The 144,179-nt window shown below is 39.2% G+C and overlaps 2 protein-coding genes across 3 annotated transcripts in view; one reads left to right on the top strand and one right to left on the bottom strand.

The window, feature by feature from the left end:
• Positions 1-33,124: 33,124 nt before the first annotated feature.
• On the bottom strand, positions 33,125-110,242 carry GMPS (guanine monophosphate synthase). The gene is made up of 16 exons (XM_040247398.1): positions 109,891-110,242; positions 80,332-80,513; positions 76,793-76,907; positions 69,795-69,892; positions 67,389-67,492; positions 57,558-57,751; positions 57,077-57,242; positions 54,919-55,070; positions 53,538-53,711; positions 52,080-52,185; positions 49,731-49,846; positions 46,947-47,072; positions 43,922-44,037; positions 38,717-38,847; positions 37,591-37,763; positions 33,125-36,329 (listed from the first exon to the last, which is right to left on the bottom strand). The coding sequence occupies exons 1-16, from the start codon at positions 109,915-109,917 to the stop codon at positions 36,228-36,230; spliced, it is 2,082 nt and encodes a 693-aa protein (XP_040103332.1). The 5' UTR covers positions 109,918-110,242; the 3' UTR covers positions 33,125-36,227.
• A 22,726-nt stretch (positions 110,243-132,968) lies between these two features.
• Positions 132,969-144,179, top strand: part of SLC33A1 (solute carrier family 33 member 1) — a 22,890-nt gene continuing 11,679 nt past the window's right edge. The window contains exon 1 of one of the 2 annotated variants that reach the window (XM_040247376.1): positions 132,969-134,821. In XM_040247376.1, the coding sequence (XP_040103310.1) occupies positions 134,047-134,821 (775 nt within the window). In that variant the 5' untranslated portion in view covers positions 132,969-134,046. The remainder of the gene's footprint in view (positions 134,822-144,179) is intronic. The other variant, XM_040247385.1, reaches the window with a different exon arrangement.

Here is a 144,179-nt window from a genome sequence, read left to right as displayed (position 1 = left end):
CCAGTTGAGCTATTTCAAATCCTGAAAGATGATGCTGTGAAAGTGCAGCACTCAATATTCCAGCAATCTTAGAAAACTCAGAAGTGGTCACAGGTCTGGAAAAAGTCAATTTTCATCCCAATCCCTAAGAAAGGCAATGCCAAAAAATGTTCAAACACCACACAACTGCACTCATCTGACACACTAGTAAAGTAATACTCAAATTCTCCAAGCCAGGCTTAAACATTACGTGAACCGTGAACTTCCAGATGTTCAAGCTGGTTTTAGAAAAGGCAGAGGAACCAGAGATCAAATTGCCAACATCTGCTGGATCATGGAAAAAGGAAGAGAGTTCCAGAAAAACATCTATTTCTGCTTTATTGACTATGCCAAAGCCTTTGACTGTGTGGATCACAACAAACTGTGGAAAATTCTGAGAGAGATGGGAATACCAGACCATCTGACCTGCCTCTTGAGAAATCTGTACTCTAGTCAGGAATCAACAGTTAGAACTGGACATGGAACAATAGACTGGTTCCAAATTGGGAAAGGAGTACATCAAGTCTGTGAATTGTCACCCTGCTTATTTAACTTACATGCAGAGTATATCATGAGAAACGATGGGCTGGAAGAAGCACAAGCTGGAATCAATATTGTCGGGAGAAATATCAATAATTTCAGATATGCAGATGACACCACACTTATGGCAGAAAGTGAAGAAGAACTAAAGAGCCTCTTGAAAGTGAAAGAAGAGAGTGAAAAAGTTTGGCTAAAAACTCAACATTCAGAAAACTAAGATCATGGCATCTGATCCCATCAGTTCATGGAAAATAGATGGGGAAACAATGGAAACAGTGGTAGACTTTATTTTGGGGGGCTCCAAAATCACTGCAGATGGTGATTGTAGACATGAAATTAAAAGATGCCTGCTCCTTGGAAGAAAAGTTATGACCAACCCAGACAGCATATTAAAAAAGCAGAGACATTACTCTGCCAACAAAGGTCTATTTAACCAAAGCTATGGTTTTTCCAGTAGTCATGTATGGATGTGAGAGTTGGACTATAAAGAGAGCTGAGTGCCAAAGAATTGACGCTTTTTTTTTTTCCAGTTTTTTTTTTAATTCTTATTTTTACTTTATTTTGCTTTACAATACTGTATTGGTTTTGCCATACATTGACATGAATCAGCCACGGGTGTACATGAGTTGCCAATCCTGATGATTGGGGATGATCCAGAGAGATGATATGGGGTGGGAGGTGGGAGGGGTGTTCAGGATTGGGAATTGATGCTTTTGAACTGTGGTGTTGGAGAAGACTCTTGAGAGTCCCTTGGACTGCAAGGAGATCCAACCAGTCCATCCTAAAGGAAATCAGTCCTGAATATTCATTGGAAAGACTGATGTTGAAGATGAAACACTGATACTTTGGCCACCTGATGCAAAGAACTGACTCATTTGAAAAGACCCTGATGCTGGGAAAGATTGAAGGTGGGAGGAGAAGGGGATGACAGAGGATGGATGGCATCACCGACTCAATGGACATGAGTTTGAGTAGACTTTGGGAGTTGGTGATGGACAGGGATGCCTGGCCTGTCCTTTGGGTTGCAAAGAGTTGGACATGACTGAGTGACTGAACTGGACTGTACACTCACTACATTGTCTGACAATATCAAGTATTGGGAAGGAATAAATCAATGGAGATATATACATTTTTTTCACATATACACACACCTCTATACCATTTATGGAACTATAAATTTGTCCAGAAACTTTATAATTTGACATTATCACATAAAGATAAGTAATGTGTGTATCTTACAGCTCAGCAATCTCACCCCTTGCTATATGTCCATGAGAAACTCTTACACTTATGTACCAAGAGACATGTACAACTACTTTTACACAAGCACTGTTCAAGATGGAAAAGCACTTGGAAGACCCAAAGGACCATGGATGAGAGAAGGGATAAGTAAAGTATGGTATATTCGTACAATGGAATATTATACAGAGATGAAAACTAAGGGATCACAGTTACATGCAACATGAATGAATCTTAGAAAAATAAAGTTGACTGAAAAAAACAAAAAAACATGTTTTAAAAGATAAAACATGCAGTATAAAACAATTTAATAGCACAAAAATATGATTTAATGATATTTGTGATAAAACTTTTTCTAAAATGCAAAATAATAATATGTCTGAAATGTAAGATAACATCAGCCTGTTAACATCAGCCTGGAAAAGCAGAAGGATAGAATAGAGAACTGACAGGTTAAACAGCATTGGCAAAGCTCTAACTCTTAGATCAGGTTGTGAATTCATCAATGTTCATTTCATTATTATGCCTTATAACTTATATCTGTGTTGTATACATTTACATATAAATATTTAATAATTTTTAAAAAAGTTTAATACTAAACTGATTTCTGGTTGGCAGTAGCCTGTGCCTAGGAAAATTCGGGCTGAAGTTGAGTTCTGAAATATCTTCATGAAGCACAGCACCTCCTTAGTCTTTTACTACACAACTCTTTAAGATTCTTAACATGTCTCAAAGTCTTAACTCTAAAACATGTCCTATATAAGACAGGCCATGTGTCATCTGTAATCTGAATTTTGATTGACGGTGTTATAATCTGTTAAGACAAGAAATTCTGGGTTTGTCTTTTAAAATTCTACTTCAGTTGATCACATTTTCATGGATAGCAGGTGACTTTTATAAAACTTTTCTGTTTTATGTGTTCAAAAGATTTCAATATATCTACTTGGTGTAGCACTATAGCCCATCATTTATGTGTTACTGGGTTTTGCTTTCTCCACTAGAAAGATAGTTCTTAAAGTTTACAGATCCTTGGGAGAACCAAGGCCCCTTCAAGAATTTCATGAAGTCAAAACTACTTTCCCAGTAACACTAAAACATTTTTTCATTTTTAAAGGGTGTTGACATTTGCACTGATGATACAAAAGCAACAGTGGGTAACACATCTTTTTAGCATGAATCAGGACAGTGGTACCAAACTACACTAATAGCTATTGCATTCTTCACCTCCATGCACTTACAGGTGCTGGGGCCTGGGGGGAGGAGCCAGGTCACATACAATGTCCTTGATGAAGCAGTGAAAACAATTAGATTGTATCTTACTTGAGCACATGTTTCTTACATACCCTGTAGCGTGAAACGGGGAGTGCACACAGAGCCCTTCTGCCTCAGACCCAGGTCTGATTGTTGTCTCAAGAGAAAGCACTTGCGCAAATGTTCGATTTGCAAGTTGAACTGCTTTTCGCATGAAATAATATTTTTACTTGAAAGACTAGCTGACAGGTAAACTAGATTATTCAGATTTGGGTTTGGTAGACATTTTCTCAAAAATGAATAAAGTGAGACTGTCACTTCAAGGAAAACAACTTACAGTGTTTGTTGCTAATAATAAAATTCAAATTTTAAAGATGACATTAAAATTTTTGGAAACTTCTGACAGCCACCATGAACTTGACAGCTTCCCAACCCTTAAAGGCTTTTCTGATGAGATCAGTGGTGATATTAACAAATGTGAATTTCTCTTATTGTATATGGAAATGTGCCACATTCGGAAGACCTGTATGACGGCCAGCCAATATTTCCAAATGACCAATGCATGATATTATAAAGGTGTCAAAGGTCAATGCAAACTGCAAAATAGATGAATTTTTAAATAAGAGTAGGACAATTAATAATCTTGTGAACGTTATCAAATTAACTCTTACCAAATCAAACTATTTTAACAAGTTTAACAAAAAGTTATTTCTCTCCCTCTGTAACTGCAAATGAGAGGGCTCTTCCCCGCTTTCCTTGTTCAGCTTTCTTTGGTTAATAATGAAGACTTGGTTCTTTTAGGATTTTAGCACTCATAAACAAAAACTAGGCCTATACGAAATTGACACAGAACAGATCAGTGGCTGCCTATTCCTGGGAGTTGGGGACAGGCATGGGATGATTACAAAGGGCCAGGAGGAAACTTCTTAGGGTGAAGGATCTATTCTAGGCTGTGGTGGTACACATGACTTTTTGCAGTTACCAAAATTCATCAAAATATTATCATAAACAGTAGCAGGGATGATTGGCCTATATGTTTGTATGTTTAGTCGCTCAGTTGTGTCCAACTCTTTGTGACCCCATGGACTGTAGCCCTCCAGCCTCCTCTGTCCATAAGATTCTCCAGGCAGTAATACTGGAGTGGGTTGCCATGCCCTCCTCCAGGGGATCTTCCCAACCTAGGGATCGAACTGGGGTCTCCTGCATCGCAGGTAGATTCTTTACCAGCTGAGCTACCACGAAAGCCCAACTGGCGAAATGGAGTAAGAGATGAATAGATTTTACTTAGTAAAAATGAAATAAAGAGCACAGGGCTTTTTCTATGAAAAAACTTTTATTCTAGGTCCAGTGGTCTATCCTGGAGGTAGAATGCATTGCATTTGCAACTTCAGACATTCAGGTTAATCCTGAGCTTGAAACTTGGTGTTGCCATGTACTATCCATGTGACTGTGGGTAGGTCACTTATTCTAAGCCCTGCTTTCTTCATCTGTAAAATGGGGATCAACATAGCATGTTTCTTATTCTTTTAAGTCATGTATAAAGTGACCAGCCTATGGGAAATGCTCTATAACATTTGTAATTACTTTACTGAACCATTTAGACACCTGATTGCTCCATGCATAGCCTTAGATGCTGTTATGTGTTGAATTCTGTTTCCCATCCCCCACTACCACAAAAGATATTAAAGTCCCAACTCTCAGAATGTGACCCGATTTTGGCAAGAGGGTATTTTACAGAGGCAACCAAATTAAATGAAGTCATTTTAGGGGTAGGCCTTAATCCAACATGATTGGTGATTTTATAAAAAGAGGAAATGTGGACAGAGATACAGATACATACATGGGGAGAACACCATGTGAACATGAAGGCAGAGATCAGGATGATGTATCTACAAGCTAAGGAATGCTCAAGACTGCCAACAAAACACCAGCGTCTGGGGAAAGGCATGAGACAGGTGCTCGGTCACAAACCTCAGGAGTCCACCACCACGCCAACACCTTGATCTTGGACTTCCAGCCTCCAGAACTGAGAGACAACACCTTTCTGTCATTTACACCACTCCAATTGTAGGACTTAGTAACAGCAGCCCTAGCAAATGAATAAAGGTGATAATTGTATAAAGCCCAACATCACTTTGCCGACAAAGGTCCATACAATCAAGGCTATGGTCTTTTCAGTAGTCAGGTATGGATGTGAGAGTGGGATCATGAAGAAGACTGAGTGCCAAATAGTTGATGCTTTCAAACTGCTGTGCTGGAGAAGACTCTTGAGAGCCCATTGGGCAGCATGGAGGTCAAGCAAGTCAATCCTAAAATAAATCAATCCTGAATATTCATTGGAAGGACTGATACTGAAGCTAAAGCTCCAATAATTTGGCCACCTGATACAAACAGCTGACTCGTTGGAAAAGACTCTGATGCTGGGAAAGACTGAAGGCAGGAGGAGAAGGGGACGACAGAGGATGAGATGGTTGGATGGCATCACTGATTCAATGGACACGAACTTGGGCAAACTCCAGGCGATAATGAAGGACAGGGAAGCCTGGCGTGCTGAAGTCCATGGGGTCATGAAGAGTCGGACATGACTTGGTGACTGAACAACAATTTATTGACCCCAGGTCACCAAATAACTCAAAGACATTATACAATATGAACATAAACGAGTCACTTCAGGCAGAGAGAGGAGAGGGACAGAGAGAGAGGGAAGAAGAAAAGGGCAAGAGGAAGGAACACAGAAACAATGACCGGGACTTCCAAGGTGAAAGAGGAGACGCTGAGAAGGGAGCAGTTTGCAATAACAAGAGAAAAAAAATGACACAGAATCCTGCCCCCTTCCTCTTTTAGGCTTCCAGGGGCTTCTCACTTCCTCAATGTCTGTATAAAAACTCACTTCCGATTAGGATCCATTTACTGGGTGAATAAGATGTTTAAAGATTAAGTTTTTGCTTCTCTTTCCTCAGAATTTCTTTATGGGAGGAAGCCATTGGCTTATTTCCTTTACCAAACCACCTTCTGACCACTGTCACCAGGCTTTGCCCAAAACAACTGCACCCAATGCTTCCAGCAAACATGTCCTTTCCCTATAGACTCAGAGGCCCAGCAGCCTTTATCACTGCACAATAATTTCAAATCTTCACAACTCACTGGCTGCACAGATAATGACTGCCACCTAAGGTTTTCTTACAGGAAACATCTATTTAGTTTTGTTATAAATTGCCCTGTACTTTGAATTCAAATCTGTAGGTCTGGTTGAGGAAACTAGACTATCCACTTGCCGGGAGCCAGTGTGAGGAACTCTGCCCATGGCAAAAGTCATGAGGAAGGAGGCTTCGGCATACGCAAAGGCAGATCAAGCCTCAGGAAACCCCCTGTTCCCGAGCATCTACCCCCAAAACCAGGGTCTGCCTACTTTACTGTTTTATGCTCTCACCTATACCTCTGACTTTACGGGGGGCTGACCCCCATTACCTCTCTCAGAGAAGGAGTTAACTTACAGCTCCAAGTCAATAAAAATTCCTGGGCATGACAAGAGTGTTTCAACTTACGAACTCCTCTGATGGTTATCTAGCCTGCCTGTACAGGTTCATCTGGCCACATGTGATTGTTTACAGCCTCCCAGTCGTGAGAGGCATGAGATGTTTTAGACTTACTAAAGGCAGATTCTTTTGGGAAGTTAGAAATTATTGGTGTAGTGGGTTGGTTAGGAATTATATTGGTGAAGGGTTTTTCATTTGTTGTGACAATAATTGCTGCTAATTCCCTGCCCTGGGTGTGACAAGGGTGTCTCAGGTCAAACCTCTGCTGACAGACTAGCTCGTGTGACAACCTCTCAACCATAAACAGCACAGAGAGTTTGGAGTATTTTGAAAGTCTTAATTAGAATAGGGCTTTTCTCATTGTTGAGTCAATGATTGCCACCAGGCCTCCATATCCTTAGGCACCTGGGAATATATTAATCAATGTATTTGGAATTAGAAAAGGAAATATAGTAGTTTATAAAGTTAGCAATACTAGACTTTTTTAGTTAATGAATTTTCTCTTTTGTTATAGATCACTGTACTTTGTTATAAATCACTGTGTCCTTGCTATGTAAAAATGTAACTTTATCACTATCTTAAGACTAAATAGATCTTAAGGGGAACATTGGTGAAGGGTTTTCATTTGTTGGGCTGATGTTTGCTGCTAAATCTCCATATTCCCTGCCCTTATAATGAATATAACTAGCATGTAGGAGAAATAAGTATTAACCTTTAAGATTAATCATGTTAACCTTAGGTTAAATAAATTCCTTTCTTAGTTGTAACCCACTACACCCTCACCCTATAGGAATGCAACTTTATCTGCTACCTTCAGAGGGTGGTGGCTGGTTTAAGAAAAAACACCCTTGGAAAAAATAAGTTTTTTGGTTATCAGAAAGAAAGGATCATAAAATGTCAGCAGGCTTCATGGTCAGAAGATGATGTAAAACCCCTAACACTTTTTTTTATACATTTATGTGAAGCACCTGATTTTGATAAAGGTCAGGACTGCTGACCCCCGCGTGACTGTATTCATCCCTATGTATAACAAAAGGTATATAAGCAAACCTAAAATATAAAGAAATCGGATCAGTTTCTGGAAAGGCTGATTCCCCCGTGTCTTTCTTTCCCCTTCTGGCTGAATTCCCATCTGGTACGTGGGTACTCACCAAGCCTGCTAATTTTGCCTGGGCTTCTAAGATCGGACCAGGGAGGCCTCAGTGCCTCCTCTCCTTCGGGACAACAGAAAGACGCCTGTGGCCTAAGTAGGTGGTGACTGGTATCACACGTAAACCAAGTGATTCAGCCTCCTTTTCTCCGCTAATTTTCCAATCTCTCTCTATATTGAATAAGTTTTTTCCTAGGACGCCAATGCCGTCCCCACCTTCGAATTACCCTGGATCCACCGGGGCTGGACCCCATCATCCACTTTCATAATTTTCTTCAAAATAAGTCTTGGGAGAAAGAGCCTTTTAAGATGACCTAGGTTAATTCAACAATCAAATATTTAAATTCTAGTCAAGAACACCAGGATTTAAGTATCAAACTCTTGACTATTAGTACAGTGCTTCTTCCTATGTATCATTTACCCCCTGTAACTTTATAATAATAAAATGATTGAGTTCCACAATCAGATAGGGCCAACGTGGACACTAAACTTGCCCTTTTAAACAGGATTTAGACTCTCTCCTTTTACATAAACAGCTAATTCTAAGTATACCTTTGCCTATTGTATGGAAAGTAGGAAGCAAATGTTTGACAAATGCTCGTGCAGATGTTGGCAGCTATCTGTCCCTTTCTGCTCTAAGAGCTCTGAAGGCCATGGCGCTGTGCCTCAGGGTGACAAGGCAATTACAGAATGCACAGACCAGTGGCAGGGCTCAAAAATGCTTATGACATGCACTGTCCTCGGGGTTGTGCAGAGAAGTAGGTCAAGGAGGGGCCAGAGGAAGAAAGACACATACTCAAGCAGAACCCTTACTCTCTAGCTCTTCTGGGGACTAGGCTTCCAGCGTCTGAGATCCTCAGTATTTTTTCTAAGGTGAAAATATGAAATGACAATTAGCAAATCCCTAGCTCCCACAGCACCTAAAACAGTATGTATGCTTTTTGTGTACTACACCCTGTTCCAAATGCTTATTTTCTCACCAAAATTCGCCCTTGAGGCAGATATTATTGTTCAGTTCAGTTCAGTTCAGTCGCTAAGTTGTGTCCGACTCTTTGGGACCCCATGAATCGCAGCACACCAGGCCTCCCTGTCCATCACCAACTCCCGGAGTTCACTCAGACTCACGTCCATCGAGTCAGTGATGCTATCCAGCCATCTCATCCTCTGTCGTCCCCTTCTCCTCCTGCCCCCAAGCCCTCCCAGCATCAGAGTCTTTTCCAATGAGTCAATTCTTCGCATGAGGTGGCCAAAGTATTGGAGTTTCAGCTTCAACCTCAGTCCTTCCAGTGAATATTCAGGATTGATTTCCTTTAGGATGGACTGGTTGGATCTCCTTGCAGTCCAAGGGGCTCTCAAGAGTCTTCTCCAACACCACAGTTCAAAAGCATCAATTCTTTGGTGCTCAGCCTTCACAGTCCAACTCTCACATCCATACATGACCACAGGAAAAACCATAGCCTTGACTAGACGGACCTTAGTTGGCAAAGTAATGCCTCTGCTTTTGAATATGCTGTCTAGGTTGGTCATAACTTTTCTCCCAAGGAGTAAGCATCTTTTAATTTCATGGCTGCAATCACCATCTGCAGTGATTTTGGAGCCCAAAAAAATAAAGTCTGACACTGTTTCCACTGTTTCCCCATCTATTTCTCAGGAAGTGATGGGACTGGATGCCATGATCTTTGTTTCCTGAATGTTGAGCTTTAAGCCAACTTTTTCACTCTCCACTTTCACTTTCATCAAGAGGCTTTTTAGTTCCTCTTCACTTTCTGCCATAAGGGTGGTGTCATCTGCATATCTGAGGTTATTGATATTTCTCCCGGCAATCTTGATTCCAGCTTGTGTTTCTTCCAGTCCAGCGTTTCTCATGATGTACTCTGCATATAAGTTAAATAAGCAGGGTAACAATATACAGCCTTGACCTACTCCTTTTCCTATTTGAAACCAGTCTGTTGTTCCATGTCCAGTTCTAACTGTTGCTTCCTGACCTGCATACAGATTTCTCAAGAGGCAGGTCAGGTGGTCTGGTAGTCCCATCTCTTTCAGATTGTTACCTCTATTAAACTGATGGAGAAATTGAGGCACAGAAGGATTAAGTAACTTGCCTGATCTATCAAAGCTAACAGTAGCAAAACCAAGATTGAAACAGAAGCAGCCTGGCTCTAGGTCTATATTCTATATTGCATTTCTATAACCCTTACATCTCTAGTACCTCCAGTAGTGTGCTGGCAAATGTTTGACAACCAGTTCTTGAGGGGTGGGGGCAAGGGGCTGATTTATAGTGTTTGCCCATTTCCATGGTGTAAATACTCCCTCTATGGACAATTTCAAGCTATCAACACTAAAAATAAAATTGATGAAAGCCAGCTCCAACACATCAAGTTGAGCCAAAAAGCAACTGAATGAAAGATGATAGGGAGGCAGGGGCCAGGATAATAAAATGTGCCTTCACCAAGCTACCTGTCTTAGAAGCAATACCTGAGGAATTTGCAACTGTCATAGGGAAGATCCCACTGCTGAGTTTGGCTCTCACACCTTATTCACGTACTAAGATTCTTTATCACAACCAGCCTCACTTCATTCAGGGCCTCACTACTAAAATGGGGCCTTTGTTTTCCTTACTGCTAATTACAGTAGGGGAAAAATGCCCCCCCAACCCCACAAATTGCATACATTCTAATCCCTGGAAATGGTAAATACATTATCATATATAATATGGCAAAAGAGACTACACATGTGATTAAACACCATGCAATGGGGAGATTATTCTGGATTAACATAATCCAGTGTAGTCACAAACTTCCTTGTAAGTGAAAGAGGGAGGCAGAAGAATGGGAGAGGAGATGTGATAACAGAAACAGAGGTCAGAGTTCTGGGATGTAGGAAAGATTCAACTGGCTATTGCTGGTGTAGAAAACAGAGGAAGGGGCCACAAGCCAAGGAATCCAGGCCTCTAGGAACTGGAATAGGGAAGAGAATGGGTTCTCCCTCAGGGCCTCAGAAAGAACACAGCCCTTCAATAATTTCATTTTTGCCCAGTGAAACCCATTTTGGGCTTCTGACCTCCAGAACTATAAAAAACTGTGGCTCAGAGGTTAAAGCGTCTGCCTCCAATGCGGGAGACCGGGTTCGATCCCTGGGTGGGGAAGATCTCCTAGAGAAGGAAATGGTAACCCACTCCAGTATTCTTGCCTGGAGAATCCCATGGCCGGAGGAGCCTGGTAGTCCACGGGGTCGCAGAGTCGGACACGACTGAGTGACTTCACTCACTCATGTTATTTTAAGCCACTGAATTTGTAGTAATTTGTTACAGCAACAATGGAAAAGGAATACACCACTATCCTCAGCACCTGGAGCCAAACTATGAATATGAGTCTGAAGGTAGCTGGGGAAAGGTTTTTCAAAGCTGAGGGAGAAGCATATGTAAAGCCATGGAAGTGAGAGAAAGTGTTTTCAGAGGAAGTAAAGGGTTTATATAACATTGTAGGGTTTACAATGTACTTTCACAAGTGATTTCTCATTTTTTCTCCCAGAGATTATCTTCTCCATTAAATAAATAAAAGTGAGTTATGGCAAGTTTGAATTCATTGCCCAAAACCCCAGAGGAAGTTAAATGCAGGAACACATCTATAAACCAAAAAAGCTGGGTCTGATGGAACATTTGCAAGCATGGAAAGCTGTGGACACTCTCAGTGAGAGTTTCTTAGGAAAGGCATATTATGATCTGGACTTATGTTAGATGTTTAGGAGAAGACTAGATGAAGCATGATTTTCTTCTGGATTGAGTGCTCCCAGGTAATGGGGCAACTGTATACAGTAAGTTCGGTATATACAAACAAGCTCTGTTCCAAGAGTGCAATCGTAAGTCCAAATTGTTCTTAAGTCCAAGAAACTTAGCCTAGGTACTACCCACTCACACAACTGGCTATATAGTACTCTATTGTAATAGGTTTATAATACTTTTCACACAAATAATACATAAAAAACAAAGACAAAAAATAAAACATTTTAAATCTTATAGTACAATATCTTGATAAGTAGAGTAGTACAATACAACAGCAGCATATAGGGGATCATGGCAAGTGAACAAGCAACTGACTGGAGGAGGGAGAGGAGACGGAAGACGGAAGAGCTGAAGGATCATCAGCAATTGGAGACAGAGGCTCTGTACAAAAGCATGGCCATTTGCAGAGGGTTGCACGAACATAACAGTGTACACCAGACCCATGAATTACTTACGTGTCTGGACATGTGAATGCATGTTTTCATCTTTGAAAGCTGGCAAGTTGAAGGTTTGTGTGTAGGGGACTTACTGTACTTGGTTATCTTGATCATTTGTATCAGAAGGAACAGTGGGGAGAATGGTGTAATTAGTAAGCAAGCAGTGGTAAGCCAAGTGACGGGATGTTCGGTATTCTTACATTTTGCACCATTTTCTTTTTGTCTGTGCTCAGACATGATTACAGAGTGGTCTCATTTTGTCTCCCTCCATCGCAGACACCTTGTCTGATGCTGATTTTGTAGAACTGCTAACATTCTACAGAACACCATTGCCTATCGGTGAGTGCCAGGCCAGCCCAGCTTGCAGCTGTCAGGGGCTGCTTTTCCTTTCTCACACAGCAGGGCTCAAGTCCCTATCTCGTGGTGGTAGGCCCTGTGCTCCCTCCTACTCCACACTTGCTCACCAGGCCTCTCGGGGCTGCAGAGCTGCAGCAATTACTAGACCTTACTTGGCAGTTCTCCTAATCTCCCTTCTTTTCTGTTTCAGCTCCTTCTCCGGCTTATTTTATTTTCTGATTATATATGTTTTGCATAAATTAATAAAAACTTGTGATCACAAAAGAAAACAAATTTGTACACTACAGTCACTCATGAACCTACCTCTCTAACACAGCCCATGGTTCAGTTCTGTACTTCTTTCCAGATCTGGTCTACAGGCATCCACGTTTTTATCCAGGCATGAGGACAGGGTAAATATAAATTTGAATGTTGCTTTTTTTCGCTCAATGCTACATGAGAACCTTAGTTTCCCAACTACAAAATTATAAAGCATAATTAAGAACAGTTTTGAATAACAAAGTGTGTCCTTTCAACGCATCCATTCACATTGGTTGTCAGTGGAATTCCACACCCAGGATGAAAAAGTTGAGGTGGACAATACATAAGTAAGTTTAGTGGGTGGGGCTAAGCAGAGTAGCTGAATGACTGAATGACTCCTGAACCCCCATACTTTGGAGATTCCAGGATTCCATAATTATGTTCTTGAACCCTATCCTATGAACCTTGGAGCACCTCTTTAGAGATATGAGAGTTCCCTAGAAACAAGGATAACCTGGAGATCTTTTCTCCTGGCTCAGAGTACAGCAAAAGGAAAGCTGAAAGGGAGAGTTAAAATATAATTGCTCCCTTAATACCAATCCAGAAGAGACTGGATAAAATCTCTGGAGGAACTTGGGCAAAGTCCACAGGGAGGGACTCCACTAGGAGTTGCCCCGACCATGTGCAGGTAGAAATGGAATACAGAGATGTGGGGTCTACTGGGACCCAGCAGCCAGAGAAGTGCCACACCCTGGAAACTGAAGACAGGCCTGTTTAAGAAACCAGCTTCTCCAGGAGAAAGACCTCCCTGAGGGGATTATGAGGTGTTTGGGAGCTGATACCATGTGTCATAATCTTTCACAACTGTACTTAGTACAGTCCCCTTAAATGAATGAAACTAGCTGAAGAAAACAGCTATTTACTACCTGGGAGGCAGCACCAAAAAAGCTTTCCTGTTGAGGGAGCTGCTCTCTCCAACACCACCTGCTGAAATCCTTGGGAACTCTGACAGAAGTCTTGGAATCCCTCCTTGGAAGCCTGGGAAACCCTGACAGGAAGTCTCCGAGCCCCTGCCAGGAAGTTCTGGACGGCCCCTGACAGGAGCTATTAGACTGCTCAGAAGCTAGGGAGTCAGGGACAGGAGGAACACGACCAGCTTTGGGACTGAAGTAGAGCAGCAGCTCTTGATCTCTGGTAAACTTCCTAGTTATTTTCCTATCAGGAAAACCAAGGAGTACAAATTATTGATTCTTTTTAAAAAAACAGATATTGGTGGGGAGGAGAAAGGCAGCGTAACCAACTAAGAAACATGGGGCTTGAGTTGGAACTAGATACAGTACAGCTGACCCAGATCCACAGAGTACAATACTGTTTTGGGGACTTCCCTGGTGGCGCAGTGGATAAGAATCCACCTGCCAGTGCAGGGGGAGTAAGTTAGATCCCTAGGAGAGAAGATCCCATGTGCCACAGAGCAACTAGAGAATGGCCACCACTCACACAACTAGAGAAAAATCCGTGTAGCAACCAAGAGCCAACACAGGAAAAAAAAATGTTTCAGGAGGAAGGAGATTCATGGAAAATATTTAAGTCGCTGCAAAATATTCTAAATTCACTTCATAACGAATGGTCAGTTCCTTAACTGGCGGCTCACTGCTATTTCTCATGCGGGAAAGAAAATTGGAGGGCTGAGCTGATTACTGAGACATAAAGAAAAATAGCCACATTGTGTGGTTCTCCTCTCTCCTAGCAGGACAAGGGAGAAAGTACTGCAGCCTTAGGGCGCAGGGCACAGGGCACAGAAGATTGATGCTCTAGACTCTTAAGGTTTCTCTTTTAAGAAGGTAGAAGCCTCCCCAGTGTCTGAGGGGGTTTTGCAGAATGGAAGGGCCACAGGATAACTGCATATTCAGTGGTAGTAGGCTGGGTCAGGAGGCGAGATGGAGTGTCTGTTTTTTCTTTGCTCATGATAATGGAAGGTTAAGGCAGAGAGAGGAGAAGGGACTTTTTTTTTTTTTTTTAAAGGCACATGTCCATCAAAACCATAAAAAATATTTGAAGCATGAAGTGACCCCAGTTGACTTTTGGTGATCCAGTCACTTCTTTCTCGGGCTGAGATCAGAACACAGGAATTGCCTGTTGAGTTTGGGGAAAGCAGCACTTGCTTCACACTGCTGCTGCCGCTGCTGCTAAGTCGCTTCAGTCGTGTCCGACTCTGTGCGACCCATAGACGGCAGCCCAACAGGCTCCTCTGTCCCTGGGATTCTCCAGGCAAGAATACTGGAGTGGGTTGCCATTTCCTTCTCCAATGCATGAAAGTGAAAAGTGAAAGTGAAGTCGCTCAGTCATGTCCGACTCTTAGCGATCCCTGGACTGCAGCCTACCAGGCTCCTCCATCCATGGGATTTTCCAGACAAGAGTACTGCAGTGGGTTGCCATTGCCTTTGCACTAGTGGGAGAAATTCTCTGATGTCCCTTCTAAATCCACAAAGGGAGGGAAGGAGATAAGGGAGTCAAAAAGCAATAAGATAGGAAGGAGCAAGGAAAGGGAGAAGATATTAGACAATGGATACATCACAAGGGTCCTAGTTTTACCCCTGAGCATCAATTCTGCAGCCACTGGGAGAAAATCCAGAAGTCTGGAACTTTAGGTAGATCTGGGAGCACTGGACTAAGAGCCAACACTGAGCATGGAATGGGTAGGGACATAAGGACAGAGGCTGTGGTTGTTGACAGAGTCCTCTTCAGCATGTAGAGGACTAGCACCTTAACTGCGCAAAGAACTGGCTCCTGAGGCTTGAATCCAGAGAGCCAGGTGGGGCCCACGTTAGAGGACTGGACCCCAGGAAATGTTGGCTCTCCTGCTAATGCTAATTGCAGCAATGTAAGATAGACTACAGAGAGACGTAGAGTGAAACTACGATAGGACAAATCCTAGGTGACCACACTTAGTAAACAGGGACAAGTCAGGAAGTAGTCACATTGGTGAGGAACTGGTGTTAGGAAATGTTGGAAAATGTAAGCTCCTTTGTTGATGGTAACTAGAAGTGCTTGATGGTGACTACAGAGGAGCCTATGGTGAAATATTTGGTAAGACAAAACTTAGCCAGTTTTTATTCACAGACAATTCTGATTGTGTTCACACTGAATGAGGAGCAGAGTACTGGGAAGTGGCAGTTCTTCTGTTGATGGTAACTGGAAGAGCTTTAGGGCAACTAAAGACATTAGAGTCAGATACCAGATAGTAGGGCAAAACGTAGATGGCTATTATACATAGGGACCAGCTAGTTAGTATCCACACTAGGTGAGGATCTGGGCTCCCACAATGTTAGGTCCTTTGTTGATGGTAACTGGACGAATTTTAAGGTTTGTATAAGGGCCTAGAGAGAAACTGGATTAGAATAATATCTAGACGGCTAAATTGGATTCAAAAAAAACAAAGGTGGAAAATAACTAATTTCTTAAACCTGTTGGGGCAGTGAGCTCTTCCCCTGTGGGTGGTCAAATGAGGCAGCTTCCCATGAAGTCTGCTTCTTATAGTTAAAAAAAAAAATGTTTTCAGATAATATAGACACAGAAAGAGAAGCTTCAAACAGAGTTAATGCTGACAGTAAGAAAGAAACGTAGATACAGGGAAAAGGGGGAAACGCACACTAGGAGAAAATTAGTGGCATTGAAAAGTGGTTGCTGTCCAAATACCTTTAAGGCATAGACAAGGTTCAAGAGAATCATTCAACACTGCAGGGTGCAGGGTCAAAGAAGATGCCATAAACACATGAGGTTAGGGTTTGAACTGGGCCAACTAGAATATCACCAAACCCCAATCTGCAGCAATCTAGAGCAGACTTTTACATTATGTGGAATTTTCAAATAGACTGAGAAATTTCTCAAATAGATTGAGAAAAAAATCATATTTTTAGCACAATCAACTAATATATGTTATTTTTAAATGTATTGTTGATTGGTTTTCTGCTTCCAAAAGGCTTTTGAGGTAGCTTTCATTGGTATTGGCTTCCCATTTTCATGTAATAAGGAAGAAAATCTCTAGGAGAAAGAGATGGAGACATATAAATTTTAATGGAAGCAAATGGAGCAATAAACTTTTAAGTATTAACATCACAATGAAGGCTGATGTTTCAGAAACTACTGGCTGCTGGAGACCAGCAGCATGTGTACCAGCTCACTGTTCAAAAGGAGCAACAGGAAAAACATCCCTTATATGCTAAAGAACTAAAGAGAAATTATGCAAATGAACTTATTTACAAACAGAAACAGACTCACAGACGTAGACAACAAATTTATGGTTGTCGGGGGGAAGAACTGGGGAAAGAGAAAGAGGATAGTTAAGAGATAGACATGTACACCCTACTATATTTTAGATAGAGAACCAATAAGGACCTACTGTATAGCAGAGGGAATTCTGCTCAATGTTACATGGCAGTCTAGACGGGAGTAGAGTGTGGATGGGGAGAGAATGAGTAGATGTATATAGATGGCTGAGTCTGTTTGCTGTCTATCTGAAATTATCACAACGTTGTTAATCAGCTATATTCCAATATAAAGTTTAAAAAAAAATTTCAAAAGGAAGAAAAATTCTTCAGTTTTGCAGTCTTCTATCCACCTACACTAAAGAAACATTGTATCCCTAGTGTGGATGGTGAAAAATAGTAATACAGAAATGGAAATAATGCACTAATTTATTCATTTGAAACATTCTAGCATACAAAATACAAAGTAAAATGTTGAAGTCCCAATTTCTCCCCTTGACTGACCTAACTACTTTAGACAGTATCAAGTACTATTTCATGCATTTACAGAATTACATTTTTTCAAACCTAAGTATGATTAAGCTATATATGAGTTTTCCATATCAGCACATAAAGTTTTTTATTCTTTTTAGCAGCTACAAGAATACTAGATTAGGCATGGAGCCTATTTCGTTCAACCATTCTTTGAATGGACAATGAGTTTTCCCCTATCTTATATTATTAAATACATTTCTACCACAATATATATATGTCAAAAATTTGTGTATCATGAATTTGTGTGACATGAACTCTAGGTGAATGCATAATTAAAGTGAACTTAATAGTTTTCTTTTATAAAAAGAAGTGCTGCAAGAGAATTAAGACCAAGAAACATACTTTTCATTAAATATATACAAGTTATTTAAAAAACAGACATCATTTCTTTATGCACAGGAAACACAGACCAGGAAGGGGAAAAAAGGGAAGAGCAGTGAGGGAGAAAGGAAGAGACAGATGAGATCTCTGCTCTTTCTGAAGCTCGGTGGGCCAGGTATTAATAAAACACTTAGTCGACACAGTTTCTAAAACAAAGCTTCTCAGCTTTTGAAAGTTCAAAAATATGGATAAATTTGCCAAGTTTAAGAATTCTTACTTGAAATACAGAAGTAGAAATCTTCCTCAGATCTTTCGTTTTCCCAATTTTCAATGAAAAAATATACCTCCGTGGACTAGAGAAAATGGCTTTACAGATTTTGGGGAAGCCGAATTTAAATACCACCCTTGTTCTGCAACCCCCTGAATTCCGGAATACTGTTACAAAATACCTTGGAAAGTACATTTTTATCAACATACTTGAGCCAGCTCATCTTAAAGCAAGGTAGAGATCAGATGAGGGATAGTTTTTCCTCTCCTCTCCTGCAGGCCTACTTGGAATTCTTTTAAGACAATTTTTACTAAGAATGTGCAATATTAAGTGATCAAGAAACAACTGAGGTGATGACCTAGAGGGGTACGGTGGTGGAAGTGGGGAGGCTCAAGGAGGAGAGGGTATATGTATACTTACAGCTGACTCACATTGTTGTACAGCAGAAGAAACTAATACAACGTTGTAAAGCAATTACACTCCAATTTTAAAAATAAGCTTTTAAAAGAGAGTCAGTTGAGGATCTGAATTTAATTATTAATCTGGAAAACAACTCGAAATAATCAACTTCAATTCCTCAAGAGGCTGAAAGATTCAAAAACAGACAAGATTACAGACACAATATGGTCTTTCAGTCTCCATGTTAATGTATTTACTTAACCAACTCTAATACAGAACTTTCTAAAGCCCAGGCTCTGACCTAAGGGCTTTGTACTCTACCTATTCCTTATCTGTAAACTAGGGATAATACTAGTAATACCTACTTTGCAAAGTTGTCATGAGGTTATATGAGGCTGAGTAACTTATCCGAGGTCATACATATATCCTGTGCTGTACTGTGTTCCATCTCCTTTGCAATTAGTTCAACTTCTGCTTCCCTTCACTACCGGTTCATTCATTCTCCCAATTTACTGCAAAGACCGGCGGAGGTGACATTGATCTAAGTTCTCAATACTAATTTTTACTCATCCACAAGTTTTTAAGCACTTGTTCTAAATGAGTACTCAACTGCAATTGATGATACAGAAAAATATTTTAAAATATTCATTTAAATCTTGATCTAAAAATCTGATGATAAATACAAAACCTAAATGAAACCTAAGGGGAAAAAAACTAAGGAATTTTTAAGTAATTTTGAGTCATTATGGAAGATTCTTCCCTTTCCTTTAACTCTTACCTGAGAAGATTTGATATTTGGAATAGAAAAGGCTCAGGCTTAGGTAGATCTGGACCAACTGTAAACCAGTTTGTGTTTTTGTAAATAAACTTTCCTGGTTAGGACAACAATTAACCACATGCTAATTAGTGACAGTGATTCAATAATAAAATTCAAGAAACAATCTAACCAAAAAACAAAGCATGTCAAAGTATGTCATTATGTATAAGCTCCCCCTCAACACACACACACACAAACACACACACTCATTTCTCCTATGTGCACCTTTCAAGAGCCACTATTTACCTTCTATAGAAGGGCCTAAGTGGAGTCTCCTTTCTAATCTAGGCCCCTAGTTGCCTGGCTTCTAGCTATGGATTTACATTTAAATACATTAAATAACAAAGAGTTAATTCCACCTTACAAGGTGCCCAGGTTCCCTCCCTAGACATACTTAGTTTCAAAATTTCCAACAAGGGCATCAGGCCAAAACATAAGGCTGGAGGTTTGCTGTTAGGCAACTGCTTTTTTTTTTTTTTTTCCCCACTTTTTCTCGGGCTTTCAAAAAATTTATGCTCCCTTGCCAAGTACCAAAAAAGGTTTACTTTTATCAAGACTTGCCCTTTCTCATATTCCCCCACGCTCTGAAAAACCTTTTAATCCAGTAATTTCATCTTAAAGTCCTATTCCTGGTTTCTTCGCTAATGGCTATGGTTTCTTGACCTAAAATTATGATCTAATTAAAGTATGGTTAAGCCTTCTTTCCAGAGGAGTATCTACATTTGTTTGGTGAGAATTTTTTTCTTACTGCGAAAGCATGCACTTCAGTTCAGTTCAGTTCAGTCACTCAGTCGTGTCCGACTCTTTGTGACCCCATGAATCGCAGCACGCCAGGGCTCCCTGTCCATCACTAACTCCTGGAGTTCACTTAGACTCACGTCCATCGAGTCAGTGATGCCATCCAGCCATCTCATCCTCTGTCGTCCCCTTCTCCTCCTGCCCCCAATCCCACCCAGCATCAGAGTCTTTTCCAATGAGTCAGCTCTTCACATGAGGTGGCCAAAGTACTGGAGTTTCAGCTTTAGCATCATTCCTTCCAAAGAAATCCCAGGGCTGATCTCCTTCAGAATGGACTGGTTGGATCTTCTTGCAGTCCAAGGGACTCTCAAGAGTCTTCTCCAACACCACAGTTCAAACACATCATTTCTTCGGCGCTCAGCCCTCTTCACAGTCCAACTCTCACATCCATACATGACCACTGGAAAAGCCATAGCTTTGACTAGATGGACCTTTGTTGGCAAAGTAATGTCTCTGCTTTTGAATATACTATCTAGGTTGGTCATAACTTTTCTTCCAAGGAGTAAGCGTCTTTTACTTTCATGGCTGCAGTCACCAGCTGCAGTGATTTTGGAGCCCAAGAAAATAAAGTCTGACACTGTTTCCACTGTTTCTCCATCTATTTCCCATGTAGTGATGGGACCGGATGCCATGATCTTAGTTTTCTGAATGTTGAGCTTTAAGCCAACTTTTTCACTCTCCTCTTTTACTTTCATCAAGAAGCTTTTTAGTTCCTCTTCACTTTCTGCCATAAGGGTGTTGTCATCTGCATATCTGAGGTTATTGATATTTCTCCTGGCAATCTTGATTCCAGCTTGTGTTTCTTTCAGTCCAGCGTTCCTCATGATGGACTCCGCATAGAAGTTAAATAAGCAGGGTGACAATATACAGCCTTGACGTACTCCTTTTCCTATTTGGAACCAGTCTGTTGTTCCATGTCCAGTTCTAACTGTTGATTCCTGACCTGCATACAGATTTCTCAAGAGGCAGGTCAGGTGGTCTGGTATTCCCATCTCTTTCAGAATTTTCCACAGTTTGTTGTGATCCACACAGTCAAAGGCTTTAGCATAGTCAATAAAGCAGAAATAGATGTTTTTCTGGAACTATCTTGCTTTTTCCATGATCCAGCGGATGTTGGCAATTTGATCTCTGGTTCCTCTGCCTTTTCTAAAACCACCTTGAACATCTGGAAGTTCATGGTTCACGTATTGCTGAAGCCTGGCTTGGAGAATTTTGAGCATTACTAGTGTGTGAGATGACTGTAATTGTGCAGTAGTTTGAGCATTCTTTGGCATTGCCTTTCTTTGGGATTGGAATGAAAACTGACCTTTTCCATTCCTGTGGCCACTGCTGAGTTTTCCAAATTTGCTGGCATATTGAGTACAGCACTTCCACAGCATCATCTTTCAGGATTTGAAATAGCTCTACTGGAATTCCATCACCTCCACTAGCTTTGTTCACAGTGATGCTTTCTAAGGCCCACTTGACTTCACATTCCAAGATGTCTGGTTCTAGATGAGTGTCACACCATCTTGATTATCCAGGTCATGAAGATCCTTTTTGTACAGTTCTTCTGTGTATTCTTGCCATCTCTTAATTGTGGATAATTTAGAAAACTCAAACAAAAAGACAGGAAAATGTAGACTTCCTTCTAAACTCACTATCTTGAGTTAACACAGCAATAGCATTTTGGTGAATATCCTTACAATTTTCCCATAGACATATTTTTGCAGTAATAGATTCATTTAGTCCATAAAGTTTTCTATACAAAAACCATTTTCTTATGATGATGATTTTCTGTAATATTAATGATCACATGAATGTGCTTTAATTCATTCAACCAATACTCTATTGTCCTCGGGTTCCCAGACCCTTGACGACTTGCACCTAGGAGAGAGTGGACACCAACCAGAGACTCTGAGAACAGACCCCCACAGTATGATGGGAGTTTTGTTCTGATGGGGACGGTGAGGATGCATTCATGGTTAAATGTGGATGGGTAATCATGTCAGGTAGAAGATTCTATGGCATCGTTTCCACTTATGGAACAAATGGTTCTACCCTGCACTAAGAAGACACCGTGTTTAAAACACTAAATCTTTCTGCCCATTTCACAGTGTATTTCTTTAAAGGTGATCTTACTTCAAAGTCATGTTTAGTGTTAGATTCTGGCACCAAAGGGCTTCCCAAGTGGCGCTAGTGATAAACAATCCACCTGCCAATACTGGCAGGAGATGCAAAGACATGTAGGTTCAGTCCCAGGGTTGGGAAGATCCCCTGGAGGAGGGCATGGCATCCTACTCCAGTATTTTTGCCTGGAAAATTCCATGGACAGAGGAGCCTGGTAGGCTACAGTCCATGGGGTTGCAGAGTCAGACATGACTGAGAGACTGAGAAAGCACAGAAACACAGCACTAGCACCAAAATATAGACATGTGTATATGCATGGGCTAATACACATATATTCCCTAGTGCTGTCCAGTGAGAGAGCCTGGAAACAGTGACACACATCTCAGCAGCAAAAAGCACACCTGGCACCAAGATCTTGGCTCCTAACACCCAATATCATTATCCAATAAAAGAAATCAGGATCCTTGGAGACACTAATTCTAGAGCTGGGTCAGGGAATACACAAGATAAGCCAGGAACATCTTCGGTGACAGGAAAAAAAAAAGATGTAGATAAAAAGGTCCTGAGAGAGGGGCATAGTAGGGAGGTGGGGGGAAGTGTCAAAGAAGCACAACACAGGAGCCAGCCTAAAAGATCTCCCAACAGTTAAAACTGGAATAAAACACATAACACGGCCTCAAAATATAAAATAAATACCCATGTGATTATTTAAAGTATAAATATATTAGTATAAATAACTAAATGGGAGAAAAGAACCAAATCTCCTACACAGAACTCCAAATAATTCATGTAAATATCCCCACCGTCCACTCCCCACCTCCCCCCACTCCAGCTGCTTGCCAAGAGTAGACTATGGAAAGGAGGGGGAAAGCAGTTTTATAGCTAATGTCACACAGTAAGAAGACAAGGAACAGAGGGCGTAAATAATTAGGCTTGCATAGCTGAGGGATGGACAGTTATCCAAAAGCATTTTAAGCAAATTATAATTGGACCAAGTCACAATATAGGCACTCCAACTGTCTGCACCCAATTTATACACCCTATTTTTGTTTTTCCTAGAAGGCAAAAGGGAGAAGGCAATGGCACCCCACTCCAGTACTCTTGCCTGGAAAATCCCATAGACGGAGGAGCCTGGTAGGCTGCAGTCCATGGGGTCACTAAGAGTTGGACACGACTGAGCAACTTCACTTTCACTTTTCACTTTCCTGCATTGGAGAAGGAAATGGCAACCCACTCCAGTGTTCTTGCCTGGAGAATCCCAGGGGAGCCTGGTGGGCTGCCGTCTATGGGGTCGCACAGAGTCGGACACGACTGAAGCGACTTAGCAGCAGCAGCAGCAGAAGGCAAAAGGCTCCAGAAATGATGGATGGCTCCAAAATGATCCAATTGCTTAAAACAACAACAACAAAAAAAGACACTGATTTCACTTTTTCCCCCCAAGACATTTAGTTGCAAAAGTGTTTTAAATTGAGACAGGCTGACTTTTGGTGCTAAAAGATAAAAAAGAAAAGCAAGCAATTAAAATAGAACTCTTTTTGAGGCTGAATCAAAAACTAGGCTGGTAAAGAGTTCTGTGCCTCAATAGATATGGGAGGAAGCAGAGGGGGAACTGAAGATCTGGTAAGTGCTTAACCCTTGTTATGCAAAAAGGACACTTAGGTAAACCCCTACACCATTTCTGAATTATTAGACAAGGATGTATAGATTTTACTAGGCCAGAGTTTCACTGTCTAAACTGCAAAAATGAACTAAGATTTTTTCCTCCCTTTGTTCCTCAAATTTCAACAGTTTTGATCATTTAAAGTGAAAGTCGCTCAGTCGTGTCCGAATCTTTGGAGATGCCATGGACAACACAGTCCATGCAATTCTCTAGGCCAGAATACTGGAGTGGGTAGCCTATCCCTTCTCCAGCGGATCTTCCCAACCCAGAAATCGAACCGGGGTCTCCTGCGTTGCAGGTGGATTCTTTACAACTGAGCTATGAGGGAAGCCCCCCTTTTGATCATTTAATGTCCACTGTAAATTGCATAATCTGTGGACTCCCCTCCTTACTCTTTGGTCTGGTTCTTTGAGGTCCTACTGCCAAGTTCCTATCCATCATGCAAGTCATGACTGGGATCTACCAGCCAAGCACCCTATACCCTAGTGCCCCAAGTGATCACACTGGAGCTCTCCAGGAAAATGAAGCCTGCTTCTGTCATGATTCTCCAATGCTGAAAGGACCGAGTCCTGGGAGCAAGTGGACCTAGAGACCACATTGCAGACAATTCTTCATTAATTCCCCATCTAGATAAGCTCACCAGCCATCAGTTCTACAGACATTGCATGAACCTGCCTAACTAGCTGGACTAACTAGCCTAATTAGCTGCCTAACTAGCCCTCGAAGGATAGGGGGTAAAAGCAATAAAGCCCACATGCCACACGATACCACCTCTTTTGTCTTCTACGGCAAGACACAGAGGGCCACCCATCCCTTCTGGAAAACTACTAAAAGCTACTAAGAACTGAGTCCACTCACTCTCTTGCTTTCCCTCCCTCCCTCTCCACACCTCTACCCCCACCCCTAATCCTCCAATCCCTGCTCCTTCCTGAACATCTCTTCTGTTCTCATTTAACCACTTTCCCCTGCTTACTTAAAATATCACCTTGCACAGGGCCAACACAGCCTCTCAGGATCCAATTCTAATTTAAGTTCCCACATCCTTATATACCTCAGTCTTTCAAAAGCCTCTAGTTTAAATTCCCAAGCCAGGAAATAATAATCACCTCTACCTGAGGGAAGGCCTTCATGTGAACAGACAGCCTTTGTCCATTCTAGTCAGTTGTTGTTTAGGAGTATGGAGGCTCACACAGAGAGGAACCAGTCCAGGAAAACTGCTATGTGCCAGCAGTTGCACTAGGTACTACATCTAATCTTATTTAGTCTTACATCAGTCCTAGTTAGTACGTAGTATTTTCATCTGATTACAAGTGAGGGAAAACTTTCAGAAAGATTAAGTAATTTGTTTAAGATTACACAACTGATAACCGATGAAGCTCGAGAAACAACCTCCGGACTCCCTATCCATGTTACTTCTACTCTGCTGACCTGTCTGTTACACACAAATCACCTTTCACCTTCATCACCCAACCCCTATTAAGTTTGGGTGTGGGATTCCCAGGTGGCTCAGTGGTAAAGAACATACCTGCCAACGCAGGAGACACAGGAGATGCACGTTTGGTCCCTGGGTCAGTAAGGTCCCTTGGAGGAGGAAATGGTAACCCACTCCAGTATTTTTAAGATTGATATATTTGTTGGCTGCACTGGGTCTTCATTGCCATGCAGATTTTTTCTCTAGTTGCAGTAAGCGGAGGCTACTCTCTAGTTCTGGTATGTGGGCTTTTCATTGTGGTGGTTTCTCTTGTTGCAGAGCATGGGCTCAGTTGCCCACGGCATGTGAGATCTTCCTGAAACAAGGATCGAACCAGTGTTCCTTGCATTGCAAGGAGGATTCTTAACAACCGAACTACCAGGGAAGCCCCACTCCAGTATTCTTGCCAGGAAAATCCCATTGACAGAGGAGCCTGGTGGGGTACACTCCATGGCATCACAAACAACTGGACACAACTGAGCATGCACACACGCACAGATTAAGTATGGGTGACAAGTGTCTAGTTTCCCTTTTAAGCATCAGTGCTGGTAATTTATGAAAACTAAGACAGTCTGGGGGCCACAAGGCAAGGAATAACAAACATGGAATGTAACATCTATCAAGCATTTGCTGAGGACCGCTACACAAAAATCAAGACCCATTTTCTGTTCTCACCAAGTTAACATGTGGGAAACAGACAAGCTAACTGCAGAACAGAATGCAACAAAAGCCTAAGACAGATACACATAATGTGCTATGCAAATGTAGAGGAGAGAGCACATGCTCTGACCTGAAAGAGCTGAGGAAGACTTCTAGGAGAGTTGACTCGAACTGGGCCTTAAAGCACACGCCAGTTTCATACCACACCAGCCCAGGCAGAGCACAGCCTGGACACACAAAGATGCCTAAAGTTTGAGGAGTTCCAATGGCTGCAGGATAGTCTGCAGAAGATGAAAAATAATCATGTGCTATGGAAAGCAGTCTGGGCATAACTCTATAGACATAGTAAGTTATTTATGTGTTTTGAGCAAACAAGTAAGGTGGCCAGAACATTTTATGAGTCCATGATTTGTGTCTGGAAATAGATACTAGCTTGGATAGGGAAGAAACCAGGGGCAGAGATAACCCCTAGGTTGCTACTACAATGAGACAGATGAGAGACAGCTGAGGCCCTGGACTATGGTTGAAGCTGGGAATGGAAAGGAGCAGACTGAGACATCTTGGGAAGAGAAACAGTCATTTGAAAACAAAGTGGATATACGTGTGGAGGACTGGGTATGGTGAGGGAGCCACAGCAGTCAATCATAAAACCATCTCCTCCAGGCTTGGAGTCCAGCACAGTGCAAGGCGGGCACAGAACAAGTGTTCAACCAGTAGTTACTGCCATGAATGAACCCATGTTTACTTTTTGGAGGATAATAATGTAAAGTTACATATACCTTCCCCTTACTGAATAAATGCAAAATGTTTATTATAACAGACAATAAATCTCTCTTGCTCTTATACCATTAAGTCACAATATACATGCAGTATATGGCTGTCTCACATTTTGCCAGGCAACACAGCAATATATTGGTGCTCAAAAATAAACCTCATATGACAAACACATTATTTTTGTAAGTAACGAACTAGTGTCTCTCTGCAGCAGCAAAAGATGAAAAACAGCACTGAAATCCTCACTCAAGATTAACTGCCTAAACTTTTCCAAAATTCTGCTTCTATCTTGTGAAAAAGAGTATTTATAATATGTCCAGAGAACTAAAGAGCAGAACTAAAGACGTGAAGGAGGACTACAGACAGTTTCTAAAGAAAACCTGAACTGTCAACTGGACTACCTAACCATAAGCACCATGGAAATCCTTCAGAACACCTTAAGTCAGGACCACCATTCCACGTGGAATTCTGCGGTTTACTGTTTCCCAGATGGGGAAGCCCTTAACCACCCAATCTAATCGAACAAATACCAATAATTGAATACTATTCTCTAAGCATTCACATTTTAATTTATAATTCAAACAGAATTTATGGGGAAAAAAAGACCATACTATCTAGAGTTTAAAAAATATTGTTTTAAAAAAACAAAGCAGCACACTTAGGGCTGTAACACAAAGGGCTAAAGCTACAGGTAATAAGAAAATGTAAGTGGTTTCCTATTTGATGGTATCACAAGGGTATAGGCCAGACTATCTGCCTGAGCTTAGCTTTTTCACTTAAGTGTCTTAATTTGGAATTCTACTATCAGATATGTCCTCCTTTAAAGAAAGCTTTACGCTCTTCTTGCAGGTTTCTAAAAAGCATTCCATTTTCACATTTTATAAACCAGGGTCTGAGAGTTCAAAGATGAGTAAATCATTGATCTTGCCTTCAAAAGTTTACAGCCTGGCTGAAGAAAATAACTGTAAACAAGTAGAAGAGAAATAAGAAATTATAAACAAATAGTCATGGAATTCAACACATAGTGGGAGCTTGGAAAAGACATTAAGTTTTCACAGAGGAGACCCTCTATGGAAGTGAAGTGAAGTTGCTCAGTCGTGTCCGACTCTTAGCGACCCCATGCACGGTAGCCTACCAGGCTCCTCCACCCATGGAATGTTCCAAGCTAGAGTACTGGAGTGGGTTGCCGTTTCCTTCTCCAGGGGATCTTCCCAACCCACTACTGAAAGTTGTGACTGTTTGCAGACATCAAGAACCCTAGAGCCGGCACTCTGAGCAAGGGGAGCAGTAGAGGCAAAGGCGACACATGCAGCTGCAAGGGCAGGAAGAACCCCCAAGTGGATCTGGCCGCAGAGGGCAAGTCTGAGCCTGACTGATGGGCGAGAGTCAGGCTGCAAGGGCCTTAAGAGTTATACTAAATGCTTTTTCAAACATATAGCATGCTGCTTGAACCACTAAAGTTTCATGGAAAAAGTATATGTGACTGACTACAGACCTTACTCACAGCAAGGGAAAAGGGTTGTGTCACTCTCTGAAAGAGTAGCTTGGCTACCCACCAGCTTCTCCAGCCCTTTTGGCTCATCCAGAACGCACTCCCAACAGGACACAATTCAAACCCTTGGCTGAATTATAGCCCTCCACTAACTAACATGAGCTATGCTGATTCCCTCTTTCTGCCTAACAGAGTGACATCTCCGAACTCTGAAAACACATTCAAGGATGGCCATGCCATCACCATCTACTTAACAAAGATCATCACTTACATGAGTGTGGTATGAAACTTTCCCCTTGTTTTACAAAGAGAAATTAATATAGTAGTAAATGTATAGACAGCACATTTAGCATAGTCTAAAGCCAATAAATTAAAATGCTCACCACTACATACAGGTCTAAAAAGCACGGGAAAGTCTTAAGCCTCTGTAGCAACAAGTGCCTGACAAAACAAGCTCCAAAGTGAATGGAAGTATACATCAAACTCGAATTGAGGCACATTCTATACACATATGCTTTATGTCCTTATGGTATATCTGTTTCTACACTCCTACAAAGATGCATTAAAATTTTTAAGTATCTGTATTTTTGTAAAACATTCCAATTCTCAAATGTCAAAACCAAGAAAGATAACACTTTCAATGTTAAGGACACAATTTAGGCATATTTTAGACATACTCTTCAAAGACAACTAAACTGAAAAGAAAAAAAATGAAGATACTGAGACTCCATGGTTCCCAGACTGTTCATTCAGGCACTCTGCAAAATAAGGACTATAAATAAGAGTTCAATTCATTACATCCTCACCACTCACACTGCAATAGAAGCTGCTTTCCAAAAGAATCAGAAGATGGAATTTTCTTGCACTTTGCCTAACATTAGTTCTAAAATTTATTCCACTGAACCTTTTTTTCCTTATTTAGAGCAAATATCAATATCCTAAAATAATTAGGTAAAGGCATCTTGACAAAAGGCTCTCTCCACCATTTAAGGTAGCCACATTAAGTGGGAATTTTAAAATATAGTTTTCCCCATGTAATTTTTTTCAAGTGTATATGTTGGCAGGTTACATATTGTCTAAAAGAACAGTAATATACAGCTACAGCTGCTTAGGGAATAGCATCCTGAAAAAAAAAAAAAAAGATATATATATATATATATAAACATTTTATTAGAATTCAACACAGTATTTGGTTAACAGTGAGGTTTAAGTGGGATTCCTAGCTTCTTTTACTAGTATCTAAAATATATATCTCATTAAAGAAATTCACTAACACTCTAAGAAAAACCTTAGCTGTGGTGTGCACTAGAGCTTTTGATAAAGGTAGAATTTTTTTTAACATAAAATGACAGATCTATGAGAGTGCAAGATAAAAACTTTGTAATATTTTTGTTTTGAGCTATGGTAAAACAGAAAAATTTTTACAAAATACAGTTGAACCAAAGTCCTCCCCTTCAGCAGGTCAGACTAGGTCATAGATGTGAAAGGAACCAGCTACCAGAGCAATGTAGTTACTTGAAAATAATTACTGAGTTCAGTTTCTGAACATGTTAATTCCTCTAATCTTCATATTGGTAATTCACTAACATAAACATCTCCTTTAATGGGTTTCATCAACTCTGCTAACAGTTACAACAATGAAAAAGATCCAACTGCTGTATTAAATTAGTAAAGACAATTTATGTTTTAAGAAAGTGAGAACAGTTTTGATCAAATATAAATGAGTAAGTAAGAAATCAAATAAGCATGTGTGTGTACATACATATGACTTTAATTTTGGAAACACAAACACCTTTAGCCAATTATTTAAATAGAAAGCTACCCAATATTTTACAGCCACTGTTAACACTGCAGGTAAAACCCTAACACTCTCCTATATAACTAAGAGAAACATTATCATCCAGAAACCTGACGGCAGATGAAATTTCCTCCTTCTCACATCCCAATAGTCTATCCTATCTTCTCTTACTTCTTTCTCATGAACTCTGAAGCTTAATGACAAATTATTAGTCATCATTTCCTCCTTTATGATGTATACCGAAGACAAAAAACCACTGAAGTCATTTCACATTAGTTTAACAAAGCTATATTATGCTAACGTTGCCAACAACAATTGACATTTCAGTATACCATGAACAATTTACATAGTATTTCACAACTACACTACTCTGATTAACAAAATATTTATTTATAAAAAATCTGTTCAAAAGGTTACATTCACTTCTTCATTTAATATCAAAACAATGGTCATAGGAGATTCAAAATCAGAAAATTACTTACCTTAAACATTTGTATTCTCCAAAGGCATATACTCTACTTGGATTAGTCAAGATTCGGGCTTCCCGGAATACTCAAAGGATTGTGGAGCTACTGAATTTAGTATATATACCCAAGAAAGAGCCAAACTCCCCCCCATCCCCACCCCAGTCTCCTGATTTTGCCAATCAAGGGGTCCTTAACAATGTCAAAGGATGCCACAGGATTCACCAGTGAACAAAGACCCTAAATGGGTGAATTAAGATGTTAACCACTCAAAAGATTTTCATTCTGGGAACTTAAGTTACAGGTAATTCCTAGTCACTTCGAGCTCTCTAGAGAATTATATCAAAATGACATGGCTCCAGAAGGCTGAGTAATAACTCAGTTAACAGGCATAGCTCACTCTAGGTTTTCTGATCTGGCTAAAGTCCCATCTGGAGACCTGGCTGCTGCATAGGGGTGGATCTCTCTTTAAAGAGACTGAGAGGAAGATGGCTGTGTAGCTGCTGCACGGACCTCACTTGACACCACTGCCCTTTTGCAAAAGACCAGAAGTAGATCCTGTTTTCCCAAACTGAAGTAAGTTGGAAAAGGATCGTTCTTTATATGAAAAACCATGAAAAGTGAAAACAACAGTGTTTCTTTTGCAGTGAACTGGTGCAGAAGCAGCACACACCCCAAACAGCAAGAGGGATACTGCCAAACTCCTTCCCTGGGAACAACCAGCTGCAGTGGCTCTTAACTGTGTGAGCATGTTTTATCTGGGTTTATTTTATACATCACAAGCAAGATGTGTCCTCAGGTGACTGCTTCTTTGCTTTACACCCCTTTGGCTTATGAAAAAGTTTCACAGGAAAGCTCTACTTTTCAATAGTGGGAAAACCTGTATAGATAAATTCCAGACTCTGGTCTCTAACTTTAAAAAAACTTAGCTACATAGATGTTTATCAAGACAGTATCTAGGGTCTCCTCACCTATATGTTTGACCAAGATTTTAAGCTATAGATGCCAGGCCTGTCCCTCAATAACAACTTACTCTAGCTGGGAGATTTTAAACTGTCAATACTTGGGCCTCACCAAGGTTCTAATTTAACTGATTTGATTGAAGGGTCTGAGCGTTATACAAACTTAACTTCACAGGTAATAACAACAGGCATCCAGAATTGAGAACCACTGAAAAAAGTTAGAATTGGGTGGTATACCTGAGCCTCTTCAATATGTAAGACTGGGGTTTTGAGTGCTGGCATTTTGGCAGTCTCTCAGTTTATTTCAGTTGCTCAGTTGTGTCCGATTCTGTGACCCCATGGACTATAGCACATCAGGCTTCCCTTTCCATCACCAACTCCCGGAGCTTGCTCAAACTCATGTCCATCTAGTCGGTGATGCCATCCAACCATCTCATCCTCTGTCGTCCCCTTCTCCTGCTGTCAATCTTTCACAGCATCAAGGTCTTTTCCAGTCAGTTCTTTGCATCAGGTGGCCAAAGTATTGGAGTTTCAGGTTCAACATCAGCCCTTCCAATAAATATTCAGGACTGATTTCCTTTAGGATAGACTGGTTGGATCTCCTTGCAGTCCAAGGGACTCTCAAGAGTCTTCTCCAACACCACAGTTCAAAAGCATAAATTTTTCGATGCTCAGCTTTATGGTCCAACTCTCACATCCATACATGACTACTAGAAAAACCATAGCCTTGACTAGATGGACCATCCAGTAATATCTCTGCTTTTTGACATGCTATCTAGGTTGGTCATAGGTTTTCTTCCAAGGAGCAAGCATCTTTTAATTTCATGGCAGCAATCTTTGGGGGATTTCAAATCTTCTGTCATTTCCAGAGGAAATTTTTGGAAATTTAATAGTCATAGATGCCACCATTATTGTTATCAAAGTCCCACGCTGGTGAAAAAAGATTCTGTGGTTCCCTACAGTGTCTGTGTCCCTTCAATAACTTTCCGAGGATAGAGACATCCAACCTGTATTCAGTTCTCTATTAAATTCTAATTGGGGTCAATGAAAGGAGCACCTACTGAGGTTAACAGCCAAGCTGTGTTCACACCCTATTTCAAAGAGAATTCAAGAGAAGGGGAGAGAGAAGGAAGGTGTGGGGAGGAGCAAAGGGAAAGGTAGAAAGAAGCAGGTTTAAAACTGGGAATGAGAGTATCAAGAGGATTCAGAGAGACAGCACTATTTTCAGGAACTACTCACTCACTTATTGTAAGATGATTAACACCTTGAAAGTACACTTATCCCTCATGGTAAGTTATACACTGAGGACTTCCTGTTAAGCCTCACCTTGAAGAGCCCTGGAGAATCACCTCTTCAGTGGAGAGAGCAAAAGACCTGGGTCCTATGTCCCTCAGTGCGGGAGACTTCTCACAGGTCTCCAAGTCAGAGCACACTGTCAACTTTTCTAAAAACACGCAGTAAAGAGACTGCCGCTAGGACCACACTGTTGATGAGTTATCTTCCCAGTGTCGCTGTCACAACAGAAGATTCTCGCGTGGTCAAACCTTGATCTGTGCTTCAGGTTCACAACAGGGTAATCAATCATCTGATTTTACAATGGATTTTGATGTTTACCTTTGATTGGGTCCAATCTGATGTTAAAAGCACTTAAAACCACCCCATTTCGCCATTCTATCTCCTGCTATGCTTTTTATTATTTATAAAATAAGAATTTAGAGCTGGATTTGATATATATATAGTTCAACTGCCTCATCTTACATGTGAAAAACCAGAAATGACTTGACCAGTTTCACATAGCTGTTTAATGGCAAAACAAAGCACTAAAGATGAATATGAAAGCTACTGTGAATGCCCTCACTCTCTACAGGTCTGATGTAAGTTACTCAATAAAAACAGGCTATCAAGAGATAAGCCCAAACACAGTAAGGAAATGAACTTTTACAATGCTTGTTTGGCTACACATATGCACCTATCTTAGGATAAGGGACAAGGCAAAAGATGGGAATGAGTGGGTAACCTTATTTCCCAGATACATCTTAAAACCTACTCTCAGCAACTGTACCAAGCTGTTACTTCTAGCAGAGCTGCTGATCACAGGTGGGGCCACAAAGCTGGGACAAGATATTTGGTTCTCAAAATTTCTTTCATGCCTACTAATCTTAGAAATTGTGGCTCAAGGGTAAAGAACCTGCCTGCAAATGCAGGTGACACTGTTAGTTCCTTGGGTCAGGAAGATCCCCTGGAGAAGCAAACGACAACCTCTCCAGTGTTCTTGCCTGGGAAATCCCATGGACAGAGGAGCTTGGTGGGTTATGAGTCCATGGGGTTGCAAAGAGTCAGACAACTTAGTGACTATACAACAACAATCTTAGAAATAAATGCTTTCACTAACCTGCCTTCCTCCTTCTAATAAAATATATTTTCAGATAGAGAGGTGTCCCAGCTAAGTGGTAAATGAAGGGTGTACAGGCATGAGCTGTTAAGGATAAACAATGAGGAGTTATTAGATAGGGAGCCACTGTCCAAAGCCTTGGTCAAAGATAACCATCCTGTAAGTTCATATAATTATAAATTATGTAATTTAAAAAATAGGTTCAAAAATTCACTTAAAGAAAGAATAACTGAGAAACACTACATTTAATTCCGAAGTTCTTCAGGTAACTATTAAGCTGAGCTTGTTTCCTTAACTGTAAAATGGAACTGCAATCTTAACTTTTCTCAGGCCGCTGTATAAAATACTGAGAAGGTATAGAGCAATACTACATGACACAAAGTAAAAAATTGCTTTGCAAAGGAAGACAGGGTACTAAACATTAAGAAATCTTTGAATTCTAGAATTGTTTTTTACTATATCATGTCGACAAGTGTTTTGGGGGAGCAATTTTTCCAATTTTATTATTAAGATGGATTTTATAAAAAGGGGGTTTAGTGAACAAATATCAGGAATAATTAGGTTAAAAAAAGCAACAACTGTTTCTAACTTCAAGATTTCTTAAGAACTTTGAAAATAATGCATCCCATAAATCTCCAAGATGAAAGGACAAGTGAGCAGCACGTCCCAAAATTATACGCGACCACCTACCCCTTTATCTCTGTGGAACAGTGTTGAGTGAAGGGTGCTCAATGTTCATCGTTCATTCAAGTGAACAGTGTTCCACAGAACATACTTTAGGGAAAAAGTCTTCCTAGATTCCTATTACTTGTCTGAATACAAAATTATAAGACACTTTTGCTAGAAGAAGAATTCTTTTGTCACATAAACACAAAGGTTTACAAGCCTTTTATATACTGTCTATTTCAGCTCTAAAATAATGTACCTTCAAATCTGTTAAGGCCAGGCCACTAGTATACCCTCTCTGTAAAAGGCCATTATGAGTACCTCATTGTTAGGACAGAGAATGAACCCTTCAAGTTTTGTAGAAGTCAAATACTGCTATCTCTCAGATACAGATAAGTTAAAACAGTCAGAAGCTCTTCCCTTGCTGGTCCAGGAACATAGTTTTCTTATACCCTGGACCAACCAGAATGAAAGGAAGACTTCTGCCATGCGTAATTTTATTATTTATCTAACAGTGGATTGATTCCAAACAAATTTGTATAGCTGATTAATACAGAAAATCTTAAAGACTACATAACAGGCAGCAACTTGAGATGGAATTCGTATGAGAAAATACAAGGTAACACTTTAAAACAGTAACATCAACTAAAATATTGAGAGAGAAATGGTTGTAAAATTCAAATCTAGTACTGTCTATTTTTATAGTGCATATATGAATGTTATAAAAGCATCTGTTAGAAACTGGTGGCAATGGCAAAAAGTCCTATACCAGTTCTTGAATGTTCTCTTACAGCTGGTAGAAAGAAGTACAAAGTTTGGCAATACTTGGCATGGGCCAAGACAGGTCACAATCTTCTGAGCAGTGCATTAAAAAAAATATCTATAGATTACACCAAGAGTTCATTTTACAGCTCTTTACTAGATTATGTAAACCACAGGCATGCATCTGTAAGCTGTGGGCATGCATGATGGTTTCTGTGATCTCAGAGCTTCACTCTGGCCAAACAAGATAAAAATGCTCGAACTTTACACTAGACCCAAAGACAGTCTCTTCTGTGGACAGAACAGAAACTTCCTTCCTCTACAAGGCTATGGGAGCTTGCAACATAAGACTAGGAGGATAAAGCTCCTTACTAATGAACAGGTTGACAGAGCGCAACATGGAGCATGATGTGAAAACATTTTAAATGGCGACCATACACAGTTCCTTCCTCGCATGACTGCAATGACATAAAACCCAAAGTCCTTCAACAAATTCCTAGTGCTTTTCCATCTTAAGGTAGCTTACCATTTTATGGTCCCAGTGTCCTGCAAAAGTGGGTGGGACAGCCCACCCATATCTTTATCTGATATGTTGACCCCTTCCTGGAGGAATAAAGTTACTTACAGGGAAATTCAGTTTCGCCAAAAGGTATACATACTAAGTCACATTGGTAAATAATGGTGTTTCTAACATCTCTTAGAAACTGGCAAGGGGACAGAAGTCTACCAGCCCCCAAATTCACCCACTTCCATACATCTTTGATTGCAGAGACATCAATAGAAACAGTAAATTTATACATAAAGAACAAGTGAGACAGAGGTAAAGGCAAAAGCAGTGTCAGTCTGTCTGAGTGTAGGCAATGGTGCTTTGATTATACCCGTACGAACTCTTCAGTCCCTTTTAGTTATCCCCAGCTCAGCTCTTAAGCCGTAGACTTTTGCTGCAGAGAATTCAGATGTGATGTGGTTGCTCCAGTAACACTTTTAACAGTACTGCATTCAATACTGGGAATGGTTTCTAAACAATTTAAACTGCACACGGAACTTTAGTAGAACAAGAAGTTTATTACTCCCACTCAGTAGTTCCTGGGGGCTTTGATGTTAAGTCATACATAATTCGAGAAATACCAGGAATCTTCTTAATCTCAGTGACCATCTTTAACACCACCTGTTATAAAACAAAGATTATAAATAAAGAGCTAGGGTCCACTGCATGTTCAACAGAGCTAGAATTTGTAATTTCATTTGTAATTTCAAATTAAAACACAATCTATTTTTACCACTGTTCTCTATGTATATGGGCTTCCCTTGTGGCTCAGCTAGTGAAGAATCCACCTGCAATGCAGGAGACTGGGTTTGATCCCTGGATTGGGAAGATCCCCTGGAGAAGGGGATGGAAACCCACTCCAGTATTCTGGCCTGGAGAACTCCATGGGCTATACAGTCCATGGATTCGCAAAGAATCAGACATGACTGAACAACTTTCACTTTCTAGATATACGGGATACATTTATGATTAATTTACGTAGTGACTCCACAGATTTAAGTGACTTAAGTTCAGTAGTACTCAAAGTGCAGTCTGCAAGTCATGGGTGTTACTGGTCCACAGCAGATGTTTAGAAGCATTTATAGCAACCTGACACCGCTGCAGCATCCAAGCCTGAGACTTCACGTGTGGAAGACAACGCTTCACAGGTTCTCTGCGGCTCACAACTCCGAGGCCACTACGGTGGCACATAACACAGGTAATAATAATCACTGCTACATGTATAGACGAGGAAGGCCTTGTCACCTAACTGGCCAGAGGCTGGGCAAATGCAAGCCTAAGGGAAAACAGACTCTAAGCCACATTTCTATACTAGCTAGTAATATAATCAGAGCCCTGTATTAGAGTCCTGGAACACTGGTACAACTAATCAAGTCTTGCTTTGACTTTTACTTGCTATCTTAGAAACAGCTCCTCTGGAAACAACACTCTAGTGGAGGGATAACAAGAAAGAAGATGATGATCGAAACTGTGATTGCTAGTTGGCAGAGCATGAAGAAATTCATGGGTGCCTGGCCATAATGCTATTAAATCTCATCCTTATATCTAATTGACTCTTCTTCACTCCTAGGGTTTTCTTTTTTACTTGGAGGACATTATTTATAAGGCAGAGGTTGGCACGATTAGATAAAAAGATAGATTAGAGTTGGGAGTCTCCACATAGTAATCAGACATCTGGAAGAGAGGTTAATATACTTAGGGCCTTTTCCTACTATAATGTATTAAATAATGAATTATGTGGAGATTTTAAAAATTAGAGCCTATTTTATGAACAGAAAACCAACCTCAGAAATATCAACATTGCCACAGCCTATCCCATTCACCATTATTATAAAATGTTAAGGTATTAAATCTGTACATCAGAAAAAAATGTATATATTACCTCTATGGGGATCTCATTGCCAGGGGTTGCAGGTATACCAGTCATGAAATCACTAGTAATAAAGGTTCGAATAACCACAGATCTCTGGCAAGAAGGCTGCTTCTGAAGTGGGTCCCGATCAAAATGCAAAGGTGTCAATATCACCGGCATCTGGCTGATTTTCCCAGCATACCCTAGAGAAAGGAAGTTAACATGTAGAATCAATCACCATACCATAGGAAAGCACTCTCAGTTCGTTTAAATCCTTCCAGATAGGACACAAAATCACACACACAGACACATCTCTTCTTAGGACTGTCATCATGTACTGTATTCAGCTACTCTCATCATGTACTGTATTCAGCTACTCTCATAGCACTGTAAGCAAACGCAATCACAAATACAAATTACAGAGTCTGATGACTACAGGGATGTGCTATACATAAGTCAATTCGTTATTCATATAATTATCTTCTATACTGCAAACACTGAATAAGAAAATGCTGAGCCACTAACCCTAGAGGGAATACAGAGTTGGGGTCTTGCAAGCCTCTAGTCATAACATATTCATCAACTGATCAATATATAACCTTTCTTTATGTGTTTTCTGTTTAAAGACACCTTACTCAATATCTATTGTAGATTTATTACAGTGAGCTCACAGCCAATGGCACTGTAACTCTAGCTTGAAGGAAGCTTATCTAACACACCTATTTTCTCAGTAAGGCACATGATGGTCTTCCTGTGCTTAGGAACCTAGTCAGCAGCACCTCAGCACTAAGCTTAGAGACATTTTTAAACAGTGAAATCACCAACAAACAGCATGAAAATGCAAAACAACAAGGCATTAAATAGACGACAAAAAAGACACCTGTTTACAGAAACAGAGCTGAAACAAGACAGAGGACTGCCATCTTCAACCTCAGCTGGGAACATCTGAGCTGAGCAACTCAAATTTTGTCACTTTGTGCATGTCTGCAAGTGACCATAAACATGAGTAAATTCTATATGGATAAGGCAATGTCACAGAACTACCCACAGAATCAAATAGGAATACTAAAAGCTGAATCCTCCAACTAAAAATCATAAAGCCAAGCTTTCAAAATCTAGTTGAAGCATGTAGTAATGAACAAAATGGGCAACTTACCAGACTCCCTGAGAATGTTATGGGCCTCAAAATCAGCTTGGCGTAAAGTACTGAGCACCCCTGTGGTCAAGAAAGTGGGAGTAACATCTGTAGGAGGTTCTTTAACTGGTGGGCCAAATATATAAACAACTCTAGAAGGAAGGAAGTGAAAATTATAAAGAAAATACATTTTAGTATGAGGAAACAAAGCACATAAAATAACATTCTTTGCATTTGTTCTTAGGCCCATCTCTTATCCACTTCAAATCCCCAATGGGAAGGACAGGATTATAGAAGGTCTCTGTTGTCTGAACCTTCTTCAAAATACATTCTCTGAAATACTAGTGTGAAGATAAACTTGATTATCACAATCCTCTTTCCATTTAACATACTGGATTGAAAAGTATACCCAAAACTTCATGTTCTTCTAGAATCTGGGGGTGAAAACAGGGTCCTTGCAAATGTAATCGAATAAAGGTCATAATTTGGGTTGGGGGGGCAGGAGGCTAATCCAATGATAGGTGGGTGTCCTTCTAAGCAAAAGGCAATCTGGAAAGACAGACACACGGAGAAGAGAGGGCCATGTAAAGATGGAGATGAAGACTGGAGTTCTACTGCCTCAAGGCAACGACTACCAGCAAACATCAGAAACTACGAAGAGAAGAAGGTCCCCTAGACCCTTCAGAGAGAGCAATGCCCTGCTGACATCACCCTTAATATCAGAATTATAGTCTCCAGAACTGTGACATAATAGATTTTTATTGTGTTAAGCCTTCTAGTTCGTGGTGATTTGTTATGGTAGCTCTAGGAAATCAATTCACAAAAGCCTGGGGAAAATGAATTAAATAAATAGGTTTTAAGGGCAATGCTAAAGAATGCTCAAGCTACCACAGAACTGCATCATCTCACACGCGAGTAAAATAATGTTCAAAATTCTCCAAGTCAGGCTTCAACAGTACGTGCACCATGAACTTCCAGACGTTCAAGCTGGTTTTAGAAAAGGCAGAGGAACCAGAGATTAAATTGCCAACATCCGTTGGATCATCGAAAAAGCAAGAGAATTCCAGAAAAACATCTACTTCTGCTTTATTGACTATGCCAAAGCCATTGACTGTGTGGATCACCACAAACTGTGGAAAATTCTTCAAGGGATGGGAATACCAGACCACCTGACCTGCCTCTTGAGAAATCTGTACTCAGGTCAGGAAGCAACAGTTAGAACTGGACATGGAACAGACTGGTTCCAAATAGGAAAAGGCGTATGTCAAGACTGTATATTGTCACCCTGCTTATTTAACTTCGGAGAAGGCAATGGCACCCCACTCCAATACTCTTGCCTGGAAAATCCCATGGACTGAGGAGCCTCGTAGGCTGTAGTCCATGGGGTCACTAAGAGTCGGACACAACTGAACAACATCACTTTCACTTTTCACTTTCATGCATTGGAGAAGGAAATGGCAACCCACTCCAGTGTTCTTGCTTGGAGAATCCCAGGGACAGAGAAGCCTGGTGGGCTGCCGTCTATGGGGTCGCACAGAGTCGGACACGACTGAAGCGACTTAGCAGCAGCAGCAGCTTATTTAACTTATACACAGAGTATATCATGAGAAACGCTGGGTTGGATGAAGCACAAGCTGGAGTCAAGACTGCCGGGAGAAATATCAATAATGCAGATATGCAAATGACACCACCCTTATGGCAGAAAGCAAAGAACAACTAAAGAACCTGTTGATGAAAGTGAAAGAGGAGAGTGAAAAAGTTGGCTTAAAGCTCAACATTTAGAAAACTAAGATCATGGCATCTGGTCCCATCACTTCATGGCAAATAGATGGGGAAACAGTGGCTGACTTTATTTTGGGGGGCTCTAAAATCACTATAGATGGTGACTGCAGTCATGAAATTAAAAGATGGCTGCACCTTGGAAGAAAAGTTTTGACCAACCTAGACAGCATATTCAAAAGCAGAAACATTACTTTGTCAACAAAGGTCCATCTAGTCAAAGCTATGGTTTTTCCAGTGGTCATGTATGGATGTGAGACCTGGACTACAAAGAAAGCTGAGCGCCAAAGAATTGATGCTTTTGAACTGTGGTGTTGGAGAAGACTCTTGAAGAGTCCCTTGGACTGCAAGGAGATCCAACCAGTCCATGCTAAAGGAGATCAGTCCTGAATATTCATTGGAAAGACTGATGTTGAAGCTGAAACTCCAATACTTTGGCCACCTGATGCAAAGAACTGACTCAACTAAAAAGACCCTGAGGCTGTGAAAGATTGAAGGTGAGGGGAGAAGGGGACGACAGAGGATGAGGTGGTTGGATGGCATCACCGACTCAATGGACATGAGTTTGAGTAGACTTCAGGAGTTGGTGATGGACAGGGAGGCCTGGTGTGCTGCAGTCCATGGGGTGACAAAGACTGAGTGACTGAACTGACTGGTAACAAAACTTCAGACGACATAATATGCTAATATGCACTGGTAACCTCCAAGATGAAGCTATAGTGAATTTCCCAAACGTATCTGACCACTCAACCTTTTTTTTTTTTTTCCTTACACTTTGGAGAACACTGATCCCAAAGAAAGATTCTTATTTCACTATGTACATATTTCATGAATAAAAGAATGTCACCAGGGAAGCCATTCTTAAACAGTGGTCCTGTGGTTAAGAATCTGCCTGCCAATGAAGGGGATATGGGTTTGATCCTGGTCCAGGAAGATCCCATGTGCCACAGAGCAACTGAGCCTATGTAACACAACTACTAAAGCCCACACACCCTAGAACCTGTGCTGTGCAACAAGAAGCCATTGCAATGAGAAGCCTGCCAGCAGTAACTAGAAAAAGCCCTTGCACAGCAATGAAGACCCAGCAAAGCCAAAAATTTAAGTAAACACCACCGGGGGGCGGGGTGGGGGGGGGGGCGGTAAATGTCATCAAAGTAAGACTTGTTGGAAAAGAAATGACTCATTACTGCCTCAAGTAAACGTCTGTTTGAAACTTATGAAGATACATTACAGATGTTAATAAAAGTAGAATTTGGAAGATAGCTTAAAGAAATTAGTATCAAATAAGTACAACAACTCAAGGGGAATCTTATTGCTGATTTGGAGAATCTGTTCTATAACCTTCACCCAGAAAACAAGAGAGAGAAGGGGATAGAGACAAGTGCCACCTGGCTCTTTCCAATCCTCCAATCCAGCTCTCAGCCAGCAGGCAACTGTCCCTTTTCCTTAGCCATATCTGTCTCTAGCAGAGAAAATAAATCTCCCCTGCATCTAGCAAGGGGAAGTTTAACAATACCTTTTTTCCTTCTTATTAATAGGTACTTAGAATAAAACAAACATACAGAAGAAAAAAGCATCCGATCAAAACCACCAACTATTTCATTGCCTCCTTCCAAACATACTTTCGCAGGAAGGGTTTCATCCTACGTATTGAAAGTAAGCCACACTTTAAAGCAATATACTTCCTAGAGCTCATAATCCTTAGAGGAAAAAGCAACTAGGCAAGAGAATGCCATTAACTTGCTCCTTTTTGTCTTATTTATTTCAAACAAGAGTGGTCATAGAATATGTACAGAGACAAGCAGTCTTCCATCCTGTGTAAGACAGTAAAACTGGAACCGTCCCTCTCTACATGAAGATTCCACCATGCAAACTAGGGGTGGGGCAGGGGTGGGCAAAATTGAAAGCTTTTTTAAAAAATTACTTAAATTCCAATCCCCCCCAAAAAAAAACTTTAAAAATCACCAAATACATTTTTTAGGGGCTTGCTAGGTTCTTATTTTTAAAACCTAGTTTTTTGTTTATTGGTTGTTGATTTTTTTCCTTTTTGGGAAGAGAGGAAGGATTAAGAATGGAGGGAGAGAGAAACGAGGGAAAACAGAAAAGACAGGCAGAAAGACTAGAATACAAAAGGACAGAGATAAAGTTTAAACAAGACTAAGGGCCCTTTGGTAAAAGAAAAGGACGGAGACAGATGAAACTATAAGAATGCTGTGAAATGAAAAATACACTAATTATATAGTAAAGCAATGGAGTCAAACATAGTGAAAGGGAATTTTCTGTATGACCAATGAATTTTATTTAGGTATTAGCATTTCAGAATTCTAAATGATTATTTTAACCAAGACAATTACATCCATTCAAAATAGGCAACTACAAATTTACCATTATTTATTAATAATTCACTCTTTTCAGTGTATTAAAGGTTTATCTATATTTGGAGGCCTTTGGTTCATCTATGCAAGCCTTTTTAACCTGTTCCCATTAGTAAAAATGTGACTTCCCTCTGACTTCTTATCTTAAAGGCCAACATCAGTCTAAAAACACTAGCCACATCAGTACAGAAATATACACACCACAGAAATTCTCTGGTAGTCCAATGGTTACAAATCTGTGCTTTCACTGCCAAGGGCACGTGTTCAACCTCTGGTCAGGGACCTAAGATCCCACAAGCCGTGAGGAATGGCCAAAAAAAGAGAAATGTACACGGCCAGAAATGTACACACTCTGCTAAGTAAACACCAACAGGTAGGTTTATAAACTCTGTAGCTAATTTGAATAAACTGAAATCTCAAGTAATCCTTTTTGATTGTCAACTGCCTAATACTCATGAAGGAAATAGACAAGAGTAAAAAACTGTGAAATAAGAACCTTTAATTAGCAATCTGGTACTAAATGAGTAATATTTTTGAACTGTAAAGGAGACAATGCTACTGAGTATTACATATAGGTTATAAATCAGCTGTTGATATACCCGACATAAGAAATTTATGTGCAAATTAAAGGAAAACTGGATCTGAAGAACTAAGTTCAAAATTTTTAAAACATTTAAGGCAGTTATTTTAATGCTATCTGGTATGTTTTTATCTTTACTCTGTAATGATTATTAAATTGACCAAGTCCCTAATAGTAAGTAACTTGTACATTTTTTTCAATCTTTCTGGAATAAAACGTCATAAAACAAATAGTGTAAGTTGCTAGTTGGACAGACATTTTTAAAGTCTTTAAATTTCATACTAAAACTATTCTATAAAAGCCATCCTACTTACCTCAAAAAAATTTTTTTAATAAGCAGATGATTGTACTGCAATGAACGAACAAAATACAAAGTATTATTAAATACCTGCTAGGTTGTGACCTAAGCTGTCTTTCAACAATGGGAAGACCTTAAAAAAAAGACCACAGCCTTATACTACATCTCACCCCTCTGCCAACTGCAGAACATACCTGTTAATGTTATGACACATACGAGGTATAAGTCTAGCCAGGAAAATAAGAGATTCCCAGTCAGGCTCATCCTTACTGGAGATTCCACACACATAACTGTAAGAACGACAGTCACCCTAAAAATAAAAATACAATTGATAATTTTTATTGATTTTATATAAATCAAAAGATGGAATGGAAAACACGTCATGCATGGTGACACCATGAAAAGTACTTTTAACAAAAATATGCTTGACTAAAAATATATATGGATATTTTGTTAACAACATAAATAAATCCTGGATAAAAATTCCTCATTAAATTCTACTTAAATCACCTTAGACATTATTAAGAAAGTGTTATAGTAACTTCAACAATTTATTCAACATACACTTGAGATCCACTGGGATTTCATTCCAAATATCTTAACTACATACAGATAGCCAGTACATCTAATTTGGGAGACAAGATCTGTCCATATTTATCAGATAGATAAAGGATTCTCAAGTCAGATATAAAAATAATTTATTCCTTTAAAATGAGTTAGTTTTAAAATAAGTAAAGAAAGCAAATTTTAAAACAAGCAAATAAAACTGATAATATTGATTCCTTTTTCATCTGTCTTGTTTAATCCAAGTAATTTGCTTTGAAAAAATTAAACTGAAAAGTAACTCACAAGATTAAATAATTACTAAATATGCAGTAAACTTGAGAATATAAGAATTCAGACTATTTGAATGCTAATATAATAGTATCTATTAAAGTTTAAAGCACACATGTTCTTTAATCCAAGAAATATTACTGAAACACATGAAATAACTCCTTGAAGAAATAAGATTACTTGCCTATGATAATGACAAAGTGAAAATGGCTTAAATGTCCACTGGCAGGAGAATAATTAAATAAATGATGGTATAATCATACATGGAATATAAGGCAACAGTTAATAATAATCTACTTGCAATGGCATGAAAAGTTCATGATGCTCAGTTAAAAAGAAAAAGGTGATGTAGGAAGTGTCAAATAATTTCCTTTCATTCTCATTCTAAATGATTCTGAAGGGACATTTAACTGTAGAGCAAAAATAGGGAGATTTAGTTTTTAAATGTATTGCGCCTTTGATTTTTCTTTTTTTTTTAACAAGTAGTTTATTTTGGTATTTAGAAAATAAACCTTATTGCTATACTAACCATGAATTATGATTTTTATCTGGATTTCTAAGTCTCAACTTCAAAGACCTAAGAGACTAAAAGATAACTAACAACAAAAGAAACTTCTATTTTGACGGGAAAAGTAATAGAGCCTGAATAAGCGTCTTTTTTTTAAAATGAAGTGTAGTTAGTTTACAATGCTATGTTAGTTTCAAGTATACAAAGTGATTTAGTTATACAAACATATACATACTCTTTTTCAGATTCTTTTCCATTATAGTTTATAGTTCCCTGCACTACAGTTGTTTATTTCATATATAGTAGTGTGCATATGTTAAATCATTTTTTAAAAAGAAATCATTTATCCTACAAATTATATTTACTTATCCATAGTATTATCTATGAACTTTTCAAAAAATGAGAAGTCAGCATACAGGGCTGCAAGTTTTTTACAACAGACCTAGTTAGAACTGGGGGGACAGGGGGTCAACCTGTCTGCTCTTCTGTTTTTATAAAGTAGGGTAATATCTGCCTGAAATAGCATATCATGAATTTCAAAATGAATCTATGAGATAATCCATATACCATTGAAAGAAAATTATTTCTACAATTCCAGGAACGGTTATTTCAATTTGATTTAAAAACAATGTAAGTAGCTTTTACATAAGGACCCTGGAAGAGGGAGAAAGGGGGAAATAACTGTCCCATATCATTTCCATAAACTAAAATACTTTAGTTTAATTATAAGATAACAATGAAGTTTTACTGTTTATTTACAAACAGGGCTACATGAATTCAGGAGAAAGGGGGATTTAAAAGAATGGGCTCAGATTCACATATTTAGGGAAAAGAGTTAGATCTGTAAAACATTTCTCTTCACGCTTAATTCTACTATACTGCTACTGCTGCTAAGTCACTTCAGTCATGTCCGACTCTGTGCGACCCCATAGACGGCTACCAGGCTCCGCCGTTCCTGGGATTCTCCAGGCAAGAACACTGGAGTGGGTTGCCATTTCCTTCTCCAGTGCATGAAAGTGAAGTCGCTCAGTTGTGTACAACTCTTTAGCGACCCCACAGACTGCAGCCCACCGGGTTCCTCCGTCCATGGGATTTTCCAGGCAAGAGTACTAACTACATTAACCCACCAACTGGCACTCACACAATTTTTAGTAGAATTACTGACACCTTTCCTGGTTTCCATTTAACTTCAAATCCTAACTCACAGAAAAGAAACCTTACTCCTTCCCTATCCTCCCAAGCTTTTCCCCCTAGAAACTCACTTGATGATCATGTAAACAAAGGCAAACTTAATATAATCTATTTATGAATAGCATTTCAAAGATGAGAACTATGTTATAGTCACATGCTTTTACAATTGGAAAGACTGCACAACAAATACTGAAAATGTTAGTTGTACATTATCACAGCTCAGAGGAAGAGAGAAGACAGGCTGAGGAGGCAGAGGACACGGGTTTAAGGGAAACACAAGCTGAGAACAAGGCCTAAATGGTAAAAACATGTCCATCCAGGGCCTTTCTTGCAGTCAGAGACTTCTAAAGCCACAGAACATTTCACATCAAGGATAAATGAGGACATGACCTCTCAGTACCTGTCCTTCAAAGCAAAAGCAAGCCAATCCTATGTCAATTCATTCTTTGAAGTTTTACTTTTGGTTATAGATGACAGGTGTTTCAAAACTACAAAATCTCAGCCTGAATATTTAGTTCCTACAACCTTATTCGCACCATAAGCATTCATAAAATATTGCTTTTTTACATTTTTTATACTTGTTGTATACGCTTTCATATTTCATTTCCTTAAGTCATTCTTATTTCAATATTAGCAGAAAGAGCAGCCGAAGTTATGTCACAGGTCAATGAATTCACACAACTCACCTGCACACCCACAGTTTTAATTGGTAGCAGGAAGGCATTCAGTGAATGCAGACTTGTAATCTGCATCAGCTTTTCCTGATCCTCTTCTGTCGTGCAGGCTTTAACTCTTTGTAATAGCGTGTGTGGCTAAGAAAATCAAAGACATACTTCTTAGGATTTCAAGAAATAAGGTAGTCATTCTTTTGGTACCTACTACTGTCTTATGTATCTATACTTTCTAGTTTATAAGCAAGATTCTATTTGGTATTTCTAACTTGTGTGTGCTATGCAGTGTTGTCAGAATTTCATCTCTGAGGGCCAGGGCTATGAAAAGGTAAATATTAGGACAAGAAATACAGATAAGATTTATACATGTGGAGGCTTTTCCTCTGTCACCAGCAAGGAATACCTCACGAGTCAAATTCTCCTTATCTCCAGGGGAACTTTTTGTTATAAAGTCAACTTTGTCTGAAATGAATTTATCAGTTTATTTGCCTAGTATTGAATATATGTCTTCCTATTCTTTTATCCTTTTCTATTCTTTTACCTTCCCTCTTTCTATCCCTAGGTAAACAGACTATAGTTAGATTTTACTCCTCAATCTAGCTTGACAGTTATGTCCTAACTAAAGATGTTAGTCTTTTAATTAAGGTTCAATTCCATTCTACCAGTTTATTCAGTAGTTTCTGTTTGTGTGTCCATTTTTTATGTTTCTTTCTCCTTTCTTACGTTTCTCTCAACTGATGATTTTTCCCAACTCATTTATTTCCCCTTTACTAGTTGTGAAGTTAAACCCTCTATTTTCATTCTTTAGCGGCTCCCCTTAAGTGGGGATCTTTAACAAAAGAGAATCGATCTGTGCTCATCTGGCAAGCAATACAAAGGTCTTTGAATGCTTTAACTCCAATCAATCCCCCTATGGCTTACAAGCTATTTTAGCTGTATGTTGTATTTAAAAAAAAAAAAATAAACCTCAAAATTGAGATCAGCTTATACAGCCTGTCTGATTAATTTTACCCATTTACCATTTTATTTGCTTATCAGTCCTTCTTGTATCTCAGATCCTTCGAACTAGGATCCCCTTCCTTCTTCTCTAGTCAGTTCTTTAAAACAGTGGTTCTCAAACCTAGCTACACACTCAAATTATTTAGTACACTCAGGTCCCATTTCACATCAATTAAATAAATTCTAGGCAGAAGGGGTCCAAGCACAGTATACTTCAAAAGCTTCCCTTGTTGAATCTAATACACAACCAGGGTTGAGAACCATTGCCCTTAGCTCCTTAAGTAATAGACTATTGGCAATAAATTCTGTTTCTGTGAAAATATATTTATTTTGCCCAAGTTCTTTGAGACCATTTACCTGTTCACTATTGTTCACAAGTATTGTCTCTTGGCATTTTGAATTCTTCCTGCTTTTACTGTTCCTTTCACAGCCTGAACAACAGTATTTCCTTTATGCAGAAATCAATCTTTTCTTTGTAGTTGCTTTGTCTTTGGCAGCCTGTAGTTTCCATGGCTATGCTTGTGCGTGTGCCAAGTCACTTCAGTTGTGACCAACTCTCTGTGACCCTATGGACTGTAGCCCACCAGGCTTCTCCATGAAAATACTACAGGCAAGAATACTGGCATGGGTTGCCATGCCCTTCTTCAGGGGATCTTCCCAACCCAGGGACTGAACCCGCTTCTTTTGCAGGCAGATTCTTCACCTCTGAGCCAGCAGGGAAGCACACATAGTTATGCCTATTAGATGTCAAATTCTTCTCCTTTACCCTGATTGGGATGTACCGTATTTCCTGAATCTGAGGCATGGTGTCTTTCAGCACTGTGTGCTGTGCTGTGCTTAGTCACTTAGTTGTGTCCAATTCTCTGCAACTGGCTCACCAGGGAAGCCCTTTCAAAAGTGTGACAGAATTCAAATACTTTTGCCTATCTCCTTCGGGATATACATTTAAGTTGGCGTTCTCATTTTGTCTTAACTTCTCTAATCATATTTTCTCTTTGATGCTTTGTTCCAATTTCTGGATAATTCAAGTTCACTAACTCTCTTTAGCTCTTTTTAATTTCAGTTATTTTCATTTCTAGAACTTAATTTTTCAAAGCTCCCAGGCACTTTATATACCTTATATACCTTATTCTCATTAACAATTGCTTCTTTTAATTCTTTGTACTTTATATATGATTGCTAATTCCAGTATCTGAAGTACTTGAGGGTCGTCTTCTACTAGCTCTCATTCACTGTGCCTTATTTTTAGATGTATTGTGTAGTTTTTTATTATAAGCTCATATTTGTTAAAGTCCTATTAATGCGGATTCTCTGAAGCCCAGATGAAGAGATTCCAAAGATAATTTACATTGTTTCTTTTCCAACACTCAAAAGCACTACCAACCAAAGCCCACTTTAATATAGATTATAAATTTTAAGCACCAAATATACAGAAGAACTGAAGACTTCTCAATCATCCTCAGTTTGGAACTAAAATGATCTCCCTTACTTTCTTACAAGACGTATGAAAGGGTGTTTTAAAATACTTGATATCAAGTATTTTATTTTCAGGAATTCAAAGTATCTAATTTGTTAAAATATATAGAATAGCTGAAAAGAGAACTCTGCATTTAAGAGCCTCTGTAGAATACTGTCTTCATAGTCATTTCCAAAGGTTAAATATCTCTGAATTTTCAAGTAACAAAACCCTAAGTAATTCATTGTAAATACTGAAATACAACAAGAATCCATTCAATTCTTTGTATTGATTAGCTGTATCTTTTTAAAGCTCCTATAATATACAAATTCAACATAAATTACCTTTTTAACACTTGCAGAAAAATCAGCTACTATTTTCAAAATATTGTTAGTTTCAGGAAAATCCTTACAAATATAAGGTTCTTCAGCACATATTACTCTGATTGCCAGGCCAGGACCTAAAGAAAGAGTACAATGATATTTAATATAAATGTTATATTTAATATACAATCTTATTTTTTTTTCCTGGACAGAGTTTTTATTGGATGCTGCCCTTCCTGGGGGTGTGAGGAAGGAAGCCTACAAACGGCATCTGAGACAGCCCCTCCAGCCAGCACTGGAGCGGCTGCCGGGTCACGAGGAGGGCCCCAGGGTCGGCAGCAGTGCTGAGCCCCCGGCAACCCACCGGCTCCGCTCCCTACCCCTCCTCCTGCGAGCTCCACAGCAGCCACTCCGCCTCCGTCAGGGTGCAGGCACCAGGCCCGGGCTGTCGCTGGAGCCCTCATACTCGACCTAACCCCACTTTCGGGAGAGTCACTTATCCAGTGGCTTCGTGCACTGTAAGTGCCCATGTACAGCATCCAGTAAAGTGCAGTTGCCTTCTGTCTACTCATGAACACTACTCACCTCTCCCCTACCGGATGTATCTTTAGCTGTGTGTCACAAGATACTGCTTTTATTGAAATATAATTGACATATACACTTTAGGGTTTTTAAAGTGTTTAACATGAAATGCAGCTATTAGTTTCCCATACAACTCATCACTTTCAGAATGCTTCATTTCTCTTTGTATCAGTTATTTCCATCTCTTATTTTCATAGTACACATATTAAGAACCTCAAAATTCTCTAATAATTATTTTTGATACACAATATATGTGCCAATCTATTTAAAACTACTTGCAGACACAATTCTTTGCCAACACACATTGGGACCGAACATCTCGAATACCAGAATTGAAGTCAGTAACATAAACAAGTGCTAATCTCTATGTGGGTCATTATCTTTGTAACACTATTTATGGAGGCAATACGGTAGTTAAGAGTAACCAGTACTGAGGTGGCCTTAGTGGGGCTACACTCCTGGTTCCAAATTCAGTCTGTGTAACTTTTGGCAAACTAGCCTCTGTCCCTAAATTCTCTCAACTGGACAACAGGATAACAGCAGTTACTATTGTGAGGATCAAATAACACAATATAGGCAAAATATTTACCAGAGTGCCTGGCTCACACTAGTACTAAAGAAACGTTAACTATTCTTTTTAATTTGATTAGATCACTCTCAACTCATCACCTAATAACTGTAGTAGAGACATAGGAACTGAGGTAGAAGACTTGCCACGCTCAAGAACTCAAAACAAAAACAGGTTAAGACTTACTTACAGTCCTAATTAACAAATATCAGCTCTAATTATTAATATTTTTATGACTACTTAAAAATGGAATATTTTCATTTGTTCACAAATGAGTTACATACAGCACTGTGAAAACAAATGGTTCATCCATTCAGACAAGTCAGTCAGGGGATAAGGGTTTCAAAGAACTGAGTTTTAAAGTGCAAAGTGAAGTCACTCAGTCATGTCTGACTCTGCGATCCCATGGACTGCAGCATGCCAGGCTCCTCTGTCCATGGGGTTTTTTTCAGGCAAGACACTGGAGTGGGTTGCCACTTCCTTCTCCAGGGGATCTTTCGGACCTAGGGATCAAACCTGAGTCTCCCGCACTGCAGGAAGACTCTCTACCACCCGTAAAAGCAAAACTAAAAAGCAACAAAAAAATCTGTACTACACTAAAACAAAACCAACTTATTTTATGTCATGTAAAGCAAAGGACTGACATTAAGATACCTGGCAATGCACACAGGCAGCGTGTCTTCTGTGGGTGGTTTCAGCAGCAATGGGAAATATGGCACAATTCAGTTCCAGCTTTTAAAACACAACAGCAAAAAACTCCCTGCCTCTCTACAAGATGCAGGGCGAGGGGACAGTTCTGGGTTGCCACTGGTGAAGCATTCAGTTTGCTACTCTGTGTCACACTTCTCTTATTTCCAGTTAATTACTATCTGGAATACATCATGGTATAGTAGAAAGAACATAAAAACCCAAGTTCTGAGAATTTTATGGCAATGTTATTAAAATATTTCTTGGTTTTCTTATCTGATGGCAACATTACATGTCAACCTATTTCCACAAGGATAATGCAACATTTAAATATATATATAATAAAAAAATGAGTATTTAATAAAATGAAATATATACAGTAAGCACTAAAAAGAATGTTTATTCCCTACCCATCCTTTCCTTTCTTTCAAGTTACATATTCTCTAAGATGATAAATTACTTCAAAACATGTTTGAATTGATTCTTGTTCAACATGAAGACAATGGCAAACCAAACATAACTCCATTTCTTACCTGGAAATGGATGCCTGGAAACTAACTCTTCTGGAAGTCCAAGTTCTCTGCCTAAGATTCTTACTTCATCCTTATGAAAATCTTTCAAAGGTTCTATTACTTTTCCCTACATGAAAGAAAAAGGCCAATTAATACAAATTATAATAGTAACCAAAATGACACGAAAAACAAAGAACAACAAATTACTCACTTTTCCTATTGTCTTTTACCTTTAAAAATCATTTTTAAAACTTCATCTTTTAAAGTATTTCTTCCTTTGTCTTTTTAAGGAATTAGATATTTTAGTGATTTTTATATATCTCTGTGAGACACATTTTAAACACAAACCTTTTAAACAGACAAAAAGCAGAGAAAACCTATCCACATATCTCTGATTTAGTTCTCATTGTAATATAAGTCAATCAGAAAACATACTGGTGTTTAAAAATTAAAACTCTCCAAATGATACCATCAAGTGAAAAGACAACCCACAGAAGGCAAATCATGTATCTAATAGCCAGTAACCAGACTACAGACTACATAAAGAACACATGCAATTCAACAATAAAAAGATAAATAAGCCAATTTAAAAATGGGCAAAAGATCTGAATAGATTTTTCTCCAAAGATATACAAATAGCCAATAAGCACATAAAAGGTGACTGACATCGTTAGCCAATTAGGGAAATGCAAATCAAAACCACAATGAGATACCTACCACTTCTCATCTACTAGGATGCCTAAAATAATAAAAAGGGACAGGTAATTCACATCCATTAGGATGGCTACTTTAAAAAAAAGAACAGAAAATAACAAGTGTTGGGCAAGGTACAAAGAAATAGGAAGCTTTTTGCACTACTGGTAGGATTTTAATAAAGTATAGCTGCTGATGAGACATTAAGGAAGTTCCTCAAAAAAACTAAAAATAAAACTATCGTTAAGACTCAGATATCCCACTTCTTAGTACATATCCAAAAGAAATGAAAGCAGGGGCTCAAAGAGACATTTGCAAACCCATGTTTACAGCAGCACAGCAAAGTTCACAGCAACCAAAAAGCGGAAGTAATCCAAATGCCCATTGGTGATATGTGTATATACATACAATAGAGTATTATTCAGCTTAAAAAGGAAGGAAACCCTATCACATGCTACAACATGGATGAACCTTGAGGACTTACACTAAGTGAAATAAGCCAGTCACAAAAAAAAACACAAAAACTATGATTCCCCTTCTAAGAGGTATTTAAAGCAGTCAAATTCATTGAAACAAAGAGTAGAATGGTAGACTATCAGGGGTTAGAGAGAGGCAGAAATGGGTAGCTGTTGTTTAACAGGTACAGAGTTTCAGTTTTGCAAAATGAAAAAGTTATGCAGATCTGTTTCACAACAATACAAATATACTGAAAACTATTAAACTGTACACGTAAAAATGATGAAGGAGGGAAAGAGGCTTTATGGTAAAGATTTCAAAAGCTTTTACCTCCTCTCTCAACTTTCTGATAAGTTCTGTGTCATTGTGATGGGTTTTGATGAGTTCAGCTTTGCCACTTGCAACAAGAGATGCACTTTCAATTAGATCAGGCCGTAAAGTACCTTGGGCAAGGAAAACCTCCTCTGGTTTCAAGTTCATTTCTCCAATTACTTCATTGGCAATCTATAATCAACAGGAGTAAAACAACCTTTTAAGAAACAAATTTTTTTCAAGACAGCAAAATTTTATACTTTCAGCTAAATTTCTAAGAGTCCTTTTGCAGTACTAATCAGGAGATGAAATCCACCAACCCTCAAATTAAACTCCTTTAAGGACAAATTCTGAAAGAGATGGGAATACCAGACCACCTGACCTGCCTCTTGAGAAATCTGTATGCAGGTCAAGAAGCAACAGTTAGAACTGGACATGAAACAACAGACTGGTTCCAAATACGAAAAGGAGTACATCAAGGCTGTATATTGTCACCCTGCTTATTTAACCTATATGCAGAGTACATGGGCTGGAGGAAGCATAAGCTGGAATGGGAGAAATATCGATAACCTCAGATATGCAGATGACACCACCCTTATGGCATAAAGTGAAGAACTACTAAACAGTCTCTTGAAGAAAGTGAAAGAGGAGAGCAAAAAAGTTGGCTTAAAGCTCAATATTCAGAAAACTATGATCATGGCATCTGGTCCCATCACTTCATGACAAACAGATGGAGAAACAGTGGCTGACTTTTTTTTCCTGGGCTCCAAAATCACTACAGATGGTGACTGCAGTCATGAAATTAAAAGACACTTACTCCTTGGAAGTAAAGTTATGACCAACCTAGATAGCATATTAAAAAGCAGAGACATTACTTTGTCAACAAAGGTCCGTCTAGTCAAAGCTATGGTTTTTCCAGTGGTCATGTATGGATGTGGGAGCTGGACTATAAAGAAAGCTGAGTGCTGAAGAACTGATGCTTTTGAACTGTGGTGTTGGAGAAGACTCTTGAAGAGTCCCTTGGACTGCAAGGAGATCCAACCAGTCCATCCTAGAGGAAACCAGCCCTGAATATTCATTGGAAGGACTGATGTTGATGCTCAAACTCCAATACTTTGGCCACCTGATGTGAAGAGCTGACTCATTGGAAAAGACTCTGATGCTGGGAAAGAGATCTATTCTTAAGCAATTAAAACAACAGCCTGACAATGTAAGTACATGTTTTTTAAAACATAAAATAGTTTCTATTACTCAGTATAATAGCAAAACACAGTAAAACTCTTAGCCAAAAATAAGAATCAAAATTAGTCACAAAATTTGACTATTTGGTATAATGACAAGGAAAAAATACTCAAATTCACATTTAAAATAGTACACACTGAGAATATTTTAAAAGTACCTTAACAAAAGTATCCCCAATGATTTTTCTTTTCTCCTCAGGACTTGTAGTCATATTTAATGTTTTGCTAATTCTCTTTCGTGGAGTTCTGTCTTCATCTGATATTGGTAGAGTTGTTGTTCCATTGTAGAAAGAATGAGCAGCATTTATCACTGGGGAAGAGGAGAGAAGCATATTTTAAACTAACAGATTTTTGAAAATAGTAAGTAGTAGATCAACTACAAAAAAAAAAAACCTATATGGATCCTCTGATTCTCCCCTTAAACTGCTTACATATTCCAGAACTACGAATGATCTATGACTAACAGAGTCCATATACGGGCACTCACTGAGTTTTGTTCCTTTGAGAATTCTGCGACATTTTACTATCTAGGACCATATTATCACAAATTATGCTAATTACTTTCCCTCTATTCAGTGCTTCACCAGAGCAACAAGAAAAATCCCTCAAAGGGAGTCAAAGCAGCAGTACATATATAGGGATCAAAGTCCTTGGAACTGCACAGTGACCAGTCCCGTGAAAAACTAATGTCTAAAAACATACTCTTAGTGATCCTTGGCTGTCCTTTTAAAGAGTAAAGTTTAAAAAAAAAAAAGAAAAAGAAAGAAAGTCTTCTCCACAAGATGCCAAAGCAGCTGGCTACTTCACTTTATGAATTTGTAGGTCTTTCTCTCAAGCTGGTCAATTACCCAGAGAAGACACCTCCAATTTCCTGTTTCTTAGCATTCTGATAGCCTGAAGAGAGGAAGCGGCCAGTGGAGGGGAAGAGATATCATTCAGTACATAATGCTTTTCCTTAATGTTACTGTTTTTAACATACAATCTTCCTTCCACCTTCAACTATGCCTGGTATTGACATGTCCAAGTCTAAAGCCTCTCTTGTTTAGCCTAGAGTCTAGAGAATAAATCCATGGTCTTCTGATGAAGGACAGAGCAGCTGTGTCCCCGTTTAAAGGGAAAAGTAACTGGTTCTCAGACTTTGATCCAACACGTTCTAGGCTGACCCAGTGAGCAGGCCCTGTGAGGCAGCCAGTGTTCCCAATCCTGAGCTTCCCCGAAGCCCTGCCTTTTGCTGGGCTTCCTTCCCAGAACCCTTCCCCAAGGTTCTGAGTCCTCCATCCTACCACCTCAGTTAACAAAGATGGATACAAGTTTCTGTGGGGCTGAAACTAAACAATTCAGAGGGCCCTTACAAGAAAAGGAATAACAAATCACGCAATACTCTGAGGGCTAAGACAAACTACCCACTATACACAGAAACTACTGCAAATCACAAATATAGCACCAAATCCAAACTAAATGTATCCCCAACTTGATGTTTTCTTAGCATAATTCCCAAATGTCTGCAGCCACTATAAAACCATCCAAAAGAGAGAAAGAGGAGAAAGACAAAGTAAATTAACTATAAATTATTAAAATACCTTATTTCAAATTTCATGTATAACTATGAGAAGATACTGATAAGGTCATTTCCCAGATTTTGGAAAAGGCTGGTGAGTAGTCCTAAAATTTAAGCTTCATTAGGCTATCAGAGAAAACCTGTATAAACCATCTGCTTTCCACTTCCCAACATTTTGTTGAAACCATTAGACTGCTATTATCACCTCCTCTCTATTCCTCATCCTTCTGGCATTAAACTTGTTTTATGCCTGTACTGTTATTTTAGTGATATTTCCAAAGAAGAAAGAAATAGACTCATTTTTACTTCATGTTTAACTACACAAGTCTTCATTTTACACTCAACTTTTTGGCATCAATTCCAATTAAGTCAATACACAGTTTATATCATTAAACTACTAATTTCACTATAACTATGGCTTATATCTTTTTTTTATAAAAGTGCAGATGAGATCCATAAATGTAAAAGCAGTTAAGGCCTAAGAAGATGAATAGAAAGAACAGAATGGTGGCTGGAAAATGGTAACTTATTCATCTATATATAACATTAAGAGTAATCAATTTTCAAAATTTATACTGTGGCCCCTCTTGAACCAGAAGTAATTACAATGTAAAAATAAAAAACATTTCAACCATAAGCTTACTGGGAAAACTGTACTTGATTACTGGGAAAACTCTACTTGGTTAATTTAATCACAAGCTAGATTTGATTAAACAAGTCCTGATATGTAAGTTAACTTTTCGGGAGTTCATCAATACCTTTGACTTGAATTCCAAGCTTTTTGAGGCCCTCTTCAACAGACTGACTTTCTCGTTTTCTCATAAAGCCATTATCAATGTGCACAGCAATGACTTGATCTTGGTTCAAAGCACGATTTAACAAAGCTGTACAAACTGTTGAGTCTACTCCACCACTGAGTAAAACCTACAGGGTGAAATGAAAAGTCAAATTGAGTAAAATAAGCACAAAGATGGTAAGAGCTTAAATCACTACCTAAAAACACTGGGGAATTCCCTGGTGGTCCAGTGGTTAGGACTACATGCTCTCACTGCTAAGGGCTCGGGTTCAACCCCTGGTTTGTATTAAAGATATGTATGGTAACTGAAAAAGCACTCTGAAACAGGGCAACTCAAAAACACCTATCACCCAGTCAAAATTTAAGGGCTATACTAAGTAAGTCAACCTTGAGTCTAACATTACTGGCACAAAGTTTTAGACTTTCAGATGTAAACTGCTTACCAAAACTTTTGATGTGCCCACTCTCTCTTTGATCTCTCGGATACACTCAATTTCTCTGTTCTGCACAGTGAAGGTCCCACTGCACCCAGCTATATCGTAGAGGAAATTCTTCAGTATTACTTTCCCATTTTCTGTAAGGCCAACTTCAGGGTGGAACTGGGCTCCATATAATTTTTTAGATTCATTTGCTATACCTTTATAGAGAAAATAATCATAAATAATTTTTTTTCATATTGAAAATACTCAGCACCCACAGTAATTCCTCACAATTTCTTCCTCCATAAATGTGGAAACTGATTCAAATTAGTGGATTTTTAGCAATGGGAAAAAAAATTTTCAAATAAAAACTACACTGCCATGATCTGGCTTTATAAGGTCTTCCTTCATATAGCAATTAATGAACTACATGGCTGTGACATCACTTCACAGTATCCTCACTTCTCCACCCAGGTTAGTGCAATCATTTTGTCTGTTTAATGCAAGGGTAACTCAGTTTTAGATCTCAGTCTCATATGCCTTCAACATGCAATGTGCAGCTACCAATTTTCTATATTAGAAAATCCTCATACATTAAACCTATCAGAATATCCCAGTGTTTCTTTCTTGCATACTATTAACCATGAATATAACTCCACGTACTTGACTAATGGGCTTCTGACAAATTATCATCTACAAAGCAGCAGACAATAGGCTATATGTTTAACATGTACATGTACTACCCACTGTCTATGGCTCTGAGATATCAAGAAACTTGCCAGTATCCCCAGCTAACTAAGTAGGTAAATCAGGCTTGCTAAACTCCCAAACTTACACTCATTCTCCCCTACTAGGGAAGTTCACACTTTCTTTACTTGGCTTCTCAGATACCACTCTCCTGGTTCATTCCTTATTTCACTGTCTAATGCTGAACCTTCTTTGTTGGTTCCTCGTCTTATCCATCTCTACACATCAAAGTCAACCAGTATTCAGTCCTTAAATTTCTCATCTATACATTCTGAATGATTCCAAACTCTCATGACCTTAAATGTTACCTATATGTTGTTATACCCCTGAATTTATTCCTCCAGTCCAGTTTTCTCTTCTACAGTCCTACTCAAAAATATATAAAACTGCCTATTCACACCTTCATTTCAATGTTTAATAAGAAACCTTAAATTTAATAATGCAAACCCAAATTACTTCATTCTTTCACATCAAGTAAACAGAAACCATCATCTCGTTGCTCAGACTGAAACACTGGGAAGTTAAAATTGGACTCTATTCTCTCCTTCCCACTCCACAGCAAATCCTTTGTTTCTGCCTTCAAAACAGACCAGAACCCAGTCTAACTTCTGGTTTCCAGTCCAGCATATGTAAGAAGCTAGAAGACACCACTATGTTCTAACAACAAGTAAAAAGCTGATTAAATACCCTTAAGAGAGACTGACAGGTAAATACAGAGAATCACAACTTACTGGAGAACTCCATAATTGCAAACCTCTATAGGCACCATTGCTGAGGTATAGAAACTTGAACTATAACTGATATCACTGGAGGCTCAGCATGGACAAATCTGAGAGATAAAATGTCCAGGAAGACCCAGTCATCTGGGATCCTCACACTCTCCAGTAGCTTGACTAAGTTCTCACAGTGAATATTAGAGAAAAATCCCCTTGTGCTTCAAAAAGGGGAGGGAAAAAGAAAACATTCTGAAATACACCAAGCCATTCTTTTCCTCTTAATAAGGCTTCTACTCTCAGGAGAAACTATTTAACCAGTCTAATATGACAGGGTTTTATCAGAACCAAATTGACTTGGGAGAAAAGAAAACACCCAACCCTAGCCCATTCTAGTCCTCCTGTCCCATCTAACAGAGGGAAACAATGAAAACACTCATGAAATCTACAGCCCAGAGCCACAGGTTCACTAAGACTGAGACCTACTCATAGGCCACAGAAGACTCTCCCTCTCTCCAACACCTTGCCTTCTACAGCAATTCCTTGTACCCAGTACATCATGTCAAGCTAGCAAGAAAAAAGTACAAGAGACACTAAAAGGGAAAAAATAGGTTTGAAGAGATAGATCAAGTGTTAGAAGAGACTCAGATACTGAAGAGACTCAGATACTGCAGAGATATTGGAATTATAAGCTTGGGAATTTAAAATAAGTATTATTAAGAAGCTAAGGGCTCACATGGATAAAGTAGAGTATGCAAGAAGAGCCGGGCAATGTAAGCAGAGAGTTGGAAATTCTCCAAGGGACCAAAATGATTCAAGGGATCAAAAACACTATAACAGAAATGAAGAATGTCTTTGATGGGCTTATCAACAGACTGGACATGGCTTGAGAAATACTCTCTAAGCTAGGAGATAACTCAATAAAAATGGCTCACACTGAAAACTGAAAAGAAAAAAACACTGGAAAAAAAAAAACCAGAACATCCAGGAATTGTGACACAAGTACAAATAACATAAACAATGGAACTTCTAGAAGAAAGAGAAAGAGGAACAGAATATTTAAAACCATAATGAATGAGAATTTCCCCTGAAATTAATATAAGACATCAAACTAACCCAGGAAGCTCAGAAAACACTGAGCAGCATAAATACAAAAAGAAAAATATTACACCTAGGCATATGATTTACAAACTACAGACAATCAAAGAAAAAACAGTTTGAAAGAAGCCGGGAGCGGGGGGTGGGTGGGGGGGAAGCCTCACTTATAGAAGAGGAAAGATAAGAACTATTGATACATCCAACTGACTGGAAACCAGGGAAGTGAGAGTAGACTGAAATAAGTAAAATGCGGAGAGAAATACATATTCTTCTCGAGCACAGTTGGAACATTCTCCAGAATAAATCACGTTTGGCCACAAAACAAGTCTTACTAAATTCAAGAAGACTGAAATGATAATCAAGTATCTTTTCTGACCACAATGGTAGAAGTAGAAATTATAAGAAGAAAACTGGAAAATTCACAAATATGTGACAATTAAACTACATGCTCCTGAGAAACTAATAGGTCAAAGAAGGAACCAAGAGAGCAATTTTAAAATCTTGAGACAAAGAAAAACGAAAACCAAACAACCAAAACTTATGGTATATGCCAAAAGCAATTCTAAGGGGGAAGTTCACAGAGATAAATGCCCACATCAAAAAAAGGTCAGGCCTTAAACAACCTAATAACTTCAAAGAACTAGAAAAAAAAAAAAAAGAAAAAAGAGAAACTAAGCCCAAAGTTAATGAAAAATGGAAATTACAAAGATCAGAGCAGAAATAAACAGACAAATGATTTTTAGAAAGATGAAAAAAAAAAAGAAAATAAAAAAGATGAAAATAAGAGATGGTTTCCTGAAAAGATAGATAAACCTCTAGCCAGAGTTCCCAAGAAAAAGAGAGGACTCAAAATTAGAAATGAAAAAGGAGACATTACAACAGATACCACACAAATACTATGAACAATTATATACCAACAAACTGAAAAACTTAGAAGAAATGGGTAAATTCCTAGAAACATGTAACTTACCAAGACTAAATCATGAAGCAACAGAAAATCTGAATGGACTCATTTTAAGTAAGGAGACTGAATCAATAATCAAATACCTCCCCACAGGTTGCAAAACTAGATACCTTTACCAGTGAGTTCTACCAAACATTTAAAGAAGAACTAATAACAACTCATGAGAAATAGAAGCAGAAGGAACACTTCCAAACACATTCTATGAGACTAGCAATACTCTGATATCACAGCCAGACAAGAAAAGACTACCAAAAAAAGAAAATTATAGGCCAATTTCTCTGATAAACAATGTTGCAAAAATCCTCAACAATATATTAGCAAATCAAATACAATACATTAAAAAGATCATACACCATAATCAAGTGGGATTTATTCCAGGGATGCAGGGATAGTTTAACATCTGCCAATCAATGTGATATACCATATTAACAAAATGAAGGATAAAAATAATATGGTCATCTCAATAGATACAGAAAAAGCAACAGATAAAATTCAACATCGCACATGATAAAAACTCTCAACAAACTGGGTACAGAAGGAACATACCTCAATATAATAAAGGCCATATACAACGAGCCCACAGTTAACCCTACTCAGTGATGAAAAGCTTTTCCTCTAAGATCAGGAACAAGTCAAGAATTCAACAAAGTACTGGAAGTCCAAGCCAGATCAGTCAGGCCAGAAAAAGAAATAAAATTATCCAAATTAAAAGTAATAAGTAAACTGTCTCTATTTGCAGATGACCCAACATTGTATCTAGGAAACCCTAGAGACTCTACTAAAATGCCGTTAGAACTAATTATTTCAGCAAGATTGTAGGATACATAATCAACATTCAGAAATCTACTCTGTGTGTAACAACAAACTATCAGCCGAAGAAATTAAGAAAACACTCCCATCAACAAATTCAAAAAGAATAAAACACTTAGGAATAAATTTAACCAAAAAAGGTGAAAGATCTGTACGCTGAACACTGTAAGACCTTGATGAAAGAAACTGAAGAAGACACAAATAAAAAGATATTCCATGTTCATGGATTAGATGAATTACTAATATATTGTTAAAATGTCAATTCTAGGGACTTGCTGGCAGTCCAGCAGTCAAGACTTCAGCTTTCAGTGCAGGAAGTGTGTGCCAGTTTGATCCTTGGTCAGGGAGATAAGATCCCACATACGTCTTGTGGCCAAAAAAAAATCAAAAGTAATGCTGTAACAAATTAAATAAAGACTTTAAAAATGGTCCACATCAAAAAAAAAAAAAAAAAGGTCTTTTTTAAAAAGTCAGTTCTACCCAAAGTAATCTACAGATTCAATTCAACCTCTATCAAAAATGGAAGGTACAAATGTGGTTACCTAGGGGTGAGGGAACAAGGGGAATATGGAGAGATGGTTAAAGGGTACAAATTCTTGATTTTAAGATGAATAAGGTCTGAGGACCTAATGTATAATAAATATGGTAATTATAGCTGATAGCAAATTTCAGTGATCCAATACAGTGTTAAGAGAGCAGAATTTAAATGTTCTTACCAAAAAAAAAAGTAAATACAGTTGACCCTTGAACAATTCAAGGGTTACCTACCCTCAGTGCAGTCAAAAATCTGTGCATAACTTTACAGTCAGGCCTCTGGATCTGCAGTTCCACATCCACGGTTTCAACCAACCCAGATCATGTAGTACTGAAGCACATATTTAGTGAAAAAATCCACATATAAGGTGACCCGCACAGTTCAAAACTGTGTTGTTCAAGGATCAACTGTATGTGATTGATGGATGGGTTAATTAACTCAATGGGGAAAAATCTTTTCATAATGTATATCAGGGGACTTCCCTGGTGGCTCAGATGGTAAAGCATCTGCCTACAATGCGGGAGACCCAGGTTCAATCCCTGGGTTTGGGAAGATCTCCTGGAGAAGGAAATGGCAACCCGCTGCAGTACTCTTGCCTGGAAAATCCCATGGACAGAAGAGCCTGGTAGGCTACAGTCCATGGGGCCGCAAAGAGGCAGACATGACAGCAACTTCACTTTATCAAATCATCACAGTATACACTTCAAATATTTTACGATTTTGCTGATTATACCTCAATAAAGCTAAAAAAGTTAATTTTAAAAAAAATGTTGGGGGGAAAAACTCACCAACCTAGAATTCTGTGCCTTGAGAAATTATCTTCCAAAAAGTTCAGGAAAAATATAAAAGTTTCAAACAAACAAAACCTGAGACCATCTGTTGCCAATAGGCTGCTCTGCAAGAAATGTTAAAAGTTCTTTAGAGAGAAGGAAAATGATAAAGATCAGAAACTTGGATCCACATAAAAAAGAGCAGAGGAAGAATAAACAAAGGTAAAATAAAAACTTTCTTCTTCCTAATTGAGCTAATAGATAACTTCATTCAAAATAATAGCAACAATGATATAATTATGTATGCTTATACAGAGACATATTATTCATGCTTACTTTTAAGTGAAATGATGACAGCAATGTACAAGAGATGCGAGGAAAAAAATCATGTTTATTTTGCTATGCTAAGGTACACTACCTGTGAAATGGTACAGTGTTATCTGAAAGTGAATTTGGGTTAGTTGCAAATGTATATTGTAAAATCATGGGCAACTTTTTCTTAGAAAATGTAAAAAAAGAGATATAACTGACATGCAAAGAAAGAGAAAATCAGACCATATAAAATGATCAATTAAAACCACAAAAGGTAGAAAAAGACAAAAATAATATGAACAAAGAACAAGGACAATAAATAGAAAACAACAAATATGATGGATATTAATCCAACACTATCAACAATCCCTTTAAACTCCAATAGTCTAAATGTACCAATTAAAAGACAGAGACTGTCACAGTGGATCAAGAAAGAAAACATAATTTATATACATTGTCTACAAGAAACCCACTTTAAATATAAAAACCCAGATCAAAAGTAAATGGACAGAGAAAGATATGTCATGATAACACTAATTAAAAGACAGCATGAGAGACCTTCCTGGTGGTCCAGTGGTTAAGAATCCACCTGCCGATGAAGAGGACACCGGTTCAATCCTTCATTTGGGAAGATTCCATATACCAATGGGCAGATAAGCCTGTGCACCACAACTAACAAACCCACACTCCAGAACCTGTGAGCTGCAACCACTGAGCCCAAGTGTCCTAGAGCCCATGTTCTCTGCAATGAGAAGCTCATACACCACAACGAAGCCCCAGCATGGCCATGAATAAATAAACAAAAAGATAACACGAATAGATGCATCAATGTCAGAGCAGACTTCAGCCAAGAAAAGTTACCAGGATTAATTTCTCATATAAATGCTTTCCTCTTTGCAATCATCCTGTGTTTTTTCAGTCTTCAACTTTTTTTGAGGCTTTTCGTGGCTAGGTCAAATGATCTCTCTTGGTAAATGTCATATTGCACTTGAAAATATGTGAGTTATTTTCAAATGTCTTTTGATACTGATTTCTAACACAATTCCACAGTGGTAAGAGAACAGACTCTATATGATTTCAATACCTTGACCACAAAATTTTTGCACCTTGTTTTATTCCCTGGATATGTTCCAGTGTCTCCTACTTTACAGTCTATGAGAACTTGGAATAGAATTTATATCTGTTGTGTGAAAATTATATAAATCTTAATTATGCTGAATTGGTTCATGGTGCTTTTCAGGTCTACTATATCCTTCTACTTCTCTGTATATTCACTCTTAATTTTTGAGACTTTTGATACTGCAACTGAAAATTTTAATTTATCTACTTAAAAAATATTTGTATGGTAGAACTATATATAACTTCATTCTGTATTTTTCCAAGTCTCTTGTTAATGTGTTATCATATTTTCATAATTTAAAAAGAAAAAAGAGAAAAAAGAATATTTATATTTTCATAATTTAAAAAGAAAAAAAGAGAAAAAAGAATATTTATCAGGGATAAAGAGGGACATACATATAATGATAAAGGAATCCATTCCTAAAGAAGACATAATTATCCTTCATATATAAGCACCTAACAGGAAAGCATCAAAATATGTAAGGCAAAAACTGATATAATTGTAAGGAGAAATACATGAATCTACTACTACAATTAGATACTTCAAAATCCCTCTGTCAGAAATAAGAGTCAATTACTGTAGTCCATCATATCAATAGGCTAAGGAAGAAAAATTATATGATTATAACAATAAATGCAGAAAAAGTATATGAAATATATCCAAATACTCAATCATGATAATAACTCTCAGAAGTCTAGGAACAGAGGGGGACTTCAAGTTGACAAAGAGTATTTTCTGAAAACCTACAACTAACATCATACTTAACCATGAGAAACTCAAAACGTTTCCACTAAGATCAGGAACAAAGCAAGGGTGTTCCCTCTATCCACTGCTTTTCAACATCATAACAGAAGTCCCAGTTAATGCAATAGGACAAGAAAAGGAAATAAAAGACATACAGATTGGGGGAAAATGGAAATAAAATGGTCTTTGTTCACAGATGACATGAGTGTCTATGTATAAAATTTTAAAAAATCAACCAAAAAATTCCTAGAACTAATAAGTGAGTACAACAGAGTTGCCAGACAGAAGGTTAATACACAAAAGTTCATGGCTTTACCATATACAGCAATGAACAAGTGGAATTTAAATTATAAATACAATTAACATTAACACTCCCAAATGAAATATTTTGGTATAAATCTAACAAAATATGTCCAAGATGTATATGAGAAGCCAATCGCTCCTGAGCATTTATTCCTCTACTACTCTGCTCCTTACAGTCTCCTTTCCTGATTACCACAACAGATTTCTAGCTGGTCTCTGCTCCTACATGTAACAGTCTCTTTACTCCTCTGTAGCCAGGGTAATCCTGAAATTAGATCATGTCTCTTCTTTGTTCAAATCTTCACTCACTATAAGTAAAGCCAACATTTTCACAATGGCCTCAAAGGTCCTGGGATTCTAGCTCCCAACAGCCTCTCTACCTTATCTTCTACCACACAACCCCATGCTTACCCAGCTCTACCCATGTGGTTTCCTTGCTGTTCCTTAAACAAGGACCCATCCCAGGAATTCTGTACTGCTATGTACTCTTTCCCCAAATATCCAAAAGGGCCAAGCACCTACTTCCTCCATGTCTAGTATCATCTAATAGGAACACCATCTCTGAATATCCTATCTAAAAGATTAATAGTCCAAATCACACATTCCATAACACTCCTCTCATCTTTTTATTTTTTCAATGCATTCAAACACTGTCAAGCACTGACTTTTTCTGTATTGTCTGGTTACTGTCTCTCCCACCCCTCCCCCATCCCCAGCCTCACTAACTAGAACATTAAACAGAGGTATTGTTCATTTTGTTCACTGGCACCTAGAACTGTGCCTGGGACATGTGAGTACTCAAATATTTGTTGAATGAATAAAAATATATAATCTCATCTACCACTGTTGATCTTGTATAAGAAATAGAAACCTGTCAAAAAGGAAACTATTCTTAATAATTCCTATGCCAATACAATAATCCATTAAGTAACTGCAGGTAGAATACTCAATTCAATTTATCCATGACAAATTTTTTTTCCCCAACATTTTAGGTGTAACATAACAAAGAACAACTTTATGATAACTCCACTTTTTCTCTTTTCCATATATCCAGGATTACTGGTGATTATTTACAATTATTCAAGTAAGCAAGTAAAAAAAATGATGAACTGCCAGAAAATCAACTCCTCTTCAAGAAAAATGGAACAAAAAATTGTTTAAGAGCATGAACTGGCAAACTTCCTACAAAGGGCTGGATGTTATAAACTAAGCTTGGTGAGAGGTATGCATACAGTCCCTGTCATTTATTATAACCCTTAAATAATATAAAAAGCATTCTTAGTTCCTGAACATACAAAAAACAGTCAGTAGGCTGGATTTGACCACAGGTTACCCTGGTTCAGAGCAATGTTCCGAATGCTTAGTCTGATGTTTTATAGACATCCAAGATACATGCCTATCTATACCTAAAAGAGACATTTTTTAAAAGGGCAATTATGAATACAGCATGCCAGAGAGGTAAACGGTTCTCAAAATTTTCCCTAGTTATAACAGATATATTTATGTTTGAAAAGCATAGTAGAATAAACAATTTTAAAAGTATTTCAGAGCAAACTAGTAAGTGACTTCTAGATAATCCTTCTAATATTAAATATCCTTCATGAATTAACAATTGACCTTGACACTTACAGTATCTTTAAAAAAACATCAAAAACAGTATCACATACAGAAACATATGTTTATAAACTTTTCAGATAAACTTTTAAAAAGAAAATCTGCAAAAGTTTTAGAAGTTTTACCTGCTACAATGTTCCCAGAACGTGCCACAACCTTGAATCCATCAGCTACTTTGTCTACACTATCTCCATGGGTAAGTAAAACAATTTCTTCTTTCTGAAGACCCCTAAGTAAATAAAAAATAAAACCATATACAAATAGCTTTATGAGACACGATTAATGGAGTCTTTTGCTTTATTTTTTTCTAGCTTTACTGAGATATAATGACATGTAACACTGTAAGTTTAAGGTGTACAATGTAATAATTTGATACACCTATATACTGTGAAATGATTACCACTAATTTAGTTAACACATCTACCACCTCACAGAATTACCATTTTTTGTGTGTGGTAAGATCATTTAGGCTCTACTCTCTTAGCAACTTCCAAGTATACAATACAGTGTTGTTAACTGTAGTCATCACGCTTTACATTAGATTCCTAGAACTTAATTCATCTTATAACTGGTAGTTTTTTGCTTTAAAAGTTACTAGCTTCTATGCGTAAATCAAGAAAACAGAAAAAGTAGGTAACAGCACAACACTGCTAGACTTTAATTTACTCTATTCATTATAAAGCCAATAACAGTAATAAATACCAGGAAAAGGCAATCCATAAAAACTGAAACTGAATATATAAAGCTGGTGGTATAACCACACACACAGTTTTAAGAGGCTATCATGGTTTCAAAATTTTATCTCTACTGGAATTAATCTTAAGAACAGAAGTAATTAATGGCATGGTTTAAAACAGATGTAAGTAATATTTATCAAATCAACTGTGTGGACTTTCTTTGGACCTTGATGTAAACGAATCAATTTTATAAAAAGATATTTGTTACATTATGAAAAAATTTGAACAAGGACTTTGTATTAAATAATATTAAGAAACAAAAATTAAGACTAAAGCAAGAAGATTTTTTTAAAAAGCAAGAAGATTAAGTACATTAAAACCAAAAGGATGTTTTGGGGTTGTTGTTACTGTCATCACTGTCCACTGTTATTTAGGATTAGTGTAGGCTGTAATTGAGTACCAGGATTTTAGAACTGTCAAGACAGAAAAACTTTAAATCTTAACCAGATCTTTACATTTAAAGTCTCTTGTAGTATCACATTCCACCAGCAAGATTCCTGAAGTTGTTCTCAAGAATCTGTCACTTGAGATACAGATGAATGTAAGCAACACCTCTCCATTATAAAGGAGAACAAGACATGCATTTCAAAAATGTATTTTGGCAATGAGTAGATTCAGTTCATAAAATTATTTTCAGCAACTGCTGCTTTTTATTAATATCACTTTGAAAATGAGAATCTCTGAATACTGATATTCTTGCTCTTTCTAATATTAAAGAAAAGCCAGCCACAGACAGTTTTGTGTAAAAACTGGGATAGCTCCATTTTAGACAAAAGGTCTTAACTTGGATTTTAAAACTGATTTGTCCAATTTGGAGAACACTATCCATTAAGGATTAATTTAGGTACAACTCTATGGAGGATATAAGAATATATGTTAATAAAATATCTATAAAGATAATTAGCACAGTTACAAGAAATGATAATAAAAACTACATATGCAAATTAACTGACACCAGCCTACGTTTTATAGATTTAATGCAGTTAGGGAGAAATGTGATTTTTAAAGAAAAATGAAGTCTATTTCAAAAGAAAGTGAGTAACTATCAACTGTTCACCTAAGTGGGTTATACCCAAAACATGGGAAAACCCAAAGAAAGAAAGCAAGTGACTAAAATTTAAGTTTTCTGGTCTTTCAGGAAGCTGAATGAAAACTCACCTGTTTTTTTGTAAAGCAGAAGATAAATGATTCTAGGAAGCTAATGAACAGCTCATTCACCAATCTTTAAATACATTAGAGCTAACTATACCTAAACTATTATCAACAGCAATAAAATCAATTAATACATTCACTATATTAAAAAGACAGTACACGAAATACAGTTATGCTCAGTACAAAAAGTGCAATACATATTTAGTAATGAGGCCAGCAAATGGGTAGCTAGTTAGGCACCCAGAGAAAGAATATGGTAGAGGAAGATGTGTACAAATGCAGGCAGTTTAAGGCATTATCTGTCACATCTGTCATGCTACTGTTTATAATCATGCTCTGCTAAAAAGTGAAAAGGAAAACTACAAACGATGGCATCACCATCTGCAGGCCCAAATAGGGGTTTAACACTGCACAAGTGCTTTTCAATTCTGTCATTAAGTGCTTTTCTTATTCCTAATTAGCATTACCACCATCCTCTTATGTCTTGACACTCAACTGGAAAACAAATATGACAATACCTTTGGCCAATGCAGTGGCCTTAATTTTGTCTAAGAATTACAGAATCTCCGATTTTGAAGATAACATTCCCAGCTTCAAGTTACTCCTCTAACATTCTTATTGATATAAAAATATCTATCATACCTGAATAAGGAACATGTATTATCCACACTAATACTGAAGACTCCATCTTCTCTAACACTTTTTTTGTGCACAGTACCTCCAAATACCTTATTCATCATCTGTTCCAAGAGAAAATAAATTGATGTTAATATAATTCAAAAGAAAATTACCCAATTTCTTACACTAAAAATTCATATTTCTTGTTCTTAGGATAGCTGTTATGTTTGTGCCTCCAAAATAAAGGAAGTTTGCTAACTGTAAATTGTTATTATTATATATAATTATCTAGTTCTTAAAAGGAATAGTTACAAAACTACATTAGGAATTTGATCTGATGTTAATTTTTATTAAACACTGGCAAATTTTCCATTTAGCATACTTTAATTCATCTGTTAAAAATAAGGATTTCTTTTTAAAAGATAAGGATTTCTTTAATATCTGAGTTTGATTTTTAAAGCATTTTAAAACACTCTTTGAACTCAGAAAGTACCTAGTTGGTTTAAAACTAGCAGCTATAAATTCCTCCAAACTGTTTAATCTTTGGCCTCAAAGGAACAGTCAGTCTACAGAAGGCTGTGCTGTCGAGATGGGATAAGCAGTATAATCTGGTCTTTAAATTAACTTGTTCAAATCTCATTCACCTACAGACTTTTATTTTAAGTAGTCTTTCCAGTCTGACCCTTCTGTGTCAATCTTCTTCATCATTTACATACACCTAAACTCTTCCAACACAAAACAGATACACATAGGATTTTTAGGAACATTAAATCTGCATTGATAAAATCAATACAACCTATCTTCATATGTCTGCTCCACAACAGGTGTCACACTGCCACAATAATACACGATGTAGGTGTACCCCGCACCCAACAGAAAAACAGGCAGAGGGCTAAATATGTGCTCATTCTTGGAATGTACAATGGCATATTCTTCAAATATGCATCAGCAAATGCTGCCCTCTACATTCTCCTGTTAGACATTCACTATAAAACTTCCTGTAATAAAGGTTTGCAGGAAGTCCAGCAGTTAAATAAAAAACAACAAAAACACCTCCTAACCCATTTAACCCAGTACTTCCCAAACTAAAGACTCATACATAAAACACTTTCTGCAGCATCTTAACAAACACATAGTTTAGGAAACAGTGCTGCAGTCTAATCAGTCCCCTTGCCTTTAGTAGTGCCCATCTTCCAGAGATCTATGAATGTTAGCTGCTGCTGCTACTGCTAAGTCGCTTCAGTCGTGTCCGACTCTGTGCGATCCCATAGATGGCAGCCCGCCAGGCTCCCCCGTCCCTGGGATTCTCCAGGCAAGAACACTGGAGTGGATTCCCATTTCCTTCTCCAATGCATGAAAGTGAAAAGTGAAAGTGAAGTCACTCAGTCATGTCTGACCCTCAGCGACCCCATGGACTGCAGCACACCAGGTTCCTCGATCCATGGGATTTTCCAGGCAAGCGTACTGAAGTGGGATGCCATTGCCTTCTCCGAAAAAATGTAAATACGACTGTGTTAGTCCATGATTAAATTCTTAATGGCTATTATCTATATTGGGGTTAGCATATTTTTCCTGTAAAGGACCAGAGAGTAAGTATTTTAGTTTTTGTAGGCCCTCCTGTTTCTGAAGCAACTATTCAATTCTTGTCGTTGAAGCACAGAAGCAACCACAGATATTTAAAGGAATGGATATGATGGTGTTCCAATAAACTTTATTTATGGACACTGAAATTTGAATTTCATTTCATTTTCACATGTCACAGCATACAAATCTTTTTTAAAAATGTTTTTCAACTCCAATCATACAAATCACTTTAAATCATAAAAACCATTCTTAGCTTGCTGGTCATACGAAAAACAGGCAGTGGCCAGCTTTGGCAGCAGGCTGTAATCTGCTGACCCCCTGTCTACAGGATAAAGTTCAAGTCCCATATACTGAACAAAGACTTTTCAATGCACTGCCTCTATCTAACTCCACTTCTCATATTTCCCATTATTCTCTACTCAAGCCATTCAGGCTAGTGTGATTAGCAATGTAGAATTAGCATGTTCTCTCCCCATCATGTCTTCAGGTCTGATCACAGTACCAGTGGCCTAGCTAAGTATGTAGCCCAGAACAGTCATTCAATTTGCTGAATGAAAAAAACGAATGTTTTCCTCTATACACCAAATGAACCTTGTGTGCCTCTGCCTCCTCTAAATTTCCAGTTCTTAATCAAAAGACAGCTGAATGATCAAGCTAACCAAAGCTGCTGGAACACAACACAATTTAAAACTCCACAAAGTCTAAATTAAAGGTTTTTATAAAGCCAAAGGCTTGCAGCAAAATTTAGAGCTATCTCACCTGTTCAGAAGGCTTTCATGTTTATTCTTGACTTCTGACTTATGCATGCATGTATGCTAGGTAAAAGTGAAAATACAAGGAACTGAAGGGTCAGCTAAGTGTCTGTGTGGGGCAGAGTGGGGAAGGAATAACTTTACGTAAAGTAGAACACTCTACTTGGTTAAAATTTTGTTTTCATATTCTATTTTGACTTAAGGAAATGGCTTTCGCTTTGGATTCATGATAACCTTGAGGTCCTAAATGCCTCAAACAACAAAAGCCCTGTAGGTCTAGCAGGTTTACCACTGCAATTGGGTCAGCTCCCCTTTTATCTATCTTGTATGTCAAGATTTCAAAATAAATCTTAGATTTGGGAGGAGGAAATGAAAGGAAATTCTCCTAACAAAATCTGTGTGAGAGTATATACAGAAACCAAATGCTTGTAATAAAGATGATTCTTTGAAAAAGTGAAACTATAGTGAAGAGAGAAGTCAGAATTTAGAAGGTATATGCAATATACATAATTGGCAAAAGTTTAGCATCTAGCATATATAAAAACAATTTTAAAAATTCAACCAAAAATGTGCAAAAATCATGACTAATCTTTTACAGCAAACCAGACACTAATGACTAATGGCAAATAAATCCATGAATCTTAAAATAAGGAAAATGACCATTAAGACTACACCATGTCATTTAACACCTCTTCGGCTAGGCAAATTAAAAAAAAAAAATCTAACCCTGTCAAGGCCTGCAGGGATATAGAGCAAAAGGAATTTTTACATACTGCTGTGGGAAGGTATATTGGGGGCAAATAGTTCTTAGTGAAGTTAAGACTCAGCATTTCAATTAATGGTTAGCTTAGAGAAAATTTTGTGTATGTACAATACCAAAATCGAAAAATAAACATGGCAGCACCTGTAATTGCAAAAACTTGGGAAAAGACCAGCAACGCTAACAGTCCAATGTATCACTATTTGCGATACACTTGAATGTATCACTACATTCAAACAATAATTTCAGTAGTGAAAATAACTTAAAATTACTGACTTTTAAAACCAAAAATGAAACTACACAAAGCATGATTTCACTTACATGAAGATCAATAGACAAAACTAGATAATATATTATCTAAAAATACAATGTGTATAAATCTATAAAGAAAAGAAAGGGAATGAATAACAATTCAGTAAAAGTGTTACTTACCTCTTGCTGGAAGATAGAACAGTGTGGAATGGAAAAAAGTACAAAGAGAGTTTCAAAAGTTCTACTAATATTCTATTTCTTATGCTGAGTGATGGATAAACCATAATAGAAATAAACACTGCAAGGAGCAGGACAGACTTTTTTCTTCCAAAGCAAAGAATTGCCACGAAGCAATCAGTAAGACTCAAGAGTTAATGGGAAAAGACAGTACATAACATTTCAGACTACCATGGAGGGGGCAAAGGTATACACTAGAGGGAGGCCTTTGGTGCTAACATTACCCAATCAAGAGTCTCTAGGAAATGTTAGTCCTTTACAAACTGCACATTAGCTTTGAGGCATTATTTATATCAGCATTTAATAGAAAGATAATTTCTGCCCAAAGGAACAAGACCATTCTATTCCATTATCCTCCTATGAAAGCAGTAGGCAACTTTTTTATGCATTTAACATAAACAGACCTGGCTCTGGCTCCCGTAAGATCCATCCTGAATGACAGAAAATGTGGCCTTACAATTATAAGGGGGTACTGGTAAAATGGACAAGTGGCCACCATCATTTTATATTAAAGGAGCATATTTCACACCTATTTCACTCAAGTTCAGTTCAGTTCAGTACAGTCGCTCAGTTGTGTCTGACTCTTTGTGACCCCATGAATCACAGCACACCAGGCCTCCCTGTCCATCACCAACTCCCGAAGTTCATTCAGACTCACGTCCATCAAGTCAGTGATGCCATCCAGCCATCTCATCCTCTGTCGTCCCCTTCTCCTCCTGCCCCGAATCCCTCCCAGCATCAAAGTCTTTTCCAATGAAACTCTTCGCATGAGGTGGCCAAAGTACTGGAGTTTCAGCTTGAGCGTCATTCCTTCCAAAGAACACCCAGGGCTGATCTCCTTTAGAATGGACTGGTTGGATCTCCTTGCAGTCCAAGGGACTCTCAGGAAGTCTTCTCCAACACCACAGTCCAAAAGCATCAATTCTTTGGCGCTCAGCTTTCTTCACAGTCCAACTCTCACATCCATACATGACCACTGGAAAAACCATAGCTTTGACTAGACGAACCTTTGTTGGCAAAGTAATGTCTCTGCTTTTGAATATGCTATCTAGGTTGGTCATAACTTTTCTTCCAAGGAGTAAGCATCTTTTAATTTCATGGCTGTAGTCACCATCTGCAGTGATTTTGGAGCCCCCAAAAATAAAGTTTGACACTGTTTCCCCATCTGTTTCCCATGAAATGATGGGACCAGATGCCATGATCTTCGTTTTCTGAATGTTGAGCTTTAAGCCAACTTTTTTCACTCTCCTTTTTCACTTTCATCAAGAGGCTTTTTAGTTCCTCTTCACTTTCTGCCATAAGGGGGGTGTCATCTGCATATCTGAGGTTATTGATATTTCTCCCAGCAATCTTGATTCCAGCTTGTGTTTCTTCCAGTCCAGTGTTTCTCATGATGTACTCTGCATATAAGTTAAATAAGCAGGGTGACAGCATATAGCCTTGACGTACTCCTCTTCCTATTTGGAACCAGTCTGTTGTTCCATGTCCAGTTCTAACTGTTGCTTCCTGACCTGCATATTTAAGTGGGTCCTAAAAAAATATCCTGTGAGACTCTTCTTTATGTTATAATGGAAAATCATAACAATTAGAAAGAAACAAAATCAACTAAAGCTGTTTTGCAGACCAGCAATTTCTAATATTCTGTCCTGTATTAAGAATAGAAATAAAAATATTCACATTCTTACATGAACACTGATTTATATTTCCTTCCTTTACTGAAAGCTCCAGAGATAGCTAGAAGAAAATATATTGGTCTGTTCACTTTTTAACTTTTGAACAGATTCCCTCTGAGCGTTATTCATATCAGTACACAGGTTTCAAGCAGACTGTTTAAAAAAAGATAATGCGCTGTTTTGCTCACTTTCTAAAATGAGGAGGACACAAAAATGGCACCAGCAGCCATGTCCTCGCGGCAGAAGGAGCGTCACAAATGGCCGCCATGAGCGTCCACGTCCCTAGGGTGAGCTCCAGTCGCCTTCTGCCCCTGCAGGAGACTCTGTAAGATCAGTCAATCAGTCTGCCCAGGCTCCTTTCAAATTACTGCATCTGCCCTGGGTCTTGGAGCATGGAAGATTCTGTGGGTGCCCTTTAAGAAAGGAATCGCTATTTCCCACAACCCTTTGTCTCTCCCAAAAGTAAGTCTCATGGCCTTCAAAGCCAAATGTTCTGGAGGCTCATTTTCCTGGCATAGGATGCCTGTGCCTGAGAGAGAAGGTGAGCTCAGGGTTTTCTTATTCCACTATGTTGGCCACTCCCCTACATATACTTAATTTACATTACATTGAAGACACTTGGCAGACACCATCTTAATCAAATAATCTAAAGGAACACCACCTATCACAGTATTAATTGACATATGGCAATCCACTCCAGTGTTCTTGCCTGGAGAATCCCAGGGACAGGGGAGCCTGGTGGCCTGCCGTCTATGGGGCCGCACAGAGTTGGACACGACTGAAGCAACTTAGCAGCAGCAGCAGCAGCAGCCTTCTAATGAGATGCTGCGAAGAGCACAGCATTTGCTGTTGTTTAGTTGCAAAATCATATATGACACTTTTGCAAGCCCATGGACTGCAGCATGCCAGGCCCCTCTGTCCATGGGATTTCCCAGGCAAGAATACTGGAGTGGGTTGCCACTTCCTTCTCCAGGGGATCCTCCCAGCCCAGGGATCTCCTGCATTGCAGGGCATTCTTTCCCACTGAGCCACCAGGGAAGCACGAGCACAGTGAATCTAACAAAGAGGAAATGTCAAACAAACCAAAACTGAAGAGTATTCTGCAAGGTAACTGGAATGTCCTTTTTTTTTTAATTCGCAAGGTCATGAAAGAGAAGGAAAGATTGAGGAATGATTCTAAACTAAAGGAATGTAAAGAGACATGACAAGTAAATACACAACACATGGTCTAGATTGAATTCATGACTTTTAAGAGACACTGATGAGCCTGTGAAATGTTAACGGAGTCTGTGGATCAGATGTGAACACCAAGTCAATGTTAACTTCCTGATTTTGATAACCATACTGTGGCTATGTAAGACAGAATTCTAGTACTTAGGATACAACAAGTAACAGAACATCATGTTTGCAAATTACCCTCAAAATGGTTAAAAATGTTATAATTAGGGAATTGAGTAAATATATAAAGGAGCTCTCTCTGAACTACTACTTCAACTTTCATGTATATTTAAATACCTACCTTTTTTTTTTTTTTTTAATAACGGACAGGGTTTTGTTGTAAGCAGTAATACATATAGTTGCTCTTTTGAAAATCCTCACTCAAATCAGTTTTGCCACACTAGTGTGGCAATTCATAAACACTTATGAACAAACTCTCTCATACAACTAAATATCCTAAATGCTCTAAAGACAGAAAACACTAAAACAGTAGGAGTCACAAGCAGAACAAATGAACTTTTAAGGCAGATTCACAGATGTGTGTACCTGCATGCCATAGCAAATTCCAAGGACAGGCTTGCCAATAGTGAATATCGCTGGGTCAAACCAGGGAGCATCTTCTGCATACACAGAATTAGGCCCTCCAGAGATGATAATAGCACTGTGGATTTAAAGAAGACAGTAATGAAGAATCTCTGTTAACCTTTATACAAGGTCTATGCCCTCTCTTGCTTGTACCTCTGAGGGAAACTCAATACAGACTCAGATTTTGTTATGTTTTCAGTATGCCACAGCAGATCCAGATTTTATCACAGCTAATTAACAGTCTCCTACACAGCTTAATTCTTTTCTTTTTTGGACTGTGCGACATTCGGGACCTTAGTTCCCCAATCAGAGATTGAATCCATACTCCATCCCGCCTGCAGTGGAAGTCTCAAGCACTGGAGTGACAGGGAATCCCCTACACAGCTATTTTTACTCTATTTTATTGCAATATAGGAAAGCTAACCAATTCAACAGTCACTTGTTAATAAGCACAAACTTCCCAAATATATAAAACCAATGTCTCAATCTATGAAGGTAAGCCTGAATTTGTTTTGTTTTCCTCATCAGTGGAGGAAATAAATGAGAATTCTCAAGGCAGAAGGTGAAAATACACGTCTTCTGAGAGGTTAAGGAGTAAAGCAGTTACACAGCAGGACAAGTAAAAGTATTATGAAGGCTCTGGATTATGTAGAGCAAAATAGTCTACAATAAAGAATATCAGAAAATGTGAAGAATTACCTAATTTTGCCTGTTTAAAACCTGACCAATATTCCCAACAATTTTACCTGAGACCCAGAAGTAGGCGCTAACATGAGCTGCCTCATATGCCCTGCTCTCAGAACCCAAGTCAGTATTCTATAAATTAGAATTTATAGAGCATGCTATGGATTAACTTGGGAACAGACTATTTGTATAAAGAAAGCTGAAAAATGAGGCTGGCTTCTGATACAGGTAGCTTTGGTCCTCCCCGCTCAATCAAAAAATTTTGGAACACTTTAATATTATGATTTTTACATAAATATTCAGATGTCTATATTTTCTTTAGGAAAAAAATCTGCTAACATTGGACTTTCACTCTAACATGGCTACAAATAACTGGAATCACAGAAAGACTTGCACCTTCAGATTACTTAGGCTCTCCAGTTTGTCACACACGCCCACTTATACAACACAGGCATGTTGCTGTTGCTTGGTCACTAAGTCATGTCGGACTCTTCTGGGGCCTGGCCCATGGACTGTAGCCAGCCAGGTTCCTCTGTCCATGGGATTTCCCAGCCAAGAATACTGGAATGGGTTGCCATTTCCTTCTCCAGAGGATCTTCCCAACCCAGGGATCAAATCCAAGTATCCTGCATTGGCAGGTGGATTCTTTACCATTGAGTCACTTTGGAAGTCCATATTTCTAAAGGAAAATGCATTCCAAGATGTAACCAAAATCTACTTAACAAACAAATCTGGATTACAATCCACTTTATAATTAGTGGCTGCTTGCCATGTAAAAACATAAACTAAAATGACAGACTTGTAATACATCCAATAAAACAAATCATGAAAATTACTCAATTTTTAAAAACTATATAATAATCTGAGTGAGCACAAAAGCCCTACTCTTTGAACTTTATATTGGTAACATGAATCTTGGTATACATTATGTTTGTTAGCTTATCTCTTGCAAACAGACTGAAGACAATCTATTTACTCAAGATGATAAATGTGACATCCCTTTAAGATAACAATTTTAAAGGGGAATGGGGCTAGCCCTAAGGGTAGATATGTAACCTAGCTCCTTAAAAATACAGAAGCTAAAACTCTGTAAAATATATTTAATAACCAAGATCTCTAGAATTTCAGTATGTAATATTTAGTTTTATAAATGATAACCACCATGGGACTGCCCAGCATCCCTCATTAATCTGCTATAAGATTCTTAATACTATTAAAAAGAAAAAGCAATGGACTCAGTCAAGGATAAAACTCAAGCAGCATTTAAGCCAATTATGAAAATTCTTATCTCAATAAGCTTAAGAAAGAGCTAATCACTCTTTCTGAGTTTTCTATTTCTACCCTGCTATTATTTTGAAACAACTTGCAATTACAAGGCCCAGTAAGTCTCAAGGCATTCCAGATACCAGCATATGTATCAAGCAGATCAAGCTTCTAAAAACAGGTAGGTTAAGATGTCTTTCAAGTCATAAACCTAAAATTTATTCTAGAAAAAGGGTGATCAAATGGCTATCTCGCAGAAAGGATCATGGTAATGAAAGCAACAGTGCTATAGTTCCTGTTCTCCTACAGAGAGAAGCTGTTGGTATAAGCAGGACCTAGAAATTGTTTATGATCAGGTAATCAGATGACAAGAAAATCAATTAGACTTCATTGTCAATATTGGTTACCCTATTCCACAACATTTGGTTTCAATTAGTTTGCTGGGAATTTTTGTCTGTTTGCTTTGGATTTGGGGAATGATGGAGCTTGGATTTGACAGAGAGCCATTAAGATTTCTTACAGTTTTAATTCCCTTAAAATTGGTTCTCACTGGAAAATCAAGACAGTTGAATAAGATAAACTCAAAGCGTTCCTTCTTACTATAAAATTATCTGCATCCTAAAACTAAAACAGAGTTAAATGTTTTCTGATTCACAATTCACTCCATCTCAAAAATAAGAAACAAAGGATAATGTATACACATCTGTAAAGTTTATGAAAGGTAATCATTTGTCTAAAGGCAAGACATTATGCTTTTAAGAAAAATTAAACATACTGTATTTTGGAAGAAATACAGCACCAAATCTTGAAAGCTAATTAAGGATATAAACTGTAGTTGCTTGCTTCTGAATAATACTCAATAAAAAATGAACATTAATTCCAAGAGAAAAGATACAGCATTAACCAAAAATAGCTGTTAAAGGACGAAGTTACATACAAATTGAATGTCATTTTGACTAGTTTTAATAGTACAAGTTATAGAATTAGCCCTTAAATTAGAAGTCTTCATAATTTAAAAACTAGTCTCCTGGGATAGGAAGCAAAAGAGATGAACTGTACACAGCATTCTCTAATTTAGATAACTCTAACCATTATATATATCCCTTTGATCAAGTAATCTGGGATGAATGAATGACCATAACAGCCAAATCTAAGTCTGATCCAGAAATCCTATACAACAGCAGTCCCCAACCTTTCTGGGGCCAGGGAGTGGTTTCATGAAAGACAAGTTTTTCAGGGGTGGGGGTGGTGGGGGTGGTGTCAGGATGATTCTCGTACATAACATTTTGTGCACTTTATTTCTAATCTAATGCCACCACTGATCTGACAGGTGCCGGACCTTGGCCCAGAGGTTGGGGACCTCTGCTGTAAAACATAAACTATTCAAATGATAAATTCTTAAACTGTGCAAATAAAATTAACGTAATCTTTTCCTTTAATTTCTTTTAATGTCAAAAGCCACGGAAAATGTCTTAACCAATCCATTTTATTTTCATTAAAAAATTCAGTGTCCAAGCAAATTAATAATAAAATATCCTGCAATCTAATCTCACCGGAATCCTTGCTCTTTTATGGCAAATGCTGGTGTTTCCAAGGGGAAGATCTCAGACTGCACGAACAGTTCCCTCACTCTTCGGTCTATGACTTTTCCGTACTGAGCACCCGCATCCAGAATGACAACGGCTCCTTCACTGTGCTGGTGGCCATCCTTAAGGTCTCCTCCGGCATTTTCCAGCTGCAAATATTAACATAAACATCTTCCTAATTATGAAAATCAGATGTACTTTTAAGAACTACAGTTACTGTCAGCTCCAAAAACACGCAGAAACACAAACTGCCAACTTAGGATTTTGGATTGCTAATTCAAAACACTTCTTTTAAAGGAAAGACTTGTACACATATTCACACACAGGCATGAACAAAAGCTACCATCCACTGACTACATGAGACAGTTACTTCATGTTTCCTGCATCTCACACACTATGTAGTACTAAGGTAAGCATACGGTCCAGCGGAGCCGAAACACCGCCCAGGTCTACGCGAGTCTGTTCCGCTGGCATCATTACCAACAGAGCCTCCGTCAGGTCTCAGCCGTGTCCCAGTCTGAGTGGTGAATTATATGATCACCCTCTCTAACTGTCACAGCATTCCTATGAGGGACACACTGATGAGACCCGGAAGTTTTCTGCCAGAGTAAATAAGCATACCCAAACTCACTTTATTAGGACTTTTTATATTACCTGAGGAAAATTACACATATACATGTGTCTGACCAACAATACTAAATTTTTTAATGTGATTTAATATTATGTCAGACTCCCCTGTAGCTCAAACGGTAAAGAATCTGCCTGCAGTGCAGGAGACCCAGGTTTGATCCCTGAGTTGGGAAGATCCTCTGGAGAAGGAAATGGCAATCCGCTCCAGCGTTCCTGCCTGGAGAATCCCATGGACCGAGAAGCCTAGCAGGCTGCCATCCGTGGGGTTGCAAAGAGTCAGATATAACTGAGCGACTAACACACACAATCTTATCTCTGACAAGTATACACGGAGAACACTTTCTGGAGAACCATTTGGTAAAAAAAATTTAACTGTATGTGCTGAAACAGTTATCTGGAGTGTACTAAAATATTTACCTAGAACTGACTTCAAAATAATAGCGTAGGTGGGTATGGATGAAGTAAGACTGCCTGGGAACTGAAATCACTAAAGGTGGGTGATACATGTACTGTCTTCACTTTAGTCTCTATTCCGTTTTCACACATTTTTAAGTAAGAAAAAGCTTTAAAATGTGTATGTATCTTGAAAATCCACTTGGAAGCATAAAGAATAAGAAAAACATTTAAAACATTTTGGGTAAAAATGCAAGAGTATTTGTATATATATATGAAGAAGAAATGTATAAACAGATATACACCTAAATACTAATAGAGGCAATATCTGAAAAATGGAACTACAGTAGGTGATTTAAAATTTTTCTTCACGCTCTTCAGTATGTTCACATACATGTCATAGTTTTTCCCCCTCCAGTTGTAAAATCTGCCCAGTAAAAAATACTTAAGCCCAGCCCTGGAGGCATGTTTTTTAATCCCTTCATTCCTTATCCCTCTCCATTTATGTGAACAAATAAATGCAGGCCACACACCACCACTAACTCTTTACAGCAGTAATGAAAAAAAGCAACAATCACAGCCATCTATGGAGGAGGATCTGTGAGAGGGACCCAACCACAAGCCAGAAGGAATTCCTCATATCGCAAAATGAAGGTTGTAATCATAACACTGAGCGATGTCGAATAATCAGAAACAGAAAACAGAAGTTTATAGAATATATTAATGCAACAAATGCTAAAACTTTCTCCTTTCAAATCTTTACCCTTATTATACAGACACAGAGATACACACATTCCCCTGTTAAGGAATTTATTGAAAAAAATATTTTTAATCTTTTTTTTAATATTTTTGAAAGACTATCATGTTAGTGTATAAGTGTCTCAGATTAGTTCCATTATCATCTTCACAACTGTCACCAAATCCAAGTACGACCTGATATTTCGTATTAAGACAGAGTTCTCACTGTGCATGATTCTGTTGTGTAAGAATTTCATTCCATGTTTTACACCAGGGTTTAGTTAACTAAAGGCGTCCCTGGTGGCTCAGATAGTAAAGAATCTGCCTGCAATGTGGGAGACCTCGGTTTGATCCCCAGGTTGGGAAGATCCCCTGGAGGAGGACATGGCAAGCCACTCCAGTATTCTTGCCTGGAGAATTCCATGGACAGAGAACCCTGGCGGGCTACACACAGTCCATGGGTTGCCAAGAGTCAGATACGACTAAACAAGTAACACTTAAACACTTTTTCACACTTTTAGTTAACTAAAAACAGTCCCCAACACCATGGCTCCAATTTCTGCTAACATATTAACTATTACATAGAGTACAAACTTTGCTCCTCAGTCCACAAATCGTCACGTAAATAGAAGAAGAACATCATAATCAGTGGCCAATCACGTCCCCTCTTTCAAAGTGTACTGGCAACTAGTCACCGCACAACAAACAGCTGAGGGTACAACTGTGTCGTCTCCTTGCTGCCCAGTGACAAATCCACATGCCATTTTACACAAATTCAAAGGGCAGTCTAACCAATAAAGAATGAAAGTGCAGCAAAGAAATGAAAAGTGATATGCTGGAAGTGAATTTCAAGTCCAGCGTAAATGGCATTATAGAAGAAGTAGCTGGCGGTGGCAAGGGTGACAGCGCTGCAGAGGAATTTAGTGAAGGCAAAATGATCAACAAGGAAAGTGGCTGTAATAAAAAGAATGACAATGTCCCACAGGAAGCGACTCCAAGAAAATACTTCAAATATCTGAAAATACAACAAACTCCTGGAGATATTTCATGACATTCAAGTGCAAAGGATAAAATGTTGAAAGCCATCAAAGTACAGAAAAACTGTGAAGGGAAGCACTGTGTACAAAACTTATCAAGAGTAGTTCAAAAATAAAACCCAATTCTCAATGTTTCCAATTTTTAAGTTACACTAAATGTTAGTTTCACTACTTCTTAATATTATACATCCCTATTCTTTATAGTAATAACCAACAGTAAGTTTATATTCCAACACAAATTTTTAAAACATAAGGAAACCATCACAATTTTCCCATTGATTACAAGATTGCTTTGCATGGTTTCACCTTGTAAGTCCATTTTTACAATCATTTTACTACCACATAGTAAGGACTTCTATTTATTTAAATCAACCAAGTTTTTCTTAAATAAATGGGTTTTTAATAAAAATGTAGAGTGCTTACTTAGCACGTTTTAAAACTGTTCAAGCAAATGACATCAGAGATCACTGAGGAAACAATGAACCTTGCCTCACACTTCTTTACTTCAGCTATCAACTTGCCTATTTAGCATGAAGTTTCAACAACTCAGGGAAAAGCAAAAGGACATCAGTGATAAAAGGGAAAGTTCCTTTCCCTGAAGACCCTGAATCTATTTATTCTTACTTCACACAGAATTACAGTTTGATCATTAAGCTCCCAAACCTTCCAGCGATTAAAAAAAGCACCCTAAAGAGAAAAATAGCTCACTAATCACATCAATAGTACAGACAAGCAAAATTCAACATCAGGAGACAGAAAAAACCTATTGTATCTATTTTAACAATTGATTTAAAAGTAAATACAAAGGCTACCCCTTCGCAAGTGACCTGAAGTCATCATAATAAATATTCATGTTTTAAGACAGTAAGAAAACAATATTAAGTAAAAACTAAATCATATTCAGTACCCTATTTTAGAATAAAGCAAAAGAATCTTACAAATTCTGAGACAGCATCATTTTTGGATCTTTCTGAAGCTCCACATATCACTGACCAACCAGACAGCAAAGCCAAAACCCACGACATATATAACTAAATACCAAGTTACTCCCCCAAGGTCCCCAAAATACAATCTGGTGAGAATGAACTATCACAGCCACAATCCCTGGTGTGAGGGAAGCACCATTAAAGAAAACAAGAAAAAGCCAAAATAGCCGACAGATACAAGCTAAAAAAAAAGCAGGCAGCCAATTTAAGAATAGCAGCTGCGCTGGGAGGGACAGCTACTCCAAAGGCGCAGGGGCAGCAAACACACAGCAAGGCCTCCAGGACAGAATGGTTTTAATTCCCATGAAGCTTAGAAACTGACAGACCTGGACTCCCTTGTGGGTCAGAGCTCACACATGACAAGGAGCAACTGCTGGGATCAAAATCATAATTAAGTAGGATAAGGGAAACAGAAGTGCTCTAAGTGTTAGTCGCTCAGTTGCAGCCCACTCTTTTGTGACGCCATGGACTGTAGCTCACCAGGTTCCTCTGTCCATGGAATTCTCCAGGCAAGAATACTTGGGTTGCCATTTCCTTCTCCAGGGGAATCTTCCTGACCCAGGGATTGAACCTGGGTCTCCTGCATTGCAAGCAGATTCTTTACCATCTGAGCCACCCACAAGGGAAGCCCCAAGAAAAACAGAAAGACCAGATAAAGCAGAGGGAGGAATCCATGCCAGGAATGCTCAGAATTCAAACAGCCATAATTTTATCAGAAGAAGGAGCTCTATCAAGTTATGAGCAACCTAGATAGCATATTCAAAAGCGCAGACATTACTTTGCCGACTAAGGTCCATCTAGTCAAGGCTATGGTTTTTCCAGTAGTCATGTATGGATGTGAGAGTTGGACTGTGAAGAAGGCTGAGTGCCGAAGAATTGATGCGTTTGAACTGTGGTGTTGGAGAAGACTCTTGAGAGTCCCTTGGACTGCAAGGAGATCCAACCAGTCCATTCTAAAGGAGATCAGCCCTGGGTGTTCTTTGGAAGGAATGATGGTAAAGCTGAAACTCCAGTACTTTGGCCACCTCATGCGAAGAGTTGACTCACTGGAAAAGACTCTGATGCTGGGAGGGATGGGGGCAGGAGGAGAAGGGGACGACAGAGGATGAGATGCCTGGATGGCATCACTGACTCGATGGACGTGAGTCTGAGTGAACTCCGGGAGTTGGTGATGGACAGGGAGGCCTGGCGTGCTGTGATTCACGGGGTCGCAAAGAATCAGACACGACTGAGTGACTGAACTGACTGACTGAACTGAGAAAGGTAGTATAAAGCAGTCAAGTTATCTGAAAGTTTAGAAGGTAGTCTAAAATGCAAAAAGAAATGCTGGGACTTCCCTAGCGGTCCACAGATTAGGATTCTGTGCTTCCACTGCAAGGGGCACAAGTTCAATCCCTAGTCGGGGAACTAAGATTACCACAAGGCATGCAGGTGGTCAAAAAAAGCAAGAAACACACCTGATACTAACACAACATGTTAATCACCTATAACCCAATATAAAATTAAAATTTAAAAAATTAAACTGCAGGAAGTTAAATTAGAATGGAAGAAAAACAATAAGCAGAGAAGTTAAATCCCATACAAAGTTATTAAAAGTAAAAAAGGAAATAAGGAATAGAGTAATATCTCTAAAGAGAGCAAGAGAGAAAGGCAAACTCAAATGCCAGATCAAAACTAGAATGTTCTATTTCTAAATGAGACAAAAGGTATGCAAAGGATGAAAGAATGTGAATAAAAATCAGACTAAAACCCAAAAGGATCAATCCCAAGACATACTCTTAACAATATTATTGTGGGCTTCATAGAAAAAAAAATCTCGACTATTTTGGGTAAAAACGTAATTCAATCAACTACACATCTGTTATGTAGTTTTCTTGATATGTGTCTTATGTTACAATGAAAATTTTTTAATAAAGCAAAAGAAGGGAAGTAATAGCCTATACCTATTATTTTAGGTGTCTTACGTACTTTCTTATTTATAATACATTTGTTTTACAGATGAAAAAAATGTCAGTTGCCTAGAGATAGGACTAAAATGTAAGCTTTCCAACCCCCAAATAATTAGCACTGCAGAAGGAAAGTGGGTAAATAACCTTCAAAGTTATTTTATTCTTTAATATTTTGGTACTTAAAAAGGGTAAGCTTTATTATTTTAAAAAGTTTTCTTACATGAGTAACATAATGTTCTGTTCATGTCTGAGAAAAGTACTATTTTATAAATGATTTTTGAAACTGAATTTCATCAATACTAAGTTTATTCAAGTTCAGTTCAGTTCAGATGTGCAGTCGTGTCCCACTCTTTGTGACCCCATGAATCACAGCACGCCAGGCCTCCCTGTCCATCACCAACTCCCGGAGTTCACTCAGACTCACGTCCATCGAGTCAGTGATGCCATCCAGCCATCTTATCCTCTGTCATCCCCTTCTCCTCCTGCCCCCAATCCCTCCAAGCATCAGTCTTTTCCAATGAGTCAACTCTTCACATGAGGTGGCCAAAGTATTGGAGTTTCAGCTTTAGCATCATTCCTTCCAAAGAAATCCCAGGGCTGATCTCCTTCAGAATGGACTGGTTGGATCTCCTTGCAGTCCAAGGGACTCTCAAGAGTCCTCCAACACCACAGTTCAAAAGCATCAATTCTTCGGCGCTCAGCTTTCTTCACAGTCCAACTCTCACATCCATACATGACCACCGGAAAAACCATAGCCAAGTAGTCTTTAAAAAGGTCTTTCAAACTAGAACCCTTCAACTGTTAAAATTAGAAGTTTTAGGGTTAAGAAAGATTTTAAAAACACTCACCAACACCTATTTTAGTGATCTGAGAATCTCAACTATTCAGAATAATCCTTTCATTACCAAAAGGCTCCTGGAAGTTTGAACACATTTATCTATCTAATCTCACCACACCTATAACTAAAAAAATATTTTCTTGACAAAATTATCCAACATCTCAGGTACTTTGGATGAATCAACTTCACTAAAGGCTTTTCTATGAGAGACCATCACCTCACTTACAATGCTGAATGACACTGGAACCTGCAACTTAAAGGGTTAAATCAAAGAGTCAAACTCTAGCTCTTGACTTCACCATATGCTTGTTATACCATCCTTTTATTTTGAAAAATTGTGAACCTACAAAATTGGAAGTATGGTACAGTTAACAGCATCCTCCACCTAAATATAACATTAGTAACATTTTATCCCCTAAACAACTGGAAAGTAAATTGTAGATATTTCACTCTCCAAGATATTTCTCACCATGTACCTCTTAGAAACAGAGACATTCTCCTACACAACTACAATACTATTTTCATATTCAAGAAATTTAACACTGATAGTATCTATATACAAATTCTCCCAAACGTCACAAATACTTTTATGGATTTTTTAATTCCAGAACTTTTATCAAAAACCACACACTTTCCACAATTAACCTAATTATTCAGCTTTTTATGGTCTTTCATGACACTGTCATTTTTTTTAATTTCAGAGATTTTATTTTTAAAATTTTTAAATTCTTTTTGTAGAATGACCCACACCAGGATCTGCTTCCTACTTCATGATTAGATTCTAGACAAACTTTTCTTTCCTGCAGCGACTTTATGTGGGTGATGATTTTACACTGCCTTCTCCTGATGTCATACAATGGCAAGGACACAGTGTCATTTTGTTCCATTATTTGTGATACTGATTTTCATCACTTGATTAACATGATTTTGTGCTTAAAAGAAAAAAAAATATCTGATTCAAGTCTTCCCCCTGCTTAAAACCCTATAGTGACTCTCCTTTAGAATAAAGTTCAATAAAGTCCAAAAGACTTTACAAGTCCTGTGAGGCCTTGGCCTACCCTACACTTAAGCCTATACTGCTCTTTTAAACTCTCTATAGTCCCACATAGTAGTATACTGTCCTCTGAATCAATCTCAAATATGTCACTAAAAGAAATCAGACATCTCTGAAATCATGCTATATCTTAACATTTTCCATTTGCCCAATGACAAAGCTGTCACTGCCATGGTGATAGTTACATATAAGCTGACATAAAATCCTCTAAGGAAAAGGGGATTCCAGGAATCTCTCAGGAAAATTTGCCTTAGAGCAGAAAGATGTCCCAAGAGTTCAGAGAAAGAAATACAGGTGAGTCTGGCTGAAAGTCGTCTAGAACAGACATGCTGGAGGCTTGATGTAGCTCAAGTACATCATTTCTCTATGCAGTTTATGAGTTGAGGAAGATCCACAGAAAGTGTAGTGATTCTTTATTTCTAGTGATATGACTGAACAAGTGCAACCCCTTAACACTTCAGTCAGCAGAACATTTAAAAACCAACTGAAGAAGGACTGAGTTCTGGTTATTATCTGAAAAACTTCCATTGACATCTTCTGGTAAGAACAAGGAAGTACTAGCAAAAAAAAAATCCCAGAATGAGTTGTCAATGGTCTGGAAAAAAATCCCAGAAGTAATTGAGCACTCGCAAGAAATAATGAATCATCAAAACTCTTGATGGAACAAAAGACCTGTAGAAAAACAACACCTGGACAACTCAAGTCAAAAAGTAATTGAGGAGTCAGGCTAAATGTGAAGAAAGTTCAGACTAAACTGACTTATACGAAAACCAATTTATTTCATATAATATAGAGAAAGGATATCTATATATCTAAGTAGTATATGATTCTTCTAAAAAAGTCTAAGTCCAGGGACTTCACTGGTCATCCAGTAGTTAAGACTCAGCACAACCACTGCAGGGGGCGTGGGTTCAACCCCTGGTTGGGAAACTAAGATCCCACATGCCACAGCCAAAAATAAAAATCAATAAAATTTAAGTCTAAGTCAGGATTTCCCTGGTAGTCCAGTAATTAAGAATCCATTTTGCAATGCAGGGGATGTGGGTTCGATCCCTGGTCGGGGAACTAAGATCCCACAAGCCACAGAGCAACTCAGCCCAAATGTCGAAACTAGAGATTCTGTGCACCACAGGAAGATCCTGTTTGCTGCAGCTAAGACCTGATGCAGCCAAATGAATAAATAACGTTTTTATTAAAAATAGAGTAAATTAAAAGTCTAAGTCTCTGAAAAATATATATATGTATATATAAAATTCCAGGTGCAATTACTGAATACAAGTGACAATTACACCATTGTTCATTTTACATAATAAATGTATAAAATGCCTTTAGGAAACAATGTCATACACCTGAGAAAAATCTAGAAGTCATGAACCATGCCTTGATGCAATAATACGCACCACTGTATATACATTTAGTTGTTCAAGCAACGCTCACTTAGCATTCACTGTCTCCTATTGCCTAAATTATGATCCCTAACTTTTGATCATTTTGATCACTCAATTTGTCTGTATTTATTTTTCTCCATCTTGTTTAATCTAAGTATGCAACCTATAGGCCTCCTCAACAAATATTTCAATAAATTACTATGTTTTGAAGTTTTCAGTGTTCAAAACATTTGTGAAATACAAGTCCCTAGTGACATATAGTGTTATCTTAGCCTTTTACTGCTCCTGGTTTGTTAATGAGCTCATACACTGAGGAAACACTGTTCCCTAGTGAGATTTCAAGCTAGCGGTTATTCAACATTCCTGCTTTGTTTCTACATGTTATCTGCGATTATGCTACTGTCATTTCCATATTGCTTCTAATTTATTCTCCTTTACTGACCAATTTACAGTAATTCTGATTACAACTTGATCTTTTTTTGAATAAACTATGTCTCGACTCTTCAAAGTCATTCCAAATTCTCTTCACCCCCATCTATAAATGTACTAATAGTTCCTTTCAAGTTCAAGCGAGCACCATCCCAGACCATAATGAACACAGTCTGAATGTACTATCTAAATCAACGCATCAAAAGGCAGTTTAGTCTGGACTCAGGCTTCTCTGGTACTTCAACTGGAAAAGAGTCGGCCTGCAATGCAAGAGACCCTAGTTTGATTCCTGGGTCAGGAAGATCCCCTGGAGAAGGGACAGGCTACCCACTCTGGTATTCTTGAGCTTCCCTGGCGGCTCAGCGGGTAAAGAATCTGCCTGCAATGCAAGAGACCTGGGTTCGATCCCTGGGTTGGGAAGATCCCCTGGAGAAGGGAAAGGCTACCTGCTCCAGTACTCTGACCTGGAGAATCCCATGGACTGTCTGGTCCATGGGGCAGACACTACCACTAGCACCCACTTAAAAGACAGCAAACAGACCCCATAAACACAAACTCTATCCATGCAAGCTTCTGGAGAATTTAACTTCTTAGGTAAATATAGTTCTGATGCCAAATATAGTTTAATGGGTTTAACTGAGACATATGATCACTGGGTAAGAAAGTAAACATGCAACTGTTTATTACCTTTCTTTTCTAACTTCGGAGGAAATAAAATTTACTCCTATGTCACAGTTGGTAACTCCAATTTTTAAATCTTTTAAAATCAACTATTTTCCCCTTAGATTTCAATGAAGTTTTTGCAGAAAGTTATAGCAATGTTACTTGGTTGACAAACAGCATTTATGTAGCCAGTTTTAAATTAAGAAAAGTTGGTACTGTTGGCTAAAATCAAAATACACCATTGTTTACCTCATGATTTTTTCAATTCTTAAGTTTTACCATAGCTACTTTTCCCATTTGATGATAAGCATTAGCCAGCTGAGGAACAAAGGTATCTCTAGATAAATCTAAACCATTATTAATTAGCCCAAATCATCCTACTTCTAAAAGTCAGCAATTTACACAAACACACACAAACAACATTCAGTAACAACTGTTGTCATACCATTAAAATGTCAGAAGGAAAAGTTCTGAACCATGTTCAGTCTCATTATCTACTTAGTTACACTGCTCAGTTTTATTTTGGTTTCTTAATGTTGATCTTTAGATTTCCTGACTGACTCTGTACTGAGATCTCTGACTTATGGTTGAGATCTACTATTTTAACAAAAAAATACTTCTTTGAATGGTGACTCAAGTGTGCGTAGCCTGTTCACATGAACAAGAACCAAAGGTTCTTTGCAAAGAAACAAAGATCTAGAACATACATTTATATATCCAAACATCACTGAACCTCTTCAGTTCATCTCCCCATACTATCAGTATGCTAAAGATGACCTCAGATAACAACACTTTCCATGCAGAGATGAAAGAAAATCAAACAGCTACCTCTCCTTAAATATACTGAGTTTGTGAACAGACTCAATTTTGTCTCTAATTACTACCCCTAAAATACTTTTAAGAAGTAACCTTAGCTTAGAAGAGATCTGTACATTTTTCCTAAGAAAAACTTTAAACAGTAGAATGTCCTAATTTCAGTTATTTAGCACACAGACCATTTTTCAAGATGCAACTATTATACTTAATAAACCCAACCTCCTTTCTAATCCTGCCCTTTCTACTGTGGCATGCACCTGAACCACTTTGCTGAAAATAATCCTGAGTTATTAGAACTTGAAAAACCTATGAACAAAACTGGTGAAAGTGAGGGAAGGAATCAAGCATGCGTTCTGCCTTTTTACTATCAACTCGGCCACAAGTAACCATTTAAGTAGATGAGAGAAAGTTCTTTATAAACAGTTCTAGAAAGAACAGAATCAGAATATCACCATTTTGTAATCTCTCATAAAATAATGACCTAAGCTACTGCAGTCTACAGAAGGACCACTGTTGGTTTGCAAACTGCCACCAGTTCCTAAGAAATAGAGCAATTCATTCATAAATGTTATATAAGCATTCATAAACTTATAATAACAACTTGACAGCAATTTTATTTTCTTGAATCTATAATAAAAATTTGGAGCCTTTATGTTCTACGTCTTAAGAGTTTTAAATTTCATTTGCCTAAAAATTTATTCTATTTTGCAAAAATAGCAGCCATGGTAAAACTGAAAACTTTTTTAAAAACTGGCTTTTTATTGCAGATCTATGAGAAGCACAGAACTAGGTGTTGGCTATTAAAATCACTAAAGCCTGATGAGAAATTTGACAATGGATGGGTAAGACAGCAACACTCTGATAAATCTTAACTACAAAAATAGAGACCAGACATACATGACTTTTTTTCGTAATTAAGGTGTAGTTGATTTACAGTGTTAATTTCTGCTGTAAAGCAAAGTGATTCAGTTATATATATGTTAAAAAGAATGTGTGTGTATATGTATATATTAAAACATCATTTTTAACATTCTTTTCCATTATGATTTATCATAGGATACTGAATACATATAGCTCCGTGTGCTATACAGTAGGACGTTTTTGTTGACCCATTCTGGATATATCATCTTACATCTGCTAACCTCAACCTCCCACAGCATCCCTCCCGCCAACCACTCCTCCTTGGCAACCTGTTCCCTATGTCTGTTCCCTCCTTGTCTGTTCCCTCTGACTGTGAGTCTGTTTCTATTTCATAGATAGGCTCATTTGTGTCATATTTTCGATTCCACAAATAAGTGGTATCATATGGTATTTTTCTCTTTCTGACTTCCTTCACTTAGTATGATAATCTCGAGCTGCATGTATGCTGCTGCAAACAACACTTCTGCATTCTTTTATGGTTAAGTAGTATTTCATTGTGTACATGTAACCACATCTTTATCCTTTCATCTGTTGATGAAAATTTAGAGTGCTTCCATGTCTTATTGTAAACAGTGCTGCTATGAACACAGAGTCCATGTATCTTTTCATATTAGAGCTTCATCTGGATTTATGCCCAGGAGTGGAACTGCTGGATCATATGGTAATTCTATTTTTAGCAATATGAATAGCTGAGAAAAGAAAAGAAGCTAAAGGCAAAGGAGAAAAGGAAAGAAATACCCATAAGAATGCATAGTTCCAAAGAACAGCAAGGAGAGGTAAGAAAGGCTTCCTCAGTGATCAACACAAAGAAATAGAAGAAAACAAAAGAATGGAAAAGACTAGAGATCTTTTCAAGAAAATAAGAGATACCAAGGGAACATTTCATGCAAAGATGGGCACAATAAAGGACAGAAATGGTATGGACCTAACAGATGCAGAAGATATTAGGAGGTGACAAGAATACACAGAAAAACTATACAAAAAAGATCTTCATGGCCCAGATAACCATGATGGTGTGATCACTCAGCTAGAGTCAGACATCCTGGAATGCAAAGTCAAGTGGGCCTTAGGAAGCATCACCATGAACAAAGCTAGTGGAGGTAATGGAATTCCAGTTGAGCTATTTCAAATCCTAAATGATGATGCCGTGAAAGTGCTGCACTCAGTATGCCAGCGTATTTGGAAAACTCAGCAGTGGCCACAGGACTGGAAAAGGTCAGTATTCATTCCAATCCCAAAGAAGGGCAATGTCAGTATGCCAGCGTATTTGGAAAACTCAGCAGTGGCCACAGGACTGGAAAAGGTCAGTATTCATTCCAGTCCCAAAGAAGGGCAATGTCAAAGAATGCTCAAACTACTGCACAACTGTACTCATCTCACATGCTAGCAAAGTAATGCTCAAAATTCTCCAAGCCAGGCTTCAACAGTACATGAACAGTGAACTTCCTGATGTTCAAGTTGGGTTTAGAAAAGGCAGAGGAACCAGAGATCAAATTGCCAACATCTGTTGGATCATCAAAAAAGCAAGAGAGTTCCAAAAAGACATCTACTTCTGCTTTATTGACTACACCAAAGCCTTTGACTGTGTGGATCACAACAAACTGTGGCTAATTCTGAAAGAGATGGGAATACCAGACCACCTTACCTGCCTCCTGAGAAATCTGTATGCAGGTCAAGAAGTAACAGAACTGGACATGGAACAACAGACTGGTTTCAAATTGGGAAAGAAGTATGTCAAGGCTGTATACTGTCACCTTGCTATTTAACTTATACGTAAAGTACATCATGTGAAACGCCGGGCTGGATTAAGCACAAGCTGGAATCAAGACTGCCAGGAGAAATATCAATAACCTCAGATACGCAAATGACACTACCCTTATGACAGAAAGCAAAGAAGAACTAAAGAGCCTCTTGATGAAAGTGAAAGAGAAGAGTGAAAAAGTTAGTTAAAAACTCAACATTCAAAAAACTAAGATCATGGAATCTGGTCCCATCACTTCATGGGAAATAGATGGGGAAACAGTGGAAACAGTGGCAGACTTTATCTTCTTAAGCTCCAAAATCTCTGCAGGTGGTGACTGCAGCCATGAAATTAAAGGACACTTGCTCCTTGGAAAAAAAGCTATGACCAACCTAGATAGTATATTCAAAAGCAGACACATTACTTTACCAACAAAGGTCTGTCTAGTCAAGCTATGGTTTTTCCAGTGGTCATGTATGGATGTGAGAGACGGACTGTGAAGAAAGCTGATCACCGAAGAATTGATGCTTTTGAACTGTGGTGTTGGAGAAGACTCTTGAGAGTCCCTTGGACTGCAAGGAGATCCAACCAGTCCATTCTAAAGGAGATCAGTCCTGAATATTCATTGGAAGGACTGATGCTGAAGCTGAAACTCTAATACTTTGGCCACCTCATGCGAAGAACTGACTCACTAGATAAACCCCTGATCCTGGAAAAGATTGAAGGCAGGAAGAGAATGGGACGACTGAGGATGAGATGGCTGGATGGCATCACCTACTTAATGGACATGTATTTGAGCAAGCTCAGGGAGTTGGTGATGAACACAGAAGCCAGCGTGCTATAGTCCGTGGGGTCACAAAGATTCGGACATGACTGAGCAACTGAACTGAACTGAATAATTAGCAATGTTGAACATCTTTTCATGTGCTTACTGGCCATTTCTTTGGAGAAATGTCTATTTAGGTCTTCTGCTCATTTTTCAACTGGGTGGGTTGTTTTTTTTTTTTTCGGTCTTTTGGGGGTTTTTTTTTGCGGAGTTGTATGAGCTGTTTGTATATTCTGGAAATTAAGTCCTTGTCAGTCACATTGTTTGCAAATATTTTCTCCCATTCTGTAGGCTGTTTTTCGTTTGTGTATGGTTCCCTTGCTGCACAAAAACTTTTAAGTTTGACTAGATCCCACTGGTTTGTTTTTATTTCTGTTGCTTTGGGAGACTGACCTAAGAAACCACTGATGGAATTTACAGATATATGCAACTCTTACTATGAGGCACTAAGTAAATATGTGTAGGAAAACTAACCACATGTTTATAACTGCTGAGCCGAATGACAGGACATTATACTCTTTGCTCTGCTTGTGCATGTTTTTAAATTTTCCACATGCAACAGACTACACTGACCCTAACTCGTCACTATTCCCTATATTCATGTCTTTTGTAGTGTCACTTTGCAGTCTGTCCCATTATAGGTGGAATATACTTCCGTATCTTGACACTGGGCTCAACCATGACACCTGCTTTTGCAGTGTAACGAGGCAGTGGTGACGGGGTGCCAAACCTTAAGCCATCTTCATGTTTCCACTTGTCTCCTGTGCTTCTGTCATCACCATGACAACGCTGTGAGCTACTTACTGGTCCAAGCAAAAGATGAGAGTAGTGGAGCTCAGCTGAGCTCACCCACAAACTCTTGAGCAAGAAGTAGGCATCACTTGTTTTTCTGAAAATGTTTCTAAATCAACCTAAAGCAATTTTTTTACAAAAACCATCTAACAGCAAAGCATTCATGGCAGGTTATGAATCAGTAACATTATGATTCTGCTTTCCTTGGCCATTTATAGTAGAAATATGTAAGAATGTATGGAGAATTGTACAAGATGGTTATTATCATGCTTAGTTCTCTATGACCATGACTTCAAAATACATATTACAGTGAATCTTTGCCTTTAGAGGTTAAAATACAATTGCATAATTCTTTTCTGTAAGGGGGTAATGAATGAAGGAACTCCATCAGGAAAGAGAAACCACTTAGAAGCACTATAAAATAACCTCTGGAAGGCCAAGCCTGGTGAACTCAAGAGACACCAGACTGGACATAATAATATGTCTCACAGACAAATTGATAGAAATTTTCTTTTCTAATACCTGAAAACACTTTTCATATGAAAATAGTATACCAATGCCAAGGTTGCATTTTTAAAACATCCACTCTTGTTAAATCCACAATGCTTCAAATTCTATTTATTTTAATCAGCTTTACTATCCAATTATTTTTTATTTAAAATTCAAACTGTACTATCAAATAAAGTAGTGGTTCATTTCTACTATTTTATAAATCTATCTAAAAGAAGCCTGCTTGTCCACAAACCACATGCTATACTGATTAAAATACAGCTGAGTAAGATACTTTAAAAATATCTTAAGGATAAAACATTATACTGCAACTTTTTAAAACTTTGTTTTGCTATATCAAGTCTTATCTCTTACAAGCATCAAGTAGTCTATTATTACAGCTTAAGTATTCCAAGCTGCAGGAAGTGGGGAATACCAAAACCTATTAGGGGCTATCCTCTGATTCAGCAATTTCACTCCTGCTGCTGCTGCTGCTGCTAAGTCGCTTCAGTCGTGTGCAACTCTTAGCGACCCCATAGACAGCAGCCCACCAGGCTCCCCCGTCCCTGGGATTCTCCAGGTAAGAACATTGGAATGGGTTGCCATTTCCTTTTCCAATGCATGAAAGTGAAAAGTGAAAGGGAAGTCGCTCAGTTGTGTCTGACTCTTAGTGACCCCATGGACTACAGCCTACCAGGCTCCTCCATCCATGGGATTTTCTAGGCAAGAATACTGGAGAGAGGTGCCATTGCCTTCTCCATATTTCACTCCTAGGTATTTACAAAAGAGAAATGAAAACTTATGCCCACAAAACTGGAAACAATCCCAACGGCCATCAATATATGAATGGATAAAAAATTCTGGTATATCCTTATAGTGGAATACTACATAACAATAAAAATGAACAAATCACTGATACACACAACATAGATAAAATCTCAAAGACATTATATTGTACAAAAGAAGCCAGAATCATTACATGATTCCACTGATGACAGAAAATTCAAAAATGAACAAAACTAATGTACAGATATAGAAATCAGAGCAGTGGTTGGTGCTGAAGGAGTGGAGGAACTGACTGCCACGGGCACAAGGGAACTTTGGGAGCGCTGGAACTGTTCTGTATCTTCAATAGGGTAGTGATTACATGGGTACATGTATTTGTCAAAACTCAAACTGTATACTTAAAAGATCTGAGCACTTCACTACATGTGCATTTTATCTCTGTAACAATAAGCAAAAGAAATCACCTATTAGTGACCTTTTTCAAACTACCATTTCTCTCCACAAACTGAAAGACAATGCTACAATAAGCAACATAACCCTCAGCCTTCAGGGGCACTGGTTGGTCAAGCTCTGCTATGCTGTCAATAACAAGGCTAACACTCAAATCTAAGAGCCACTCCTGTTTCAAAACCAAAAATCTACCAAGTTAAATCCACTTAAGCAGACTGATTAATCACCCATTAAAAATTTATACTTTTATCCCTAAAGTTTTCTAGTCTAAATCAAGCTATATCCACTCAATGTATATCAATTACCTCTAAAAGAAATATCTTCTTCAGTCCAGTTCTAAGTCTTGTGCCTTATTTTGCTCAATCAGGTGTTGTACTTGGGAGGAATGTATCTCACAGCTCATTACAGTAAAGTAACAATATGAAAATGGTCCACTAAAATGTAATCTAGGATCTCAGTCCAAAAACTGATCACAAAAAAAGGAAGTTTAGTAAAAAGGGAATGACAGGGAATTCCCTGATAGTCCAGTGGTTAGGACTCTGAGCTTCCACTGAAGTGAGGACAGCTCTGATCCCTGGTCAAGGAACTAAGATCTCTCAAGATGCATGGTGTGGCCAAAAAAAAAAAGTGAACGGGTATACCAAAACTCATTCTATGAGGCCAGTATTGTCCTAATATCAAAAACAAAGATATTACAAGAAAACTCTAAGCCATTACCTCTTATGAATGTAGATGTAAAAATGAACAAAATTATCAAACCAAATCCAGCAACTTGTTATTTTTGTTAATTAAAAAAATGTTTGCTTGGCTGCACTAGGTCTTGGTCGCTGCACACACGTTTTCTCTAGCTGCAGTGAGCAGGGGGCCACTGTCTCCTTACAGTGCTCGGGTTTCTCACTGCAGCAGCTTCTCGTGTTGCAGAGCACAGGTTCTAGGACGCGAGGGCTCAGGAGTTGTGGCACACAGGCTTAGCTGCCCTACAGCATGTGGAATCTTCAGAGACCAAGGATGGAACCCAAGTCCCCTGTGTTGGTAGGTGGATTCAACTACTGGACTGACAGGGAAGTCCATTCAGCAACTTATAAAAAAGGACTGTACATCATTGCCAAGTGAGATTTATCCCATTAATGTAAATTTGGTTTAACATCCAAAAATCAATCTAATATTATATATCAACACAATGAAAAACAAAAACCATATGATCATCTGACTACACAGAGAAAAAGCATTTGTCAAAAATCCTACATATTTTCATAATAAAAACAATCAACAAACTAAGACTAGAAGGAAATGCCCTTAGTCTATAAGAGAGCATCTATGAAAAACCCATAGCTAACATCACACTTAACAGTGAAAGACTAAATGCTTTCTTTCCCAACTAAGATCAAGAACAAGGATTTCTGCCCTCACCACTTGTATTCAAAAGTATGAGGTACTGTTGTGCTTCAAGCGCTCAGTCATGTCTGACTCTTTGCAACCCCATGGACTGCAGCACGCCAGGGTTCCCTGCCCTTCACCATCTCCTGGAGCTTGTTCAAACTCACGTTCATCAAGTCAGTGATGCTATCCAACCATCTCATCCTCTGTTGTCCCTTCCCCACCTGCCTTCAATCTTTCCAAGCATCAGGGTCTTTTCTAATGAGTCAGCTCTTCACATCAGGTGGCCAAAGTATTGGAGCTTCAACATCAGTCCTTCCACTGAATCTTCAGGGTTCAATTCCTTTAAAATTGACTGGCTTGATCACCTTGCAGTCCAAGGGACTCTCAAGAGTCTTCTCTAACACCACAGTTCAAAAGCATCAATTCTTCGGCATTCAGCCTTCTACATGGTTCAACTCTTACATCGATAAATGACTACTGGAAAAACCATAGCTTACACTGGATAGACCTTTGTTGGCGAAGTAATGTGTCTGCTTTTTAACATGCTGTCTAGGTTGATCATAGCTTTCTTCCCAAGGATCAAGCATCTTTTAATTTCATGGCTGCAGTCACCATCTGCAGTGATTTTGGAGCCCAAGAAAACAGTCTCACTGTTTCCACTGTTTTCCCACTTATTTGCCATGAAGGGATGGGACCAGAGGCCATAATCTTAGTTTTTTGAATGTTGAGTTTTAAGCCAGCTTTTTTTCACTCTTCTCTTTCACCTTCATCAAGAGGTTCTTCAGTTCTTCCTCGCTTTCTTCCATAAGGGTGGTTCCATCTGCATATCTGAGGTTATTGGTAATTTCTCCCAGCAATCTTGATTCCAATTTGTAGGCAGGGCAATTAAGCAAGAAAATAAAATTAAAAGTACCCAAAGTGGAAAGGAAAAAGCAAAACTATCTCTATTTACAGATGACAGGATTTTATATATAGACTGTCCTAAAAGTTCTATTAATGCACTTAATAAATAGGTTCAGTAAGGCAGGTAGGATACAAAATAAATATACAAAATAAAAAAAATCAATCGTATACACTTGTAATGAACAATCCAAATACATAATTAAGATAAAATTCCATTTACAATAGCATCAAAAAGAAGAAAACAATTTTACTAAAGAACTACAAAACCTATATTTAAATGTTTACATAGATTAAAAATGTTAAATAATGTTTACATAGATTAAAATAGAATAAAACAATTTTATTAATTGTTTTATTAACATTAAACAATTACATAGAATAAAACAATTTTACTAAAGAACTACAAAGCCTATATTTTAAAAGCTATCCAATGTTTGGGTCAGAAAACTTAATACTGTTAAGATAGTACTGATCCCCATACTGATCCACAGATTCAACATGATCTCTATCGAAATCCTTTGCATAAATTGATAAGCATATCCTAAAACTCATACAGAAAGTCAAGGGATGCAGGAATAGCCAAAACAAGCTTAGAAAAGAGAATACAGTTGGCAGACTCATGTCCCATCTTCAAAATTACAAAATCAAGATAATGTGATACTGGCAAAAGGACAGACATGTAGATCAACAGAACAAAACAGAGTCCAAAAATAAATGATAAACTGATTTCCAACAAAGGTGCCAAAGTCATTCAAAAGTAACAGGTTTTTCAAAAAACCGGTACTGTAGCAGTGCATGCATGCTCAATCGCTTGTCACATCTAACTCTTTGCAACTTCATGGCGCTTCACGCCACGGAATTTTCCGGGCAAGGATACTGGACTGGGTTGCCATTCCGTTCTCCAGGGGATCTTCTGGACCCGGGGACTGAACCCACATGTCCTGCGGCTCCCGCACTGGCAGGCAGAATCTTCACCACTGAGCCACCAGGGAAGCCCAACAGTGGAGAGTCACAAATTAAAAAATAAATAAATAAAGCTGGCACTTTACCTTATAGCAAACACAAAGATTAGCTCAAAATGGATCAAAAACCTAAATATAAAAGCTAAAATTATAAAACTTTTAAAAAGCATAGGCAATTTCACAAATCTTCATGATCTTGAATTAAGAGGTATTTTTCAGATATGACACCAAAAGCACAGTGACAAAATTAAAAAAAAAAATAAGTAGTACTTCATCAAAATTAAAAGCTTTTATTCGTAAGAAGAAGCATTAAGAAAGTGAAAAACAACCCGAAGAATTGCAGAAAATATCTGCAAATCATATTTCTGAAAAGATTTGTCACTAAAATAATGAATTTTTACAATTCAATAAAGACAAACAACCCACCTTCAAAATGGGCAAAAGAGCTAAACAGACATTTCTTCCAAGAATATATACAAATGGTCAAGAAGCACACAAAAAAGATGTTTATGATCATCTGTCACCACTGCTGCTGCTGCTAAGTCGCTTCAGTCGTGTCCGACTCTGTGTGACCCCACAGACGGCAGTCCACCAGGCTCCCCTGTCCCTGGGATTCTCCAGGCAAACACTGGAGTGGGTTGCCATTTCCTTCTCCAATGCATGAAAGTGAAAAGTGAAAGTGAAGACACTCAGTCGTGTTCAACACTTAGCGACCCCATGGACTGCAGCCTACCAGGCTCCTCCGTCCATGGGATTTTCCAGGCAAGAGTGCTGGAGTGGGGTGCCATTGCCTTCTCCACATCTGTCATTAGGGAAATGCAAATCAAAACCACAATGAAATAGCACTTCATACTCGCTATGATGGTTATAATCAAAGACATGTGTTGGCAAGGATTTGAAGAAACTGGAATCTCATATACTGCTGTCAGAATTGTAAAATACTGCAGCCACTTTGGAAAACAGTTTGACAGTTCACTGAAAGGTTAAACATAAAATTACCACAGTGCTCAGTCGTGTTCCCACTCTTTGTGACCCTATGGACTGCAGCCCACAAGGCTCCTCGGTCCATGACCCAGCAATTCTGCTTCTAGGTATATACCCATGAAAATGAAGTTATTTTTATATAAAAACCTATACAGAAATATTCATTGCAACACTATCCATAACAGCCAAAGAATGTAAACAATCCAATGTCCATCCACCGATGAATGGATAAAGATGCTATATCCACACAACGGAATATTGGAGGGACTTCCTTGGTGGCTCAGATGGTAAGGCGTCTGTCTACAATGCGGGAGACCCGGGTTCGATCCCTGGGTCGGGAAGATCCCCTGGAGAAGGAAATGGCAATCCACTCCAGCACTCTTGCCTGGAAAACCCCATGGACAGAGGAGCCTGGTAGGCTACAGTCCATGGGGTGGCAACGAGTTGGACACGACTGTATATCCATACAACGGAATTTGCTAATAAAAAGGAACAAGGTACTTACACATGGATGAACTTTGAAAGTATTCTGCTAGGTCTCACAAGAGACCACATATTCTAAGATTCTAGTCATATAAAATGTCCAAAGTAGGCAAATCTATAGAGACAGAAAATAGATCAGTGGTTGCCTACAGCTGGGAGGGAAAGGCAGGCACGTGCTGTCACTTCAGTTGTGCCCGACTCTTTGCAATCCCAGGGACTGTAGTTTGCCGGGCTTCTCTGTCCATGGGATTCTCCAGGCAAGAATACTGTAGCGGATTGCCATGCCCTTCTCCAGGGGATCTTCCTGACCCAGGGATTGAACTTGCATCTCTTATGTAAGTCTCCTGCACTGGCAAGCGGATTTTTTTTACCACTAGCACCACCTCGGAAACCCTGGGAGAGGCCAGGTAAGGGAAAATGAGAACTGATTGCTAAAGAGTACAGAATTTCTTCTGGGGATAATGAGAATGTTTTAAAATTGACTGTGGTGATAGTTGCACAAATCTGTGCATATACTAATAACTACTGAATTGTGCTCTTTAAATGGAGTGAATTTTATGGTATTTGAATCATATCTCAAGCTGTTGTACAGCAGAATCTACCTGGAAGATACAGATACAGACTAAAATTTCTTTCAACTTGCTTGTCGTTTCGAAATTTTTCATGAAATGTTAAAGGAGGGGAAAAAAAAAATCACAGCATAAAAATGTTTTACTATTGCCAGTAATACATCAAAACAATGATCTATCTACAATCACTGTATTCATCTAAGAGTCTCCCAAATTAGAGATTGTTCACTGAAAATTTGTTCAAAGCAGATTTTAGAATTCTGTAGTCTCTGGCTTACGTTCACAATAACACTCAGAGGCTAAGAATTTAGTTCTCCAAATTACAGACAAGGTGCTACTGCTGCTAAGTCGCTTCAGTTGTGTCCGACTCTGTGCGACCCCACAGACGGCAGCCTACCAGGCTCCCCCGTCCCTGGGATTTTCCAGGCAAGAACACTGGAGTGGGTTGCCATTTCCTTCTCCAATGCATGAAAGTGAAAAGTGAAAGGGAAGTCGCTCAGTCGTGTCCGTCCTAGTGACCCCATGGACTGCAGCCTTCCAAGCTCCTCCGTCCATGGGATTTTCCAGGCAAGAGTACTGGAGTGGGGTGCCATTGCCTTCTCCACAGACAAGGTGAGGGTGACTTAATTTTACATAAACCTCCATGCGTTTTGAGAATGAAAAAGGTTCTGTTCTCCAGTTGATGAACAAGAGAAACAGGGAATTTCACATGTCCAGGCAGTTTTAAAAGTTTGGAAAATGTCCTCTGTAAATGTTATGGCAGACTAGAACAGATTATTTTACCTTTTGGTCAGTTTCAACACTGCTGGTTCTCAACGTTTAATTTTGGCACTCAATTTTTAAGTTCTGAATAACTCTCAGAATAGGTACTAATTTAGAAAACAAAACTTTTAATGTATACACATGAGGCTTGAAATTTAGCCGAATTTTAAATACAGTCACTAGAGAAATCAAAATTCAAATTCAGGATGATGTACTCCGTAACTGAAGTGACTATATGGCCCAGTTTGCCCAGAACTGTCCTAATTTACACCTGTTATTCCAACAGCCGACCCAATGGAATCTGTATCACATGCCTTTCATTGTTAACATATTATTATGAATAATTGCATTAAAGTAAGATAGTATGGATTTATTATACTTCCACCTTCGGCCATGGCTTTGCCTAGTACTCTGCTGAAGTGCAGGTGCAGTGAATAGAGTTCTCATTTTAACTTCTGGTTCACTCTAAAAGCCAACCACTGAGAACCCATCTCTCTTTCCTGACATTTTCCTGATAAAATGAAGTACAAAGTACACTTAGAACGTGGACACTGACAATTACTGATAGCTAACTATCCAGTCATGGGTGCTAATAGAAGGAATGTCTGAAGCTGCTGTTCTGGCCAGCCACCTGGTGTACCTGCCAGTAGTACCACTGCCGTTCTTCAGGTGGCAAAATGGACATGACCTCCAGGCCTCTATCAGCTGAGTCAGTGGGATATACAGCTGTTTGTGAAATACATGCAGGAATGAGACTGTGTGTTCCTGTGCAAAATGTGCAGAGAGAGCAATCTGAACTTACACTACAGTAGTTTTGCCATTTATTTAATTGGATTTACACAACACAGCAAATATTTTTTTATAATATTTTACAACAATTATTAGAAATTTAAACGATTTTAGCACCTCCTTTTATGTTCAAGTGCCCCAGTTTACACAAAGAGTATATTGTCACACTACTGTAAACAAATACCTTATTCCCTATAAAGTTGTAGTGGACCATATTAGGGAGTCTATAAATCTAAACCGAACTACATAAAGTATCTCCTAGGTCCTCAAAACCATTAACCTGAAGGGATGGCAGGCAAGGGTCAGCCAGCAAGAAAACCAACTAATACCACACTATTACTATAGTAAAACTATTTTTTTTAACCAATGTGATTCTTGAACAAATACAAAAAAACACAAAACTATTCCACAACAAGCAAGAATAGTCCACACCTAGAACTATATATGCGATCACAAAAGATTCTAAGTTCTATTACTTCTTTGTTGGTTCACAAAGTGCTTCAAAATCACGTATTAACCCTGAGGACTTCATTCATTTTGGGCATTTAAACAGAGTTTAGGTTAGAAGGAGGCATGAAAATAGTTAAGCAGTGTGCTAGGTCGCTTCAGCTGTGTCTGACTCTTTGCAACCCTATGGACTGCAGCCTGCCGAGCTCCTCTGTCCATGGGATTCACCAGGCAACACTGGAGTGGATTACCAAGCCCTACTTCAGGGGATCTTCCCCACCCACAGATAGAACCTTTATCTCTTAAATCTCCTGCATTGGCAGATGGGTTCTTTATCACTATTGCCACCTGGGAAGCCTTTAAGTACCCATAACAAAGGAGAATTTCATCATTTTGGATATCAAATAATTATTCATTCCTTTCTCCAAACAGCACTGATTAATATATAATTCATTAAAGAGACTTAAAAAGTATCAAAGACGTTAGAATTAAGTATAGGACAAATCTGTATTTTTAAAAAATTCTTAAAAGACAATTATTATCCATAATTGACAAGTTGGCCTATGATAAATTAAAGACAAAGTCATCTGAGATTCCTGGAGGAATTTCAAAACCTTTCAGGTCTAAGAACAGAGAAAACAATTTAAAAAAACCAAAACACCATTCCTTTTGTCTGTAACAGCTCTTCTAGTCTAGGTGAATACCTTAACAGAAGAGATGAAATCTGAAAGGGAAAAAAAAATCCACTTTGACCTTTGAAAAAAATGTACTATAGGGTGGGAAAGATCCCCTGGAGAAGAAATTGCAAGTCCAGTATTCTCACCAGGAAAATCCCAAGGACAGAAGAGCCCGGTGGACTATAGTCCATAGGGTCGAAAAGTGTCATTCGGACACAACTGAATGACTAAGCACAGCACATTAGGGTTACCTTTATAAAGGACAGTTGTTCAAAGTATCCCACATAAAAATCTCAGATCATCTTTCCATTCAATTCAAAACTTAAATGTTAAAATGCAAATTTAAATTTTCAACACTAGATATCACTAACGATCCTATATATCACTAAAGATCCTATATATATATATAACAACTTATATGCAGGTCAGGAAGCAACAGTTATAACTGGACATGGAACAACAGACTGGTTCCAAAGAGGAAAAGGAGTATGTCAAGGCTGTATATTGTCACCCTGCTTATTTAACTTCTATGCAGAGTACATCATGAGAAACGCTGGGCTGGAAGAAGCACAAGCTGGAATCAAGATTGCTGGGAGAAATACCAATAACCTCAGATATGCAGATGACACCACCCTTATGGCAGAAAGTGAAGAGGAACTAAAAAGCCTCTTGATGAAAGTAAAAGAGTGAAAAAGTTGGCTTAAAGCTCAACATTCAGAAAACGAAGATCATGGCATCTGGTCCCATCACTTAATGGGAAATAGATGGGGAAACAGTGTCAGACTTTATTTTTGGGGACTCCAAAATCACTGCAGATGGTGACTGCAGCCATGAAATTAAAAGACGCTTACTTCTTGGAAGAAAAGTTACAACCAACCTAGATAGCATATTCAAAAGCAGAGACATTACTTTGCCAACAAAGGCCCGTCTAGTCAAGGCTATGGTTTTTCCAGTGGTCATGTACGGATGTGAGACTTGGACTGTGAAGAAGGTTGAGTGCCGAAGAATTGATACTTTTGGACTGTGGTGTTGGAGAAGACTCTTGGGAGTCCCTTGGACTGCAAGGAGATCCAACCAGTCCAATCTGAGGGAGATTAGCCCTGGGATTTCTTTGGAAGGAATAATACTAAAGCTGAAACTCCAGTACTTTGGCCACCTCATGCGAAGAGTTGACTCATTGGAAAAGACTCTGATGCTGGGAGGGATTGGGGGCAGGAGGAGAAGGGACGACCGAGGATGAGACGGCTGGATGGCATCACTGACTCGATGGACGTGAGTCTGAGTGAACTCCGGGAGTTGGTGATGGACAGGGAGGCCTGGTGTGCTGCGATTCATGGAGTCGGAAAGAGTCGGACACGACAGCGACTGAACTGAACTGAAAGATCCCATATAACATGCAAATAACAGTATTTATTTTTTAAAAAACCTTTAATCCAAGTACAATATACCCTAGTCAACATCTCAGTGAAAGCAGTAGGGCAGATCCTACCTCTATTCCAACCAAATGAGTTTAAGGCTTAGGACTTCCCTAGTGGCACAGTGGATTAGAATCTACCTGCCAATGCATGGGTTTGAGCCCTAGTCCGGAAGATCCCACAGGCAGTGTCCAACTAAGCCCATGCACCACAACTACTGAGCCCATGTGCCACAACTAATGAAGCCCAAGCACCTGGAGACTGTGCTTCGCAGCAGAAGCCACAATGAGAAGTCCATGCACTGCAAGTTTGAGTAGCTAGACCCCTCTCACAAGTAGAGAAAGCCAGAACAAAAGCAATGAAGACTCTCAAAATAAAGCGTCTAAGGCTTAGATGGGACCAAAAGTGGAAAATCTGACAAGCAGCTCAAAGAGCATTACTCTCACAATCTTGCCTTAATAATATTGAAAAAGTTACTAATATTTGCTATATACATATATTCATATATATCACTGAATGGTTGTAAAAAGTTTTTAAAGAAGAGCTGACTGCCTATGCTCTTGTTCATGTAAGATCTTAACTAAATAATATTATGTCAGGTCTTTAAGGAAAAGAATACTCTCTGCCTTGGATGCTTAACCTAACTAGCCCTGAAGAAAAAAAGAAAAGCCAGATTCTAATTCCAGCTGTTTTTTCATCTTAGGAAGCTAGAAAACAAAGATACTTTCCAGCTCTAAAATGATACTCTGTGGATAAAACTAATGAAAATACTTTTACAGAATTTAGGTAGGTCTCTCCCTAATGTCTATCAGGCAGAAATGTTATTTTAGAAAAAACCCTGAAAAATACTGAAATGTACAATAGGACTCAAAATCAGCTCTTTCCCCATTCTCATTTATCAACTAGGACTTACAGCTATCAGAGGCACAACAGATGTACAAAGTAAGCCTGGGTCCAGTACTTGTATTTTATGCCAGAAAGAAAGCTGCTTCAGTGGTAAGCTATAGAAAATAGATGCCTACTTAGATTTCTACGTAGACTGTCAGAATATCATATTTAACCCACTTTACTATGCATATTCCCCCATATTTAAACATCTCTTTACCTGACATGTTCCTTATGATCAATGACATATCACTGCTTACAACACCATTTACAGAGATTTTTTTCCCGTTTAGGAGCATATGAAATAATCATAGATTTGATGAAATGTTATTTTCCTGGATTGCTCCTCCTGAAAATGCTTTCAATTCGACTGACATCTAATTGTTAGCAAAGTTAAAAAACAAACAAACAAAAAAACATGGTTAGCTTTCATGTGCTTTCAATGCCTGATGTCCAGGTTGGATCCCTGATCTGGGCACTAACATTCCAGCCATGCAGCATGGCCAAAAAACAGAAAAGACATATGTTTGATTACACTACAAAACAACCTTGAAATAATCAGCGATTCACCGGAGTCTCAACTATATGAAACTGGTAAGATTCTCTGTAAAATTCCAGTTGAATGAAACAAAAACATACCAGCTAGAAAAAATAGTGTATGTTCTTTACACCTGAATCAAGTAAAGTAATTTGGAAACGGAATCTTTAACTTTCTGCTGTCACTTAATTTTGGAAAATACTGTTTTCAAATCAGCACATATTTTTCAAAGTCTGCAAATTAGATTTGAATCCTCCTAATAGTCATTTCCTTTACCAGCACAAAGATGACTCTTTTCAACGATTTTACGACTCAAAATTAAAGAGAAGAAAAATGCTTTGTAAGTTAACTTGTGTACACTAAAGAGCTGTACGTTGAAGATTTACAGAAGCTTCTTTTAAAATCTTCAGAAAGATTTCCAACTAGTCTGAGCATCAGTTTCCCCGGTTTATTAGATAGCGTATAATCTTTACTCATTTGTTCAACAAATAACTTTTTTGAATATTTACTACAGACTAAGCAATTATTCACGGAGAGGGCCAAGATGTGATGAGGCACCATCTTTATGAGAATGCTGCCTGAAAAGGCACTACCTGACGTCTAGAATTCCACACACCTGAATGAAACGTAGCCAGGCCCTAAACAGCGTATATAAGAGGCACACCTGGCTTAAGTCTAAATCCCGATTCAAAACTGCAGTTTCCCGCTGACAACATGGACTGCGCGGGTCTGAAAGAACTCCGGGCCAACGAAAATTTTAACCCAGAAGTGAAAGCGAAGGTGCTCAGTTCGGAAGCGAGACGAAAAGAGGGTCTAAAGAAAAAGTGAGTCGGAGGTGACGAGAAACGCAGTGGCGGCCCAAACTGCTCTCTCCACTCCGCACCTCGAGTTAACTTCCCCAGCCCCCGGGACTCGCGACTTCCCCGGCCCCAGGGCGCGGTGGCGGCGGCCGGCGTACGTGAGGGGCTCCCCGAGGCCCGGCGCCGGTCCCACCGCCAACCTCTGTGCAAAATAAGGAGTGGGCGGGGCTGGACACATGCTCCTCGCCTCGGAGCAGGCTGGGGGGAGGGGAACGGCGTGAGCGACCCTCCCGCCACCGGATCCGACGTGGGGAGGGGGGCCGCCGACCGGCGGGGGCGGGGGTGGACGGCCACACGGCCTCACCCGGGGCCGGCCTCGCCGCGCCGGACCCCAAGGCCGACGTGGGGGAGCTGGGCTAGCCTCACCGAAGGCAGGCGGGAAAGCGGGTGGCGGGAAGACGGAGGCCGGCCCAGCTCGAATGCCGCACGCGAGGCCCTGACCCTACCCCGCCTTCAGTGGGCCCGCAGAGCTCCACAAAAGGCTCCCCGGCTCCCGAAGGGACGGGGTGAGGGCTGAGGAAGCCCCCCTCACTCACACACAGACACACACACACACTCGCTCACTCACACACACACACACCCGCTCGCCTCCCTACCCCCACTCTCGGGCCGCCCTCCGCGGGCGCCCCACAGCAACACCGGGAAGGCGGGGGCCAGCGGCTCGGCCGCGGAAAGCTGACGCCCTCCCCGACGCCCGGAGCTCGGCGGGCGCGGGAACCTCGACACGCAGACAAAAATCAACAAAGCACCTGCCGCTCCCGAGGAGAAAACAAGCCACAGGCCCCGACCGCCCGCTCTCCGACACGCCGCTGCCCGGGCCGCAGGGTTGCGCTGGCGGGCTAGGGGGAGGAAGCAGGGAAGGGCTCCACGCGGTGACTCCCCGGCCCCGGAGCCTTGCCTCCGTCCGGAAGCGGTGAGGCAGGGGCCCCCCACGCCAGAGACTGACCTTGGAGTCTCCGTTGCACAGAGCCATCGGGGCTGGGGCCGCGGCGGCGGCGACCAGAGATGAGACGGGGCGGGAGAGGGCCGCGAGGGTCTACGCCACGGACCACGACTAAGAAGAAGGCCTGGTCGAGGAGCGGACGGGCAAGAGGCGCGGAGAGCAGCTAGCTGCCTGCGAAGAGCCGAGTAGAGCAGCAGCCGCGGAGCGCGGGCCCCAGCGCCGCGGGAGAGCAGACCAGCAACGCGCACGCTGCCCCCGCCTCCTGCTTCCGCCCCGGCCGGCCACTGGGAGGAGCCAGAGCCCGTGTGGCTAGGCTGCCGAGCGGCGAACAGCCGCAGCTGCCGCGGCAGCCACCGAATAAGCCCGCCTCTGGAGGAGGGGCCTTCGGCGTCCGGCCCCGCCTCCTGATCTGTCCCCACCGCCGAGGCCCGCCTCCAGGAAAAGAAACCCAGGGATCTCCAGCCTGCCCGCCCAACGAGAGGCGGGGCCTGCGGCTCATAGCCCCGCCCGCACCCCGCTCTGGCCCGCCCTTGGAAGGAGGAGCCGGCGGCAACTAGCTTCGCTGCCCCTGTCCCGCCTCCGCACCCGGCAGCCGGCTTGGCTTCGAGGGCGTGTGGCGCTTTACCCCACCCCCGGCCGCTAAAGCCGGCCTTGGATGGAAACCCAAGCCGCAGTCCGCTTGCTGTTTGCCGGCCGGCCTGCAGCCTTGGACGGCTGTGAGAGACTTGTGGCCCTGAGAAGGAGGCCTCCAGAGAAGCTGGGTCTCTGGGGAACGCTTACCGGGTGGTGCGGCCTCATCTCAGGTTGCGGCCCATGGAGGAGGCCAAAGCTGCTTTGAAGAGTTTCGCGGTGACAGCCGTGGGCTTAAAAGTGATATTTGATCACTTAGGTCCCTCAGAAGTTCTACAACGGTTGCAGAATTTTCAGAAGGAAGGGGTTTGGGAGCGGCAGTCTGATGGAAAACTGAACCCGAGGACAGGAGCTCTGTTTGCACAGCAGTGTTTTTTTTTTTGTTTTTTGTTTTGGATATTTTGTGGGGAAGTTGCGGGAAGAGGGAGCAGTTTTTCCAGCTACTCCATGGCATCCATCAATGCAAGGTATTATAGTTCCTTGAATTTGGTCACCTAGGGATCTAAATCAGGATTGGAGAATAAATAATAACACTTGCAACAGCTTTAGTTTACAAAGCCCTTTAACATTCAGTCATTTATAATACAGGCAACATTTGCTGAGCTCATGCTATGTGTCAAACTCTAGTCCAGGTATTAAAGGGCTAAAGTAAGACAGCCCAAACTTCCAAAATCTCATTTTATTCTAACTAATCCCATGGAAGTAGTGCAGTAAGATTGATGTTCTTTTACTAATAAGAAAATTGAGGCTCTTTGAGATTATGTGCTTCTCCCTCAAGAGGCTCCTGATCTGGGAAAGAATAGACGGTTTGTTAGTAAAACATTTACATGAACAAAAGGCCCAAGGCCTTCCTAGACTTCAGACTCAAAGAAAGTATTTCATTTACCTTTTTTTGAGGAGAAAAATGGATACTTGAACTGTCTAAAGCCATGGAGATTGTGTTCTGTTGATAGGTCTGAGTGAACAAACCAGAGAACAGTGTCATAACCAATGGGAGAAGTGCATCAACAGCCACCTGGAATGGAATGGAATGTGATGTGCTGGCATTAAGGATTGGTTAAACCTCACTGGCGTTAGATAATGCCTAGTTTAAATATATTCCAGTGGTCACTTGTGCTTATGGCTAAGAACATCAGCATGTACCACAATCCTTATAGCTTAAGTCTTGTGCAACTTTTGACTCTGTTCACCCCTTCCTCCTTGAAAATGGATTTCCTTACAAGGCACCATAGAGGTGTCTTTTCACCTCCATGATTGTTCTCCACCACCTTCTCTTGTCGCTCTTCCTGTATCTTTCCTACAGAAGGAAACTGAAGTATTGGTTTTCTTCAGTATTTCCATTCCTAGCCCTTTGCTCATCTTACTGCTCCCGTTTTCCCTAGGGCACTTATTTAAAAATACAGACTTGCTTAAAAACACTTTGATAGACTCTATCATGACAGCTCTCTCTTCTGAGCCCCAGGTCCCTATAACAGTGTATACCCCCGTTTAGATGTTCAGTGTCATAGTGGGTCCTAAACTCAAGTCCAAAACACAGCTTTGTTCAAGACTATTCTTGCTAGTTTTCTGTTTATTTGTTCTATCAAGTATTGAAAGAAGGACACTAACATTTCCAAACATAATTGTGATTTATCAGATTCTTATAGTTCTATCAGTTTTTGCTTTATGTATTTTGAAGTTCTGTTTTTAGGGTCATAAATGTTTGCATGTGTGCTAAGATACTTCAGTCATGTCTGACTCTTTGTGACCCCATGGACTGTAGACCACCAGTCTCTTCTGTCTGTGAGATTTTCCAGGCAAGAATACTAGAGTAGGTAGCCGTTGACTTCTCCAAGGAATCTTCCAGATCCAGGGATAGAACCCCAGCCTCCTGCATAGCATGCAGATTTTTAACCATCTGAGCCACCAAAGCCCCATAAATGTTCAGGGTCATTATTGATCCCTTTATAGTTTTATAGGATATTTTTTAGATCCCCAGTAATATTCTTCATGCTGACATTTACTTTGCCCAGTATTAAAATACTGAACTTTGCTTTCTTGATTGGTTCTTGGCCTGATATATTTTTTGCAACTGTTTATACTGTTCATGTCTTTATGCTTAAATGTTTCTTGTAGACAGCATATAATTGGGTCTTGCTTTAATTCGAGTGTTTGTATCTTTTACAGTTAAATGTGTTTATTGATATGGTTAACTTTATTTCTTTAATCTGGAGATTTTTCAAGGCAGTAAGCTGGGGCAATTGAAGGGCTCATCTCTTTTCTGCCCTGTCTCTCAGAGATCACTGTCCTTTGTTGCTCAATACCCAGTATTTTGAAACCATTGTTGCATACATTCTGTTGTTCCCAGAAGGGCACATCCAGTTCCTTACTCCATTTTTGGCAGAAATGAGTCTTTTAATGATTAATTGAGGTATCTCAAACCTATAATGTCTTCCTTCTGTTACTGGTCCTATCATACTGTTATATGATTATTAAGGTTAAGGGTGAAGATTGCCCTGAATTCAGAACAACTTAGGCAACATAGAGTAGTGATGCTGATTCTTACAAATGTATTTGTGTGGTTTCTGGGACCAACACATTTTTGGTATTTGAGTTTTCTTAATTTTATTTTTAACTGGAGGCTAATTGCTTTACAATGCTGTGTTGGTTTCCTGCTGTACAAGAACGTGAGTCAGCCATAAGTATACATATATCCACCCTCCTGAGCCTCCCTCCTGCTGGAACCAACACATTTTATTTTATTTTATTTTTTTAAATTTATTTATTTATTTATTTTTTATTTTTACTTTACAATTCTGTATTGGTTTTGGCATAGATTGACATGAATCCACCACAGGTGTACATGCGTTCCCAAACATGAAATGAAACATTTCAGAAACTCCACAGAAAAAAAATTTACATGACTTTTCAGATCTGGTGAGTATCATAAAATATTTCAGGTATAATCCATTGTCATCTCACTTCATCTTTCAAATATGTAATATTTTTAAATCTCCTATTAACAAAAAAATTAACTTTTGAGTTTATGAAGAATATTAAGTGTAAGCTTAAAATGTAGAAGGAAGTACATAGGTTTTTCAAAACCCTTTTAGGATGGTTGCTGTTGAGTCGCTAAATCACGTCCAACTTTATGCAACCCCATAAACTATAGCATGGAATTTGATCGAAATTATGTCCATTGAGTTAGTAATACCATCTAAACATCTCACCCTCTGCCCTCCTCCTCCTTCTGCCTTCAATCTTTCCCAGGATCAAGGTCTTTTCCAATGAGTCAGCTCTTCGAATCAGATGGCCAAAGCATTGGAGCTTCAACTTCAGCATCAGTCCTTCCAATGAATATTCAGGGTTGATTTCCTTTAAGATAGACTGGTTTGATCTCCTTGCAGTCCAAGGGACTCTCAAGAGTCATCTCCACAGTTAGAAAGCATCAATTCTTTGACACTCAGCCTTCTTTCTGTCTAGCTCTCACATCCTTATGACTACTGGAAAAACTATAGCTCTGACTAGATGGGCTTTTGTCGGCAAAGTGATCTCTGCTTTTTAATACACAGTCCAGGTCTGTCACGGCTTTCCCTCCAGGGAGCAAGTGTCCCTTAATTTCACAGCTGCAGTCACCATCTACAGTGATTCTGGAGCCCAAGAAAATAAAATCTGTCACTACTTCCACTTTTCCCCCTCTATCTGCCACGAAGTTATGGGACCGGATGCCATAATCTTATTCTTCCCAATGTTGAGTTTCAAGCCAGCTTCTCCACTCTCCACTTTCACCCTCATCAAGAGGCTCTTCACTTCCCCTTCACTTTCTGCCATTAGAGTGGTATCATCTGCATATCTGAGATTGTTGATATTTCTCCCAGCAATCTCGATTGTAGCTTGTGACTCATCCAGCCCAGCATTTCACATGATGTACTAAGTGTATAAGTCAAATAAGCAGGATGACAGTATACAGCCTTGTGGCAGTCCTTTCCCAATTTTGAACCAGTCAGTTGTTCCATGTCCAGTTCTAACCATTGCTTCTTGACGTGCACATAGGTTTCTCAAGAGGCAGGTAAGATGGTCTGGTATTCCCAACTCTTTAAGAATTTTCCACAGTTTGTTGTGATTGACACAGTCAAAGGGTTTTAGTGTAGTCAGTGAAGCAGAAGTAGATGTTTTTCTGGAATTCCTTTGGTTTCTCCATAATCCAAATAATGTTGGCAGTTTGTGAGTTTTTAAAAAAAAATTCTGAAAACAGCTGTTCTAAATCTGATCATAAATCCTTTGTCCAAAATCTTCTTAATAGCTCCCCATTGCTCTTGGGATAAACTCCAGATCTAGCATTTCTTGCTCGGTACTTGGAGACTTGGCCAGTCCCTGTTTACTTTGTAGCCTGCTCTGATCACTGCCCCTCTCACTCTCTCTCTAGCCATAGTAAACTGCCTTCATTCCTTAAATGTGACACGTTCTGTCTTGACTTGGGCCTTTTGCACATAAATATCTCTTGTCTAGAATATTTCTGTCCCCTCCCCACAACTCTGAAGTCTTGAGTTAGATATCTCTTCATCTGTTTTGCTCCAGTAACCCTTTGTCCTTCATTATTACTCACCACCCTCTATAATGTTTTCCATTCACTTGTTTCTGTCCACAGAAAAGCCCTGGAAACAATATCAACCCAGTAGCAACAAGCAAACCTAACACCCAGACTCTGATTTCTAAATAGCAGTCTCCAGCAAGAGGAATAAGGACTTCTTGGAAAAATAGCTAATTTCAGGATGGAGGCAGGGACAAAGTGACCAGGAATATCTTTCTGTGCAAGAAAGTTAGGAAGTGCTCAGAGAATGATAGGAACATTTCAGAGGGACACAGAATTCACTTAGAATTTTACTGGCCAAATCTGGATATTGAAATAGTGATCATAAACAGAGTATATTCTCTGAATAAATTAAGAATATATCAGTCTATAATGATATAAATGAATGAGCAAATGGAAAAAAAAATTCTTAAATATGTCAACTAATAAAATTCAAAGGATTGAGTTAGAAAATCATTATTTGTACACTCTACTATATATAAAATAGTCAATAAGAACTTACTGTACAGGGAATTCTACACAATATTCTGTAATAACCTATATGGGAAAAGAATCTGAAAAATGTGGATATATGTTTATGTATAACTGAATCACTTTGCTATCCACCTGAAACTAACACAACATTGTAAATCAACTATCCACCAACATAAAATAAAAAATTTAGAAAAATGATCATTTGGCAAACATCATAGAAATAATAGATTCAGACAAGAAACATCACTGGATGGTAAAATTCATGGATGAAAATGCAGGATCAAGAACAGGTTTTATTTACATTGTCTCAAAATAATAATTATACAAGGAAAATAGTAACTTTACAGTGGAGAAACTTGAGGAACCTCCTTTCTCTAGTGATAGAAGTTAGCATCAGCAGCAGTGGAAAAATCAACGTGTATCATCTGATGGAGGCAGTAAGCCAACCATAGTATTACTTAAGTAGTGTTTGCCTAAAATGTGTTACCTAAGGGTGAGTAAGCATCAGGCAAAACCAAATGGAGGCACATTTCAAAAATTAACAGGTCTATCATTGGTCCATTACCTTTGCTTTGCAACAAATACCCTAAAATCTATTGTTTTAAAATAACATTGTCTCTTGCTGTTGTTCAGTCGCTCAGTCGTATCCAACTCTTTGCACCCCCATAGACTGCAGCATGGTTTAAAATAACATTGACTTTATTACAGTTTGGGCAGGGTAAGTGGCTCAAACAGTAAAAAATCTGCCTGCCACGTAGGAGAAATGGGTTAGATCCCTGGGTTGGGAAGGTTCCCTGGAGAAAGGGAATGGTAGCCCACTCCAGTATTCTTGCCTGGAGAATCCCATGGACAGAGGAGCCTGGTGGGTTGCAGTCCATGGGGTCGCAAAGAGTCAGACACAACTGAGGGACTAACACTTTTCCTTTTCTCTTTCAGCAGGAGCAGCTCTTGTCTGCCCTAATATGTCCGTAGCTCCACTGGACCTCAGCTAGAGGTGGTCAAAGGCTGGGAGCTAGTACCATGTGAAGGCTTTAACACATCTCTAACACCTAAACTGAGAGACTCAAATGGCTGAAAGCCAGGACAGTTATAGCCCATCTGGCATCTCTTTCTCTCTGTGGTCTCCCCATTACCACAGTTCATGGTACCTGGATTTCCTATGAGTCAGCTCAGGATTCCCAGGGAGCATGAGTGTGGTATGAGTGTGTGTAAAAGAGACATACATAGAGACATAAAGAATTGTCTGTCTTCTACTTGAGAGCCAAGTAGAAGCTGTGTGACCTTTTCTGTCTAGCCTTGAAAGTTACAGTTTATTTCTCTGCACTGTATTCATGGAATAAGTTGAAAGGCTCTTCCAGGTTCTGGAAGAATATGAGAACTGCAAATGTGGTACAATGCTTGGAAAATATAATCAGCTAGTGCTCTTAGAAAATGAGTCAGTCTGAGGAACTGATCTAGGTTGAAGGAAAATAAAGAGACATGACAGCTGAGTGAAATATACACACCTAGATCGAAATCTTTTGCTATAGGGTATTACTGGGTCTTCCCTGGTGGCTCAGATGGTAAAGTGTCTGTCTACAATGCAGGAGACCTGGGTTCGGTCCCTGGGTCGGGAAGATCCCATGGAGAAGGAAATGGCAATCCACTCCAGTACTACTGTGGAAAATCCAATGGACAGAGGAGCCTAGTAGGCTATAGTCCAGGGGGTTGCAAAGAGTCGGATACGACTGAGCAAAGGCAATCAGTCAATCAATTACTGGGTCAGTTGGCAAACCTTGAATACTCCAAGTGAATGGTTTATGGGAGCTCTTTTTACTGTTATTGCAACTTTGCTATAAGTTTAAAATAATAAATGAAAAAATAAAATACTCCATAAAATTTATTGTTTAAAACTCTTACAATTAATCCTTTCATGAAGCAACAGATGACAGTGTAATGAAATAACCACCCATATTTGATACAGGCATATTTTTGAATGTCACGTTTTATTAAAGCAGATCATTGAATGCCATTAACATAATTATATTTTTATTGATTACCCCTGCCATGCTCTCTGTCTCAACTACTCTCTCAAATTTTTGTCCCTTTCTTTTAGAGTTGAACTGACAGTCTCCTGGTGAGAATTGATTCAGCCAAATCCTGTCTCTTCTTCATCTCTAGGAAAAGGAGGAATACAACTTTTGCCTTTGAAAAGTTTTTAAAACTTCTAATGAAGAAAACCTGTAACAATAGTAGTGTCAACTTTAAAAAAATACACAACATGAGAGTTGCAAGTTAAGTTTTATTTGAAGCAAAATGAGGACTGCAGCACCAGGAGACAGCACCTCAGGTAGCTCTAAGAAACTGTCCCAAAGAGACGGGGGGAAGATCAGTATATATATGATTTTGGTGAACAGGGAATACATGTCATCAAGCATGTATTTTTTTCAGATGGTTTCTGCTAGTGCTGTGAAGCTTTTAGTCATGAGGAAAAGTCATCACCTTGAAGGATCTTCATGCCTTTATATATATGAGGAGATAAAAGAATTGGACTCATAAAATTGGCTCCTGAAAATATCTGTCTGAAGACCTGTGCTGCCAGTTTTCGCCACCACCGCTTCCCAGCAGCATGTGACTTAAATATAATAGAGGTAGATGGCAAGTGCCAATTTGTAGTTGACAGTAGTAGTAGTAAATCTTACATAGCACGTTATATGCCAAAGCACTGTTCTAAATTTCTTGCATATATCAACTCATTTAATCCTCATAACAGTCCTATGAGATGGATACTATTATCATCAGCTTGTTGCCCTTTTATGACTGAGAAAACATTGATAGACTAAGGTTATACAGCCAGTAAACCACAGAACTGAGACTCAAACCAGGTCAGCTAGCTGTAATCTTTTATTGTTTATTAAACATTCAAAATATACACAGCCAGACAATCTTCAAAACCTACATATCACTTGGTACTTTCTAAACAGAGCAATGGTCCTGTTACCACTGTTTCTTTCAGCTGTTTCCAGTGCCATGATTTTGGTGGATTTTTTTAAAATTGGTTATCCTTAACAAATTCACTGGGTGCTTATATATTTGTGTGCATGCATGGTGCCTCAGTTGCTCAGTAGTGTCCAACTCTTTGCGACCTTGTATACTATAGCCCACCAGGTGACTTTGTCCATGCGATTACCTTGGCAGGAATATTGGAGTAAGTTGCCATTTCCTCCTCCAGGGGATCTTCCCCACCCAGGGATGGAACCCATGTCTCCTGCATTGGCAGGCAGATCCTTTACCACTAAGCCACCTGGGAACCCTTTGTTTATGTATTTATTTGTGGTTTTAAAAGGCTTCCCAGGTAGCTCAACTGGTAAAGAATCCTTGGCTGGTAAAGAATGTTTAGCAGGTAAAGAATCCACCTGCAATGCAGGAGACCCGTGTTCTATTCTTCAGTCGGGAATTTCTCCTGGGAAAGGGATAGGCTACCCACTCCAGGATTCTTGGGCTTCCCTGGTGGCTCAGATGGTAAAGGATCAGCCTGCCATGCAGGAGACCTGGCTTCAATCCCTGGGTTGGGAAGATCCCTTGGAGGAGGGCATGGCAACCCACTCCAGTATTCTTGCCGGGAGAATCCCCATAGACAGAGGAGCCTGGCAGGCTACAGTCTGTGGGGTCACAGAGAGTTGGACATAACTGTGTGATTAAGCACAGCACAGTGGTTTTAAAAAATACATAACATAAAATTTACCATCTTAACCATCTTTAAATGTACAATTCAGTAGTGCTAAATATAATCACATTGTTGTGCAACAGAGAGACCTCCATAACTTTTTCATTCTGCAAAAACCAACATCCCATTTCTTCCTCCTCTCAGCCTCTGATAACCACCATTGCATTTTTTGTTTCTATGAATGTGACTACTTTAAATACCTCATATAAATGAAATCATACAGTTTGTCTTTTTGTGACCAGCTTATTTCACTTAGCATAATGTCCTCAAGTTTCAACCATGTTGTAGCATGTGACAGAATTTCCTTCCTTTTTAAGACTGAATAAAATTCTATTTTGTATGAAAACTATATATGTATTATTGTTTATCCATTTAACTGTCCATGGGCATTTGGGTTGCTTCAACATCTTGGCTATTGTGAATAATGCTGCTGTTGGAGTGTTCATAAATTAAAAACAAAATGTAAGAATGAAACATGGTAACTCAGAAAATAGCTCACAGTGAGGGTGAAGAAAATGAAGCTCTTTAGGTTTTGGAATGTAGTATGCTTTCATACTTATACTTTTTGTATAATTGATGATAACACTTTACATGAAATTTTAACATTTAGGACTTTAAGCTGTTTTCATATATCAAAATCACCTTTTATAATGTCCATGAGTTTAGAGTTCTGGCAATAGGCATCATAATACTTATACAAGTACATGTGTTACTGAACTGAACTTGGGGCTACTCACCTGCCACAGAGTAGGGGCAATTTATAACACTGAGTTATGGTAAAAGAAAGTACAGCGTTTATTGCAGAAGCCATTCAAAGAAAACAGGAAACTCATGCTCAAAGCCTAGAGAAGGAAATGGCAACCCACTCCAGTATTCTTGCTGGAAAATCCCATGGACAAAGAAGCCTGGTAGGCTACAGTCCATGGGGTCACCAAGAGTCGGACACCATTTAGGGACTAAACCACCACCACCATCCTCAAAGAACCTGAACTTCCCTATGGCTTTCAGGGAAAGATTATTAAAGGCAACATTTAGGGTGAGAGCTGCAGGGTACATGACTTTCTTCTGATTGGTTGGTGGTAACAGATGTTTTCAGGAATCTGGATCATCAACTTTCTGGTTCCACCAGTCTGGGGTCTAGTTCTTGTGCTCAAAAGGTAATCACAATCCTCTGCCTTGGTAGGGGTCTTAGTTCCTGCAGAACAACTGAAAATATGTGTCAGATTGTTAAGTAAGACAGCTTTATTGCTAAACATTGTTTCTTGACTGCTTATCCTTTGTTTCCTTCACTTCCTTAATTAGTAACTGCTCCAGTCTGCTCTTTGAAATTCAGAGAAGGCCTAGGAGGACAAAGCCTTTTTATTTTTTTCCTACAAAAAAGAACTGGGGACATGAAGGGGCTTTGTACTATACTTGGGAGGGCCCCCAGGATCCTGCTCAGTTTCAAACCCCCCCTTTTCTTTAATACCCCTCAATCTTGAGGGGCATCAGGAGTGGGACAAGAAAAGGAATCAAGTTTTGGGTAGAGAGGTTAATCATAAATTTGACAGGGGAACTTGGTTTTAAGGGATCTCAGTTTCACATATATTATGTGCTTAATTTGTAACCAAGAGCTTGAATCTGAAACAGGACAGAAAAAGGCAGGGCACAACTTTTAGAAGAATGACATAGCCATAGGACATGACAAAACCTAGTTAAAACCAACTAGGTCCAAGATGGCAGATTTGACTTCCAATGGAGCTTGAGCCTCATTATATGCTCCTTGTGATACATTTAGTTCAGTTCATTCAGTCGTGTCTGACTCTTTGCGACCCCATGGACTGTAGCACGGCAGGCTTCCCTGTCCGTCACCAACTCCCGGAGCTTACTCAAAATCATATCCATCCAGTTAGTGATGCCATCCAACCATCTCATTCTGTCGTCCCCTTCTCCTCATGCCCTCAATCTTTCCTAGCACTAGAATCTTTTCCAATGAGTCAGTTCTTTGCATCAGGTGGCCAAAGTATTGGAGTTTCAGCTTCAGCATCAGTCCTTCCAATGAATATTCAGGACTGATTTCCTTTAGGATTAACTGGTTGGGTCTCCTTGTAGTCCAAGAGACTCTCAAGAGTCTTCTCCAACACCACAGTTCAAAAGCATCAGTTCTTCGACCTTGCTGGCATGTGAAATGAACGTAATTGTGCAGTAGTTTGAACACTGTTTGGCATTGCCCTTCTTTGGAATTGGAATGAAAGCTGACCTTTTCCAGTCCTGTGGCCTTTGCTGAGGTTTCCAAATTTGTTGGCATATTGAGTGCAGCACTTCCACAGCATCATCTTTCTGGATTTGAAATAGCTCAGCTGGAATTTCATCACTTCCACTGCCTAGCAAATTGTGGGTACCCAACTAATAAAGACTCTGCCTGCAATGTGGGGGACCTAGGTTCAAATCCTGGGTTGGAAAAATCCCCTGGAGAAGGGAATGGCAACCCACACCAGTATTCTTGCCTGGATAACTCCCTGGACAGAGGAGCCTGACTGGTTACAGTCCTTGGGGTCATAAAGAATCAGACATGACTGAGTGGCTAGCACTTTCACTATATTATCTGTCCTAATTTTTAAAACCATGTACATTAGAACATGACAAAAAGTAGGAAAATTTTAACAGCAGAAGAACAGGTATGTTAATTTCTAAAATATATGCAGCACATTATAATAAATAAAATAAAAATTACCAAGACCTGAGTGAGAAAGGTGCAGACAAAATTCACAAAATAGGCAGTTGTTGTTGTTGTTTACTTGCTAAGTCATGTCCAACTCTTTTGCAACCCCATGGATTGTAGCCTGCCAGGCTCGTCTGTCCATGGGCTTTTCCAGGCAAGAATACTGGAGGGGGTAGCCATTTCCTTCTCCAAGGTATCTTCTTGATCCAGGGATCGAACCAGCATCTCCTGCATTAACACATGGATTCTTTACCACTGAGCCACTTGGGAACCCCAAAATAGGCAGTACAGATAGTTAATAAACATGATATGCTATTTTACATATTTTGGTGTCATTTTCCTAGCCTTCTGAAATTCCATAAAATGAGAGAAGAAAAAATTGTAAGTAAAGTATGGCAATACTGGATAAATCGGTAGAAGGTAATAAGCAGAGAAAAAATGTTTCTGACAGGAGTGCAAAATGACACAACTACTTTAAAAACACTGGCAGTTTCTTGTAAAGTTAAATATACACATAGCATGCTGTGCTATGCTTAGTCGCTCAGTCGGGTCCAACTCTTTGCAACCCCATGGACTGCAGCCTGCCAGGCTCCACTATCCATGCAGAGTCTCCAGGCAAGAATACTGGAGTGAGTTGCCATGCCCTCCTCCAGGGGATCTTCCCAATCCAAGAACCGAACCCAGTTCTCCCGCATTGTAGGTGCATTCTTTACGATCTGAGCCACCAGGGAAGCCCATACACATAGCATACAACTCAGCAATCCTATCCTAGGTAACTGCCCACAAGAAATGAAAACTTTATTTACATAAGAACCTGTATGCAAGGGTTTATAGTGACTTTTATCACCAAAATCTGAAAATAATCCAAATGTTCTTGAACTAGTGAATGCATAAACACATGCTGGTACATTCACACAATGAAATGTTACTCAGGAAAAAAAAAAAAGCGGGGCTGGGGGGAGGTACACAGGAAGGAACTATCAATACAGGCAACAACATGGATGAATCCCAATGCATTATGTGGATTGAAAGAAGTCAGACTTAAAGGCTACATATTGTATGATTCCATTTAATTGACATTTTGGAAAAGTGAAACTATAGGGATTAAAAACATATCAGGGGATCTTCCCTGGTGGCTCAGTGGTAAAGAATCCTCCTGCCGATTTAGGAGATGTGAGTTCCATCCCTGATCAGGAAGACCCCACATGTCTAAGCACCACAACCATTGAGCTTGTGCTCTGGGGGCCAGGAGCCACAGCTACTGAAGCCCACGTGCTCTGGAGCCCATGCTCTGCAGCAAGAGAAGCCATCGCGATGAGAAGCCCACCCACCGCAACCAGAGAGTAGCCCCCACTCACTACAACTAGGGCGAGCACAGCAGTGAAGACCCAGTGCAGCCAAAAATAAATGTATACACTAAAAAGTATCTGTCTATGTACGGCTATGCTGGGTCTTCATTGCTGTGCGGACTTACTCTAGTTGTGGAGGGTGGGGGATACTCTCTAGCTGTGGTGCGCTGGCTTTTCATTGCGGTGACTTCTCTTGCTGTGGAGCACCAGCTCTAGGCGTGTGAGCATCACTAGTTGAGGCACGTGGGCTGTCCAGCACATGATCAACAGGCCAGGCTCATGGGCTTAGCTGCTCCCCTGCATGTGGGATCGTCCAGGATCAGGGATCGAACTTGTACCCCTGCATTGGCAGGCAGGTTCTTTACCACTGAGCCACAGGGAAGCCCCAAAATAAGTAAATAAAATTATTAAAAACAAACAAACAAACACATCAAGGTTTTTCAGGGGCTGGGGGCTGGCTGGGGAGGTTGATTTCAAATGAGCCCAGAGAAGTTTTCAGAGTGATAAAACTATTCCATGTTTTGATGGTGGTTGTGGTTATTACAACTATTTATGGAAAATGGCTCATATTTGTCTAGACTCACAGGACTGTCCACTAAAATTTTACTCCTCCCTGCCCCCGCCAAAACAAAGCAATTAAAAATTCTGAGGAAGATACAGAAGATTCCAGTTCACTATCATGAATGAAAAGTTAAGAAATCTGCAACCACACAGTTTTAGGAAGAGACCGCTAGATGGCGGTATTAATTCTCTTAATAGAACCCAGGAAAAATTTGAAGCTCAAAGACCGAAGGCCTGGGAGTGGAGCAGTTTTTTGAAAAGTTTCCTGAAAATCCATAGCTATAACTCCTGCTGTCAAGACTGCAGCAGTTTCTGTGTTTTTCCTAAGGTCGGTTTCCCAGTCTTCCACTGATTCTGCAAGGCCATCAATATCCTTCCAGTAAAGCTCTCAGTTTGTTTTTGTTTTCTGAAACAGATCAAATAGCAGAACACTTGCTGTTGCTCAGTCGTTCAGTCACGTCCGAACCTTTGAGACCCGTGGACCACAGCACGCCAGGCTTCCCTGTCCTTCACTAATTCCCAGAGTTTGCTCAAGCTCATGTCGATTAAGTCAGTGATGCTGTTCAACCGTTTCATCCTCTGTCGCCCCCTTCTCCTCATGCCCTCAATCTTTCCCAGCATAAGAATCTTTTCCAATGAGTTGGCTCTTTGCATTCGGTGGCCAAAGTATTAGAGCTTCAGCACCAATCCTTCGAATGAATATTCAGGGTCGATTTCCTTTAGGACTGACTGGTTTGAATCTCCCGGCAGTCCAAGGGATTCTTAAGAGTCTTCTCCAGCATCATAGTTCAAAAGCAGCAGTTCTTCAGTGCTCAGCCTTCTCTATGATCAACTCTCACATCTGTAAATGACTACTGGAAAAACCATAGCTTTGATTAGGTAGACCTTTGTTGGCAAAGTGATTTTCAATACACTGTCTGGGTCTGTCAGCTTTTTTTCAGCTTTTTTTCCAAGCAGCGTCTTTGAACAGCATGACTGTCCTCACTGTCTGCAGTGATTCTGGAGCAGAACATTCTGCTAAGTCGCTTCAGTCGTGTCCGACTCTGTGTGACCCCATGGATGGCAGCCCACCAGGCTCCCCCGTCCCTGGGATTCTCCAGGCAAGAACACTGGAGTGGGTTGCCATTTCCTTCTCCAATGCATGAAAGTGAAAAGTGAAAGGGAAGTCGCTCAGTCGTGTCTGACTCTTCGCAACCCCATGGACTGCTGCCCACCAGGCTCCTCCGTCCATGGGACTTTCCAGGCAAGAGTACTGGAGTGGGGTGCCATTGCCTTCTCCAGGAGCAGAACATTAGTTAATCAATTTTTTGTTATTTTTTTTCTTACTTTTCATTACATAGAATCTTGAACATGTATGAAATAAACAGAATAGTATAATGAATTTCAGTATTACCAAACACAGTAGTTATTGGTAATCTACTATTCTTAATTTGTCAAACCTTTATCCTTCCCAATCCCCATGCAAACAGCTTTTTATAGTCATTTTCCTAATGAGATAAGTTTACATCATTTTGAAATGCGCAGTTTTTAAAAAATAGGCTTATTTTTTCACAGCTAAATTGAGCAGAACACAAATACATTTCCTACATGCCCCTTGCCCCATACATGCGTAGTCTCCCCCATAATCAACATTGCCCACAGAGTGGTACATTTGTGATACATCAGTATCACGCATAGTTCATAGTTCATGTTGGTGTCACACATTCTATGGGTTTGGACAAATACATAGTGACATATAACTATCATTACAGTATCATACAGAGTAGTTTCACTCTACTAAGCATCATCTGTGCTCCCCTTATTCATTCCTCCCTCTCCCTAATCCCTGGCAAAATGCACAGATTTTGATTATGTAATTCCCATTTGTTTTGGATAGACCTAGTTTGGAAGTTTCTAGTAACATGAAGCAAAAAGAAAAGGGAACATTGTGGGAGAATGAAATGGAGCAGGACCCTATGGTCCTTGCCACCCCCACCCCCATGCATGTCCTCCACTTGCCTTTTGTCTGTGGAAAAACTTTAGCCAAAGAATAAATTTAATCAGAGAAGTGAGAAAATGCAAAAGCAAAGAAAAGCAGTCAGATAAGACAAAGCAATAATAGCTTGGTCAGTAAGCAAGATCAAGGACCTTTCTCAGGGGCTATAGATAATATTCTGAGCCATATCCCATGAGCTATCTTGTGGATACTGAAACCTCCACCAAGTGAGATGTTAACTACATGAGGACCAGACTGTAGCCACGATATAAGCTGCCACAGTTCCAAGAATTGACCTCAAAGAAATGGAAACAAACTGACCCTGTAACTGAAGATTAACTGTACTTAAAATAATCAAGATGACTCTGGTCAGACCACCAATGACCAATTTTAAGGTGACTGAGCTGACTGTGCTGTTTCTGCCTGTAGCCCCTCCCTCCGTCTATAAAAGCTCTTGTCCCCTAATTGTTGAGGATAGGTGGAGTCGGCCTTTGGACAGACATGTGTCTCTTCCCCGACCACTACCCTGGTTGTCTGAAAGAAAGCAAATTTTTCTTTTCACCAATCTGGCTTCTTTACTGGCTTTTGAGCAGCGAGCACCCAGACCCTACTTTCAGTAACAAGAAGGCTAAAGAGATAAATCCAATATACAACTGGATTTCCAGGAGGAGTTAATGAAGAGGAAAGAAAGAAAGGAAAAATCAAATGAATTATAAAAGAAAATTTCCCTAAATTTATGAAAAATTCTAAACTTTGTTCAAAAAGACCTAATAAATGTTGAATAAGATTAATAGAAAAACATACATGGTGAAAATTCTGAACTCCAAAAACAAAGGAAAACTCCACAAGCTTCCAAATGGAAAAACAGGATACCAGCAAAAGAATAAAAATTGATAGTGTCAACTAAAAAAATAAAGAAAGCACAATGTGAGAGCTGTGAGTTCAGTTCTGTTTGGGAAATTATTGAAGACTATAGCCCAAGAGACAGTCTCTCAGAGAGTTCTGATGAACCACTAGGAAGAGGTAAGGGAGAGATCAGTGTATATGTGATTTTGGCAAAGTATATGCAATCGAGTAAACATCCGAGTAAAAGGTTGTTGCTAGTCAGGAGGAGCTGATGTCTCCTTTAATGATTTTAGAGCTTTCCTAGACATGAGAACATGCAAGAAATTTGGGTCATAAAATCTTCTCCTGAAAATAGCTTACTATGAGAAGGTCTGTTCCGCCAGTTTTCCCGAGCATAGAGTGCCTCATTCTTGATCTTCACCCTGAACTCCTTTCAGGGTGTGTCAAAGGTCAGCAACTTCAGTGGCTAGGGACTTTATTCCTGTAGAACCAGATGGTGAGTGACTTTTTTTGTTGGTAAAAGTAAATAACAGGGAACTTCCCTGGTGGTCCAGTGGCTAAGACTCCTCACTCACAATGCAGGGGGCCTGGGTTCAATCCCTGGTCAGGGAACTAGATCCCACATGCTACAACTAAATAAATAAATAATTTTTAAAAGTAAACATCAATAAAAAGTAACTTTTTTGATGTAATTAATATCTTGTTTTTGAGAACTTCAGCCCTAAGTCATAGGAAAAAAGAAATAAAATTTTAAAAAATTGATATAAAAATATGTATTTTTCTTGTTCTTTGCTTTTGGCTTCCTTGACCATGGACTGAACCCAGACCTCTGGGGGATTCAATTCACTAGACTACCAGGGAGTTCCCAAGGTGAACACAGGCTTTTATCATTAATAGAAAACAATTAAAATAGCATCACATTTTGGTGTTCTCATATTGGTGTACACTGACAAGTCTGAAATACAAAGGTTGATGAGGGGCAAGCAGATGCAATTAATCACAGCTAAACATTATACATTAGTATAAAACTTTTTGGAGGACCATTTGGCAATATTACATTTTACATTTTAAATATATATTTCAACCCAGAAATTTAACTTTAAAATATATGTGTGTTTTATACCATTGATAATATTGATATATATTTTACATTTTACACGTGTATTTGGGGGAGTTCTGAGAAAACAAATCATCAAACCAGAAAGAAGCTAAATGGTCATCAGTGTTGTAAGTATGAGCCTGGTTGGTAAATTTTAGCAAATCCACACAATAGACTCTGACAGGCCTAGTGTAGATCCTGTGTTCACGCTTAAGATGATTCAAGTGTAAGTAACGGAGGATGGAGTGGGGCAACTGAAGGCAATAAAGGATTATGGCTACCTCCAGGAGGGTTTTACATTGCCAGTTTCACTAGCTTTATCAGAACACGCCAATCAAGGCAGGCCAGTTTCCCAAAGAAAAGGTTTTACTCCCTTTTCTCACTTAACAGAAGTGAGTAAGGGGCCCTCAGTATGTAAAAAGAGCAGCTGCTCTCAACAGTATTGGCTGAAAGTCCCCCACACTAGCGGCCTTATTTTCATAGTAGTGGTGACAGTTGTTCCACATTTGCTGAGCCTGGCGTGGGAGTGCTCCCAGATATGTAGGAAAATGTCTCAGTTTGTCAGGCAGGAAGACTACCACAAGGCCTTATGGTGAGTAAATAGCAATTTGGGCGTGACTTAGTGTGGACATCCCTGGTGGCTCAGACATTAAAGAATCCACCTGCAGTGCAGGAGATGCAGGTTACAGTCTATGGGGTCGCAGAGTCAAAACGACTGAGCAGCTAACACTTTCCCTTTTTTCACTTTAGTGGGGAAGACTTGCCTCTGTTCTGTGATGGCAGCAAGGGCAGTTCAACCTGGGGCTGGAAGATTCCGTTTTAGGATGGCTCACACACACAGCTGTCAAGTTGATGCTGTTGAGTGGGAGCTCAGCCAAAACTGAGAGCCACGAGCCTTAGTTCCCTCCCCGGTGGTCCTTCCCTTAATGCATGGAATTCAATTCTAAGAGTGGATTATCTCAAGAGACAGAAAGTAAAAACTACCAGTTCCTTAAGACTCGAGCCTGGAAATTATTCTAGCATCACTTAACCTGTATTCTATTGTTCATAGAGCCTAGATTCAAGGAAAGGGGCATAGATTCTACTTCTCAAAGGGAGAAGTGATAAAGAATTTGGAAGCTGTGTTTTAAAACTGCCATATCAAGTTGAGGGAAGACATTAGGGTTGAAACCTCTAAAAAGCCTCACGAGTTTAGATATTTAATGTGAAATATACATAATGTATGACCAGCTGGCTTACTATACATAATATCTGGCATTATATTACACCTTAATTACACCAAGATTGCACCATATCTTATATTAGAATTTCCTGACCCATCCTTCACCCTCAACATGCTTTTGGTCAGAATTCAGCTTCTAAATGAAAGGAATTGACCAAGACAGCTTTGGACTCTTTGATTCAGTATTATCATTTGAATGTCAGATCTGGATAGCCATGCTATAACGTTTAAACCTCTTGCAGATTGTGGAAAATGGAATAATGAGGACAATCATAAATATATGAGATGTTTAGAAACTAACTTCTATTTAATTTTTTAGCTAGCCTGTACATAATCAGGGGACTAAGTATCAAAGATCAGTTTGATCAACTTCAGGCAACCAAGTGAAAGTGAAAGTGAAGTCACTCAGTCGTGTCCAACTCTTTGCGACCCCATGGACTGTAGTTTACCAGGCTCCTCCCTCCATGGGATTCTCCAGGCAAGAGTACTGGAGTGGGTTGCCATTTCCTTCTCCAGGGGATCTTCCCACTCAGGGATCGAACCCAGGTCTCCTGGCAGATGCTTTAACCTCTGAGCCACCAGGGAAGCCTAACCAAGTGGCCTTAAAAAAAAAAAGAGTAATCATTTCATCTTTTCTTTTTGATGGGTTCAAGATGTATTCGCTATTGTATGGCTCTATTGGTTGGCCTGAAAATAGTCAAAAGCAATTGTATTATTTTGGATTATTTTAGACAACAAGTTAATATTAGTTGTTGAACTTCTTGGTTTGTGCTTGTGTGTGTGTCTTAGCCAGTATGACCACATGTTTTAGATTAGAAACTTCTAGTCAGTGTAGACACCTATGTCTGGATTCCTCCTGCTAAGTTTACTGGACCTTAAAAAACAATGTTACTAAGAGATTCGTTTTGACTACTTAGAAATGCAGGATGACTTGTCCACACAGGTCACAGTTGATATAAGTACATGAAAGCTATCTGTACACACAAGAATAGTTCTGAGGGCTTACATTAACAAGACACAAATTTTTTGTTTATAATACTCCACTAGTAACAATTGCTATTGAATTTCCTGGCCTAATGGACTTCAGTATATTTTGTTATGGCGTCTGAATATCTAAGAAAATAATTGGCCTATAGCATATTTCAGTAGTCTATGTTCTTTTTTACCCTTGACGTTCCTAGAGTTTCTTTGAGGCTCTAGGAAGCATCAGTAACAATACTGGTATCAGAGGTACTGAATACAGTATCAGAGTAGGTGTAGGTATTACAGAGTTGGTATGCTGAGGTTAGTTATATTAACAACAATAATAATATAAAGAGTTATAAATTAACATAAATATTTAATATATGTAACTATAGTTAATATTAACTCTGCAACCAATAGGATTTAGGGGTTAGATGACAAATATAATAGCAAATTATAATTCAAATGATTTATAATATATCAAAGTCCTTCTATCTGTACCTACACCTGAATTAAGCCAAAATTGTACCTTTCCTTCATGAGACTGTCTCAATTTTTAAAACCCTTAAAAACCTACAGATAAATTATTACATGTAATTTTTTTTTAATAATACAAGAAAACTTCACTGAACTGGAAGATTTTTATCTTCAGATTGAAATGATTCACTGATTCCCAGTGTGACAGATTAAACTATGCTTACAAATCCTTTGACATGCTTCTCTTCAAAAACACTTTACTGCCTGAGCCCCAGGGAAGTCTCTCTTCAAGAGGTGGAGCTTTATTCTCCTTCTCTTGAGTGTTGGCTGGACTTTATGACTTACTTCTGATGAATGGAATATAGTAGAGATTTTTTAGAAAGTGACAGTATGTGACATTTGCAACCGAGTCATAAAAGCATTGTAATTCTTCCTTCCTCTTTCTCTTAGACCACCTGCTCTGTAGGAGAACCACCACCATGTTGGAAAACTATCTAATCAGTTTTACAGGGAGCTTCACATGGCAAGGAACTGGGGCCTCCTTCCAATGGTCATATGAGTGTGCCATCTTGGAAATGGATTCTCCAGCCCCAGTCAAGCATTCAGATGACTGACAGCCCAGCTGACATCTCACTGCAACCTCGTGAGAGATACCAAGCCGGAAACACCCAGCTAAACCATTTCTGAACTCCTAGCCAACAACTGTGAGATAAAATGTTTACTCTTTTAAAGTGCTAACTTTTGAAGTAATGTTACTCAGCAATAGACAATGAATATAACCAGAAAGGATTATGGTTTATTTTATAAAAGGCACATCTAGAAATTAAGAAAAAAATCTTAAGTATCAGACAGAAAGAACAAGCTATTTACAAAAGAAATAAAATCAGGTGAATATTTCTTACTTATCAGTAATAGTAGAAGTTGGAAGTCAACAACTACATTTTTTGAACATGCAAGGATTCAGTTTACCTATACATCCTGTTTTTTTTTAAATAATGAAAGAAATTTTCTAACCATATAAAAGTGAAAGTGAAAGTTGCTCAGTCGTGTCCGACTCTTTGCAACCCCATAGACAGTTCATGGAACTCTCCAGGCCAGAATACTGGAGTGCGTAGCCTTTCCCTTCTCCAGGGGATCTTCCCAACCCAGGGATCGAACCCAGGTCTTCCGCATTGCAGGCAGATTCTTTACTATCTGAGCCACCAGGGAAGCCATTGAATAGAATTTAATCATGATTGTATCAAGAACTTATGGGCAAGATAAAAAGCACACACACACAGATAGCTATTCTGCAATACGTAAATCTAAATGGATGCTGACAATATGAATGGGAATTTGTAATATGTTATAAAATTAGTCTCGAAATGGAAATAATTTCCACTTTCATACTTACTAGCTTAGTATTAAACTTTCTATGACATAATTCACTATTCAGCAAGTATTTACTTTTAACTTAATATGCCTAAGTACTTTAAAAAAATTATCAGCAAGTACATAGACCTTTGATGCTCACAAATGGAATTTCGTCTAACAACTACCATTTCTGCCAAAACTTTCCCGAAACATTACAGAATGTTAAGTCTTCAGAAGTACATTATTTGTATAGCTTGGTTTCATGTGTAAACTATAGGTTACATTTAATAAATGTGTAACTTTTAAATTCAAATTTAAGGTCCATCTTCAAGAATCCAAACTTTTTCTTCCTTGAATAATTTTGAGATAAACAGTTGTCAAAATTTCAACATTTGTATATGGAAGAGGCCAACGATAAGATGCTTTATCTCTTAAATGGTGTAAGATTTAGTATGTTTATCTTGAATTATACGTTTTTCTTTTTGGCCTAGCCATGGGGCTTACCATGTTCCTCGCCCAGGGAACAAACCTGGGTCACCCACGTGAAAGTGCAGAGCCCTAACCACTAGACCACAAGGAAATTCCCTCTTTAATTTTAGGATTCCCACCTCACTTGATAGTGTATTTATGTAAAACTTAATCTCCCAATTCATCCCACCCTCCCCTTGCCCCCTGTGGCTACCACTGGTGTTCCAGTCAGCCTTTCTACTCCAGCCCTGTAAATAGGCGCTACAGTTTGCTCAAGATTAAGTTCTCAGTGATCATTTCAATAACGCACACCTGTTAACAATAAACAAAATTTCAATATTTGGTTTTTTACTAGATATTTTACAGTAACTAAAAAATAGAACGATAAGGAATCTTATCATTCCAATCTATCACCCCCCCCCCCGACTTTGAAAAACAGACTACGAAGAAAGCTAGCGCGCCTTGAGCAGTTTCATTCATTCCAGGAATAAGGAGGTACTGTAAGGAAGGCGCTTAGCCTTTTAGCCAGGACTCTTTTTTTTTTAACCCTCTGGAGGGCACAAACCGTCTCTGCCTGCTAAGTAAATTCCATAAACTCAGTCCTTCTCACTGTTTCTACCCGACCCATGAAAGCAGGAGCATCACCCAGCCATTGTTTGGGCTTTGCCCACCTCCAGCCTAGTGACTACATCAGTCCTGGATATTCATTGGAAGGACTGATGATGAAGCTGAAGCTCCAATACTTTGGTCACCTGATGAGAAGAGCTGGTTCATTGGAAAGGACCCTGATGATGGGAAAGATTGAAGGCAGAAGGGGACGACAGAGGATGAGATGGTTGGATCTCATCACCGACTGGATGGACAGGAGTTTGAGCAAACCCCGGGAGTTGGTGACGGACAGAGGCCTGGCGTTCTGGTCCATGGGATCGCAGAGTCGGACACGACTGAGCGACTGAACTGAACTGAGCTTAGCTTAGTGACAAACCCTCATTGAGTCACCAGGAATCAGAGGTTGCACCGTAGAAATCTTCGGCTGTCGGCACAGGCCTAGCTGAATCCGCCCTCACGTGCCTGCAGGGGCCCAATGAACGAGACCCACGCTTTCCATACAGTCGCATGCGCTCACAACGCCGGAGCTCGAGCGATGCCCCGCCCCGGCTGCACGGTGCGTTCACGTTAATCCTCCCAAGAGGTCTCGGCCACTGGGGCTTCAGGTTCCTACCGAGCATTGTTTCCGAACTCGGCCACGAGAGTGTGTCCTGATTGGCTTCCCTGGAGGCGGGTTCAGGACTTATTTGAGACTAGGACCACTTCCTGAAACTCCAGACAGGAAGTTATCAGAGGTCTATGGTGTCCGGGGGAGAAAGTGCTGTCTGCTGCTTTGGTGACGGCGAGAGAGGACCGTGGGTTGGCTGGACTGGCCATTTGGCCTCGCCGCAGCTAGGAGCCCGTTTCCATAGCAGCACCACGGCCCCGTCCTCCAGCCCAGACCCCGGCGCGGCTGCCCGGGGGATTTCTTCAGGCTCCTTGACGCCGCTCCAAGGGGCACCTACTTGGGTTTTGCCTCGGCTTGCAGCCAGCGGACTGGCTCCCGGCTTCAGCTCTGCGGGCCACAGTAAGAAGTGCCCTTATCAACCCGCGCCCTGCCTCCCTTCCTGAGCCATAGAGACCCCGGTCCAGAGCGACAGCCTTGGACCTGGGACTAGACGGATCCAAGACGCTCAGCCCCGGCCCCCCTCAAACGGGGCTCTGCATCGTCTCTGATATGTCACCCACCGTCTCCCACAAGGACAGCAGTCGGCAACGACGGCCAGGGACTTTCAACCACTCTCTAGATTTGAAGAGTGGTCCTCTACCGCCGGGCTCCTGGGATGATAATCTTCCGGAGGTGGTGGGCGGGGAAGGGGACAAAGAAGCTCTTCTTCGGGATATCAGCACTGTTGAGTTCTCAAAAACCCCACGGAGCTGCCGGGCGGAATTGAGCAGCATTTTGCTGTTGCTCTTTCTTTACGTACTTCAGGGCATTCCACTGGGCTTGGCGGGAAGCATCCCACTCATTTTGCAGAGCAAAAATGTTAGCTATACAGATCAAGCGTTCTTCAGTTTTGTCTTTTGGCCTTTCAGTCTCAAATTGCTCTGGGCCCCGTTGGTTGATGCGGTTTACTTTAAGAACTTTGGTCGTCGCAAATCTTGGCTTGTCCCAACACAGTATATATTGGGATTCTTCATGATATATCTCTCCACTCAAGTGGACTATTTGCTCGGAAATACAGATGGCCGAACCCCCGACGTGGTTGCTCTCACTGTGACTTTCTTTTTGTTTGAATTCCTGGCAGCCACCCAGGACATCGCTGTGGATGGTTGGGCGTTAACTATGTTATCCCGGGAAAACGTGGGTTATGCTTCTACTTGTAATTCAGTGGGCCAAACAGCCGGTTACTTTTTGGGCAATGTTTTGTTTTTGGCCCTTGAATCTGCCGACTTTTGTAACAAATACTTGCGGTTTGAGCCTCAACCCAGGGGAATCGTCACTCTTTCAGGTAGTGTATTTATTATGCTGTTAGGTTTGTTGTACGTTTATAAATCCTTTTGACAGTGTGTGTGACACTGTGTGTTAGAACTGTTATTTAATGAACTGGAAATCATATTATGGGAGATGATCCGAGGTAAGTTATCTGTTCTGCTAACATGAGCTTCAGCCAGAATGATTACATTAAAACAGTCATAATTGATCGGTATTCTGAAGTGAGCAGGGAAAGGCAACTCATCTAATAAACGTTGTGTAAGAGCAAACAAAACTCTGAGTCTAGGGATACCTTGGCGCTTGCATAATAATAGGTGCACAGTTTTTAAAAGTCTGGCTGGTGTGAACACATGAATTTTCCTTTTGTCTTTTGTTAGATTGAGATTTCTAGCTCCATGCTTTCTAGTCTGTTCCTACCCTTACTCTTATACCAAGACCCTGTTTCTATCTCATCTAGTCTTCTGATGAATGGAACAGGGTTAATCCATTCAAACATTAGTGAGTGGGCTAAGTGACAGAGTTCAAAGGGCCTTCTGTGATTGAAGCCAATTCCACCCCTCAAAAAGAAGTGAGAGTCAGGCTTTTCATTTGCCCTTATTGAATAAGATTTCATGATGTGGGTAAGTAAAGTTCCAGAAGCCACCAAACCTCAGCTGAAAAAGCAGTGAAGCAGCAAAGTACCAAAAGATACAGGACAGTACATACAGTGTTCCAGATAGCTGAAGCACTGGTTTGTGGCATCTGATTTTGGGAAATGGTGCTGAAAGAAAGGTTGTGACCAAATTAAAGGTTGTTGACCGAATTGTTTAGTTGCTACCAGTAAGAGTTTAAAGTTTGTCCTGTAGGAAATTGTTGCTGCTACTGCTAAGTCACTTCAGTTGTGTCCGACTCTGTGCGACCCCATAGACGACAGCCCACCAGGCTCCCCCGTCCCTGGGATTCTCCAGGCAAGAACACTGGAGTGGGTTGCCATTTCCTTCTCCAATGCATGAAAGTGAAAAAGTGAAAGTGAAGTCGCTCAGTCGTGTCCAACTCTTAGCAACCCCATGGACTGCAGCCTACCAGGCTCCTCTGTCTATGGGATTTTCCAGGCAAGAGTACTGGAGTGGGGTGCCATTGCTCCTATAGATTTCCCCTTCTTTCTACATGAGCATAATACATGGCCCTGTAATGTTTTCTGTTTTTTTTGGTTTTCTCTTTGTTTTTTAACTTTCCTAAAAACTAAGAAACCGTGTAAAATTACCAATATCAAGAACAACACTGGGACTATTAGTAATAGAGTTCTCTATTACTATTGGTACTAGAGTTCTTAATTCTGGTAGTGATGATGAATTTAGGATGATTGTCTTTTGAAATTTAAACAGCTACTTTCTCTCATCTTCCTAGCATTAGGGGAGTCCCAAAAGGTAAATGTCAGGGTATGGTGTGTGGTGGGGGCTTCCCTGGTGGCTCAGTGGTAAAGAATCTGCCTACCAATGCAGGAGATGAGGGTTCAGTCTTTGGCTCAGGATGATTCCCTTGAGAAGGAAATGGCAACCGACTCCAGTATTCTTGCCTGGGAAAGGACAGAGGAGCCTGGCAGGCTACAGTCCATGGGGCACGAAAGAGCTGGACACAACTTAATAAACAACAACAAGGTGAGTGGTGAGGGCATTTTAAGGGTTACAACATTGAAGGAAGGGAGGAAAGGATTTACAGCTGTATTTCTGAAATCGTATACACCCCCTCTACATCCCTACACCCTGTCAGGGACCCCCTTTCTACTTCTTCAAACTACTAGTGAGCCACTATTACTGATAATATTAATATTTACACTTTTCCTCAGTTGGTTTAAGGCTGAAGATGGTTGAGTGATACTGCTATGCACCTAGACAGATTTGTCTCTTAGTGTTCTGGGGTAGCTCTCCTGCTCTGTGGATAATTTTCTGCTCAGAAATACTTTGTGAATATCAGCACCGTGTTGCTTTTTACGTGTTTTTGCTTTTTGTTTTTTATTGGGACTGTTCATATCACCAAAAAGGGCTAATAGGATGATGTGTTCCTTATTATGGGAAAGCCTCAGTAGAGAAATCAAGATTGAAGAGGCTATGGAAGCTAAATTAGTGAGTAAATTAGAGCTTTCTTATGTGTTAAACAAGTGACTAATACAGTATCCTTCCAGAGAATGCAGTTATCCGTTCAAGAACCATTATGGCTATATCCTCCCTCAGCCACAGCCGTGCCCCTTTGGGAAGATCAGAAACATACCACTAGATTTTTATTTACACTGGTTTATTATTTTGAATAGCTTTTTTTTTCCCTTTGGAATTTGAACTGTGTTCTCTAGGAAACTGTAAAAACAGCTTACTTTTTAATTGAACTTTTATATCCGTAGTATATTGCTGTTTTGGGTTCAAGCATCATAGTAAGAGTTGAAGAGTTCCTGCTTTTTTCATTCTTCTTTGTACAACTGTACATACCACATTTATAGTTTTTTTTTTTTTTTGTGGGGGTTGGGGAACTTAGTATAACTAAGAAGAACCAGTGGCTTTGAGGAATTTAGAGAGCACAGAGAGAATCATGGAGGAAATACAGTCGCTCAGGTAATAGAGGAGGCAAACACTGAGGTGACTTTAGAAAATGAGAAACTTTAAAAGAGGCATAATTTTTTTAAATTCTTAAATATATTCTGTGATTAGCACTTTGTTTTGAGCTACAGATACATAGAGATAGAATACATTCAGAAAGAACAGCTTAGTTTTTACATCAAGAAAGCAGTCATCTAAATAGTCAATTTAGAATGGAAGGATAGGATGAAAATATTTAATAGAATCCCTTAGAAAGAAAAACTTAATTATGCTGAGATTGGCTTTTGGTTCCTTCAGGAATACAGAACAGTTCTTAACCCAGAGGTAACCTTCTTTTGTTCCTGCCTCGTTGGTTTTCAAGGATCTTCAGTAGCAAAAAGAGACAAGCTTTTAAGCGTCACGAAATGTGAGAGTAACCCAGAAGAACACAAGAGATTATGATGTAAAGTTTTATGATTTGCAAAGATATATTTAAGTCCTTTCATTTTTATAGATGAGGAAACTGATAAGGAAACTCTTAACTGGCTAGTTAGAGATAGAGATTTACTTATGGCTTAGATTTCCTGACTCTTTATTTGGTGTTTTTCCTCCAGTTGTCAGAAAATTAGGAAAAACTTCAAGGAAAGCTTCAAAACCTAAATATAATACATGCTGATTGGGCTTTTCTGCCAGAGAAATCAGCACTCTGCTGATGTCTAAAAAAAACAGCAGCATGCTCCCAGAATGCCAGATGCCCAGAAGTGACAGATTAAGGGGTTTTTGTTATTTTGTTTGTAAAGTGACCCACATCTTTTTATTTACTCAGCATTGACTCCCTTTTTGGTACTGGTCGTATGACAGGTGTTATAATTTGATGACTAAAATCTGGCCATTCTCTGCCCACAAGTAATTTATGGTCTATAGTGGGGTTTTGCCAGCTAAAATGAGTTGGTGCAGGACTGTAGTTATTGGAGAGGACAATGATGACCTGAAAAACTCGCCCTTTTAAAGGAAGGTAGGTAGCCTCAGGTCTGGGCTTCTCAGGAGGCGCTAGTGGTAAAGAACCTGCCAGTGCAGGAGATGCAAGAGACACAGGTTCAATCCCTGGGTCAGGAGGATCTCGGAAAAGGAAATGGCAACCCACTCCAGTATTCTTGCCTGGAGAATCCCCATAGACAGAGGATCCCGGTGGGCTACAGTCCATGGCATTGCAAAAGAGTCCAACATGACGTTACCACGTCAATAACAACAACTGGGGCTACTAGATTCAGGAGAGATTAAATATTAAAAGCTGGAGACCATACCCCAGAAAGGAGGTCTAAAGCCTTTTTTCTTTTTTAAAACAAAGCAAAGGAGAAATGGTACTACAAGCTTTCTTTGTCCAGTAAAGAACTGTGGAATTCTGTGGATGGGGTGCATAAAAGTCAATTTATAAAATACACTGTAAACTAAAAACACATTTGATTTTTTTTGGTATATTTCTTATTTGGTATATGTTGAATTTCACTTCTAATTTCATTGAAATATACTTGGAGGCCAGTTGAATTAGCGTTTAGTATATAAATGTATCAATAAAAGAATTATAGAACCTCACTAATTACAGTCTTCTACTTTCATTTATAGTGTTCCTAAAAACTCTTGATTGGAAAAGGCAAAATAGACTTCCTTAATACAAGATACTCTCCTAGAAAATTAAAAATGAAAAAATAAACCCCCTGATTTCATCTGTTCTTTTAAATACAATTTGGGATAAATCTTGCATTTTATCCATGTTCTTTTCATTATTTTATATTTTTTACTGTGGAGTTTATATCTACAATGTGTCTGTGTGTGTGTGTGTGTATATATATATATATATAATGCATGTGTATGCACGCCATTTTGCTTTAGTCATGTCCAACTCTTTGTGATTCTATGGACTGTAGCCCACCAGGCTTCTCTGTCCATGGGATTCTCCAGGCAAGAATGCTGGAGTGGGTTGCATTGGATCTTCCATACTCATATCTTGGTATGGGAGATCACAAATATGTATTTTATATGTCAGTGTGCATGCTGAAATATTTATTAAGGATAGGTGCCTATTCAGAAAGCAAGATGTTTGTTACCTTTTAGGACTTCTATTTCTTGGTTTGGTGTTAAATAAGAAAAGCTTTTTAAATTTCATTTTTATCCCTTTACTTTTGAACATGATAGCTGAATTTCAGTTGTCATCAGTTAAAGCTATAGAATACATGATTTCAGCACATCTGAAGATTTCTTTCCTTTTAGATATTTTATATTGTCTTGTGTTTGAGACCTACATTTTTTAAATTTACTTTTAAATTTTTTATTGGAGTATAGTTGATTTACAGTGTTGTGTTGAGACCTGCATTTCTTATTCCTAGCACAGTCATAGAACTTTTGGCAGAACTTTTTCTTGCTTAAATTTCCCACTAGTTTTTAAAAACTTTATTTAAAAATAATTATGGATTCACAGGAGGTTGCAGAGAAATGTTGAGTGAGTGAAGTCGCTCAGTTGTGTCCGACTCTGCGACCCCATGGACTGTAGCCTGTCAGGCTCCTCTGTCCATGGGATTTTCCAGGCAAGATTACTGGAGTGGATTGCCATTTCCTTCTCCAGGGGATCTTCCCGACTCAGGAATTGAACCCGGTCTCCCGCACTGCAGGCAGATGCTTTACCATCTGAGCCTCCTTTAGGGAAGTCCTATGTACCCTTTCCCTAGCCTCCACTGTTAAAATCTTATATAACTATAGTACAGTATCAAAACCAAGAAATTGACATTGGTACAATCCATAGAGTTTATTCAGATTTCAACAGTTATACATATACTCATTTATGTGTGTACTGTATGCAGTTTTATCACATTTAAGCTCATGTAACCTCCAACACCACTATCAAAATACTCAACTGTACCTTCACCACAGTATACTTTCTGTTGTTTCTTTACAGTTATGCCCATTTCCTCCTCTCCATCCCTAATCCCTCTCAGCCCCTAATCTGTTTTCCATCTTTATAATTATGTTATTTCAGAAATGTTACATAAGTGAAATCATTTAGCATATGTCCTTTGGTGATTGGCTCTTTTCACTTAGAATAATTTCTTTGAGGTTTGTCCAAGTTGTTACATGGATCAGTGATTTGTTCTGTCTTGTTGCTGAGAAATCCATTTTTTTTTTTTTGACATACCACACTTTGTTTTACCACTCATTTGTTGAAGATGATTTGAGTAGTTTCTAGTTTTTTGATAATTACTATGTGAAAATAAGTCTTCATTTCTCTCAGATAGGTGCCCAGGAGTACAAATGCTGGTTTATTTGTGAGTGCATTTTTAGTTTTGAAAGGAACTGACCAATTTTTTTCTGGAGGGGCTGTATCTCTTTACCATCAATATATGAGCGATTCAGTTTCTTCATGTTATCATTATTTTTCATTGTAGCTATTCTCATGTACCCTGCATCTTCATGTGTTAGTTTGGACTGCTTACTGTCAACTGTTTTATAAAAGTCAGAATTCAGCTTTCATCTTACAAAAAGTGATTTTGGGTTGTCAGGATATAGGTTGTACAAAAACTGAATGCAAGAACCTCCTATCATAGCATCAGAGTAGAGATATATATGTATCTTATTAATATGGATTTTGTGTTTGACCTGAACATATTTTGAAACATGGAAAAGTAAAAGTGAAAGTTGCTTAGTTGTGTCCAACTCTTTGTGACCCCATGGACTATACAGTCTATGGAATTCTCCAGGCCAGAATACTGGAGTGGGTAGCCTTTCCCTTCTCCAGGGGATCTTCCCAACCCAGGGATTGCACTCAGGTCTCCCACATAGCAGGCAGATTCTCTACCATCTGAGCCACAAGGGAAGCCCTTAAAACATGGCAAGAGTGGCTCATTTCCTTCTGTTCAGTGATACATGCTCCAGAGTTAGCATGAGATGGGAGCATTGCATCTATTGGTCTCTAAGCTTCAGTTTTGCATCCTGGGCTGAGTTTAATGTTTTGGGACAATAGGGCTCTTGATAACCAGACAGCTGCTTAATTTGGTGCTTGATTGAAGAAACCATTTCTTCTACCCCAGAGGAGAACCTAACATTGCTGGAGTTAATGGAAAAGTATGTGATCTCAAACATGGTACCTCTCTAAGGGGTTAGGAAAACTAAAGGATTATGAAGATTTCAAAATTAGCTTTGTGTTTAGTCAGTTTTTCTATTGCATGCTGTCTTTCAAATATTGTAATCCTCAAATAAGATATACTATACTGTATAATCAAAACAGCATTTTCTCTTTGGCGTAGATGTTTTGAGAAAATGCTTAAGGGAGTGGTTTGTGACCACAGAAGAAAGTTCTGTTTCTTGTTGAGACTTAGCTGGTGACCCAGGGCCAGATACATGGTGTTTCTACTTCAGTTTCTTCCATGGTGAAAGTGAGAGCAGTGGACTGATGATAGCTGTCTAAAGTCCCTTCATACTCTGCCTTGTGAAGCAGAGAAAGCTGTGCTGAAAGCAAGATGAAAGGAAGGCCTGATGGTAATGTAAAACAGAAACTGAAAGTTTGTTTTCCTGCCACTGACTGAGGTTAATTCCCATAGTGGGAGAGTTAGAGAGAAGCTCTTCTGATCCAAGGATGGTTGTCATCAGACTGTGCTTAATTTTTCTGCCTTTTCCGATGGTGGAAGATAATGAACCTACACCACAAAGGATCTGGAGGCCTGGTCCAAAGCCTCGAAGGTTTAAATTTTTTGGAAATCTAATGTTTTATCTTAAAAATTCTTAGAAATTTTACCTTTTCTTTAATATACACTTTTTATGAAAATATTTCTAAGTTATTGAGTAAATGAACTGTTTAGGAAGATGTACTATGTTTGGTCTACGTACCTTATAATATACCACCCATATGGGGAGATGAAAGTGGGTAGGGGTGAATACAAGTAACCAGTTTAAAAGAGGTTTGCTCAAGTATCTATGTTCCATACTTCATAATTGGAGCTAAAATAAGTACCTTTTTCCTCAGGTCTATCTGTTTGATTGGAAGAGAGCTTACTTGCAGTAGGTGTGTCTGAGCATCTAGGTAGTATAATGGGACACATTTTTGTTTCAGAATCAGATCTGAATTTGAATCCCCCCTCTGGTACTTTTTGGTTTGTGAGTCTCTCACTGAGTATAAAGTAGGAATAATAATGCTTGTCTTAGAGAGTGATTTTGAGACTTACTGCATTGTCCTGTGTTTTGCCTTGGCATAATAGACACTCAGGAGTTGACTGTTACATGCTTTTTGAGTACTGGTGAATTGTTGCATAATCTTATCTGCAAACAATACTGAAACCTGGACGGGGGAGCCTGGTGGGCTGCCATCTATGGGGTCTCACAGAGTTGGACACAACTGAATTGACTTTACAGCATTAATTTTTTTCTCTCTCTCTGCACTGGGATCAAAGAGTTTAAATTTAGATAAAGATTTTGTTCATTAAAACTGGGAGAATATACTAAACAAAATATACTAAACATTTTTTGCTGAAAGTGGTATATAACTTAAATCTTTAAATTTTCACTTAACATTTTTATAAAGACCATTAATTGAAATTTCTGGTGACAGTGAAAGCTTTTTTCAGGGTTTCTTGAATTGCTAATTTAAATCAAATAATGAACAAGGACTTTACTAATGAGAATAAATATTACAGATGATATTCCATAAATGTCATTATTTGTCAGTTTCACAGATGAAATTAAGAATGCAAAAATAATGAACATTAGCCTCACTTAATTGTAAGAATAATCTTAAATTGTTGTTCATTGGTTTTGAACTAGATTTCAAAACTATGTTAATACAAACTAGAAGTTATGTTTGATGTTATTTTAATGAGCTTTAATCATAAGATATGTATTTATTAGTGCATTTTAAAGTGAATACCTTTGCATTTAGGAACCTCAGTTTTTCCTGTTTCTTGTTTTTCTTCTGATATCTAGAATTAATGACAGATTCTTCTCAACTTTTGATGGGGTTATGTCTAGTAAGCCCAGTATAAGTTGAAAAATTTTAAGTCTTAACTTAGTCTTGCCTACCATAAACGTGCTCAGAACACTTACATTAGCCCACAGTGAGGCAAAATCCTCTAACAAAACCTGTCTTATAGTAGGGTGTTGAATATCATGTAATTATTGAAACTGTACTGAAAGTGAAAAACATAGTGGTTGTCTGGGTACAGAATGGTTCTGCATTTTCCATTGTGATTGTGTAGCTGACTAGGAGCTGTAACTTTCGGGTGCTGCCCAACTTCACAGCAGAGGATCATAATGAATATTGCTAGCCTGGGAAAAGATCAAAGTTTGAACTGCAGTTTCTACTGAATGCATATTGCTTTCACACTATCATAAAATTGAAAAATCTCAAGTGAGACCTTCATAAGTTGGGGTCCATCTGTGTAAATTCCTGTTATGGAGAGAAGAATTCACCTCAGAATACAAATTTCCACGTATGTTTGAGAAGATTTAGCTTTTTTATTTGCATAATTTGAATAGCAGAGCCTCATTTTTGGTTATGCTTCTGGAGACTAAATAGCCAATTCTAGCAGATTCTTTTTTATTTTTTTAAGTTTATTTATTTATTTAATTTTGGCTGTGCTGGGACTTTGTTGTTGCGCTGCCTGGTTGCAGTGAGCAGGGGCTGCTCTCTAGTTGTGGGACATGGGTTTCTCTGCTGTGGCTTCTCTTGTTGCAGAGCACAGACTCGAGGGCATGTGCACTGCAGTAGTTGTGATGCATGGGCTTAGTTGCCCCACTGCATCTGGAAGCTTTCCAGACCAGGGATCAAACCCATGTTCCCAGCATTGG

Source organism: Oryx dammah, unplaced genomic scaffold, assembly GCF_014754425.2.
Source record: "Oryx dammah isolate SB20612 unplaced genomic scaffold, SCBI_Odam_1.1 HiC_scaffold_2, whole genome shotgun sequence".
Taxonomy (NCBI): Eukaryota; Metazoa; Chordata; class Mammalia; order Artiodactyla; family Bovidae; genus Oryx; species Oryx dammah.
Note: the sequence above shows the minus strand (reverse complement) of the source record. Positions and strands in the feature narration are given on the sequence as shown.

What these genes read in the sequence shown, in the direction of transcription:
- GMPS (XM_040247398.1), bottom strand. Translation starts at nt 109,917, where the DNA reads ATGGCTCTGTGCAACGGAGACTCCAAG. An exon ending in GCTTGGAATTCAAGTCAAAG is followed by an intron (nt 55,071 to 57,076) that starts GTATTGATGAAC and finishes CCTCTTCCCCAG; the next exon opens with TGATAAATGCTGCTCATTCT. An exon ending in TTGGGGATACTTTTGTTAAG is followed by an intron (nt 53,712 to 54,918) that starts GTACTTTTAAAA and finishes TGTTGATTATAG; the next exon opens with ATTGCCAATGAAGTAATTGG.